This window comes from Anopheles ziemanni, chromosome 2 (assembly GCF_943734765.1).
Source record: "Anopheles ziemanni chromosome 2, idAnoZiCoDA_A2_x.2, whole genome shotgun sequence".
Lineage (NCBI taxonomy): Eukaryota > Metazoa > Arthropoda > Insecta > Diptera > Culicidae > Anopheles > Anopheles ziemanni.
Window position 1 is genome coordinate 88087363 of NC_080705.1, and position 136010 is coordinate 88223372.

A 136010-nucleotide genomic window follows, 5' to 3' on the forward strand; every position below is an offset into this window, starting at 1 on the left:
TCTGAAAACAAAACGGAACGATAAGAATCAGAAAGAAAACACCATTGTACACAACAACACCTAATATCGACCACTATGCCATGCGGCTTTATTGGCCACCATAAAATGGTTTGATAAATGATTTCCCTAAACAAACAACACCGGATTAAAACCGTCGAGCGTCGCAGTCGATGGGCAGTTTTTTTGTGGATTGAGTGTGTTTTGTTCTTTTTTCGTGTTCTTCGCTCTTTTTACGACGCGACAATATTACCAAATTTATTTTCCCAACGGTTACACAGTAAAAAACAGCTCTACATCGATTGGTGGAAATGTTGAGATCCAGACGTAAAATTGTTGATAAACAACGACGAATGGAGCCGCTCTGTCAACGAGTTTGGGCGTGCGTTCGCACAAAACGGGCTGACTGACACTTTTATGTCGATTCCAACGGCACATTTCTTTGCTATTGGATGTCTGTGGTGGTGTGTTTGCTCGTTGCATGGGAGTGGAGAACATGTTGGAACATAATCCATCCGTTCCAGTGAACCATCGGGACGGGAAAGCTTTGATGAAAATAATCAAATCGAGAGTAACGATCAGCGAACAGTTGTGTGTTTGAACGTTTTGCTGCCGTCTGATGGATCAACAATTGCTCACTTTTGCCGTGGTGGTGGTAGACATGGAAAATTGTTGCTGTTGCTGATGGGCACTGATTAGCTCGTGGAAAACGTGTCCGTTTGGTGCGCTTTCAAAACACATTTCTCGGTGGAAATGTATGTATTCCCATCGAATCTCTCCGGCCCGAAAGGATTGTTCGTTAAAAATAAACCCGGTACGTTCGCTACGGGAAACGAGGGAGGAGTATTTTTCATCACTCCCAACCCCTTGTGGTGTTAAATGGGGGAGGCGTAACCGTACGCCACTGCCCGTGGAAATGTTCCGGCACGTTAACCAGGCCCAGGCCCGTCTCCTTTGTTACGCCAAAGGAAGGTTAACGATTTCCCGGCCGGGGTCGTGTGGCACGGCGGGGTGAGGCGCATTTTCCGCACTCTCGAAAGTGGTCGGATGTCGGTGTTGGATGGCACACCGATTTCCGGCTGGATCGCGCACAACATGGCGGAACAAGGCGTGGGCGCCTAATGGGGTTATTAAAACGTAGACACAATTATCGTAGCGGATTATTATGCGAAGCGATCGGAGTGGGTCAGGGGATTATGCGGAAGCGGAAAAGCTTTCCGAAAGGCTGGTTGAAGTATCGCTCGTACTGGCAGCGATGGTCTGGTTTCGATTTGCATGGTTTTTTTTAACTTCGTTGAAAAAGAAAATATTATTATTAAAGCACAATCTCCCTCTTCAAACACGACTGTGTACCTCTTGGGGTTTTCAACGAGTTTCCCTTGGATGGGGAGGCAAATAAATGATTATGGCAGCACAGATACCCCCAACTATTTGGGCAGGTATTTCCCTGATGAAACGTTTTTGCTAGCTTTCACTTGCAGAAAAGGCCCCGGCTTCACACAAACACAAACAAACACCAAAAGATTCGAAAGCCTACGAACGAGTCGCAATGGGGGGAGGGAACGTACTTCTTCTGGACACGTTTTCTGATGTTGTTTAAAACGAGATAACGACGCTACATTAAGCAATTCCGTGCCGAATGTGCCCGAACGTACCCACACTAAAATAACCATTCCGAGAACGATGATTTATGGCGCACGCAAACACGATGACCTTCCGCTCGAAGAGAAGATGTTTCATTTGTTTATATCTCTCTTTGTATTCCACAGATTGGCGAACGTTTAGGGAAAGATGGCCACAGGTGCTGGTCCGGCCGGGCAATGGGTGAGTGCGGAACGGAGTGCAAACGGGCATCAAACCATTGACACCAAAGCTGTCCGTTAAGCTCTTTAGCAAGACACTTATTTTCATCAAACTTTATCGTTGCATACCTGGTTGTTGATTGTTTCGGTTTGTCGTACCCCAGATGTTCAAAGAACTTACATATTAAAATTGGGTTTTCTTTTTCTTTCACAGCTTGAACAAAAAACGAACAGACGAGACAATGAGATGTTGCCCATCAAGCCGGCAGGAGCATCAAAGGCTTTTCTCTCCGGAGCTGTTCATCTTGTAGTTCGTGCGCTCGACACTTATTCTTCGTTAGTTTTGGCGTCAGTGGATTTCCATAAAAGTAGTGTACATTCGTTCGCTTCTTGCTAGCTGAAGAATATAACATTTTGTAGTCAGTATGATTATTCGATGAATAAATGCTGTTTTAAATGTTTCCACTAGAAAATTAACCATATTGTTGTTGTAATTAAACCTACATGCTTTTTAAAGCTGGAGGAATTGAATGATTCCTTAAATGAGAAACTCGTCCTTAAATCAAGGAAGATACTGCGAAACTTTTCGAGCTGAACTTCTTCAAATGTTTCTTCGCTGTATTATGAGTGGGGTAGACTTGGTCGACAAAACGAAAAAGAGATCGCATTGCAAAAATACCATCTACTCGGAAGGGTAGGTAAGGTAAGCGCTCATTCCAAAAATTGCAGCGCCCACCAAATAGAAAGGGAAAGATTTTCCGCGCTTGCATAAGTACCACTTGATGGTTTTCTTTTTCCGTACTCTCGGATCCTCAAGCGACTCGAGGTGAAGAGCATTTCCCGCTCTCTCTCTCTCTCTCTCCACACTTCATGTTATGCAGCGAAAATTTCCAATCTTAATCTGTTGCTGATGTTGCAACAACATTCGCTGCGGCCCCACACTCATGTGCTTCAGCTGATGGGAAAAGCCTTTGATCTCGCACGATGTAACATGGTGGCGCACGGAACCACCGAACCGTGGCTTTAATGCGCGCACTTTGTAAAGCACAAATTAAAGCCTAAGCTACTCAGCACGAGGCGAAGGGAAAGAACAAAAAACCGCCCAAGAACTTCAACCCACCACGCTCGGTTTTTGCTAGCTGCGGCAGCAACAGGAAAGTTGAGGAAAATTGACTACCGACCGTCGCTACCGTAAGCGAATCAACAGGTAGAAATGTGTGGCACAAATTTAAGTGCTTTGAAACTGAATGCTTTGCGTCATGGTTGAGGAATGCGTCATAAGAAAAGAAAGCAAATAAATAACAGACCAGCACTGTTCGACGCAGCACAGTTTACATTTGTAAGGTGTTGCTTAAAGCAGTTTTCTTTCGTTTATTGTGTTTCACTTATTTTCATTTCGGTTTCTTCCTATTTTAAATTACGTACTTATACTGACGGAATTTTACAGTTGAAGAAATTCACACTTATAAAACGAAATTTTCCTGTTTCACACATATTTCACCTTGTATGTTTTTCAACTTGTTCACATTTATTTGTATAGGTTTAAGTGTTAGAAATTTCGTTACGAGAATAACATATCTTTCGAATGTTTTCTTTCGCTTATTATGTTTCACAGATTTTCATTTCTGTTTCTTCCTATTTTGAAAAAGGCACTTATACTGACTGAGTTTTACAATTGAACAATTTCACATTTATCAAACGAAATTTTCCTGTTTCACTCATATTTAATCCTGTATCCTTTTCAATTTGTACACATTTATTGATACAGGTTTTAGTATTAGCAATTTTATGACGAGAATGACATATGTTTTTACCAAAATACCCGGGTTGTAACACCAGGCAAATGTGTTTTCAAAAAAAGAAAACGTGAAATTTAGTACTGCTTCAAATGATCTTTTATTCTCCAGAGAATGCATGTGTTGTGGAACACATTTTCCTGATAACTACCGAAGTGTATTGTGCTGTTGATTCAACCGTGGCGACTTATAAGGTTTTTTTTTCTCACGTTGGATGAAAAACTTTGCGGCATTTGCGATGAATGCTTCCCTCGACAGCCGGGAGGAAAATGGTCTGCCTTTTTCACGCAGCGCGTTTGGCGCCTGGGAGCCCATTTGGCCAGTGTCGTTTTCACTTCGTAACAGCCACTGACGGTCATATTCATCTTTCTTATCGTTTCGTCATCTGCGTGAGGCATGCTTAGGCCTCTAGTTCGTCGTTTTTCTCTCCACTGATGCTTGTCATGCATACAGCTATCGTCGGATGTGGAGAGCATGTCGACGCTCGTCGTCAGTGGCATGTCTAGGGCCAATTTCGTCTGATTATCGTATGCTTAGGCCCACACACGTTTCCAGCGAAAGCCATCTAGGCCCGGTGGAGCGACATCCAAGTAAGTGCTCCACCCGACCGGTTCACCTTTGCAGAAGCAAGAAGAACATACCCCCACGAAAAGAACATTCCCCATCAGAAAACGGTCGCTGGAGAGGGTCAACGAGGTGTGGCTCAACAGCTTAGACGTAGTTTGTCACAGCCAATTACTCATTTTCATAAACGCTCCATATGGTAACCGCTATCCATGCATGGCTCCATGCCACGGCGCTAACTGAATCTTCTTGATGTAACTAATACTCGCCAGGGGCTCCACGGACCATGGCAAACGAAGGTGACGACACTCAGCTAAGTAGCTTTTAGGCTTATCCAGCGACATGAAAAACGATGTGCCATTTTGTCACGCGTAATTGCAAAAAGGCAAAGAGTTCGGTGCTTCTCCAAGAATCGACTTACCTAAATGTTCAGGGCGTACATTAAGCTTAAAGTTATATCACCGGAGAGGATCAGGTGTCGCGCCGGAAGAATTAATAGAATCTCGGGTACTATAACATGTATAATAGTACTTCCGGAGGTGATATATTGGGAAATCCTATGATATATAAGAAAAGGGATAGAAAAAGAAACTCATTATACGTGTGTTTCTTATTTTATTTCCGTTCATTAATTCCCAACAGTTTACCAATTCCCGTTATGCTCATTACTATTACATTGTTTTATTATCCTTATCTCGTTTGATTTTAATCTTTCTCGTGACTTGACCAATTAAGATTCATTTATTACCTGATATTACAGTTTCCATTTCCCAGATACCTTGAAATCCTTTCTCATTTTTCAAAGACATCGTCCAAGGCAGAGTTACACAAAGCAAGCTGTGCGATATTTACCTTGCAAACGTCTTACGTACGCAGGGTTCCTTTGATCACTCTCAGGTGCATCCTTCGCATAGCTGCACTGAGTTAGCTATGTGAATTGGTGTGAGGTGATGCGTACCACTACACGTACTTGGAGCTTCCCGGAGCACAGGAGAGATGCCCGGTAGGGAGCATCCCCCTCACCGGCGTTGCATTGTCTTGTCGACCTTTGCCACTGTGTGCCGATCATAATTGAGTTATTTTTCAATCATCTTCACCCTGACGACGTGTGCTACCGTCGCTGCTACGGGCAGGGTTTACGGATCCCGGTTGCCAAATGAGCAACCAGCTGCTCTGGTTTTCGTGTGCGTTTGTGTGGGTGCTTCCATCACTCCGCCGTGCGTTTACTACGCCACGTAGGGCTGCTAGGTAGAGCGTGCATGTGTGTATTATATTGATGAGGAAAATTCAATTAAACATTCCCACGCTCCGGTGCAAGTAGCTTTCCGCACGACAGGCTTGCCCGTTGTGTAGATTTAATTAAATTTATGCCCTTTTCCAATCTCACTCACTCGCTCCTCTAGCTTCATCTGTTGAAGTTCCTCACCTCACTTACCCCCGGGAGATGTTTCCGAATACAGGGCGATACACACACAAGTGCTAGAAATATATCCTTCGGATCCGGGTGCGAAAGGGCACCTACACAATGGATGCGACGGGGGAAGGGAGGTTGTGGAGAGAAATATGTATCCCACAGCAATTCGGATCAGAGCCTGATTGTGCTTCGATTAACCCCCTACACCCCGGAGCGTCTGGCACCCCGGACAGGCTTCAGGTTGTTGCCGCATGATTGTCGTGTGTGGGAAACTCTTCGTTCGAGACTCTCCAGGTTTTCCCAAGGCGCAAAAGTTATGGACTGAAATCGTGGTGAGTGTATGTACCCGACAAAAATCTTAAGCTTCATTTTGCTCTCCTGGTTTACACTTCCACCCTCCTTCATACCCCTTCCTTCCTCCATCAATAAACGTACCAAAGTTCCTACGTTTGGGGGATTCCCGAACCTCTGGGACCATCAGCACAACCATAGTGTGTACAAACTTTCACAATCAGGAATAAATTTGGAGTTAATTCAGTTTACCAAGCCCGACGTGCTGCGTGCTCCTGGTGGCTGATGGTGGAAGGGGTGGCGGGGCGTGTTCGATTCGTTGTCAATTTTTGTGGAAGAAAAGTCCCGACCCTTGGATCGCTCCCACGGGATCAAGCGACCGAAGAAGTGAAGCTTACGGGAACGAACTCAACCAAAAACACATAGGAAATAAATAAATTAGAAGAATGACAGCAGGATCTACGTCTGCCATTCGAATAAAACCTCAAATTCAATCCCCAATCCCACCCCCCTTCGAGAGCTTGGGAAAAGCGTATGTTGAAAGCACTTGGACAGTATTGCGTAGAGTGCGTGGTACACAACGGGATACAAGCAAACAAACCCCCGGGGCTCAGTTTTTCCCGCTTTTTGGCTTCCATTTCTTTAACGCCGCAAAGCCACACACACACATACCGACACTCTGTGACACGCTTGAATTATGTTTGACTAAGGTTTTTATTTGCATTTCGGCTGGAGCGTGTTGTCGAACAAGGGTGGCACCGGAGGGAATGCGGAGGGGAGGAAAAAAGAAAATATTCCCCAATCCAGGGGAACAAGCCACAAGCGTCAAGTGGGTGGTGGGAAACCGCACAGGAAATCAATCGGCCTCATCGTGGCGGGCGGTTGGCAAAGGAAGACATTTTCACACTTTCCGGTTTCCGGCTTCCGGAACGAGCTTTTCCCCCGGAGTAGCAGCAGACCATGCAATCGATCGAATTGTAGTAGCACTGTGTAGCGACCCGGAAGGCGAACGAAAGTGCTGGCGTTCAATTCCTGCCCCTTCCTCCTTCCTCCTCCTTCGATCCTCATCCAAAGACCACTTACTTCCTTTTTAGCATTCATGAACCGGGGGCGAAAGTGATTCCGATCACACCCGTCCCCGGTTTGCTGGCTGGGGCGCACGTATTGTATGGGAATTTTTCCTTCTCTTTTTTCCTGCCACCATCATTTCCCTCTCCAGATGTGTCACATTTCTTTCACAAACGAACGCGAGCTTTTTGAGGCCGCACCACATTGATGGAAAGTGTTGACGATGGATGGGGCAAGGGGGAGGGGTGCGGACACTTAAAGTTCGATCCCAACATGTGGACGAGTTGATGGATAAGAGGAAGCCCAAGTGAAAGCATTCCGATGTGGCCTTAACCTCATGGGACGATGGAAGTGCTTTCCTCGAATACTTTCGCTTCGAGTGTCTAAACTGTATGCTTGATGGGAAAATGTTGGCATGACAGATGTGAAAAAGGCTTCCCTCGATGAAAAACTATCTAATAAAACGGCAGTTAAAATAGTTCAAATATAAATGATAATATACTAGTAAATGTAACTTGTAAACTAGCTGATACAAAAACCAACATAAGTAACAAAGAAACAAATGTATCAAATGTGCATCAATGGAAATCAATATTTTTCCTTTATAGTAAACCTAACCTAGTGATACATTCCATCGCAAATTCTACACAGTTTTTCAAGAGAATTTGGTTAGTATTTTGAAAACATTATCACATGTGTTATACCTTTGCAGAGTTTGGAATATATTAGCTGATATTAACACAAGTTTCTATAAATAATGCCGGTACAAAACTGATCTATGGAATTTTTAGAAATTTGCCAATGAAAGCAAAATAAACGGACTTCATGGAACGCCATAGAAATTTCCTAAATGTTCATAATGTACGCATTTCATTACACGCAAATTTTGTAAACAGTTTTTAATGACCATTTTCATTATCAATTTCACTTGTCGGGAGTAGATTCATCCCGAACGCGTCCACCCACACGTGCCTTTGTGGCCGACGGTAACAGTTTTCCCGCGCGCGCTAAAGCAGGGAAATTCCTCGGCAACAGGCCATTAGCAGCAAATTGGCAACCAATCTCGAAACCCGAACCTAGCGTCTTCTGCCGCGGTTTGTTTATTACTTTGCCAGTGGCGACGTTGCGAGCAAGTGTGCGAGCGAGCGTGCGACCCGAAACCCCCACAAACAAGATAAAATATGCTAATTCACCTTTCTCCCGCAGTGCTTTACACCCGCTACCCAATCTGTCTCGCAACCCCCCTGGCTTCTGCCGGGCGGGCTGACTCCCGACGCCATCTTTGCGATGGCAAATTCCGAATTCCGAGCGGGACCAACAGCGCTGATGAAGTAAGCGTTGCCCGTCGAGTGAGGTGAATTGCCGAAAGAAATTTATTGTAACAATTTCCTCGTTTTCGGAACCACCCCCACCCGCTTGGCGCATTTTCTTTCGGCGATTACGACGAACAGCTTTTTTTTTTCCTCGCAACACACAGTGTGAGAAAAGTCAAATAACCTTTTTTCACCCGGCCCGGATGCCATTCGATGAAGATTTGAAGGGGGAAAGTGGCGATGCCGAAGGGTGTCGATGGGGGCCGAAAGGTTATGAAATTTCCCATTTTTCCCCTAGCACAGTAGGCCTTGCTTGCTGGGTCGCTGTAATTTTTGGTTGCTTGTCATTGGTTTGGTTTTGTTTTATTTTATCCCTCCCTCCCCCCCCATCGAAGCAACCATTCGGTAGAGTATGAACGTGCTGTAAAAGCTTTAAACTTTTCCCAACCCACGGAGGGGGGGATTTTCCCGCGGAACTTTAACGCAAATAGAATAGGTTAAATCCATTGACGCGTGAGCCACCGATAAAATTCAGTTACAGTATTTTCCATGAGGGAGGGTTGATTTGAAGATTTGCCTCGACGCAAGCTCAGCAGAAAAACTTCAAGCCATCGTCACGAGGGTTGAAAAACGGTTGCGGTACGAAACCGGGGCTATTTATTTTAGATAATGCAACGTAAAAAAAAATACACACACGCACACAACGAGAAACGAAACAATCTGCCGCCAGCGAACCCTCCGACCATATTGGCGAAGCTCGTAAGTATCGTGCCTCGTCATACAGGGTGGAACTTTGGTGGAACTGGGGTAGGTGAAAATGACGTGGCAAAGGCACGAAAAATAAAACCATCCGGTAAATAAATGAAGCACATTTCACCGGTAGTTGGGTTTCATCTTCGAAGGGCACGTCGAGCGCGGCTTCCTCGTGAACCAAATTGAAGGATCAAAAAAGGGGAAAACAAGCAATGGAGACGCCTGGTGCGCCGTACCGATGGGGTCGTTGCTGCTTTCTCTCACAGCATAAACGACATACAAAAACATATAATATGTGGAGGTAAAACGAAACGAAAAAAAGGAAAACGAAACTCGACACCAGTTCGACGTTCCGAGTGTGTGCCGTCTAAGTTACGAGCTCCTGGGAGGAAGGTGATTCTACATCAAATTAATCCAGTTATGTCTCGGAGAAAGGAAGTTCCTTCGAGAGAACACACACGTCCCACGCGAGACAAGGTCCCCGCCACACGCAGGACGACGGAATGCTGCCTCGAATTGCTTTTTCGTGACGTTCTTCTAGCAACCGGTCGTCGGTTTCTACTATTGTGAGTTAAAAAGCGCATTAAGTTTCAGATGAAAATTAATTGCATTTGTCTACACTCTGACAAACCCGGCACGATGAAACAAAGCAGTTCCACCCTTAGCCAGATTTTACTCCGAAAAGGTAGATACAAAAAATGGTGTGTGTGTGTGTGTGTGTGTGTGTGCTGTATAGCTTATCAACAAAGTTCTTTACTCGACGCTCAGGACAAAAACTCGACAACAAAGTTTCAGGTTTCGAAAATGAGGCGAACTACAAACCGTGTCTGTTGCTGCTGCTGCTGTCGTTTGGTTGGAGCTTTAGAAGTTATTTGTGGCACATATTTATGTATTCATAAAGCTTGCCTTAGGGCAGCCATTGTCGTCGGGATCGATCGGATATGAAAAAGCGTTCGCCTTTACGGAGTGTCGATGACTTTACGATGCCATAAATTTGTCAGCACGTAGCTGCACCTGAGCCCCTTTCAGGGAATTGGTTGTTGTTGCTGAGTTTAGTTGCTAAAACTCCACCCTCTCTCATCCCCTCCGGCCATTTCCGGTACTTTACGCACTTTCCTGCACTGTGGAGGAAAGTGCGCACTTTGCACGAGGAGATTTGTACACTGCCATGAATAATAATAATAATAATTACTCCCAACACAGCACAATGCTGCACTATTCCATCTCGGCAAAGTAACCCCTTTCCGGTGACTGTGAAGATAATACAAATGAAAACAAAAAATAAAATAAAACCTCGTTAGTCATCCAACTGAGCCCGAACCCTGAGTACTGATTGCGCTTGGGGGAGCATAAAAATGGTAAAGTTTTCTTTGCCGCAGGACCTCAAACCGTGGCGCATAGATGTTGACGCAAAGGAATATTATTATAATTACGCAGATGATGATGATGATGGAGAACGGAGATGAGCCATTCGTCTGTGGGAACGCTGTGTTTTGCAGCGTAAGAAACTGATAACACACCTAGAGGGGGTTTACGCTTTGTGGAAAAGTCATTTTTATTAGTTTCTTCTTTGCTTCTGCTGGCGGGCGAGTGGGGACTTATTTTAATTAACGTTCCCAGGCACGATCTGATGCGCCAAATGTAATTTACAAAATGGAACGTTCTTTTGCGGAGAGACGGACCGCATTTTGCTTGTTGTTGAACCACTTCATTTCAGCAGGTGTTCGATAAAAATAAGGTGGATCAAAACCGACTGTACAACATTGTTTCATTGCCTATTTTTACCACTCAAACTACATTCAAATAAGTCAAACATAACCAAGACAAGGGTGTAATAATGGAGTTGAAAATCGAGGACGAATGACGTGGGAAGCATTCCATAACTCGATCTACAAATTCAGCCACTGGGTTTAACTCTACAATGGCATGTCGATCCTACTCAATGCCGTCAATCACTTCCATCATCACTTCGCTCCTGCCGGCATAAAACTGTCCATCACACTCGATTGTATGTAAGAGACACGTAAAGCTCTCTACAATTCTAAGAATTCAGTTATGCTCACAAGTTCAAATGATTAAAATGGCTGAAATGATGATGAGGCATTAAATATTCTATGTATCTGTAATTCATCCTTTGATTCTTTAATGTGGACAAGGTGAGTTCACGTGAGTTCAGGCAGACACAATTTTATTTTCAATCCAATCATGTTATTTTTCTATGCATTTACTCAAGCTTTGCTAATGCTGAAGGTGTATTTGCTTAAAGTGCTGAATTTATATTTATTTATAACGAATTCGAATACGGTAGTACTCTTAATTTCATGGTCAAATCGGGCCGGAATTTAATTAGACAACCGTTCTACGATCCTTCATCAATGCAACTCTCGTTTGATTTTTACTCTATTTGAGGAGAGAATGGTTTTTGGATAGAATGAAACCGTGTTTAAATTGAAGCTCAAAACAAACGCTTCATCATCTTCATAAATCATAACGCAATTGTGTTTCGTGACCGTTGTTCCAACCGTCGAACAGTAGCTCCCCCGGTGGTTCGTTGCTTTTATTACAAGCGAATGAATTTTATTGCCAATTTTCTCACCACCACCGTGGCTTTACTTTTATCGATTGTAATAAAGGGCCCATTTTATTTCTCTGCTCCTGCTGGAAGGTGTGCCGAAGGTGTGGAGGGAGAAAAATTGTGGAATATTTTTTATAGATAGCTATTAAAGTAAGAAATATTTTGTCTGAGTGCAAAAGAAACATAAAATTTAACAAATTTTCCATAGAACCATAATTCAGACCGATTGGCACCGTTTTCAGTACAGATTTCGCGGTAAATCGACTGCCTCTTCGATTCAATATGTTTTCCTCTATAAAACACCTGCTTCGACTCAAGAAGCTTGTACAAATAATTGCTTCCAACCAAGGATAAACAATCCGAGGTTGGCTCGTCGTCTGCAAATTATCGTTCCAGCTTGTTAATTCAACACAAACCACCATCATCGGCCCCCCGTCCCGTCGGTAAACAAGGTGTGCAAGATCGACCCGGAAAGCGAGATCGTTCCCATTCGTACTCCTCCTAGCACCCGAGCCGGGGTCAAACTTCCGGCCAACTTTCTGGCCACCGACCGGTGCCAAGATGTTATCGATTACCAACTTTCAACTTCTTGCCACTGCCAAACTTTCTACCGCTTGCACGACTCGGAACAAACTTTTCTCCTCCCGGCTCCGGTTCGGTGACTAAGATCGATGACCGTTCGGAGGGGAGAGAGCGGCGCGAGCAGTTCCGGCATCAAGCAAAAAAAAACAACATGTTGAAACTACCGGAATGCCTAACCGGTTGAAGCGTGGCGGCCTGAAAAGGAAACCCTTACATTTAACTGGGAAAACTTCAATACAGATCGTGTTCACAACAAAAAAAGAAAACATTAAACTTCCCATCGTGTTATTCGCACTTTACTGGACAGTTTGCAAAACCTGAACCGACCACTGGAACACGTGTTCAACTGAAGCGTTTTGAACAACGATCGGTTGACTGTTTTTTTTAATGCAAACTTTTGAAGATTTAATTAACCGCAGAAAAACATTAGAAATATTGCCAAGCCAAGTCAACACAAATTTAATGTGAAGCTGTCTAACAATTAAATATGTGAGGTATGCTACGACTCAAGTGTTTGTGTGACTGTATTAATTATATTCTTAATTAAATATCAAAATAGATTCGTGGAAACAAGAGGATTTTAATTAATCACTGATCATGAAGCACTTACACAACAAAGGAATGAAGAACCAACAACACGCAAAGCAATGTTATAGAATCGTTAATATATTTCAAAAATAAACCATTGCGATTCGAATTCCAGGAAAATGTAAAAACACTTAAAAGGACATTTTTAGAAAAAAAAAACAACAAAGTACCATCATAAAAGTAACCGTGAACAGGCAACAAATACGGGACGATTTCGTTCTATAGTGTGGCACAATTGAGCTGGCAATTTTAACGCTTGAGTAAAACAAAAACGCTTTTCGCATTTAGTCATGAACGTTACCCCGCCGTTCGTTTATTCGTTTGTAGCGGGCCGATTTGTGAAAGTATTTTTCTACGGCTTTCCCCCCAAAACAACCATGACTATCACTAGTGAGCCGATGGACCCCGGCATGGTTTTTGCCTAGCACTATTTGTTTTTCGACCCGAAACGGTACAATTGAAAAATCCACCACCAGACACCGGGAACGGGCCGACCACGGGGTGGAGCGCAAATGAAATTAAATAAATTTCTGACACTGCAAATTGGCCCAGCACCGTCAGCTGTTGGTGAAGGCACCCCTGCAGACTGCCTCCCAAACGCAACCCGTGAACTTTTTGGGAAACTCGGAGGCCTCGGGGATAATAATTGGAATGGCGGATGGTATAGAAATAGACAAAAACTGAATCCTGGAGCTATCTCGTGCGGCAGGACGCTGAAAATGTTGCTGACAGTTTTTTAATTTCGATTCCAAATTAATTAATATGGTATTCTCGTTTAGAAAAACTGTTTGGTAATGCTGGTGGAAAGCACACTAGATAGACCATTGAACTTTAATCGTATTTAGTGAGATGATGGTACAGTAATTTTAGACAAAGATTTCCAAATTAATTGGGGAAAACATGTTTAGAACATCTTAAATGAATATGTAAGTTAGTTAAAGTAGAACTAGTCAGATTGAAAGTAAACTATGTATTTTGCCTACGTGACTTATATTTCCTCTCGTACAATGTTGTTAAAATATAGTTTTAGAACAAAACTTCGAAGTTCGGTTTTATCTGAATTTCTGTAATCGGAATGCTCTCTAGGTTTTTCTATAAAATTAAAGTTTTGCTCATAATCATTTCTAGGGTACAGTTAGTTTTAAGTTATTTCTAGTAGTACTTGTTTTAAAGCATAGTTTTTCCTACATTGTGTATACTTCCAATTTCATGCGGTAAACTATGCAGATGTGCTGTGGCTGATTTCATCGCATAACCGATTTCTCTGATGCAGCAGTGGTTTTATTTCTGCATAGTTTAGTTTTAACTTCGACCGTCGTTATTCGCATCTATACTGATCCACTTTAGCAAGCTATCTATCTTGGAAGAAGCATGTTAAAACGCTTATGGTATGGTGTGCAGAACAAATGAACAAAGTTTCGCTCAATAGACAAACCATGTTGCCTTATTTTCAATAACATAACATGTCCAGTGGTTTTCATCAAAGGCGTACAGAAAAAAAACAACAGATACCCATATACACTTTGGACCTTATCATCCTCAGGAGCTAAACAACCTACAGTAATGGATTTTGAAAAGCAACAGAACACCAGAGCTGGCCGCACCTGAACACTCTAGTGACACGATAACAATAATACCATTAACCTTTTCATTTCCCGTGTGGTTTTCTTGCGAGAAAGGTAAAATTGTTCTTAAAAGCAAAGTATGAAATAAATTCCAACCGGATGGCCACGTGCATGCAGTGCAATAAAACCTGTCGGTAGTAAAAAAAGAAAAGAGGAACCTCATCCCACCAAGCCGGCGGTTCATCTGCGTCCGGAGGTGTTCCACTACGTTCGTGTTTACTTTAAAGTTGGCGCTTCGTCATCGGCCAAACGGAAGTAAAGGCAAGCACAATGAGGTGTAAAACAAAGTGCTGCACATCGTTCCTGGGTACTTTTTTCTCCCACAGCGAGAAGTTCTTGCTCGAAACTGGGACGGGAAATTGGCTGGAAAAACCCACCCCGAAGCAGCGGGGTAGCCGTGGTAATATTCGCTTAATCAAGCGGGTGATAGTGCGAGGGGTAAAAAATTCTTGTCTGCAGAGAAAGGACCAACCGGAGCGAACGATGTGCATTTAATTTCGTTATCACCCATTTTATGGCCGTCCTTTTAACTGTGGCGTGGTTAAACAAAAGAAATGAACCCAAGTTTAATAACACTCCATCAGAAGCATTAATATTGTCAGCTGTACTACGAACAACCCCGTGTCTTTGCTCCCTGCTGCTAGTTTGGATCGCTTTTTTCTACTCAAAAGGTTTTTAACATAACACATTGGTATATCCATATTCTTGCCAAAAAATAAAGAAAATGAACAAAAACACAAAAAGATTGTTAAGGAATATGTTTGTTGTTCTTTTTAATGAAAATGCTAAAACACTAAGATTCAATTAATGGTACAAAAGGAAAGAATGTAACAATAATATAAAACATTTAAGTTAAAATGTTTCTGCTTCAGAAACAGATGTCAACGGCGTTATTTTAAGGTAATGACAGTTAAAACAACTGTTAGGTCTTTACTTACCCTCTCTAGAAGTATTTAGAACGAGGATGCAAACACAAGACTGCGATGCAATAATGTTTTAATGGTTTTCCGCCTGGGCAAGATGTTTAGCTTTTTCCTCCCACCAGCCAACCACCACAAAGACGCAGCGGGCGGGCACCCATACAAGATTCCACGCTCTATTGTGGTTGCCATTGTTGGCGGCCATTGTTATGGTTTCCACCTTCAAGTGACTCTACATCATTACACCACAACAACGGAGCACTTCCTTTTCTTCGTCTGCTTGGCCCCAGCTCCCCCACTCTCCGGCGTAGTGGAAAACGGCGGAAATCCTTGGAAAGTAAACTAACTCTGCGTCGGCACAGCGACACAATGGTGGACCCAGGGTCGACCTCGGCCGACGCTGAGCGTAGCAGATTTTCCATTTCAAAGGGATTATGCCTTTTTGTGTGACCTCATTCGTGATGAAGTATTTCACCGCAGATGAGTGTGATGAAAAAGTTGGAATAAAAATGAAATGCGACACGGCCTTCGCCCTCTCCCACCACCGGCACCGGAACATATGGCAACCCGTTGCCAACAGTCCACCGCCCTGGGGTTAATCTCCTTTCGTCCATGGGGGTGAAGCTTCCTTCAACCCAAAGGTAGCCCAAACGGGATCACCATTCTTCACCATGATAGGGGAATGTGCCGCAAAATGTACGCTTTATGCGCATTGTAATTCAAAGCGACCTTAATTACACTACGATCAAATAAAGTATTTGAAATAGTAACGGCATCGTCATTACGGCTTTATCAGTTTAATTTTTCATTGTAAACATACAACATTGCAAAAATTTCCTAAAGCCAGTGGCGAATTTACATCTATCGGGGCCCTAAGCGGTAAAAAGAACGGGGCCCTAACGCAATACCCTAAAAAACGATAAATTTTCGTTTTGTTCATATGTTTCTAAACAAAATCAGAGTTAAACATTACTTTTGCCCTACAATCAAGAAGTTTACTAGCTGACTTCTCGAAATTTTGTTTTTATCAATTTTGTCTACCATTCTTATTCAACAGTTAAAGTAGGAAAATTGTATAATTTTACTTTTCTCATTAAAACCCGTATAAAATATTAGTTAAACACATACCTCGTTTTACAAGGATTAACGATTTTTATTTGAAATGGTATTCAGCTTTTTCAAATGTATGACAACATCTAAAAGGATACGTCAAAAACTGATTGCCTTCATTGAAACTGTTTAACATTTTCAACGCAATTTTTAATCCTATGCTTGATATACAATCTTGTTGTTTTGCAATCTTGCAATTACATGTTTGTTTCCAATTGATAATCTATAAACCATTTTTCTTCTGTTACTCTTCGACGCTAATTATACACCGCACCTTCCTTTCATTATTTCGTTATGGTTTTTAGCATTAATTTTTGTAAGATGCAGTAAAACTATTCATTATTGACCGGTTCCAATTTATTATTTATCGATCGTTAAAGAAAATTTATGAATTCTGTAGAATATTTGTTAAAGTATAAATATTACGAACTTGGCCCATGTAGGTTGGGGACCCCTTGCGCGCACTGTTAAATCCGCCACTGCCTAAAGCGTATTAGTTCTAAAACAAATGCAAGAACTTACTACTGTAAAATATAGTGTTTTTATTTTGAAAAAAATTTTACCAGTTCTCGTTAACGATTGATTATGCTTTTTGCCTTAAATCCTTTAAACATTGATCCTAAAAGATCTAAACGAAACGATGTTTTGTATTTTTCAATAGGAAATAAAATGGTACAACACTCATGAAGGTTCGTAGAATCTCCCCGTTGTACACTCAAACATTTTCCCCTATCACAGCGTTCCATTGATTTTCCGAGGAAAACGGAAATATGACGACTACGGCGCAGAAATCCTACCAGACAACGGCGACTGCGTGGGGAAGGTTGGTTTATTTTTCAAACGACGAATGGCGCTGTGAGCCCTATGAAAAATATATTTAAACACAAGACAACCATTTTGACCAATGGTGAGTCCTTTGTTATCATTTGTTGGTCCTGAGCGGTCGAATCATCATTTTGGAAGACTTTAGCGAGTACTTGTCCCCTCGGAAGTCCATCCACATGATTCCCTGCGAGTCCTGGGCCTCGGTCAATTTGCCCTTTAAGTAAACCCCGTTCAGATGGCTGCAAGAAACGTTTAATTAAAGGATGAGAGGGTGCCACACCGTTTTCATCGCATTCGACTCTTACCTGCGATGACACTTGTAGAACCACCAGGCACCTTTGAACACCGCGCCGCAGTTGAACGCTGCCTTGCTCTTGTCGCGATCGAACGTCGAAAAGCTCTCGTTCAGATGGATGCGCATTGCATCGCCGGCGCTGCAAGAAACACACGTTCCCAACTCCAGCAGCGCATAGTTAAGGCTTTCCGCACCTATGCGGAACCGGTTATATCGGGCCTGGGCCTTAGCTCCATCGAAATCCTCCAGCAGCACGACCAGCTCATGCGGCGCGACGTTCGTCAAGCGGTAGATGTGCTCCAATCCGAGCCAGAACTCGCCGTGCAGTGTCCCGAAACCTCGCTTGTACTCCTGCCAGTCCCGGAAGAAGTCCACCGAGCCGTCGATGCGCCGCTGGATCACGGTCCAACCGCCTCCTTCGTACTGCTGGTCACAGAGAACCGTCATCGGCTCCCGGAACGGGTGCTCCGGATCGATCTGGTAGATCCCAGACGAGCGCGATGGAATATCGTGACAAGAAGCTGCGAGCGGCACCAGAGCAGCACTACTTCCGGCTATGCGAGCCCCCGTACCGGACGGATTCACCTGGAGCTTCATGAGCAGATCGACCATCTTGGAGAGCTGACGCACGGTATCGTTCGTGAAGGTGAGCAGATCCGACTCGATCGCCTCCATCGAGTTCAACCGGGCGGACAGCAGCTCGTAGCCGAAGCCGGACAAATTTCCATAGCACACGGAACAGAGCGCAAACAGAACAAGTAACCTTCCCGTCACACTCATGATGTTAGATTCTATTTGGTTATTAAAATTCCACTAAACTAAAGAATCGTTTGAACACAGTTGCGTTCGACTCCAGCGCGCGTTGCCTACTGAGCATAAGTTATTTAATCTTCCTTCGCAATCGCCAACGATGCCGAGTTCAGTCGGTAAATCCCCGCGATGCAATCGAAGGCAGACGATGGAAAAAAAGGACCGCAAATACGGTCAAGCTTCTTGTATGATTACAGCCAATTATCAGCATCGTAGCGATGCATCAGCCATCCCATTTTATTTCTTCCATTTACTTTCATTCCAATAATCTCGCTATGGTTTTTTCTTCTCAATTGAAAGCAAATTGTAGTAGTTGATAAAGGTGCGAGTGGGACTTTTATTTGCTTGTTTGAACGTTTGTCTCAAATAAATCGGTGATAAGAGAATGTGGTAAATAGAGTGGGTTCTTATTTCCTCAATTCAATTCGCGATTGAATTCACGTAAAGAAAAATGAACTATTTTCAAATTACCATCGTTAAATTACCAGCAAAAAAGAAAGATAACATAAACGTGTTGTTTTGTAAAATACTGTTTTAAGGTCGTGTATTTGGAACAAATAATCCAGCATGACGCTTTTCAAAACAGAATTCAAGAACATTTTTCCAAACTAGCCAGGTGAACTTATTTGTTCTCCAAAAATCCCCACAAACTGCAATTTCTCCTCTTGACAAAGTTTTAAAGCATTGCTTCGTCACTTGAACGGGAAACCTGGGAAACTCGTCCTCGAGTGTCCGTAACAAGGAACTGCTGGTTACTCCGCGTTTACGGTTCAGGGGTGATTCGTTCAGTGCACGATAGTTTAGCCCACCAGCACCGGCCTCATCCACCATTTGACCATTCGATAATTCGAGTTTAATGAGAAAACTTTCTACAAACCGAGACCCGAAACTGCTACGTGGTGTTTCACGGGGTTTGGAAGGACGGGACAACCAAAAATAACAAAAATCAACCGATTGCATCGGGGAGAGAGTAGAGATCGAGTTGGAAAACAAAGCAAAGAGGAAGAAAGAGATTGAAAGGGAACGGCACGAATTTACTGGATTAATTTTTATCAATTTGGCAAAGTTTAATTAAAAATACTACCCTTCCCGCACACGGAAGTAGTTTTATGACGAGAAAGTTACGCTTAAGCTTGTCCGTCTGGCTAGGAAAGAGCCGAAGGGGCTGTAGAGCTTGTGGGAATGATGTTTAAACTGTGGATGTATTATTCATTACTGGATTACCATGCCTAATATGTCTGCATGAACAATTTATCACGTGAACGGTGCAAGGTTTGAAGTGAGTGATTATACGCTATCATGCAGACGGCTGTGGATTAAAATGGCTCCTGATGGAATCAATGTTGTGTGTACAACCGTTTCTGAATCTGAACTGAACTGAACTGAATCGTTCAACACAACACAAAGCCCCATCATCCGCACAGAATGGGGTCCTAATTGAAACGCAATTGAATCAAAAGCCACTATCCAATTTAAACGCTGGATTCTCGAAACCAGCGCCACTAATAGATTTTCCGCCACCAACGGAATCCGTACGCGTACCACAATCGGATGATCACAATAAAATGTGACTCTGTTTTATCGGGGATAATGAATCGCATTGCATTGCTGGACATTCTCTAAATCAGCTGTGTGTTGGATTTGTTTAACATCCTCGCTGGAAGCTGTTTTTTTTTTGTTTTGCAATGTATTCCAACGGGCCCAGTGACTGAACACTTTAATTGCAGGCTTTTTTCCCATTACCAGCTTTACTAGTTGGTCCAGAGATATGATTATTTTGATGTATAATTATGCAATTGCCATCTGGGGGCACTAAATCGAAAGTCAATAATCACGCGGTTTACGCCAGCCTTTGTTATTTGCGTTAGCTTCAGGACAGGAGATTAGTACAACCGATACAAAAATTACCTAATTACATTTACATGACAAATCATGCCTTCTAGTGACGCTAGTAAGTATCATTATTGCTATTTATTGAATTATGAAGTTATACCATGTACGAAGAGTGTATTAGTTGATTTTGATGATTTATTTATGGCGCAAAGTTGAATGTATCCGTTGATGATATAACCATATTATATCAAGCACCAAATATAAATATCTATTTTCTTTTGGTTATGCTGCAATTTGGTTTGTTGAAAAGTGTTTGTAATTGATGATGTTGTATTCTTAATTTGAACAAAATTTCTTAAATGATCATGCATTGATTTGCTAGATTAGATCAACAAGTTGAAATTGTTTGGCCATCGTTCAACTTGAAATTGTTGGTAAAAAAAAACAACCACACTCGAGAAGAACTAACGCTTTCACACAGAAGCATGCATGTCTCAAAAGTTTCCGACTCTAAACTACCTTTCGTTTCGTGGCGTTTTTAACCCGTTTTCTTTGCCACACGAAGAAGCTGTTGTTATTAATGCTTCAAATTTATCTTCACTCCTGTGCTGAAAGGTAACTGGTAACTCTTAATTTGCACTACCATCACTGGACGCTTTGCCCTTGAATTTTCATACTCAAAAGTTTTCGCATTCCGAAACATCTTCATTCCCTTCCATATACCCCTTCTAGGGTAAACTTTCCGTGTGCATTAATTATGACTTGTTTCTCGCCTAATAAATCAACACACCGCTGTTGGTGCTGCTCTTTGCTTTGTGGAACTGAAAAATGGGCTCCAGTTTATGGAATGATGTAAATTAAGGAATTTCTTTCAATTAAACGAGTGCTTGGATGGAGCGTAGGAAAGTTATATATTTACTTAAACGCTAATGGAAGGCAATGCGTAATCATGTTTATTGGTACATAGTATTTTTTGTTCTTTAATTATTTACCAATGAAAACCGTTTGGTTGTATTGAACATTCAATTCAGTTTGCGTCACTCAACGGTAAAATAATTGCCTCAAGTGCATGTAGCAAATAAATGCCCTCAAACGACTCTCGTGTACTACATCAAAAATCATTTGCGTTATGTGCTGAACGGAAAACCACTCACAACTCGGGCGAGCTTTCCCAACAGTCGGGATGACTTTTCGGCAACGGTCTCTGGCAGCACTCGAAACTTTAAATTGCCAATCAACGGTGCGGATTATTCGCAAATACTCGATCGACCTCCGAGCGGGTTGGAGCCGAAAGCGTCCTGACCAGCATCGACACAAACATCGACTCACTCACACAACTGCGACTGCACAACTGCGCAAGCAGTGCAATTATTAGCGACCTCTTCGGAAAATCCATCCCGGGTGCACCGCGCCGGACCTCAAACCATTGCGACCACCGTCGGATACGTCCGGCAGCTTGTTGAGCGGCTTTTCCAAACCACTAATAGTTGTAGCTTTCGCGGTACCGATTGCACATTTCCGTATGGAAATGCAACTCACAGCGCGCGTTCGAAAAGTTTCGGAAAACCGCAGTGGAAAATCGATTTCAATTCGCCGCCAGCAAACGGGGCTCGGAAAACAGTCGAATGGGTGGTGCGTGCGATTTATGGATGCAAATCGGTGGAGATTTATTCCGAAGCCAGTTGAAAACAGACTTCATCGATGCTTCATTGTTATTAACAGGTCAAAAGACGAGCGAAAAATAAACATTTTCTTGTGCAGTTCATGTTAAATCGGTCTTTTTTTTAATAAATTTTGCTATTTGTTTGTTGTTTATAAGCTCAGAATCCAAAATGTTGAAACTTTAAATATGTTTTCAAACCTGTACTAGAACATATTTTGGAACTTATTTCCATAATTCGATAGCTCAAAGTTAAACCTCTTTATGAAACTTTCTAAACTAACTCTACATTGGAGCAAAGCGTAATGCTCTTTGGTTTTTAAAACAAATGACTTATGACAGTTCCCTTTGAACTATGATGAACTAATGATACTAGTTTGCATGATTCGGCGAGCTAGGATTCAGCTTGGGATGTGTGTCCCTCTTGCATCGTGTCGTTGTAAGAATATCCACTCTATCGATCGTTAAAAACTTATGCTTAAATTCACATCGTTAGTGAAGTCAACAGTTGTTACTCTACCTCTTCAGATATGTATGATGTTTCTGAGGAAAACGTTCAGTCCTCACAACTCTGGATCTAGTTTCTACTGCCCTTTCAATTGTTTTTCTTTTTTCTTCACTTAGCTATTCACTCACTAACTTCAGGGAACTTTCCTCTCTTTTTCATGTCACAACGCACAACAAATTCGATATCAATCGGCAACAGTTATCGGAAGTTGTCAGCGGAGTTCGTTAGAGAAAGCATCGTTAGAAAAACTTATCTTTTTCTCCTCCTCTGAAAAGTGGGAGGTGGGAGGTCAGAGCAGAAGCAATTTCCGGGGAATGTACATGTTTCATCAGCCTTACATTACTTAAAAGTCCACATGTTCTAACATTTTCCTCAGAAAAGGCACGTGTTAGGCATGAAATTTTCTTCGAACTTCGAGCAGCAGAAAGAAACAAAAAGATTGTGAAATTTAGAGTTAATGATAGCTTGTAATTACTGTTCAACATGTGGGCTTTTCACATTCCTCTTCTTAAATCGCGTCCCTCCCTTCGCTTGCACGTGCTTTTTATAACGATACAAACTGCGTTTTAATGATGCCGCTCGTACTCCATCGCAAAACGTGATGTCCGATACGAACGACATGAACGGAAACAGAAAAATGTTCATAAAACTTTCGCAGCGACAAGGCAGAAAATTCCCGTTTCGAAATGACTATATTTATGAACCTATTATTAAACAGCACATATAGCACTTCGTCTGGCCCGGTCCCGGGAAAATCACCGAAGGCGTATCGGTTGTGAATTTTCCTGCCCTATTGATCCAAAGTTATTGGACAATTTCCAATTTTCCCTACCAGCTCCCTGACCACCCCCCGGAGCTGGTCGGCCGGTTATTTGGTTCTAGAATTCAAATCAGCTGATTTGAATATTCATAACATTCTTAATTCCGTTCGATTGTATAATCTGCCACCCCCCTCTTACCGTCAACTGGCAATAGGCGTTTGGTTTTTTGCGATGCCGAAAAGGTCAACTTTGAAGGAACTTGTTATTAGACAAGTTTCTGCGGCATCTTGTTAAAAGTTATTTGGGGAGGGAAGTTTTATGAGTGAACCATGCGTGCGATACTAACAGATCGAAAGTATTATTTAACGTTCAATGAATGGTTCTAACCAATGAAGAATTTAAATCTTACAACAAATAACTGTTTGAAGCAACGCTGATAAACTTCAATATACATTTTTCTATCAAAGTCATGTGAGACACATGCTGTGGGGAGTTAAAAAAATACCTCTTTTTAACTTTAACACGAAAGTAACTTTGACTTCAACAAACGCAAGAGCTAACTCACCAACAAATGGTACTTCACCCGGCCCAAGGGGTGGTGTACTATCTGAACCCGTTATATTGTTCCTGGGTTTTTATTTACAACCTTACTTTTATTTTATTTACCGCTCTCGTTTTTCTTCCGGTCCAACTTACATCTGCTCATCATTGGTTCGTGCTGTGTTCGCTTCTTTTTACCCTCGGAGAAACACATTTTATTCTCTCAAGATTTTTTCGCCCAACATCCTCGAAACCATTCCGGTCCCTGTACGAAACATATGTTACAGCAATGCCATTAGAAAGTACATCTCATCCACCCTGCGCCGGACCGCCCGCCCGAACGGAAGCGTTCCGGGATCTGTTTCCGACAACCCAATGAAAAATAACCAGACGCCAGCTGTGGGCCACCTTCGGCGAGTGTCCTGTGCGATGCTGGAAAACTGGCACTGCACTTTCCCGCTTTCACCTTTCACTCTGGCTCTCCTAACTCTCTTAAGGACAATTATGGGTTGAAAATAAAGCATAAACACACAAAGTGGGACAGCATGCGCCATCCTCAAGCCCTTGCAACCCTTGAAGCGGCTAAGAAAGTTTTCTCTGCGACAATTGTCCGGCGTTCTTACGTCGTCCCGGAAAGCATGATGGTGTTGAATGGTGTTAATATTTTTTCTTGTCTCTCTGTTCCACTTCATAAACACTGGTACTAAGGAAGGATATGAAATGTATGACACGGCTCGACTTTCAGCGCAGCATGTTTGAGCCACGTACGACCGAGTCGAGGAGGGTAAGCATGCAGAACGGATGATGCTCGTTATGCGCTATTTAAGAGGACACTTTTTTAAAGACTCGATTTATCATAACCACCCCAAAAGAAAGGGTGTGACAGTGGTGAACATCCCTAGTTTGTCTGCTCACTGATTGGTGAGCTTAAAGCTAATTTCTTTTTTTGTTTTCAGACGGACGCTTAAGTCCGCCATTACTTTACCCCCGGAAATGAAACGCTTGGGCGAGGATTTATCACTGTCCGCTTGACGAATAAACTTGTTCACTTATTTCCACTCGAGCAATGATAAATTAAATACTGTTTGGCTGCATCCTTTGGCCACCGTGGAGCAGCTCTCGGGCGAAATTCGAAACAATTTGGCCGTCCGCTTGTGGAATCGTGTTTCAAGCATTTTGCAGCATTTTCCGCCTAAACGAGGAAAGGAAAAGCGAAGCTCGCACATTCAGACCAATACAGCGGGTTCTTGGAGTCATTTATCAATCTGTCAATAAGAGCCCTTCGAGGTTCGAGCTCGTCCTAACCTCATCCATCCATCTATCCATCCGTCCGCGACTATCTCGAGCGATCTCGTCTTCTGCGCCACTTCTGATCTCAGGCCCGGCTCGTCAAGTATCAGCTCATCAATTAATCTTTTCCCGCTTCTGGCAAAATAACGGCGGAACAGATTGCAGTCGTCCGAAGGCGTTAAGTCAGTGTGGCTTTGCTCCCGGATCCCTCCCTACTTTTGGGAACGGAGGGGAAAGTTAACAAACGGTTCTCAGAAAACTCGACTCAAGTTAAAATCGAATCAAACACGCGCCCCCTCGCCCGGCTCAAGCGGCCCCACTTTTCCTCGGTCCGTTTATTTCCGACAAACTTGTTCAACTCATGCGAGCAACCAGGGGCAGGAATGGTTTAAAAAGTCATTATGGTTTCAATTATTGAACATACTTGAGCGAAGAAACGAAACGACCGAAGTGCACTTGCTCGAGCACAATTGATAACGAAGTTAAATTAATTGCCTAAATTTAATTGCTAATATAATTGATTCCATCAAGAAATCACTGAAAGGTCAACAGAACGGTTTTTGTAGTGATGTGAATATTTTAAGAGTCAGATTTTCAGCCAAAATCAATTTATTACAATTTAATTTGTTCTAAAAGGGAAATGTTGAGTTAAGTTTGTTAAGTAAACCTTTCACGAAGGATTTTAATGAAGTTAAAAATGTCTTCAATTTCTCTAAAAATATTTATAAAACGTTTCATACCTACGAATGGAATGTAGACTGAGTTAAGCTGAAACTTCAAATGTGAAAGAATTGCCCTCCAAATAAAACAATATTTTAACGAGCACGCGATAAAATTAAATCTTTTACTATGAAATGAAAATCGATCGGTTGAAAAAGATTTTGAAGATCACTTTTAATTAGTACAGCGGGATGAAATTTAGCTTAAGCGCATTCTACTCATGATGACAAAGTTTTATCTCTTTTATCATATCCGATAACCGCGTCAGACATCCTTTAATCTCAACATACTTTCCAACCTGTTTAATCTTCCGGTGGCCCCGAAATGCGTCTCACTTTTCAGCGTTTATTATCATGTGTGGTCAAGTTTTCCGACCCCAACCGCATCAAACACATACACACACACCCGGGCATGGGCACACGAACCCGACAATGGTTACCAACAGCACTGCAGTCGACGCCGTAAAGCACCTTCTGCTGACAGGTTCGAGTTATTAATGGTCACCGGCATCATCAAAGCAACTTACGTTACACGGGTGGCCCACCCCCTACCCCGGATGCGTCCGGGGATCGGGGTAAACCGCAACATATCATCACCGTTATAGTGTGCACCCGATACCACCCGAAAGGCATCGAACCGCAGCAAGCGGGTTTTCCGTTATTAATATGTAAGGCTAGCGGTGGGCACGTGTCAGGCTGTCTCGAGCTTAATCCTGCTCCAAATTGGGGGGTGAGAGTACATTTTTAGGACAACTTACCAGCTCGAACGGTGCAAGAAAAATGCTTTTGTGATGTGACGCAATAAAACCACCATTTGAGTTCACAAAAATCACTATTTATTCATGCCGCATTCATGTACGCTTCATTTTCAATTAGTAAAACTTTCCACCACTTTTCTTTTGCTAGAAAATGTTGAGTCATAATCCTCTCTTTCTTTCTTTCTCTTTCTCTCTTTTACTCTCTCGGTTTATCCCACTGAATTGTGTCGATACTCTTTGATTTCTTCTATTTGTTTTTAATATCATAAGTCCTTTCACTTTGCTTTTGATCTGTATATGGTTAGGTGTATACGAACATTTAAAAATATGTGTTGGCCATTTTTGTCCCCTCATCTTGTAAACACTGGGACGCGTGTGACTGACTCCCACGATTGTTTCATTTTTACATCTTTTATTTGCTTTTTGTTCTCGTTTTCTTTGGATTTCCATCTGCTAGAGTTTATCAGCGACGCCATCGTGTGAGTTGGGGATGTACGACACCGACGAAAAGAGGGATTTGCTGATGGATGAAGGTCCTTTAAGGATTTATTTCGATTTATGTTTTTTTTTTCCATCAACACACTGTTCTTTCGGATAGATTTGCATCGGGCCCCATCACACACCCACACCTAAAGCAACGCAACGAAAGCCCGTTCCAGATGGATTGTGAAAGGGAAAAAGAAAATCTTCAAACCGCAGCCAGGACGCAACTAGCGCCTGAAGCGTCCCTTTGACAGCTTCCACCGGGATCGGGCGAGCCAAACCTAGGGCACGTCCTCCGCCTCGGCGTCGTGGTCGTTGTAGATGTCGTAGCCGGTCTGCATCTGGGGGTTGAGCGTGTCGTCCGTCTTCTCCGTGGCGGTCGTGTTGTATCCTATCTCGTGGTAGCGGATCGGGTAGGTCAACTGATTGCCCTTGTCCCATGTGTACAGCTCCTACGGGGTTGTCAGGTGCGCGGCCGAGACACCGGGCGGGGGGAGAGAAAGAGAGCCCGTTAAATGCTTGACGGTGGTGCGCATGTGGAAGTCTTGCGAAGGGTCCATAAAGTCGACCCACAAGCTCAACTTCCCCAAAAGCTACCAGCTTCTTGACGCATGAATGAAGGATGAGAGCCGTACACCCAACCCCGCTGCACCCTTTCCCCGTTCCGGGGGCGTTCGTATGTGTTCGGAATTGCTAAGAACGGCGGCACGGGATAGACATAGGTACGGCACACACACGTGCTCGGTGGAATATTTATTTCTTGGTGAAAAGTTAGATGCTCGAAGTTCAATATTTGATTAGGCTACTTGGCCCTTCCACTGGCGGAACCTAACCTTTGGAAGGAAATATGGTAGAATAAATGGCAACGGTGAAGGGGAGGAATGTTTGCCAAGGACGTGGTCGAGGGACGGCACGAAAAGAACCAATTTAATTCGATTTCCCACGGATGCGAGGGAAAGTTGTTGATCTAAGGAAATTAATTTCCTCAAGAGAATTGCGCTTGGAATGGTGGCACTGTTGCCGCTTTTCATTTCTGGTTTTTTTTCCGCTCAAGCGTTACACACATTTTATTCTCGGTGTCTATTAATGTTCCCTATAGCGTACTTAATGCACAGCAAAGGAACTCAAATAGATGATGCAATAATTTGAGATGTCTTCTTGTAACCCCGAGATGTACTGCATCATTGATGCCAGATGTGCTTCCAACGGGACCGAGCAACAAACAATAAAACATGTACATTTTGTAAATCATAGCACAAACCCTCCTACACCATAACATCCACCACCGAACATCATTTGTTTCGTTGCACTCTATTTCCTGAAGCACTTGAAGGAGGACACCCAGCCCGGGGTTTCCCGTTCAAGATCATTCGTTCTCTTTAGCAAAATGGCTTTGTCATTACTTTTACTACACAGCTGCAAGGAACCGTGCACCAGCATCCTCCGCTGGAGATCCCGAGGAAATGCTCCGATTTCAAATAAGACGGTCCACAAACATCAAACAACGACAATGGCACCAAAAGCAACAGCGTAATGCAAACAGTCCTCGGACCTCATGTAACTGATTGTCTCATTAATTATAGATTCTTGTGCGGAAGTAGGAGAGAGAGACTCGAGCGGAAATAAAATACACCGCCCCACCGTCTGCTCCCCCACGCACGATGGAGGAAAACAAGAGCCGGAAACCCGTTTCCCACTTTGTCCTTTTTGGCGCGTTCTGTCATCAAACGAACGGGGATGGAAAGGGTGCACCAAACTCACGGTAAATTTGCCTCACTTCCTCGAGTGCAGTTTCTGGTGGAGAGAAATGTATTCGGTTACCTTGCTTTTGTAGTTATATCCGACGGTGGTCGTCTTCCGGAACGGGTTCGTAAACACGAGGTTCACTTCGAGCAGCTTGCTGTGGTAGAGGTCGAGGGCGAGCCGAATCTTGGTGTTCCGCTCGGTGACGGAATCGATCGCGTACAGGACGCCGCACACGATGAACATCTCGCCCACCTTGTGATGGTTCACGCTAATGTTCCAGCCGTACTGCACCGTCAAATTATTTTCGTTCAGCTAGGGGAAAGGGGGAGTGAAAATTACAATGTTACATCGGTGTTGTTTTTCGCACGAAAATTAGACGCGACGATGGCCGTGATGCACCGGTGCGGAATTGGGTTAATGCAACTACGACGGTTGCTGCGTGCAAGTGCACATCGGTTGACGCTTCTCCCGGGGAATGGAAATTGAAAACCATCGCTTTCGACCACCGCGAGCGCAGAATTAATCTTTCTCACCTTGGCAACCATTGTGTTGTTCGAATCTGGCGTACCGTAAATCACCCACAGCCCATTATCGTCGACGTTGAAGTCCATGTAATTAATTTCGGTGGTGTACAGATAATTGGAACCGTTCGTCGTGGCGCCCTCGAGCTCGTTCATTGCTGGCGAAAGCAAAAGGAAAATACGGATTTGTTAGTTTTTCACCACCACCGGTGTGACGGAAAACGTTGCCAACAGGCTTCAGTGATTTTGACAGGTGCAATTCTCCTTCCACGACTACTACGATGACGCTCCCCGTCGTTGGCATGCATCGACGCACTTGCTAGTTGGTAGTTTGTTGCACCGACGAGCACTTGTGCTTTTAAGCGAATAGATTGATCCCTCACCTGTCTGTCGTTCCACGTTCAAGTCGAACTTGATGATTCGCGGCGAGTTGCGTTCATTGTAGTAGAACGAACCGTTGTAGACGACGTGTGCGTTGCCCTGGAAACAGGTAAGCCGACGGTAAGTATGATTTGTTTGAAATTGGCAAAATTTAGTTCAACATTTGGGTTGGTATTACACACACGAATGCAAACAACAGCGATTTTCAAATCAAAAGTGAAAAGCATAAGTATTCTATTTTCCAAATTCAAAAATTCAAAATAGAATTCGAATAGTTCCAGTAAGATCGAAAACATTAAACATTAAAGTGATTCGTAGAATGCAATGGATAGTCCCTATCAGAGCTAGTGTAAGTTGGGAATCAAAAGCAAAAGAAATCACGGAAAGCATTGTGGGAGTGGGACTTTTTGGAAAACTGTTCCTGACTACCAACTTTTCAACTATCGACAGGCTGCAACATCAATGGGAAACTTAGCCGGAAACTTTTAGCCCGTAGTGCCCCTCTCGAAACGATTCGGGTAGGGCCACCCTGTTAACTCCACACGACAAAGTCCCTTCACACACACACACACACACACACACACATTTCGGTCGTCGAAACTGAACGGAGCGTGAACGGAGGAGTACCTACCCGGAAGGGGCGCTCCAGCCGGTACGTCTTGGTGGCGACATTGTTCCGGTACGTGGTCTTGTTGACGAACTCGTACAGCCGGTGGGTGTCGTTCTCCCTGGTGGCCCAAACTTTGCCCTCCATCACCTCGCTCCGGGCGGCCGGATCCTTCAGCCAGGCGCCGTACGACTGCTCGGTGTACTTGTGGTAGACCGGTTTGCCGACCGCGTACAGGACACAGTCTGGAAAGTGGGTACGTTAGAGATGGATGAAGCGGTGGCGTATCACGACCCCGGATTGCTGTTGCCCTGGTGCTAATTTGCTACTAATAAGGTGCCGGACGGACGGATAGGCAAATTTACTCGATAATTTGGCACTGTTTGCGAAGCCAACGGAAGAGCAGTTGTGGAAATCATTATCATTTTGTATTAATTAATTTAAATCCTTAATTTCAACAATTCGTTTGACACGTTAAAGAATAATTTTGGGTTCGATAAATGGAAGTGTCTCTTTCAATGTAATTTCTAGTTAACCCTTGTGATCTGATTTAAATAGTTATTCATTCTAAATCTCTTTTAAGACTTGTTCCTAACATCTCCTAGTGTTAATCAACAATTTAAAATAAATCTTCTTACTATCTTGAGCAATATTTTATCATCAACTGTGTATTCTGTAGGGTAAATATGAATTACGGGAACCCGCAAGGATGTCTACGCCTGGTCAGTCGATTTACCTGTCGTCCTGTTGGGTAATCCGGTGAAGCTGACATTTCCGATGGGTTTGATTTCCAGACTGCCAGAGAACAGATCGTACATCGACACGATGTTATCTTTGCACTTGAGGTCCCTGGCGGGCGGAAGCAATCGACGTCGACGGTCAGAAGAAAAAAAAAACCCCAAAACGCAAAAGGTCAGTACCGCATCATTGCGAGGCCGGCCTCTAATTAACTTTCGTCGGCGCTGGCGAGCTTACCTCGGATCCGGACACTCCGGGCAGGTCGTCGGCGGTCCGCAGATGTCCTCGTACGACTCCTTCTCCGGTGGCTTGGTGCCGTACACGTTGGTGTCGGTCGAGCCCGGCGGCCGGATGATGTACGGCGAGTGCTCCATCAGATGAAACTCGGCCTCGGTCACGCCGAGCTCGTTCTTCGCCGCGCAGTGATACTCGCCGAAATCGTTCGGCCGGATGTTGGTGATGTTCAACCGCATAACGGATTTGTAGCTAGATGAGATTTTGTTTTTGTTGTTAGCGTTTGGAGTTCACGTGAGCGGTGGGTGGAAAAGAAATTGTGGGACGGTCGGAGATGGAAAGTCAAACGCCACACCGGGGAGTGACACAAGTCGTCGCCATGTTTGCGATGGCGCGTTCGACGCTGTCGTCCGGCCGAACTAAGCACTCATAAAACTCAATTACTAATTTCAGGTTTCGTTTAACACAATTTGGGCCGGCCGGCTGGACCGAACGTGGTCATCAGGCCGTGATGTTGAATGGTCGGTGTATGAATATAGCGAGCTTTAACAAGGCAGGGCAGGGTCATTTTTAGCAGACAGCACGTGCAAAAATTGTGCAGCAGACTTTTTGATTATGCACAAACAAACGCTTTAGGAATACTAAAAAAAGAAGTTAATAAAAGTAAACAAACATTTTACAATCATTTCATTAGATTGTACTGGTGCGTCTGTTCATGAAAGAGTAGACTAGAGAACACAACAAGGGTTTCATAAAAGAAAGAAACAAAAAAGCTTTGTGAACGACTCAAACTACATTAGACTGTTTTAAAACAGAGCTACTTTTTTGTGCCGATGTGAAAATAACACAACTTCATGAATTTTATCAACAGCAACTTTCACTGACTCTCCGAGCGGAACATTTTATTTACTAAAGATGTGGAAGTCTAGTTCTGGTGGGGATGTTTTACTGAATTACCCTGCTCTGCCGTAATCAAGAGACACCGGAACGACTGGAATTGGACAAGCCAGTGAAAGTCCACTAATTAAACAACAAACGCAAACAATCCATCGCCAACGGGATCTGTGTCATTTGTATTCTTTTTGTTTTGCCCGCTTCCGGTAGCATGTTCCAAGTTACATTTTCATAGTGAATAATGGACTGGTTTTTATCCGGAATCGAGAAACGACTGCGACTGAGGAATCTGGTTGACAACGGATGGAAAAAGCAGGAAGAAAATTTCCCCATTTTCATTCCGTTTTGCTCGGGGGAAAAGCGAAAACAGGAGGAATGTAAAAACACGCCTGAAAAGTCTCCTGGTTGGGCCTACGTCACGTCACGGGAGGAAATCGAAAATGTTTTTCCACTAAAAACCAACATTAAATTGGGAAAGAAAAGTGAAACGGAAATTCTCTTGCCGTGGAGCTAGAAGTCCTTACACAACAACTGTAACAAACGAATTTGTTTATGCTTGTTGGCTAGTTAAGAAGATGTTTACTCGTTAGCTAAATGGAAAAACAATCGTGAAAATGCCTCTCTTGCTCAATAATGCTACGTTAGGGCATCCAGGATATCGATTTGACATACTTTGGCTTCTATATCGATCGGGTTCTTATAGACACGCCGTGCCACGAACCGGAGCTCCTTTAACACTCCTTTCTCTACTTACCCGTCGTAATGGGTTTCCATCTGAAATTTATCGCCATGCTCCAGCAGCCGCCCGCCGGGATAGCGTTCCCAGTACTTCAGTGCCTCGGGGAATGCTTCCACCTGTAATTACACAAAACCGATAGCGATGGTTACGGCCGGTCGAACGGATACGAGGATGGGAATGGTCCGGTGGGAGAATGGTTATTGACAAGTGATGCATTTTATTTTTGACGGAGCTCGAAACCTGGGATGATGATAATCATGTGTTGTTAAAGTTTCCGAGAAGCAGCATAAAATTATCCGCTTAAATATTATTGACAGGCGCATCACTGAATTAATGTTTTTCCAGCATCATCACAGATATGGTATTTATGTTCAAACAGACAGTGGTTAAAAAAAAAAAGAAATAATAGCATGTTTCACGATGTTCAATTATTTCTGACTGACATGGGAAAAACATCTTTAACAGACCCATTCGATATCAATTTAACTTCGAATCCAAACCAACGTTCTGAGAAGCACGTTCGATAACGGGAGGTTCTCGAACTTTAATCCCTTCCACATCTTTACAGTACCAAACATTCACCAGAAAAGTGAAATTGCCCCCATGGAGGAAAAAACAACACAACCACCTGCTGCTTTCCATTTTCCCTACTACCTACATCCGTTTTCAATCTTTACTTTCTATTCTCGGATACTTTCCCGAGAAAAAAAAGAAGAAAGCCGACCAGAAATGGCGCTCGATGAGATTCAATTTAGATTTATGAGTTCACTGCACGTGGTTGGGCAGCGGTTACCGATTTGATTCGGTTCTGTGCTTCACCCACTCGCATGCGGCTCGTAGACGGAGAAAACGGGGGAAACCCCTAAGCCAGAACCTAACCCTCGGTGGGCCGAACGCGCCGGGTGGAGGGGGGGTGAAAGGGTGGAAAAGTTTAATAAGATTTATGGTGGTGAATCAATTTGCGGTTTACTCGTAGAAAATAAGAAAAGCACCAAGCGGAACCGAAAACGGCCTGTCAAAAGTGTTCTACCGAAAAAAAATCTGTAATCGTGGGTTCTTTAGGCAATGATATACACAGAAATAAAAAAGATAACAACCACCATGCTACAATAACAGATTTTTTTCTACAACAACAGCGTTACATGTTCCCCACATGCCCATGAAAAATAGGCCGTACACCGTGTGCTGGGGAGAAAGAACCAAATTTATGAGTCGTAATTTGGGATGCTTTCCGCACGAGAAAACCGCATCCAACCGGGTCCTCTACAAAAATGGAAAATGGCTCCCGGCTGCATCGAAACCCGTTCCCGGACAGATTGCGTCCACTCGAGCCACGTGATGGAAAGGCCTTACGGAGGGTCTCATTTTTCTTGCCTCACAACGGCAGGGGGGTTTTAAACGTGCCCCAATAACGGTTTATTTCTCCTTTTGGGACAGATTGGCATATCTTGAAGAACGATTTTGAACGTTTTTTTGGTTTTAAACGGTTTAAATTGGGGGATTTCTTTTGGAAATAACACGCTACGCTCCGGGGGAATCCTGAGAATGAAGGGTTTTGTGAACGCACACTTACCTCACAGACGAACGTCACCGTGGAACCGTTGTGTGCGTACGCCATTTGATTCCGCACGCGTATCAAGGGTGCAACTGTGGAAGAAATGTAAATGTGTAGTAGGGGGGCAAAAAACAGAAGGAAAATTGAACTGGCGTATCATTAAACCCAACGAAGGCCAGACTTTAAGTAAAGCTGGCTGAAGTGGGAAAATCCGATTGCTCGCTTTTCCGAGGAACGTCCTCAATGATGAACTTGCATCATTTTCGCACGAGTCTTCATTTCGTGGCATTAAATCAGCATGTTATCTCGCTCGATGCTGACGCTGCATCGCTTACAGCCGTGATCCTTATTAGTCCCGGTTGGGTTCCGAGAGTTTGGCGAGAAGCCCTTCTCACTTGGAGTCGGTCGATTACAACGTAGCAATCCTCCACACCGAAGCCTTATTGGCAGCGAGAACACATGTTGCCGTACGTCGGGAAAGGCTCCGAATTCGACCGGCTTTCACTAGGATGAGGTCCTAAGCAAGGCAGCGTCTTCATCCCCCATTACAGACCCTTTGCAAATAGCTGCCCTTTTTCAGCCGTCCTCGAGAGTGTGTGAACTTGCCAGCCGAAACGAAAGGATCGTGCAATTGCACTCCGGTTTCGGAGCGCTCAAGTGTGGTCATTTGGGTTTCGCAGGCACTTGCAAGGATCATCAATCGCCCGGAGGGTCAAAGTGCACGATTGTCTGGCGAAGCCTGCAGCCAGCTTCCCACCGATAGTGGAACCCCCCATTCTTCTTCCGCCCGAAAACTTACAGTGCACTTCGATGTTGAACGTCTGGTTCGCCGGGGGTGAGATGCCATTGTCCGCCAGACATTGGTACGCGCCCATGTGCACTCGATTGATTTTGGTGATGTTGAGCGTGTGGCCTGCCATCGATGTCGCTGTGGAAGAGGGAGAGGAAAAACGAGTGAAAGCGGTGGCGGCGGCACATCTAACGATGGTGGTCGACGAGAGCATCCTTTTTCCGTGCGGAATAATCGCTGATGCAGAAAGTTGCCATTGTGCCGGGGCGCATTGTGTTCGTACTTTCGGAAAGGCCTTTCCTCTTTTTTTTTCTTCCCATTTGTGGTTTTTACCAAGCGCTAGAGTAACCGTTCCGAATGGCCGATAGCGATGGGATTCACTATTTGCCTCGAACCCCATTATTGACCCCGAGCTGAGCGTCGGCTCGTGGAGTGGTTGAGACCCCACGTGGGGTGCCATTGTAATTTGCCGCAGAACCGGATGTTCGCCGCGGAGAATCATGCCGAAGCCAACTTACCTTCCCAGGCACCGTTGGAAATGGTTTTCCCGTCCGCCCGGCGCCACTCGACGTGCGGTCGGGGTGTCCCGGTGGCGGCGCATCGTAGCCGCAGGTGTGTCCCCTCGTGCACCACGATGGGGCGGAGGGCCTCGACGGTGCCGGAGCCGGCGATGGACGGCGGGACGAGCAGCTCGTTCGAGAACGTATCGTTCACCTTCACCTTCCACGCGTTGATGCCGGGCGTTCCCGGGGTGCCGTTCGTACCCGGCCGGCCCGGTTTGCCCTTCGGGCCGTGGATTCCTGGAAGCGAGAGGAACACGATCAAACACGAGCTCGAGCTGAAAGCAGCACAAACCGCACACCACCTCCGCAAACCCCGGAGTGAGATTGATTTCTTGTCGTGCGCGTTCTAGAAGGTGCTTTCCGTTCGAACGCAATGTAATGATGTTTAACGACCGGGGGGAAGGGAAAGGGAAGGAGGGAAGAGACGGTCGTTGGATCACCGGGTGTAAGCTCGTTTGCTGGCTAAATCTGCACTCTTCCACCATGATCCAGAATACCACAAAAGCTTCTAACAAAGTGTGTGAACATTTCACAAAGCCTTCAGCTGAACAGGATACTGGGAAACATGTAACATATTTTTCTCCATGTTTCATTTTTTCTGATCCACTGTCTTTAAAAAGTTGTTTGGATTAGAGGCATACAACCATGAGTTTTAACAATATAGGCATAACGGCCATATTCGTTCAAGCCTGCCTTTGTAGGCTTTTACTAGACCTTTTCTCTTTGTGTACGTGAATAGTTAGTCCTGTCGTACAAGGGAGGGTTCGGTTTCGGTTGCGATTTGATAGCTTTAAAATTAGTTAAAAACAAATGTAAAAATATTAAAATTCCAAAAATAGTATTTTGTAAACAAAAAACAAAATGTTTTTATCTATCAGCTATTATAGTTATACAAAAGCATTGTTAGAACTAAATTATTTGTTCAGAACAAAAATGATACACAAGTTTACAAAATGAACACTTTTTAGTTGACATTTTATTTGTCTTGAAGTCCTGCTGAAAATTTTGTATTACTTTGGATGGTCTTGAACAAATATTAGCATATTTTCGAAATTCATACATTGAAAAGGTTTCTACAAAAAGTAAAAATCAAACGTTGAGAGCGTATAAAAAACAATTGCCCCTCTAAAGATAAAGAAACAATGTTTTCACATTTTTGATTTTTCACTTTTCCTCGACCAAATGATGCTATTTTCCGTGCATCAGTTTAGGGTGTACCGTTAACCCTTAGAGTAAAATAAATGTGCAACGCTCTTACCCTTTCCTCGTGGCTCGCCCTTGCTGTCGAAACCAATCAATCTGCATTTGGAGTCGATAAATCGAACACCGGGCGCCAGCGGGCGGGAAAGCGGGCGCAATCCCTCCGAGGATCAACGATGGTTGTGAAAACATAATCATGGCTGAGAAATTGCGCCGATTTTCGGCGAGAGTCAACACCGCGCCAACCCCGAATCCCCGCAACCCAAACAATCTATTTCGGTTCGGCGGGAGGATTCGATCGATGAAAGACACTTTCAAGCCGCCCATTCCGCGCCCTGTTCTCGCGCTCAAAGCTCAAGAGGAAAAGCGTCCACATTCGCTGGTTCGGATCTTACACCAGCTACTCCGAAGATGCATTGCAAACATTTAATCAATTCGAAGCTCAATCCGATGGTTCGGGTTGTTGGATTGAAGATGGATTGTAACTGGTTCAATGAGGAGTGGTAGGAAGGGTGAAAGTACGCGAAGGTGATGCTAGCAGCACTGTAAATCTTCGAATCGTTACCAGTTTATTTAACGCCGGTGCAAAACAAACAAGCCTTTGAAGCGAAAAGGGGAGCCGAACAAGCAAAATGGTGGAAATCGATTTCATTTCGATTGGCTTTCGCTACTTTTTCGAAAGTTAAGAAAGGGCTCGGTTGTTGAAGGCTCTTGGAAGGTAAAGAGGTTGTTGGTAAGGATTAAATATTAGACTTTCATCCTAGATGAGTCACAAAAAGCGAACTCACTGTTCTAATTCATCTTTGTACTGTCTTTTAAATGTTTAGGTACTCAGGAAAGCGAGAACTAACGTATATTGAACATTTCTGTTAATTAACTTCAAAGCGCATCCTTGTGCGTTTAAGATTGTGTAACAGGACGGAAGCACAAAGCCCATTCTACCCATGAATCTCAGCCTCTAATTAGCTTTACAAGCATACGCGTCATTCTCCGTACATAACCCGCATTGATACAGGTTTAGAAATCTCGATAAACATCAACTAATTCCAAGAATCACTTTGGAAGCACACAACAAACACGGCCATGCGTGAAAGCACAAGCACTTGTGTTCCTGGTATGCTAATTATCTGACTTACCGCGTGGTCCAGGCAGCCCGGGTGGCCCTGGTGGTCCCATCGGTCCCGGTAGTCCTGTGGGAAATCGAGTGGAAAACTCCTTACATTATGACGTACCGTAATCGGAGATGCATTCATGCGATGCTCGAAGCCATCGGTTCGAGTTCGCAATCGAAGCTTAGAGTGCATCACAAGAGCGTACCGTCTTTGCCATCGATTCCGTGGCGTCCGTCGATACCGGGAATGCCGTCCTTGCCATCCTTGCCCGGAATCCCGTCGGCCCCCGCCCGTCCCGGGACACCGTCCAGACCGGGCTCACCCGGCACTCCGTCCCGCCCGTCGAGCCCAAGGTTGCCCGGGTAGCCGATCTCGCCCTTGGGTCCCCGCGGACCCGGCTTTCCTTCGCGCCCGTCCACCCCCGCCGGCCCTGGCAGGCCCGGATCGCCCCGGTTGCCCTTCGGACCCGGGATGCCGGGCAGTCCGGGGGGTCCCGGTGGACAGTATTCCTTCGTCGCTCGGCAGAAGCCGGTGATGGCATCGAACTGCAATGCGAAGAAAATTCAAAATATGTATGTTATTTATCGAAGCAAGAAAATTGGCCAACCTTAACCAATGGGCTAAAGTATATTTGAAAAATAAATAAATAAAAATAAAATATAACAAATTTGACTTCTTGGAAAAATTGAAAATCATGTGGTTCAATAGTTCAATTGGCAGAATCATCTATCAAATTATTTTGATTTGCGACTGCTTTCTAGAGAGCAAATTTTAAAATTGATTTCAACTTAAATTAGAAACCTACCATAGGTTTGTTTTATTCAGTAAAAAGTTTAAAACAATCTGTTTACAGCAAAAACAACTCAAACCCAAGCAGGGTGTATTAAAAATAAATGAAAAAAATGTTTCAACACTATGAAAATAAAGCTCAAGCAAACCGTATTTATTTTAAATAAGGTCCCATCAACTTAAATTAGAAACCTACCATAGGTTTGTTTTATTCAGTTAAAAGTTTAAAATAATCTGTTTATTACAAAAACAACTCAAACCAACGCAGAGTGTATTAAAAATTAATGAAAAAAATGTTTGAAGACTATAAATCTCAAGCAAACTCAGGCAAAACATTATGAACAACAACAAGGGAGAGCGGAAAATCCAATGAAATAATTAAACCATCGTATTAATTATAAATAAGGGCCCATCGCACATACACACACACATATGCTGAGATCGATATTCCCAGCCTTAATTAATGTTAATGAAAATAGCGTTAACAGCAATTGCATTCCATCAATCCGGCCACCAAGAGACGCCGGCCTGGAAAGTGTCCCCGTCATTTCCGCCATTTATGTTTATTGGATTTTGCGCTCGAGCCCGGATCGGAAACCGATTGACCGATAGTGAGCGATCGGATCGGAAGCGATTGGAACCGGAGGCACCGCATAACCATTTTACGACAATTGCCATAAAATTCGCTTCCGTGATCCGCAAGAACCCGAGGGAAGGGATTTTTTGGATTTTTCTCCGACCCGCCGGAATGGTCCTTTCTTGTTGAACGATCGGATCATATGATACTCCAGTGTGGCCGCATCGGAGCATACGGAAGCCGGAAGCAGTAAAAGGGAATAAAGTGTCGTCTCGCAGCCGTATCGCGAACGTATCACATAAATCCGGAAACGGCACCGCGTCATCGCCTGTCCCGGAATGCACGATGGATGGATCGAATCAATCGTATTTCGCTCATAAAATCAGCAGCACGAACGCTTTACACAACCCTCCCGGGTGCTTCGGGTCCCTCGCGTGCGCCATTGCTTATAACAATCCTTCCATTGCACGCTTTTCCGGCGCAGGGAAAAAATGGGCCACATCTGGCGGAACAGGAACAAGGGGGACGGAGCGCGGGCAATAAATAAAGAAGAAAAATATAGCTCCGGGGGAATATTGTCATATCGCTCGTGGAGAATAGAAGCCGTGGTTCAGTTTTGCGGTGCGATGCATTCGTGTCAACGATTTTGATCCTATTTCCAGCGGCACGAGAAAAATACTATTTCACCACCCTTCCCAACTTCGTCGCACCTCTTGCCACTCCCGGGGGCGCGACGACCGAAGGATCCCAGTATCCAATTCAATCACTTACCGGAATGCGAGAGTAGCTCGTCAGCCAAACCCAGGTATCACCTCCGGGGGCTGCCCCCTTCAGGCCCGTCTTCTTCATTATCTCGCCGTCCTTCTTCTCCAGCTCGGACCGCAGCTTCGGGTTGAAGAACTCCACATTCGGACCTGCGCGCGAGGAAAGTAGGAAAGTGCGGAAGGATTCAATTATCTACCTTACGTCCTTTACGTTTCCGTGTTTTACAGCCGTCCCAATGCAATTTCCCGCCCTTATCGTTGAGCTCATAATTCGCTTGACGAGAAAATGAAGAATACTCATACCGAGTGGCTTACCTTCCTGATCCGGCACAAGGTTATCGTCGAAGGGGTTCAGATCGCGCTTCACTCTGGCCGGCGATCCCTCCCGGGACGACATTTTGCGTTCGTTTTGTACTCTCTGATTCGCTTCTAAGTAAGGCAATGACGTACTGGAAGGGGAGGAACGGTTGGGGGGAAAAGCAATAAAAAGGATTCAGTTTCAAATATGTTTTATCATTCATGGCATTACTCTAAGAAATACGAAGATTATATAATCGGGTAAGGATACTTTGCAGTGTCCTACGACTTTCTCGTTCACTCATGAATCACAAAGTATTGTTTTCAATCTTTATTTCCACGCGCACACCGGTTAAATTAAGTATGAATAATTTAACTTTATCTTTCTCCCACCGGAACCAATATTGTTTATGAAGCACTTTAAAATATCACTACCGCCGTTTAATGGCCGCCGCCTTCCTATCTCGCCCCAAAACCGAAGCGCAGCTGTCTCATAGATCTCCATACAACGTAAGCTATCAAAATTTTAATCATGCACTCTCTGTCCCAAAGTTATCCGACCTTCGTGCACCTTCTAGCAAAACGCCGTCGGATGAGGCAGCAATTTGAAAACTTTGATGGTAAAAAAATATGCCATCGAAAGCCGAAGGCCAGGAGCGATACAAAAACAGCGTCTCGTCTGGCGTTGAGGTTTCCGATGATGAACCGAATGGAACTTTTACGATCGTCGATGAACCCAAAGTTCACAAACCAACCTCATTTGAGCTGTTTCTTTTTTTTTTTTTTTGAAAGCCAAAACAAAAGCGGCTTCGGACTAATTTTTCAAATGACGTACTTTCGCCTTCGAAAGGAAACGACAGTTTAAGGTTTAATCTTTCCCGAGGCATCATCAACGAGGCTTCAAAGGGGAACGGAATAGTAAAGTGGGGCGCCAGTAAAAGCCGACAAAATGTTGGGCACGATTCGCATGAAAAAGTGCCATAAAAAAAGAATCACAAAATGCATCGTAAATCTCCTTTCGGGTGTATTATTCGGCAACGATGAAAGAGTTGTGATAATCGTTTGCCAAAAAAGGCACATAGCTTCGAGGGAAGCTGGGTACGCAATGCAGCATGTCGAGACGACGGAAGTAAATCTTTTGCTTGAGGCCAATTTGGTCCTTTATTGTGTGTGCTATATTTAATTTCTTTTAAGCCATATAGAACCTTTTTTTTTTGGGGAAAAATATTTTCTAAAATTTAAGTACACCAGAGAACATACAGGTAGTGTTGTGTCAAGTAGCTCTTTTCAGTGAGCAGAGCAGAGCCTGCTCGCTCGATTAGATAAGTAGAGTGAGCCACCTAGCTCAACTTGCTCACCTACTGAGCATGCTCACCTACTGAGCATGCTCACCTACTGAGCATGCTCACCTACTGAGCTTACCCACCTACTGTGCTGGTGAGCTCACCTACTAATCTTGCTCAATTACTGAGGTGGCTCACCAAACTCAGTTGTGCTGGAGACTTTCTTTGGGAACCAATACAGACTGAAACTGCTTTGGCATCAATTCCACTAATTTAGTCATTAACAAACGGTATTCTGTTTTATGTACTCTGCGTCCCATTTTCAGTTCCTTGTTGTACCTTGGCATAGGTCGATCTCAAATAAAGTTTAACATTTACCAACCGCATTAAATGAACTAGTTTGACCTTCTAACCTATCAGCTTTACGACCTAAACTAAAGTTACTTAGCTGTCGGTTCAAGGAGATAAAACATACTGTGTTTACTGAGCTACCAGCACAACTGAGTATGCTGAGCTACCTCAGTAATTGAGCAAGCTCAGTAGGTAGGCAAGTTCAGTAGATGAGTAAGCTAAATAGGTGAGCTAGCTCAGTAGGTGAGCCACCTCCGTTTTTGTATCCGGGAGATAGCTCTCTGCTCAGTTAGGTGAGCTGAGTGGATCAGGTAGCTCACCGGCTTACTACACAACATTACATACAGGCTTATCAGCTTCTCTCCATCAACCATCAATTTTGTGCAAACAAAATATGTACCGGTTGATGCGAATGTTTCTCTTTAACTTTGTGTTCCATTTTCCCCTTCGCCGGAGCCTCATTAAACCCAGATGCAGCGTAACAGTATTTGAAGTACTAAAATTAAAACAATTTCCTGTCGCCAGTTTCGTCAGCAAAACGTGACTCTGTGGCGCAAACAGGGCCGGGTTGCATTAAACTACAGCAAGCCCTACACACACACACACCGGAAACTTCTATGTGCGCTCCATGTGGCGCATTTCCCGTTACGCCACTCATATGGTGTAGCTGTGGTACGGGCTTTATGGGATAATTTTCCACCTACACCGACCCCTCCCAGCCCCCCCATTTCACACACACACACACCGGAAGGCTTATCATCATCATCAGTAGTTATTAAACAAGTGCGGGCTGGCTCGAGCCGTAATCCGTGCCGTGTACTGTAACCGAAGACACGGGCCATTTTGCAGCCAACCCGGTTACCGGTTCCTTTTCCTTCCGCCTTCATCCATCCATCCGGTCGTGTGTGTGTGTGTGTGGTGCTGATTTTAAAGAAATTACAACCAAACATTGCAGTTGATGTAGCTTGCAAATTGGGCGGATGTATTCGGTAAGCCAACATTGCAGCCTGCCGGAACACATGTTCGCAGCTCGTGCCCTCTCGGTGGTAATGGGTTGGCGCTGGGAAATACGAAAATTTTCTCCCCCCTACCCCCTCACCAGTTTTGGCTCACTATCGTAGCGAGTTTTGTCGGTGTAAAGTATTATCAACTTTTTCACCGATGCAGTTGTCGTGACTGCGTTTTAGAATATCGCCCTCATCATCATCATCATCATCATCGTCGTCGTCGTCGACGCAGTGTAAACCCTGCAGGAGAAAAAAAAACAATGCGGACACACCAAGACGGTGAGCTCCAGGTGAGCCTGATGTCGGAAGCTTTCGTACGAACGAACAACCGGCTAAGCTCGGGTTGGTTATGCAAACCAAACAACTTACGACGACCAACGCAGGTGTTCCGCTTTGGGCAACTCTGGGCAGGACATTTATCAAGCCGAAAGGCACACGTGCAACCGCATTAACAACCGCACCACAAACAGACAAAGCCCGTTGGCCGTGTCGGTCTCAGACGTTACCCGGAACAAGTGGAGATCCGGAGATTATCGTCCCTCGGAGCGAGTAACGTCCAACGTATTATTTCGAGAAAACCGAACCTCGTAGTAAATCTTGCCAAAAGGCCGACCAAGTTTTACGCCCGGAACACGCCGATAATAAAACATAATTCCAGTAATCGCCTGGCACAGCTTCGAAAGTACTTTTGTCCGACGACGTCATGCTGTAATCCCGGAGCCAACCAGCGAACGATTATGACCCGCCTGCCTACACCTGACCTGATTTCAATAAACTTCCAATTCCCGTTACCGCCACGGGGTGGATTGCAGCTGGATCAAAATGCAATTCCATTTACTTGAACAATAAACGGATGCTCGAGCGAAACGATCGTTGATTTTATTTTTCCATCCTGCACTTCCCCAGGAGCGCTTTTTCACCAACTGACTCCGGAGTCGAAACAGTTTCCTAGTTACCGTTTTACATTTCATGGCAAATGTATCTGCTAACGATAACGCCGCATTACGGCTGACTTGCTGCTTTGGTGAAGAGGGCATCGGGAATCAGAGAATTTCGCATATTTAGTTTCATTAACCTATTCTGCAATGTTTCCCAATACCAGTTTTTCTTTTTTTCCCTCTAGTGTTTGAATTTGTACTGCAAATGCTATCCAATATCCGTACTCCGAAATGGTCGCAGTTTTACTGTTATGGTTTCCAAACAAACTGGGATGATCCGCGCGAGCTGTAACCAGTTAGCGGAAAACACTTCCAATCATTTATGCTACCGTTATCCGGTTTTCCTTCTGCATCAGGTTTCAATAAAAAGAGGACGTCGGTAGAACTGTTTGTTTGCAATTTAATATTGCTTTGTTTCACGGTTCACAGGGTTGTGCGTGGAATGTTTTTCTTTTGCGTTTTCCGAAAGCAAGTAATGCTTTCTAATAAAATACACCGCTCGGCAGCCATAATCATAGCGCCGCGTGTGTTTTCGAAGCCGGTAAACTAGTCGAACCGTAACGAAACCGGATACAGCATATTCCGAACCGCGCGGATGATAAACACAAAAAAACGCTCGCTTCGCTCGATTTGCAACGAATTTCTCCATTTTGGCACGCGATTACAATGTTTCCCCTGCGTTTTGTGTGGCGATAGATAAAACTCGATGCGTATTAAAAGAGCTGGCTTAAGCTGGCCCGTTTTACGACAGTAACCCACACCCTGCCGCCGCGGGTAAATATTCCGAGTTCAGCACTTTCCCGGGGTTTGTTCCTTTTTGCGTTTTGTAACCTCCGAAATAGAATACTTTGGGAAATTTCTGGCAGCAGTTTGAACAAAAAAAATAAAACAACGGTCCTATGAATAATCGCATGTTCCGCGGCTCAGCAGGAGCTTTTTCGGAATACACTGGACCAAACCACCCGACACTCCGGCCCCTCACCCCCCCCCCCCCCCCCCCCCACCCAAAAGAGATGGGTCGCCCAGAGCCATTTCAATTCATTCGGCGAGATTAGGGAACGGTTCGCGGGAAAGCCCAAACATTTGGGAAAGCCCAGTGTTTCCGATCGTGCATGAGTTAGTGTCGAGTCTGTTGCCAACAAAGCGCGTTGCCTGTGAGCGCCCGGCGGTTATCGTGGCAGCTTTTACCACCACTTAATGGACGATTTAATCGGCTTCGTAGGGAAAGGAGGGCTTCGGTTCCAAAACGGCCCGCGGCTGAAGCGTTTTGGGCTGAAATGTTCAATCGATTGATTTTAAAGTGTTCGGGGAAATGTGTTCCCGAGGTGAGCGAGGTGTGAAACGCAGCGTGGGAGAGGAAACACGGTCGAGGTGGTAAAACCCGAGCCCGATACTCACCTAAATTCTGGCACGGTCCGTCTAACGTACGCCAGCAGCTCCCCGCTGAGTTTATCGATGTTTTGCTTCCAGTAGGCGCTCACGAGCGACTCCACCTGGCGGCGCAATTCATCCGCCGAGGGGGCCGCCACCACCTGCACCGGAAGCTGTTGCGCTGGCTGGCCGGGGGCGACCGGTGGCAGGCGGCCATCGACGTACGCGAGCAGGCCGGCCGAGAGCACAAACATTCCCATCAGCAGCACCCCGAGCAGAATGTACACCTGGCCGAGGCTTAGCGATGCACGTTTGAGCTCCACCTGTTTGCCCGCCGGACCGGTTCCACACTGCACAGTCTTTAGCATCGCCTCATACTGCGAACGCTCCTCGCTTCTGCTGCTGGCCTTCTGCTTCGGCTTACCTTCCTTCCGCGACGTGTCGGATGCAACCGGTTCCTGTGACGCCTCGTCGGACGTTCGCCGCTGATCTGACGCTTCCGGGCACGCTGGGTCGGTGGACTGTGGGGCCGAGTTTCCCTTCCCCGGGGAGGACGATGGAGACGCCAACGGGGGCGATAGCCGACGGGAAGTCATACTCTACTCCTCGGACACACACAGTGACGGGTCGGGTAAAAAAAACACTTTTCTATTTCCACTGGAAAATGGGTTGCCTACGGATGCGGCCGATCGCGATTGACATTTCAATTTCCTGCAACGAGAACGAAGGATGCTCGGTGAATGCGCGCGTAGGTGACAATCGTCATTTGTGGATATTTTACTCTCGTTTTCGAAAGTTAGGATGACAAAGTTCGAATGGAAAAAGGCTGTCGTTGACCTCGACGACGACGGTGACAACGATCCTTTCACCGGCAAATGTACTCGAATCTACGCCTGTCATCATGTTAATCATGAAAACTCATCCAACATCAAAGTAGCAGCCGACTCTTTGTTCAGCGGTTTCCGAGCACTCATTTGATTCGTAGTAGTAGGCAGGGGGTTATTCTTGATGTATTATTTTTCTTCCCTTTTCGGGACCAAAACATAAAGATAGCTCGATGGCGAAGAGCGCACGGTAGAAGCGGTGGCTTTTGAAGCGTCCTTTGGAGAAATGGTATTCCCAAAGCGCTCATCATATCGTTTGGCTGCTCGGCTAGCGAGTCTTTTTTGTAACTTGCCCTCTTTTTCCGTCTCTTTTCTTCTTTCCCTCCTTAAAACCATATCGTTATCTTTGCCTTTCCGTTTGCCAAACACTACAAAGCAATCCACCCCGCGGTCCTTTCTCTTTGGGTGAGTACATTTTACGGGCATCATAATTCCCGCTAGCTGCTGGCGGCACAAAATGATCTCGACGCACCCGTAATCATCAAACGCCGGTCGACGGGGAAATGAATTTTCTATGAATCGACATTTCCCACGCCGCCCATCGCCCGGTGGGGGGAGGAGTAGCGGCCGGAAGGGAAACCGGGAGGGAAATTCTCATCATGAACATCATGGGTCACCGGAGAGTACGACTCCAATCCGAGCTGTGGGTATGCGAACCGAAGAAGGAAAGGAATTCGAATCTGTTAACCTCCCACCGTTTTCACTCCCTCGCGGTTGATGATTAATGAACGTGCCCGCGCCCATGCGGCCCAGAGGAAAGAAAACCAGTCGCTGATGGCGGCTGATTCGGATTATTTCGTTTGCCTAATTCCGCGAAGTGAATGCCCGTAGGTTTGCAAGCATCGTACCGTTCGGCTGGAAGGCAAGTAAACCTACTCCTCGTCAAATGTTATTTTTAAGTAGCCGAACTCGAACAGTATGAATATGAATTTTCCGACCGGGCGCGGATCGTGGATAATACCGAACGTTATTACTTTGACCTTTCCAGCATTGGTGTAGTAGCGGTGTTTCTTTTTTTTTGCAACTGATTCGCAAATCATGCTAATTGATTAGAGCCTCGCTCACCAAACTGTATGAATGTATTATGGATGACTCGGTAAAAAAGTTGTTACTCCAACGCAAGCAAACTCAATGCTCGGCCGCCGGTTCGCATGGCCAATTTGAGTTAATTGACCACAAATTACTTTAATCAAACCGAGATATGGGAATTCACGGGGTGGGTGAAAGGGGATGGGGGGAGAGAGGTATTTTATATCATAGTGCAGGATAAAACATACTCAAAACGATTTATTTATAATTATTAGGCCATCTTAATTGTGTTACTTGTTTGCATGCATAATATCTTTGTATTTATATTTTGTTCAACGCAGTAAAGTATTTTCTACAAACAAAAAAGTAATGTTTCTATACATCTTATGCAGTTTATGCTGCTTACTATGTTTTCACTAAATAACGAGCTATTATAATTTTTTTTTTCATTTTTAAATTTAGGCTTACTGAAAAACTCAAAACTCCCTCAAAAGAAAAAAAAAGCGATCACAACATTTTCATTGCATTTTAAAGCTCCAAATTAAACTATAAAATTTAGTTTACAACGAGTAAATGGAAAAAATTAGTATTTTTTAAAATAAAATTATTCCAGATAAATTAAAGATGGAAAAATTGTGACAAGTACATAATATCTATGTTAAATCAACCATTATTATTTCCCAGTAGACGTGTTTTTGTGCAACAAATATCACTATATTGCATGTTATTTAAATAGTTTGCTCTTCATGTTGTGATGTACAGTCAGCATGCAATAATATTTCTTGAAGGGTTAGAACTCTTGAATATTTGATTGTTGAACTCCCGAAACGGTCCCCGAAGTTCCTTGACTCTTGAGCTCTTGAAACGGGTTATTTCATATGATGCAAGAGTGGAAAATTCCCCCGGAAACTCTTTGCTCGAGCATGGTCTCGGTTGTTTGCAACATTTTTGAGTACGACATGTCCGTCCAATTTTCCGCTTATCGTTATATTACTCGGCTCTCCCTACCACGGGATGGCTAGTAGTGACGGGCAGAACATTTAGTTATCCATTTCGGACGCCAGAAGGATGTAAATCTCATTTCCGGTATGCAGCACACGTCGCCGCGCTGCTCCGCGTTGTCATCGGTGAAGCAAAAAGTGATGCCAAACTGGAGAATATACATATTCAGCTGCCATTGCACCAGAATAAAAATAAAAAATAAGCCCGTCAACGCAAGGCATTCCGGCATGTCTGACTTCCGGTTGGTTCCGGCAACGGTCGGGACCATGCTTTTCTATGCTCCATTTTGTTCTCTTCATCCGAGCGCGGAAGGCAGGAAGATGGTAAATATTGCTCCGGTCGGTTGGCTTACTTTTACCGTTGACGAATGTATCCTTGCGGGCGCGCGTTCTGACAGGAGTTATGAAATTCTGTTACAAGAAACTTGCTTGCACTTCGGCAACGATACGAGCGCCACCTTCTGACCCGAACACCGCGCCCCCTTCCCCCGGGGGGATTGTCCCGCGTGTCGATTTAGGATGGAAATACCCGGTTCCCGCTTCTATCTGCTCGGCGCAGCATGAATATACAAAATCGTAAACATACTTTTTTATTGCATTTGGTCTACAGCCAACTACCGGCCCGTCTCCGCTACCCTCTCCCTCTGCTCTCGCGAGATCTAAGCGTGCATTTCGAAGCGCTGGTTCTTGTCGAGGCTTCCGAGCCAACCACAAGGTGCAACCCGGGCAAAGTGGATAAGCCCCGGCGGATATAAACCGAGCAATATGCATGACAAGATTACCTCGCTTTCTTTTTTATATTTCTTCGCCGGCAAACAGTCATGTAGATAACACACACACACACACGCGCGGGCTCCCGGGAGGGATGTCATATAGAAAGAAATTTTACATCCCACGTCTCCTTGTGGGATCATATATGCATTGCGCGAAACATTGTTACCAACTTAGGCCGGGCTCGGGAAGCAGAAGAGGAGCTTGAGCCATACGTATATGTAGTAAAAGCCAGCAGTTTGCTTGCCTACCGCCGTACCAACCATCGAGCGCTCACGTGGTCTATTTTCTTCCCGGAATGTACACAACGTAATGCCCGTAACCGTGGGGCAGCTTCGTAAACTCTTTCAGTGAAAGCATTCCACCGGGCAAGACTTCAACTCCAACACGGGACCTCCTTAAACGGGAGCGAAGGAACGAAGAAGTCGAAGCGGTCGAAATTGAAATTCAAACGGAAGTCGAAATATTGTGCTTGAATAATTTAGGATGAAATATTGCTTTGCAACAATCATGCATCATCTACAAATTGTGGCATCGAACCGGAATGCTGAAGAGGAATGTGTGAGTGTATGTGTGTGTGTGTTTCTGTCCCGACCCGAGCATCCGAGCAATATGGAGAAATTTCCATTCGAATCCATAACTAAACAGGGAACCAAAGGGGAGACGGCCATGAGGTGGGACCAATTGAACGTAAATTGAAACTGAACAGATGATTTGTGGAGGCAAAAATGGGCGAAAGCACGAAACGAACAAACGGAACCCATCAACGACCAGGCGCCTCCATGATGAGTGAAATTTGATTGCACGTGGTTCGGGGATACCGAACCGGGTCCGGGTGTTTGTTATTGGCTCGGAAAGGTGTGATTCATGAAATGGAGCTTTTGTTCTGCGCCACCACCATTGCCGGTGCCCTTTCTTCATCTATTTGACATGTTCTAAAGTGCCACGGTTTACCGTTCGTTAATCGACGTCCGATGGGTTTTCCTTTATTTTTTTCTTCGCTTCCTTTTGAACGCAACTCAACATCTTTTGTGTCGGGACAAAAGGGAAGGTAAAACAGAAACCATTTCCCTGCTGTTCGATCTTGCTGGAAACGCTCGAACAACAAACAAAGCGGCAGGTGCAATACCCCCCCCCCCCCGCCTCCTCTTTCATCCAGCGAACTGGACAACAATAGCGCTGACCAGCGTGTGCTTTAGCTAACAATGAATTTCATATTCCACCGTCGTCGAAGAACTTCTCGGAAGCCGGGCCCGAATTTTAAGCTGCTATACATGTGCCCTAAATTAGAAACGTGCCAAAAGGAAGAGGGCCGACAAAACGAAAAAGAAAACAAACAAGGCTCCGCATTCGGATGGAAATTGAAATTTTTAGAGCCCACAAGCTTAGGGATCTTTCCTTCCCCCCATCATCGATGGCTTTTAGAAGTTTCTTCCGATCTTTAATCGAAAAGCAATAGGCCGGGGGGGGAGGGGTGGGCGGCTGTATCGCAGAAGCCGACAATCCATCCATGCCCCGTTGAAATCGTGATGCAACTTGCACGTGCTGCAGTGAGTTTTCCCATTGCATACTGATCGCATCGAAAGCGGCGTGTGCGGAGAATTTTTATCCTGCCAACATCGGGCCGACAGCTGCATCTGCTCTCCCAGCAGCGCTGCAGAATGCACACATCTGCTTTGGGGCACTTTCAATCAAACGCAAGTCACACGCATGGCGCAAGAACGTCGAAATCCGGAGGCCTTATTCGGCGTGCGTGACGAACAGCTCGACGGAAACGTGCAGGACTGTTGGCATTTGACGAGTACCAATCCTTTCAACTAGCGACGTATGTGTGTGGGTTTGGGAGGTTCAGCGCAATGGATAGATTGACAGGCGCGAAATGGACGAAATCCGGTGGCCAGAGGATTCAACGACCCAGCGGAGCGAAAAGTGAAAAATACCTTTCCTATTCCTGTTGCCGGATATTAGTGTTTGTAGATGATCGACACGCATCGCTGGTTTTCATCCCAAAAGAATAGATGAGCAAGATAAGAGAGTGTCAGCAAAAGAGATTCAAAATGCCTCGGGAGTAGTTGCGCTATTGAAATTATTTCCAAAATTCTCATTTGCCTTTCCGGCTTATTTCGGGTTCTTTTAATTGAAAATTTTGAATCAAAATCATGGAGCTAAATAACGATGATGGAAATTGTGTTTTTGAATTCGCTTATTTGAATCGATAAATCGGATTTGTAGCTTAAAACAGTATGCAAAATTGTTGAATTGAATTGTTCGCTACATTTCATGCTTGGTTAATTAGAATTATTTGATCTTATTCTCAACCCAAGAATTGAGATTCTTTTTAAAAGTATAGTTTTCAAGAGCATAGAATAGTTTGGAATAAAATAAGTAGACAATACTGAATGCCTTGTAAATCGACTTAGGCCAGTCGAAAGTTTACAAGTCCAAAAGTCAAAATATGGATATCAAGAGACACATAATTAGAGAACGTTTAACGCGAAGGTGTTATTAGGAATATTACGTTGACAAAAACCAAAGTTAAATTACATTTTAAACTGATTTTTGGATTAAACTGGCAAAGTTAAGAAGCAAATTACATAATAGGAAGTTTCCCGATCACTGCCAGAATTACAAACACGAAATCTAACTCATATTACAATCTTTATTTCGCTTTAACATTGACGAGATTTTGAATATGTCTACTAAAATCGATTTATGATAACAAAACAAAAACTTCAGTATTGTTGTCTTTTTGACATAATTCTGGAACCTTTGTAACCTTACGGCAAATTGAGCATGAAAATAACTCAAATGGAACTGGATAACGACGATAATACCAAATGAAATAAACATTTTCCACACACATTATTCGAATAATTACATTCAAATATATAATAAGTAACATGCTGAGTGAAAAAGAAAAAGAAATGATTGTTTAACTGAAGTTCATATCATTTTACTCGGGATTACAACATCTCAGAGATTGATATGCAATAAAATTTATCAGCAAGAAGTAATCACTGATCAATCAAAGCTTTCAATAAATAAGCTCCTTTATATATGTTCAAACAAAGGATGAAAAATAGCCTCTCAACCGGATCCAAATACATATTCTCCCACACACACTCACACACTCCACGTGCGTGAAGGCTGTTCAGTATGGGAAAATGGCGCTACTTCACCATAACTGGCAGCTGTTTCGATTGTCGTTATAAAAAAACACCCAAAAAGCGAAACAACGGAACGTCGGGAACAAATTGAGTCATTGGTTTGTGGACTGTTTAATGGACCATTACTAAGAACCATTTGTTTGCTTTAGCACTTTTCCTTTCACCACCACCACCACCACCATCACCCTCCGTGGATGTGAAGTGGATTCGGCAGCAAACGGGAGTGAACAAAATGGCAACGAGGGGAACTTATTTACCCACTAATCCACTTTCACCGTCCATGCCCATCATCGCCAAGTTCCCTCCCCCCTTTCCCCGCACCGAGCCGTGCAAGATTTCATTCCAACTTCAATCCTCGCCCTAAGCCTACAAAATGGAGTTCGGTCTGGAGTGAAATCGAAATGGTGGTCGAAAAGTTAGATCGAGGCATATAAAAATAAAAAGCCAGCTTCTCGAGGCCACAAAGCACGATTACGCCTAACGAAGCTAATTTAGTTCAACAAGATTATAACGTTAGATAAAGTGCCAGTTTTGCAGAACTTCCTTTCCTCCCGCTTTCTTCGGCTCGGCGTTATCTTGGCCTCTCTTAAGCCCTTTATCTATCGCTACCCGGCCGGTTTCCCGTGGGACTGGCCACTTTGCGCTCCCGGGCAATGTGTTCCGGGAGGACCTCGTCTGTTTTTTTGTGTGTGTGCAACTTCATCGATTCGTCCACAATCCTCCTCCTCCTGGTTCAGCCGATGGAAACGAATGATAAGAACAAAAGCACTCTTGCGTGGCTTTCCTCGGGAATGGCGTTTTTGTTCCCCTTCTTCCCATTCTTTTCCGTTTTCTCTTTCGCGGGCTTTTAAACGCGAAGCGTCTGTTTGAATGATGTTAACATCGTGCCAAGAGAGGGGACGATAGATGGATCCCAATTTTTCTGCGTTTCCATTTTCGCCGCAATTTGCGAAAGAAAACCCACCTAGCTTGGGCTGAGATGGGTTCATTGAACCCCGTTTTCTGCAAGCTCATTCCAAGGAACCACCAACCAGAGCTCGCTTCCAACTTCGTGCCAAAGGCTCGGAACCAACGAATGCCGCAATGCCTTTGTCTGAACCGATTGACACAGATTCGGCGTAAAGATGCCATAAATTTGGTTCCCGCGCCGTTTCCCTGCACGCCCCACCGGGGAAAATGGAAAATGCGCTACCTTCTCTTAACTCAAACCCCCCCCGGGGCGAGGCGTGCGTCGCATGCACAATGTGTATGTGTGCTTCTTAACCATGATTAATCGCACGGAACGTGCTCAGGAAAAGGAGGTTGCCCGTAAGAAAAACGGGCTGAGGAGTGAAACGAAACAAAAAGAAAAAAAATCCAAATCGATCCCCAAGAGTAAAGATGACAACTCCACCGACCGCCGTCGACCCCCCTCCCCCTCTCGGCGGAGGAGGTAAACAAGCGGAAGGACCGATAATCGAAGAGCAAGCATTAATGGACTGCCACGCCGGAAGCGGACCCAGATGGCGAAACCGGGACCGGAACCGGGTAATGCCTGCCACCGCGAAGTCAGATTTTCGATCTTCGATCCCGAGGAAAACCCCGAGGAAGGATTTCCACCCGCAGAATAAACATTCATTCCGTTCCATTCGAGCGAAGATGAACTACCGAACGGTAAACGGTGGAAGCCCTTGGTTGTTGATGGTGGAAGCCCCTTGCCGAAGGTCCAGATGGGGGTAAAATCATCGTAAAAGCCCTCTGTCATCCGTCACCGTCCTGATTAAACCAACGTTAGCGGACACAAGTAGTAGAAGGGGGGAAAAAACGCAGAGAAATCGATCGGACGGTGGGAAGTGGCTCCCAGATGGAATTACGACGGGATTATTGGGTGTTACTTATGGCAGGATAAAAAAAAGACGGGAACTAGTCCATCCGTCTCAATTGCTCCCGGAGAGCGTGAAACACCCGGTCAATCATCTGTCAAATTAATTAGATCTATAATCCTTTCCAACATCCCTTCCCTTCCTCCTAAAAAGCTTCAAGAGGGGTAACTTTGGGGTCGATTGAGGCATTGTCTCGAATCTGTCAGGAACATCGATCGGAAGACTTCCACGAAAGCGTGCTTACATCGGAATTCAAGGATCTTAAAGCCATCCCGGCGTGCCACGTGATGTCACCGTGCATGGATCGGTGCTTGAAACCGAAGACTTTCCACCGGGAAAGGGGAAAAACTTTACCACGCTGCCATTTCTTTTTGCGCCTGTAACATTCCCTTAACCTTGTGTGTTATCTTTCGCGCCCTTGGCTAATGAAATTTTCATTCCATTGAGACTGCTCCACCGGCACCAAGTACGTGTCGGGGGGAAAAGAGTTTCTTGTAGCCGCGAGTTGCTTTTTGGTAACGGCAAAAAGAAACCGGGGTAACGGAAAAAAGAGAACCTCGCCAAAAAATAACCTCGACCCAATAATGTGGAATAGAATCGTAAAGATGAGAAACTTACACACTGCGGACTGCGGCCAGGGCACCTCGTTTGGGCTCTTTTTCCTCTTGGAGTTTGTGCTCGTGTTTTTTTTTTTCTTTTTGGAACGCCACGAACGGAAGTAGCCCAAACCACCCGCGGGTTGTCGGGCAGCAGTAAGAAATGCGTTTTTATCACGTCTTCGCAGCGCAAAGAAACCACCAATGTTGGGGGGGAGGAGGGGTGATGCCACTGACAGTACTCTGGTGGTTGGTGGGTGGAAGTCAGAGCGGCCCTACGTTCGCCCACTTCCAGCGCCCAGTTTCACAAATCGGTCGCACAGAGCCACGAGTTTTCCGAGGACACTTTGAAAGCGCAATTCTTTTCCTTTTTTTTCCACCCCCGCGAATGCGGTGCTGCCGGAAGCGACTTGTGGTCCAGGCCGGGGGGGGGGAAGAGGTTCGCACTTCACTTAATCAGACGTTCGCCACACTCCGGCACGAAGAAGCTGGCAGGGCGCGTGATTTTCAATCTTCTACGCCTTCACGACTTCACGACGCTCGCGCGCTCCCAATGGCCACGGCGAGCACGAACCACAATGGGTTGCGCTGGGATAGGCTTAATGCAGCTTCTTCACGACTTTGCCGGTTGCTTTCGAGCATTGGAGTGGGCACTCAACCCGCAGATGCACAAAAAAACCAAGGTACACTTAGTAGAAAGAATGAAACTAAAGAGAAAAGAAAACAACTCAAACTATTTTAATCCGCACGACCGGAAACACTAGCTTGCACCGAAGAATCTGAGCGGCAACCGACGCGGACACTTCGTTACACATTCCGGGTTGCAACACGGTTAGACACCCTTCCGGCGACCAGTTCGAAGCGCGACTGGCGAGCGGCTTACGAGCAGTTCGCCGGCCACGCTAACGATTGCGGCGATTGCGGGCCAGCTTCCGGTTCTGCCGCCGAGCACGCACCAACACGCGGGCAGATCTATCTTTACACTTTCACTCCTATCCACTGGCCGTTGGCGCTGCCGCTGCGGTACTTCCGCAGGCAGGCGGCGACGAGCTGCGATAAAATGTGACACACTTTTTTGCACCCATCGGATGCGAAGAACATAAAGAAGAACATGCTTCCCACGGTGAAGAGGGGGGGGGACGCCTGATGGGATAGGGAGGGAGTGTGGTGTCCGATAGTGGCGCCGATTCCCACTCTAAGCCACACTCCGAGACAAGTTTAGTTTCAGCTGCGTGTTTAGGAAGGTTCGGTCGAATGGTCGAAGCGTTAGATATGACTTTTCCGTTTCGTGGTCTATGCGAAGGTTTCCACCCACACACGGAGGCTGCTATCGCGGTTTTTATTTTTTTTTACTTCACTGCCAAAACCAAATTCACCACAATCTCTCTTTACAGTTCAATTTTGGAACTCCGTTTTAAAGCCTATGTCCATTTCCGTCGCGTAAGCTGGACTTGTGCAATGCGTTTTATTTTATTTGGCTGCAAATAAAGAAAACAAGAAAAACCGACCTCATGGCATAACCTTCAACAACAGCTGTTCCCAGCGTCCAAGATATGCTATCGGTGCTGAATTCGTGCCGTGTGCAATAAAAACTACTTCCGGCTCGAGCCACGAACAAGTGGTTGCTAATTTGTTTTTCATCTTATTTATGCCTATTTATAGCCCCCCATCGTGCCTTTCTGCCGTGTTTGCGCACATGCAGTGTGCATGTTTGTTTTTGCTGTCCCCATCGCTGCCCTGCCGGTCCCTCGGTCATGTGGAAAATTCATGGAAACTGCTGCTCACACGGCTGAACACTTGAAATATATCCGTTTTTGTCCGCGGCGCAATGTTGTGTTTTCTTTTCCGCTTCGTGCCCTTGGGAGTGGGCCTCGTGAAGTGGCGCGCTTTGCTTTTTTTTTGTTGTTGCCCGGTCTCGCTGTCAACCGATGAAAAATTCAGCAGCATGAAACAAGTGAACCGGAAATATGAACAATTTTGTTTCATTTTTTCTTCCCACCCACCCAGTTTTGCTCGAATAAATAAATGCAGCGAGATGTGGATCTTTTTATTTGCTTTCATCCGTTTCGTGCTGCTTTTCTTCTTCCGACACACCTCAACGCACAGTCATGCTTCCGGGATTTGTACAAGTCCTTCCTGCTTTCCATCACCGGGTACACGGCCCCACAAACAAGCACGCACACACACACACAAACACCGGTTGACGGTTGGTGACCGGATTTAAACGTTTTCTTTTTCCAACCGGCTCCGGCAAAGCTCACTTTTCACCTGTTTGGGATGGTTTTTATTTTTCCTCCCAGAATTTGACACATTCTCATGCAAAACCTTCTTCTGCAGAGTTCGCACCGGATGCTAATGCCGAAGGTATTTTTTCCTGCAAAGTCCACACCGGCGTGGGTAACTCGATCAGGAAACTTTTCCCTTTTCCCGGCAAATTCTCCTGTCAAGTGCGGCGACCGTGGGTGTGGGTGTGCGAAAGTAAGAAAAATAAATAAGTAAATATTCGCCTCCAAATTACGCACGGGAATACGAATACGTAATATACTTTGCCCGACCACGCGGGCCTGGCATACGGGGTTTTATCCACGCGAACAGAATCAACGCACCGACTCGACTGATTCCGAAGGCATCGGAAACAACGTTTTTGTTATGCTTTATGCTGCGTTCCATGGGTGGCAACGTGGTTGTGACGGTTGCGAACGGAGCCGCCTTGTAGCATAGTTCACGGTTCATGCAACGTTTTATCACGAAGTCTGAACGCGAACGGCCTCTCCATTCGTGCAGGACTCGGATGAACGTGAATCAACAATTCCCCCGGCTGATCCTCTACCCAACCGGGCCTCCTACCCGTCCAAATGTGGCCCCAAATGGTTGCGCTTGCTGTAAAGCACGTGCAATCAATGCTGCGGCCTCGTGCGCAAGCGCGTGTTTATGTTTTGACTGGTCCTTTGAACCTGAACTCCAAAGGGACACACACGCTGCCACCCCCCATTTTCTGGTGGGGGTCGTGGTACCGGCCATCATTATGGGCGACATGTACAACAGCAAGCATATTGCGATAAAAAACGGCAGACGCCTCACAACTGACAGCTCGCACCGGAAGTAATGTGATTTACTTTTACGACACGCGTGCACCTTATCATATTTCTAAATGGGCTATTTTATCATTTTTATCGTAACTTGATGAAGGTCCATAAAGCACCGGAGAAAGAGACGGCCGTTTGAAGTAGGGAATGGTTTTGCAAACGTGTGGATAATTTGAGTACCAGGAGCCCCTGGGCGAGATGAATCGATGTTGATTTGTTGTTACGTTTTTTATTAAAATCGATTCTTATTTTCGTATTTCATTCCACAACGCTGAAGCGCTGTAATGGTGACATATTTTCAACATTTTTTTTATTTTGTTACAAATTTTTCCCTTTAACAGAAGTTCAATTACCCTTAACAGGCATTCAAATTTCTAATTTCTTCAGCGGTACTAGGCGTCTCCATTGATAAAAGTATTCGCTTGTTTTTTACGATAATAAGTTTTTTTTCTTAACTACTCACTATTGTTAGTGTAGTTTCATCTCCTCATATTCACTTTCACTTTCGCAACCCCAAAATCTCAAATTTTATCACAATTTTTTTAGCTTGAAACAGGTGTAATTGTAATTGTAATTGAAAGCTTTACAAAACCATACACTGGTTAAAATTCAACAAGAGCCATTGTAGCTGTTCAAAAACATCGATTTTTTCAAAAAGAAAGAAATACAATGTATGAAAGATAGTTAATAGGCGTTATTACTGCGAATCCCATTCAAACGATGGCCGGTAAAGCATTCAGAATTAGAAGCAATATACAATCAATAGAAATTACCACTGCATTTAAGTGTATTACGCCTATTATTTTCGAACCACATTTAGATGTTGGGAAAATCACATGTCGATCAACTGTCTCTTTGAATATTCAACTACTGGTATAATACCGGTTCGATAACTTTTAATTACCGTTTCGATGACCGTCAAAATGTCAAATCATAGACTGTCAAACAGATGTTCATCAAATGTAAACAAACATGGAAAACATGAGTACATAGTCCAATTGGCCGGCATGATTTGCATTATACAAAAGTACAGAAATTGAAGTAAAATTAAATCAATAATGGTGGTAGAACCAGGCTCCTAATGAATGAGTTGGTTTAATTTACACGTGGCCAGGGGATCCCAATGTTAAAGACTTTGTTTCTTATGTTATCATTAAGTAAAAGAAGTGAAAAAATATAGTTTGTGTAACAAGTTACAGCCGGCCTGCAACTCGTTCGTACTAATTGTGACAAACCAATTGAAAACCGTCGAAAATCTGGTCAAATTCTAATTATGCACATCAGAGTACAGTAACTGCATGTAATTCCGCTGTGAGGTGGCGTAATAACTTTTTCCGCGAACCGATCATCTTCGCGGCCGCGACCAAATACACGTGTGTGTGGTGGAAAGCTTCTTTTCTCATAACATCTTCGCGAGACACGCGGTTAACATCACGCCACCGACACCGCAGGCGATCAGTCTTGCGACGGAGTTTGCCGCATCCGGACGGAATCGTCTTCACTAAGCCGCCTACTGGAAGAGCATCTGGACATTGTCGCCCACCGACACTTGGAGCTTCTTTTGCTGCCCACTGAAAACTGGCTTGTTCGCAGTGCGTGGATCCGAGTCCGGTCCTACGGAGATACCGATAATCCGGGTGACATAACGCACGATTCCGTAACCTCGAAGCCATCCTCGCTCGCTTCCGGAGACACATCGAGAGGAAAAGCCTTCGTCAACCTTCACGACACGGCCGCTAACCGGACACGGTCGCGTAGATATTATCAATCGAATCTCGAAGTCATCGTTTGAACACGTGTGTTATGTAACGTGGCTGAAGACCGATATCAGGAAAGGCCAACCGAATACCGATAGCCAAACGGAAGACCTCTGCGAGTGCGTTTTAGTAAGCGAGTGTGTGTGCGTAAGTGTATGACCGTAATTCGGACCACAACGGCGTGTCTTCGTTGCCCACAGTGGAATCCGGTTTCCGACAGTGACCTACTAAACGGCCCGGTACGCAGCTAACGGGGCTTCCTCGCGAGTTTTCCGTACGCCAGCTGGAAAGAAAACGCGCACAGGAGCAATCTTCCCCGCCGAAGACGAACGGCGCAACGAAGAGAAAACAGAAACGCGATCGAAACGCAAGAAAGCGTCGATTTTGGTGTGATCGCCGTCCGAGCGAAGCAGCAAAAAAAGAAAGTTAAGCTGTCCGCCCGAGGGGGATAGTCAGCGTGGAGAAAGTTTCCTGCGCCAGTTCAGTGTGTGCCACCGTGCCAGAAAGATGAGCAGCAGCAACGCAGCAGGCCACTGGCCCGAACGGGTTGGAATCAGGGGGATGGAGATCGTGTTTCCGTCGCAATTTGTCGAACAGACGGAACTGGAGGCGTTCGACGGTGTGTCGGCGGGCAAGTACACAGTCGGGCTGGGCCAGCAGCGGATGGGCTTCTGCTCCGACCGGGAGGACATCAACTCGCTGTGCCTTACGGCCGTGCGGAACCTGCTCGATCGCCAGGCGGTCCCGCTCCATCAGATCGGTCGCCTCGAGGTCGGCACCGAGACGATCGTGGACAAATCGAAGAGTGTTAAGTCGGTGCTGATGCAACTGTTCGAACCGGCCGGCGTCACCGACCTGGAGGGAATCGACACGACGAACGCGTGCTACGGTGGAACTGCCGCGCTGCTGAACGCGATCAACTGGATCGAGTCGTCGAGCTGGGATGGCCGGCTCGCGTTGGTCGTATGTGGCGATATTGCCGTGTACGCACAAGGGACGGCCCGACCGACCGGAGGAGCCGGTGCTGTGGCCATGCTGATCGGACCCAACGCACCACTCTGCTTCGATCGGGGACTGCGGGCGTCGTACATGAAGCACGCGTATGACTTCTACAAACCAGACCTCAGCTCGGAGTATCCCGTCGTCGACGGGAAGCTCTCGATCCAGTGCTACCTAAGTGCCCTCGACGCGTGCTACCAGCTGTACGGCAAGAAGTTTGCCCAGCGTCACCCGGACGTCGTCGCTCCCGTCACGCTCGACACGTTCGGCGCGTTCATTTTCCACAGCCCCTACGGCAAGCTGGTACAGAAATCACTCGCTCGAGTTGGCTTGAACGATTTCGTCCTCACGCCCCCCGAACAGCGCGCCAAACTGTTCCCCGGGCAGGCCGAACAGTTCGCCAACGTCCGCCTGGAGGACACCTACTTCGATCGGGACGTGGAGAAAGCCTTCATGACGCAGTACGCAGCAGTTTTTGAGGCGAAAACGAAACGCTCGCTTCATCTGGCGAGTCAGATCGGCAACATGTACACACCCTCGGTGTACAGCTGCCTCGTGTCGCTGCTGATCGGTTCCGACGTGGACGAACTTCTCGGCAAGCGAGTCGGTGTGTTCTCGTACGGTTCCGGGCTTGCCTCGTCGATGTACTCGATCAGCATCACCACCGACCGTGAGCAGCTGGCCGAGTTCAAGCAACATCTCAACTACGTCCAGCCGCTGCTCGAACGCCGCACCAAGGTCGCACCGGCCGAATTCACCGAAATGATGGCGGTCCGGGAGAAGAACAACCACGCGGCACCGTACGAACCGACCGGCTCGGTAGAGGTACTCTTCCCCGGCACGTACTACCTGAAATCGGTCGACTCGATGCACCGGCGAACGTACGAGCGGGTTCCACCAGAGCAACCCTCCTCCTGAGGTGCCCTGCGCCAACGGACGACAACGACTACCACATCCCCCCTCCCCTTTTATAACCTATCACTTCCTTCATCGATGGTGCCGCACGCTCCAAGAGCGTGGCACGCTGCCACGGGCGGTTGACAACAGGACGGAAGGCGTCCACGTGGCTTTGCTTTTTTTTACACTGTACCTCACAGTTTGGTAGATCGTTTACCAGTAGAACAGTAGTGGTTAGTTAGCATGTTAGGAGAATATCCATGATGATTACCCGTTGCGCCCGGGTACCGGGACATTGGACAGCTTATCTCTGTTGATCCGAATGGAAACCATTCGGTTTTGCTCTTTTTCCCTGTTTTTTATCCTCCCCTTCTGCATGTATGTCCTTGTTCCCCGATGTTCTTTTGTTAATGTTAGTATTATTCATTTGCTTTTTTTTCTAATTTGTATTTTTACCTAATAAAATCGAAAGACAAAATGTATGGTGAACTGAAAACAAACACACGGCTAGCGTATTCTTTCATTCAATCGTACTGCACGCCAAACTGAAAGAAATCAAAACCGCACACGCAGCAGAGGGTCTGTAAACTTGTTCATCTTGCCAACGGCTGTATGGCACCATTTTTCACACATTTCAGTGGAAAAAGATGAGCCCTGCGGGTGCCGTCGTTCGCCGTCGGTTCTGGCCACGCCACCAATCCATGAATCATCGCAACGTGATAACATAACGCACGCCGCTATGGCAGCGGGGTGTGTTCGCGAAGAAAGCAGATCGCGATCATCGTAACGTCGTCGAAGAAGGCCGGCCACAGGGAACAGGTTTCGTTTCCATTGCGTCGTTGCGCGGTTGCGATCGTGAAGATCCCGGTTCCGTATCGATTGTGCCACGTTTCGACTATTTATCGTACCCGCGCGTTAATGTGTTTGACGCGACGAATGTTCCCCCAATGATGTTGAATTTTGATGTTTGATTTTGTCTAATAAACCTTTGCCATCGCTCTCCTTCAAGTCGACACGAGGCAACATTTTTGCCGTCTTTCCTTTCCTTAGTTATTCCCAATAACCTTGGAAAAAGATGATGAAACAAAAAAAAAGGAGTCTCTCAACAGGCAAAACCAACGAATGACTACAAACCACGTTTTACGACAATGTTTGTTCTTTGGTTGTTCACGCTTTGGCTATGGGTAAACCCGTTTTTAGAGACGATTTCAATGTCCAGGAACTGTTACAGCACGGCATGGTCCGGGAGTCTACAAATTATGGCACAGGTTTGGGACGAAAAGGGCCAGAAAAGAAAAAAAAATCATCGAATGATTCGAAAACTCAAAGTTTTTAGTATGTTCTAATGCAATCTAACCTTTGAGTTAATTTGAATTAGTAGAGTTAACATTTTCATAGATCGATTTGGGTTAAGAATTTCATGTAGTTGATATAAAAAGTTAAAAAAAACCGTAAAAAAATGTTTCATCTAAATTTGATCTGTAGGGTAACTGTACCAATAGTGGTGCACTTAGTAATATAAATACCAAATAAGTGTAATTTATGAGTGTTAAGAACACAATATTCTACATATTTGAATCAATTATGATCGAAACATGACTTTTCTTCTGAAAAACATCTATTTTCACCGTAAACCATACAAAATACACGAAAAAAAGCGTATTTTTCTTCCTAGTCGGTTGCTCCTATTATGGCGGTATGGTTCCTATAGTTGTGGTATCGTGTTCCTATAGTGGTGGTAGTACGAAAAACTTGAATATATTTTGACTATTACTTAGTTTTGAAGCATATTTCAAACAGAACGGTAAAATACTCCTTGACATATGCGTTGTCATTGAAAAGACTGTGTTGTTTTACCGAAATATGTCCAATTTTAATTCATAAAAAATGCTCTGAATATTACAGCTGAAACTATAGTATATGCTTTATAGCGTATCCTTCGCCCGCTTTCTTTTTTCTTTCCTCTGCTTCTTCTGCTGAGCCTTCTCTCCAGTTCCGCTTTGTTTATTTTGTAGAAACAGAATAAAATCATTAAATTTACCTGATTATGTTGGCCAAAACAGGAATAAAACTAAAATATACTTGTGAAAAACTCTATGGCTACTATAGGAACAACTTGGGTTTTTTGTACCTATAGTGGCACTATAGTAAAAACTATGAAAATATAATGAAATTATGCTAAAATGCACTAAGTTCGTATAAATCAAATATATTGGGGTATGTCAGTAGCGAAATCGTATAGTTTTAATGATTTTGCAGTAATTTATAGCCTTAAGGAAATCATGATATTCGTTATATATTCTTAAGGAATGCAGCATGTTGGGACAACCTGTTTTGAAAATATGAATTTTGGAGCTTCTATATTACGGAATGGGATGATTCATCTTTTGAACACTCCGCAGAAGATCAAAGAACATTTCATAGAAGAACAAATAACTCCATTGTATATATATCGGCGTAGAGCTAGGATTTTATTCCACTACAACCACTATTGGTACTAGCTCCACTATGGGTGCACTTACCCTAGATGCTGCTCATTTAAAAATGCTGCATTGCAACTAAAGGTTCTAATGGTTTTCACTGTTACATTTGTTAAAGTCTGTGCTGCTGTGTAACATAATTCACAGAAGTGAAATTAACAAATGCAAAACTAAAATTATACAATGATCGTCATGACATGGTATGTTTACTGTTCCCAACCGCTAAGAGGAATCAGTTTGTTGAATGCATCGCAGTGCCCTCGCGGGATGGACTTTGGACCATCGGCAGTTGAACACATAAAGAAAAGCGGAATGTGTCATCGGAAGTGGGCATTTCGAGATGCAAGAAACAGCGAAAGCGCACACCGTCAGCCGTACATATAAAGTAAAAACACAGACACAGAAAACAATAAAAATGGTACCGCGCGTGAGCATGGCCATTTCATCGTTAGTTTGAGCTTATCAAGCTAAGAAAAATATCAGCTGCATAGTTTGCAAGCTTATCACGTATCGGGATCGACTGAAGAAATCTATTCCTAAATCTCTTCCTCTCGAAAGAAGCGGAAAAACTTCAACAAGTACGTACCGAGTAAAAAAAACGCTACATTAAAAAACTTTTCGTAAGTGCGATGGCATTTGACGAGGCAAACTAAAGCAAACGTACAGCTAATGGGTTTTGGTGCCCGCGGGGGGGGGGGAAATGGGCTTTCGCAGACCACTGTTTACCGATGTGGATCGTATTGATAGAGCATTACAGCCTGGCAAGGGGCTGATGCCATCCCGCCCGAGGCTATTTTTTTATGCTCACCAAGTTTACCGAAACTCAACCCCATGGACAACGCTGGTAAAGTTGCATAACAACCGATATTTAACACCACAGTGATCGTCAAGGTGGTCTCTTGTGACGGATTTTGATTTTCACAATGGATGTGGGGATCGGTTTACACATACATCGTTTATTCTCTTGAATTTTTTTTATTATTGTCAACGTGTTCGATCGATTTACGCGAACAACAAACATACGATCAACAAAGCGTGGCTCGTGGTTAACTTCATGACTTCATACTCAAAACGTTCACCCGAATGCAGGGAAATTTATTTATAACTCAAGTTTCCCACTGTTACCTCGGTATAATCATCCAACAACTCGACTGGGCTAAGCAACCACTTGAACCGAACACGCGTTTGTTTGTCGAATCCCAAATACATACTTATCGGCCATAACCCAGCAGCACACTTCCGGCTGAACAATTTCGGTGGCTTCCGATTCCGATGCACAGCACCGCTGGGGGCTAATTCCAATTTTTAAATGAGATCAAGGTTCGTGGAAAGAAAGAAGTAAAGTTCGTGGAAAGAAAGTTCCAGTAAAGTAACGAATACATTTTTTATAATTTTGAGAAAGATTTTCCGATTGTTTTTTCCTTGCAAAAAGGGGGTTTTAATTTTGTTATTTTTATAAGCTTAATTAAAACGAAGTAAAATTATGAAAATTAAATTATGTTGATTCACCGTTTACGGATGTCAGCAAACATTTGTTCCAGTACATCTTGCCATTTGATTGTGTTAGGAAAGTTGCAAATACATGTGGCAACATGCGATAACTGCTCGCTGTTCGATCCCACCACGTGCGTTGTTCCGGATTGGTTGTACGGATTGATAATTGTTTATTTTCACCGTCTTTCCTTTCATGACGGCATCGGAGGGTTGCACTTTCCTTGTGCCGAACCGTTAGCCGTGTGGACGAGGTGTAATTGGCTTCAATTTAGCACACACTGCAACGCCGAATGCAACGTGCGAATGAAACGTTCCACATCCGAAACCAGATGGGTTTTGTATGAAAGTTGTAAAGCGGTCGGCGGTGAGGAATGGTTTAATGGCTTAATTTACGCAGACCGTTTCCTTATGGTCAGTAGGGTACGTCCCGATCCACCCTCGCCGACGAAGCGAGGGTGCAAAAAATGTGTGAGTAAGCAGTCGACACTCGAAGCAAGAGATCATATGTAACCTCACTTGAAGCAAAAGACCTTGAGCAAAAGACGAGAAGCAAAAGACAGTAAGCAAAAGACCAGAAGTAAAAGACCATGACACTATCGAAACGGGAACGGACAAGCAAGACGAGTTCTCCACCCTGACCTTGGCCGCCACGTTGTTGGCGAGGTGGGAAGCCGCTGCATGCACGGTGGAAGCATAAAAAAAACGGGATATCCACAGGGGTGTTTATTTGTGTTTGCGCAGGCCACTGTATGGGGCAAAAACAACTCTTATGGTGCGAATCGGCGTGTTTTCATAATACAAACAACGTTGCAAAATACGACCGCATCGCCGTCATGACCTATGATGGTAGCCTACGTCCTAAATAATACCTAATTTAATGATAACCGATTAGAAGCGGATAAAATCCGTTCCATACTGAGGCACGAAGCGGAAGAAGTTGGCCCCGGACGGGTTGACGCGTGTTTCAAAGTTTGCGTTGGCCCTCAGCAGCATCGGTTTGGCGTCCGGGTTGAAGAGATCCTGCAGAAGTGGGATCAGACGAAAGACGGAACGCACATTTACATCCTTGTTCACACACAATGCAGCGATGGGTGTATCTGTTTTCCATAAACTTACGTAAACTTTGTAGCCCTTGATGATGGTGTTGTTGCTGAGCCCGACGTCCTCCTGAAGGTGCACCGTCACCGAGTACGGGGCCCCATCTGCACGGCGGCTAACAAAGGCAACGGCTTGCGTCAACTCGTGGCCCACCCTTGGCAGTACTGGCCGTTTCCAGATCTAAGCGTTTCAAAAGACAAAGATATGACTTGTAGCGCGTTTTCTCTTTCGAAGCTTCCCCATGATTATGCAACGGTCATGCCTATGCCTGCATTACCTCCATTTTGTTGAACGTCTTCACAAGTCTCCCCTGAATGCCGAGTGGGTCCTGGTTCACCTTTATGATGGCCCGGTTAAGCAGGAGCTCCTTGATCTCCGGCGTGACCTTCGCCAGATCGTTGGAGATAAGCACGGGTGCTGCTAGAATCGTCCAAACGGCCAGCTGGGATTTACTCTGGTCGTAGCTTAGTCCGTAGTTTCCTAGAACCAACTGGCAGGGGAACGACGCCACCACGCCACCATTTGAATGTTGATCAAGTATTTTGAATGAGTCAAGTAAGTAGCGAGAACAGATAAACCTACCGTGTCGGGATCATTCCAGTGACCCGGTCCATGGTGTGGTACGATTCTATCCTGATTGTCAGCAAAGTATTTCGTTATCTCGACCACCGACTCATGCGAGTCCTCGATATCGCCCCAGTTACGCCACATGTTACAGGTCTTCTTTAGCTGCTCATAATCGGGCTGTTGGAAAAAAAGAAAGTTTGAACCAACCACCCATGCCTCTTAAATCGCACCTTCACTCACGATGATGCCATCGTACTCCTGGTAAGCCGGCCACGAGCAAGAGTACAGTATCGGTCGCCCAGTCCGATTCATATATTCACCAAACTTAATGTAATCTTTCAACGGAAAAATGGAAACGTTTCTTTCAGTGATAGTAACGGAAAGGATCGATAACACCACAGTCTTACCATCCACCATCAGCTCAACGTCCGCGTAACAGCCATCGATTTTGATAAAGTCCACGTGCCAGTCGGCAAACGTTTGTGCGTCCAGCTTGAAATAGTCCATCATGCCCGGATAGCCGGCACACGTTTTCGTGCCAATGTCTTGATAGATTCCAAACTTAAGGCCTCGCTCGTGGATCTACACGGAAGGGAATGATCATCGTTTTAATGATACGAGCGTGAACGAGTGGCTTATTTTTCTCACATAATCCGCTAGGTGTTTGATTCCGTTTGGAAATCTCTCCTTGTTCGGTTGCAGAACGCCATCCTTGTCGCGTTCATCGGCCATCCAGCAGTCGTCGATGTTGACATACTCGTAGCCAGCATCACGGTATCCTTCCGACACCATCAGATCGGCCATCCTTTTGAACAACTTCTCACTGATGCACTCGTCCGGGTACTTCTTGCAGTCCGTAATGCACCGGAAACGTTCCCAGCTCATCCATCCCATCGGTGGTCGGCGTGCCAATCCATTCTCCAGCCCTAAAACTTGCTCGTTGATGAACCAAACTGTTACAATTGCTCCGAGCAGAAACGCCGGGATCCTGACGTGAACCATCGTCGAACGTTTCCAAAACCTAACAACACCGGGACTAGCTTTCTCAACTGCCGTTGGGCTTCGTTTTATAATGCGACTAGAACGGTTTGAACGCATAATCTAACCCAGTAAGATAGGTGCCGGTTTTATCAATCGTGTCCAACTGTTGACTCTGGTACTCAAGACCATAAAATGCCCAGCAAGACGTCGCAAAGAACATCGACCCGCGCAAAGCCAATTGAAGTGTGCGGTATTTTGATGACCCAAATTTTGTTAGCAGGCTCTTAGGACTGTTTATTGGCCACCGTCTAAACGGCTTTTCATCGGTGCAAGTATTGCATAATGACATTTTCTATATTTATGGGTGTAGTTTTTTATCAGATAACTTTGATGGTTTAAACGTGACGACCAAATGCAGGAGGATTAATGCAATAGTGGCATGGGTCAACATAACTTTTTGTTTTCGCATTTCTGGGTCACAAATGCTGAATCTTCCGTATTTTTTTTTTTTTATTGATGATTTGCTGATGTTCGGTGCTTAATTATGCCAAGCATGCCTGCCAATGGAAACTAATTAGAGGTCATTAGCGAAGGCTCATAATTACGGAAGTCTTAAGAATATGTTTTTATATAGGAACTTTGGATTGAAGTTTTTTCTTCACCTTCCATATATTTGTTACAATTAATTATTTTGATAAAGTAGGTGGACACGTGATATCACATATATCATATGTTCTGTAGATAGGTGGAAACGTAATGCGTTCTGTAATCTAAATAGAATCTTATACCACCAGAAATACATCGCTAATACCCCTTTTGTAATTTCAAGGGTATTTGTGAGCTTTATCGTTTTTTTTAAATTTTCCTAGGATGTTAAATCTCATAATTTAGTAACGGCATAAATTTAAATTTAAGAATATTTGAAAATCATTTCGTGTCACCCTGTGTTTGCATTTGGTAAATCTATTTATGTTTTTCGAGATGAGGGCACAGCCGAACCTATAATAAAGTGGTACATTGTAAAAAGGGCGTAAATATTGCAAAGTTAAAACCAAATTTGCAATTTTAACCAATATTTCTACTTTTAATTCATGCTTCCATGAAGCTTTGTTCAACCAAGCTTGGCTAAAAGGTAAATATTTTTTCTACTGAAAATTACAACTCTGCTGTCAAACGTCGGTGGGGTATAGTGATGGGGTAACTGAATCCCTACAGAGATTCGAATCTTTCGATTTAAATCCATTCTAAGATCCGGATCTTCGAATCCGAATCCCAATCCGTCATATCATGCGTGCTAACCAAATTTACCAATTTTTCATATTATTTGTTACTTTAACAATTGTACAATCAAGGTTCGTATTTATCCAAAATCGAATCAAAGCTTTAGAATCCGTCCGGGATCCAAATCTTTAGAATCTGTCAGATGGGATTCAAATCTTTCGAATCCGTCAAATGGGATTCGAATCTTTAGAATCCGTCTAGGGATCGAATCTTTGAATCCAGATTCTGTCAACACTACACCAACGGTTACCTGAGGTAGGCGGAAGGGGTGAAAAGTAATCACGTGAATATTTGTAGATCTGCTGGTTTTGCGAGCTGCTGCCCGAATCGGAGGATTGCGTATCCCGTGTCCGTGTTTTTCGGATTTTTGCTATCGTTGACCACCGTTTTCCGTCGGTCACTAGGCGTCTTTTGCTGCCTTCCGGACTGTTGTCGGCTGTACCAGCAAAAAGTGCACTGCGCGGATAAACGTTTGTGTTTGCAAGTGGTAAGTAGCCCGAATGTTCCGCAGCGATCTTCTTCGGTTTCACGGGCGGCAGGAGGATTTTTCCCGGCCAAAAAGTAAGCCTCCAAACTGTGCAGTGAAAAATAGAATCGTTGTTGATGAAAACACCATCGATGGGAGAGAAATAACTCCTCGGTTAGCTATCGAAAATACGCTGTGACTGTGAAAACCGTACATGAAACAAGAAAATCAATAATGGTTGACACTCGGTGCAGGGAAAGCCCGATCTTCTTTAGGGGATGCAAAATTAAACCAGGGAATTGCTGTCGTCGAAGGCTTGCACAAACTATTTCCCAACTGCATCACAGCCTGCATTCTACGCTGGAATGTTTCGTCCTGTGTGCATTCCAGCGGATGCAATTGTACGCGAAAAAGTAAGATGTCATGTGACTTATCAGTTCAAAACAGCTGACCATTTTTTCGTTCCGTGCGCTCGCTGTCTCGCTCGATCCGTCCCTGGCACCGTGGTGTCCCATCTCGCTTGGACGGTGTGTAGGTCCCGTGCACCAAAGCAAACGCTAATCGAAGGCGCAGAAAGGCATTGCATAAGCCCGCGGGGAAGCGCGTCCAAATCCTGAAGGACTACTTGACCAATGTCCTGACAAGTGAAGGGTATTATTTGATTAATATCGATTTTCGTTCATCGACTTAAAAACAAAGCAAGCGCAGGCAATCCATCGCAGAACAAGGCGTCCGCGATGCATGCGGACAAGTGGATACATTATTTATCATTTATAGTAGAAAACTTTCCCTAATAACTCTTTACTTTCCTTCCGTAGCCCCACAGTTAACTGCAATTGAGTATCCACAATGGCGGAGTACTGGTTGATATCAGCACCGGGTGACAAAACGATGCAACAAACCTGGGAAACGATGAACAATGTGACCAGCAAGCAGAACAACCTGTGTGAAAACTTTAAGTTTCACATTCCGGATCTGAAGGTTCGATGGAGGGAGGGTAACCGCGGGCCACATCGAGCGGTTTCCAATCAACTACATTTTATGTGCTTTTAGGTTGGAACGCTCGATCAACTGGTCGGTTTGTCGGACGATCTGGGCAAGCTGGATGCTTACGTTGAGCAGACGACCCGTAAGATTTCCGCCTACCTCGGGGACGTGCTGGAAGATCAGCGTGATAAGCTGTACGAGAACTTGCTGGCCAACAACAGTGAGTAATTTGAATCACGCGGGGGAGAAACGTACATTTTGGGGTACGGATTTATCTAAGATACTGCAGTTTGTAGTTTATAGTATTCCTAACGACGCGAATCTGACCAGGAAGTAGAGTAGCCGCATTGCAATGCGCAAAAAGTGGAAGTCAATCATCGGATCAATTGTCGTTCTAAACTCTTTTTTTTCTTTGTAAGGTAGTTGCTATGCTTTTATGCTTTCGTTCGAATTTCATTGCTCGAAAAATTGTGAATCATATTTTAAATGGGGCTGTTCGAAGAAGGTACTAACGAACAATGCATGGTAAAGTTTCTTGGGACACCGTTTTTCTTATGTCATAAATCGATTTTGTTTTTACCACATTGCAAAGAATTGACGATCAGTTTAGCGATCGTCATTTTGCATCAATTCTAAATTTTGGTTTGGGTGATGTTATGTAACTTTTCTGTTATCGAACCCACCACGTTCTTCACCGTTCCTGGACCCTTGTTACCTAAATCCATCTTAAAGACATCCCATTAAAAATACCAAACACTTCCCGCACACACTTTATACGCAATATATACATCCAAATGGTTTTGGGCTCATTACGAAGGCTCGGAGGGATCGGATGAGCAATCCGCGCCCACTACACACGCGGAGCCACCTCTGGAGGCACCGTTTGAGGACGGTAAGCGACAGTTATCTATTCCGGACGATATATCGGCGAGTAGTCGTCCCGCGTTCGTCAGCTATCAGCGACAATATTCTTCCGGACAGAGCCAGGAAGGCGGTCCAACGACAAGTTCCTCGCGCTACGGCAGCCTAACAAACTCATCCTCGTCCGCCTGCTCGGGAGAAAATCAACATGGACCGGTGGTATGCAGCTGTCCGACTTCGACCACCCCGACAACACCGTGCTCACCACCGACGGTGATTTGTCAATTTTTTGACGACACTTCACAACCCGCATCCCCTCATCCCGACCCCGACGGCTGGTGGGATGAGGGTAAAGGTGGGAAAAAGCATAAATCAAAGCACAGAAAATCTCCTAAACCACCGGCCAGTCCGGCTAGCGGCAGTCATAGTCGGAAGGCTAGCAGAGGAAGCCACCAGTTCCTACAGGCAACCGACGATACGGGCTTGTCCTGCGGCGCACCGGAAAGCGAAGGATATAGCGCACCGGAGATGGATCAGGGACCGGAATCTGGATTCGAGTGGCGATGGTTTCATAGGCGCAAACACTCGCACAAATCCAGGTACCGACACACACACACTCATTTCCGGTGGGCGTACCCGTACAACGCCTCCCGATGGTGTCCCGTTGTTGCGTGTCCCTCTTTGTCGCTGTGGATGTTTTTCACGCTTCACGCTGTACCATGTGTGTTGTTTTCAAAAAGTTTGTGCCATGTTCATAATCTGATTCGTTCAAATGTAAAACTAAAAATTAAACTAGATACATAGAACATCAATTGGCCTCTTGCAACGGTAGACTAGCGATGATACCTGTAATTTAATTCTATTCTACACCTCCCTTAAACTTATGCAGTTGTGAGTTAGAAACAAAAATTCGGTCTCTCCATAAAAAGTGCGATACAAAACGATAATACTACTGGTACATGTTTATGAGTTTTTTTTAGCTTACTTTCGTGTATGTTTTAAAAGAGTTATGATGCTCTTTTAGATTATCTTTCTGAGTTTGATCCCTTGTCATGTATCTTTGTTCATCATATGTGCCGGTTGTAATATTGTTTCGTATGATGCAATGCCTTTATCAGTACAGGCCACGTTTAATATTATAGACTAAATTGGGAAAAGATTAATTTATTACATTTCGCTGATTTGAACACCATGTTACGGTACATAGTTCTTTGAATATTATCCTCGTATCGTATCCGTGTATGGTCACTTATTGTATGAAGTTCCTGTCGATCTCATTTCCATCCTAAAACACCTCCACGATCATCATTGGTCCTTTGATGGTATACGTGTCAATCTCTGTCCCTCTGTGTTTATCTTGTAAATGTTCTATTACAATCCTGAATATCTACATTTTGGTGTGGATGATGTGAATATATGAGAAAATGTTCATTGTTTAAATAGTTGTACCATTGAATGTTTCATAAGAGCTTCGTTACAAGCGCTACACCTTGTAGCAGTCTGCTCAAAAACACGGTGTTTGTTTTATGTGTTTGACGAAAAAAAAAACAGATCGTCTTTTTTGAATGAAAGGAAGTGTGTTCTTTTGCAAATATGTAAATCTCGAACATTCCAAACTCCCACTTGCTTCCCATCCTACGCCATCCGCCGGCGGATGGCGGCTGCCAACAGGAGTCGCTCGTCGAGCCATCTGTTCGGTGGCGGAAGTGGCCACGGTTCGGGCCACAGTCTCGTCGGCACCAGTAGCTGCTGCGGCGGCGGTCGAGCTCTCGGCAACTCCCGACACAATCGTCGTCCATCCAGTCCCGATCCGGACGACGATGAGTCGGATGTGTACGGAGGGGCGGCCGTACTGGATCCCGTTGCTTGCCCGCACCCTCCTTCCCATCCTGGAGGAGGGCCACCGGCTTCATCCACTGCGCTGGCCCGTAACGGTCTTCACCTTCGAAAGCAGTCGACGACGGTGGCAAACAAAGGGCATCAATCGCGGGCTCCTTTGGCGGCGGTCATCAATCCAGGTCAGGCCTACCTGGTCCTTACTACTGCCACCATGCCAAAAGTCACCACTCACGACACTTGCAAACACACTTTTATTATTGCTACTGTTGAAATGGTTGTTCTTTACTTTGCATACGCCTTTACTTACTTTTGTTCTGTTCTTTTTAGCCCAACGAAAACCACATGCCGTTGACCGTTGCTCGTGCACCTCCCGTTTCTGCTTCCGATTCCTTACAAAACTCTCTATGGACTGCACCAAAAAGGAGTTCCATTCCACCCTTTCTTCTATGTGCTTGGCCGTTTTTTATTATGCTTGAATAATGCCCCCGTTCCTTCTTGTTTGTTGTCGATATGTGTCGTTAAACACTTTTAATCTCTTTATCGCATCTGTTTTCTCTTCTTTTTAAATTTTCCAGTCCTTGCTCGTTACAGGATCGACATTATGCAGCAATAATCCCGTGTTTGTGTGTGTGTTTTGTCCTTGCGCATTCACGAAAAAATGGAACGATACTTAAACCTATTAATTCCACCCCAAAACGAACAAACAATATTCTCTCCACAAAAACAACAACATCCCCTTCTCATTATCCTCGCTAATCCATATTTTCTTCCACTTAATTTACCTGATTTATGTTTTCCTTGCAAGTGAACGAAGTAGTTTCACATTGGTCCAGTCGGTTGTTGTTACCTTTCTTACGCTTCTTATAGCGTTTAATTTAAACTTTAAAACAATTAGCAAATTTTTATTCATGTTATAAAGACTTTTATTTTCTACTTATCTCCAACCCCCCTATACCTTTCCTTTGCTTCGACCTGTTAAGTTCGATAATTTGTTTTATGTATTTGAAACAAACCAGCATTTTGTTTTAGTTTCAACTGTCTGTGCGTTTCCGTTGGTATCCGAGAAGTTGTTTTCTGTTTTTTAGTGTAGCTATTGAAAGTTGAACACAATTGAACGATTTGATTACATTACATTTTCGATGGTTGCGTCAAGGCAAGCTTCTACTCTATTCAAGCTAGTCAATGAATATGCGTTCGAATGATACAAGTTTACGTGTTACGTACGAAGGAACTTCCCGTTTTAGCCAAACTTGTCCCATTGCTTTGAAGATTTGAGTGTTCCTGCCTTTAAATTATGTCCCGCTTTGCTGTTTTTGTACATTTCGTAGAATGAACAATTTCGATGCAAATCGTGGTTGATGCATATACCTATTGAACAGCACGCGTAATAAATATTCCTTTTTCAGTTTGTGTCCGTGAAATTAAACTTTTGATTTTATTTTGCCAATTTTTTCTTCCGTCAATAACTTTCATGTTTTGTTTTTCTTTCTTTCAAAGCACTGAGACACGGCTGTTGGTGATGAAATGTGCCACAAGAACTATCGTTACTGATCTGCCTTTCTTTGTCTTCTTTCGCTCCATTGTGTAATAGATGACCTTACCTCGTACATCACCCGGTTCCAGTGGGATCTGGCCAAGTACCCGACGAAACAGTCGCTGCGCAACATTGCGGACATCATCTCCAAGCAGGTCGGACAAATCGATGCCGATCTGAAGACGAAGTCTGCCGCGTACAACAATCTGAAGGGTAACCTGCAGAATCTGGAGAAGAAGCAAACGTAAGTTCAGGGTGGGGAAACCGGTGACTGTTGGGATCTTTACCCTGTTTTTCTTTCTTGTAGTGGCAGTTTGCTGACCCGCAACTTAGCGGACTTGGTGAAGAAGGAACACTTCATCCTGGACTCGGAGTACTTGACCACGCTGCTCGTAATCGTACCGAAGTATGCACACGATGGTAGTCCCCAATCTGGTGGACGAGATAGATTTACTTTTATTTGTCTTAACGAAAACGATTTTGCGACTTCCGTAGGGCCAACATCAACGACTGGAATGCACACTATGAAAAGATCACCGACATGATTGTGCCCCGCTCGTCGCAGCTGATCATGCAGGACAGCGACTATGCGCTGGTGAACGTGACCCTGTTCAAGAAGGTGGTGGACGAGTTCAAGTTGCACGCTCGCGAGCGCAAGTTCGTCGTGCGTGAGTTCGTGTACAACGAGGAGGAGCTGGCTGCCGGCAAGAACGAAATCACCAAGCTGGTCACGGACAAGAAGAAGCAATTCGTAAGTAAACGGGACCGTGACAATTGAGGTTGAATTACCATCACCTTGTGTGTTTCGTTTACCGCAGGGTCCGCTGGTCCGATGGCTGAAGGTGAACTTCAGCGAGACCTTCTGTGCCTGGATACACGTGAAGGCACTGCGCGTTTTCGTCGAATCGGTGCTGAGGTACATTTTTGGTTCTTGTGCAATTGTCTTTCTTTCTTGAGGTAAAGTAATCATGTTCTACCTACTTCCGTAGATACGGTCTGCCGGTCAATTTCCAAGCCATTCTTATCCATCCGAACAAGAAGAGCACAAAGCGTCTCCGGGATGTGCTCCAGCAGCTGTACGGACATCTGGATGGTTCGGGCTCATCGGCCGGTGGCAATGCGGATGTAAGTATTCAGCTTCGTTTACACTCTGTCCCGCTCTGAAGCATGTGCTAATGCACTTTTCTTATGTCATCCTCCAGAACGTTGATATTCCTGGGCTCGGTTTTGGACAATCGGAGTACTTCCCCTACGTGTACTATAAACTTAACATCGACATGATCGAGACGAAAGTTTAGGGCGGGATAACCCTTGAGTAATCGGGGAGCAAACACCAGCGATAACAAATCAAGCTGCATTGCATCACCGCTACACACCATACGTGCGCCGTTCAGAATGTTGCTCCATTCGACCAAACTACTAGTTTTGTTCCCTCCCGATTCGATAACGTCCCCAAAAATCAGGGTGCGTTATGCATAGAGAAAGCGCTCGGGTCAGCTTCCCCCCCATCCCTACTGTATTTGTTATGTTTTTTCTCGCACAAAATTCTCGTATCCTTTCCTACACATAAAATTCTTCTAGTTGTGGCACAATTCTGTCGCTAGTTGGGATTCCGTTCAACAACACCTTGCGTTCTCGATTCCCACACGTTCCGTAGACTATTTGTTTTCCTGTTTGTTTCTATTTTCTTTTATATCATTCTCCCCTCCGGTCCTTTCTACGGTCCAAAGGGGAAGAAGTTAAACAAATTTCGCACGCACATCCTTGCGTTGGTTGGTCTGTTTGTAAACTGTTGATTATTTTATTGCTGATTTTTTATTGATTATTGCGTAATGTAGAAGGTACGATAATCGAAGCACGAATTCTATTCGATTCAGTGTAATATTAACTTTATGTCGATAAGTGTTTATAAAGTCAACGAGTACTACGATTCGAGAAGTGCACTGGGCGAGTTTGGATACATTGTAGTATAAAGACCTTGATGGACGAAACTGCTAAAAAAAAATGTTGTGTACATCTTCCCACGTTGGCTGGTTTGGTGAAGAACGGAACAATACCACCCTCATCCGTATCCGTTCCGTCGTTCAGGGTCGCTACTTAAAAAAGAACACAACCCCCCTCCCCGTGGTCCAAACACAATTATAGTATTATCTCGTGTCACAATCACATTCACCAACCGTCGTCCTTTTCGTCGTCGTTGTCGTCGTCGTCGTGTTGAAGTCTGAAAGACTGTTCGTGGGTCTCGTTGGTAATGCTTTCCTTTGAACCGTCAGTGTACCATTCGGATGACGCCCTGGTTCCCGTCACGAAATGCGTAAATTATTCTGTTACGTCCTTTCCTTCCCTACGGACTCATTGATTTCGTTCATTTATCGGTCTGTCTGCTGCCCAGGTCTCGGAAGCCAAATAACACCAGCATAAACATCGCTACAAGGCAATTAGGAAAATTAACATCATGTGCCCCTGTCCTCTCTCTCTCGCTGCCCCTCTCCTCTCCGCAGACAAGGTCCGTTTTGCCCGTAGTAGAGAAAGGTAACTAATATGATGGACGTATAAAAACGAACACGCAAAGAGTGTCAAAAAGACCGTGATCGCATGGTCAACGTATATTGTAAGCTCTAAAGTCTAAACATCCCGCGCCATGCCGGAAGATAGTCCCGCCCCGAGTCCCGGTAACGGGAGGTTCTATTAAACTGTACTCTGTAAGGCATTTCCCGAAAGAAGAGATCGTCTATTCCAAAATGCGTATATAACTATTGTTAAACTGGATTAAACTGTTCCGCTGCTGGTATGGAAGGAAACAATAATCAACTAGTTCATACTTGGGCATGGAAATGGCCGATTTCCCTGTTTCCGTTGATGTCCTCTGTTAAACTTCGTGTAAATAAAGCGTAGTTCCGAAAAGAATTTTAGGCATACGATGGAAAAGAACTATGATATGCACATAAAGATAGCAAATCAGATGGAAAGGTAGTAAAGATTGATAATGGAACTGTTTTGCAAACAAATAATTATGATGATGCTGATGATGATAGGAACATTCCAAGCGAAGCGATGTATTCTGGTTTCCTTTTTCCATTTGCTACGAAAGAAACTGATATTAGTGCGTTGAGTTGACTTTCCACCGGTCATTTTGATTTCTTTCAACAAACGATGAAAGAGTGGAGATGAATAATGGAACAAGTTTAAATTGTTTGTGATGTTATAAAATGGGTTACACATTTTATTGATTTCGAGACGACACAAAATTACACTGATGAGATAGATAGTGGTGTTAATGGTCGAAAACTAAAAGATGAATATTTTCATGCAGTCATTAGTTTTCAGTAATACACGCTGACGGTTTTATGGAACGGGATGTACTCCAATTCCGCCGCATGTTTCCTACGATAATCCCACAGGAAGTGATCCAGAAGGATAGCGTTAACACAGCTCGGTTTTATGTCCGGATGGTTTGCGATAAGTTTCTCCCGCGTGACCACCTTCAGCCGCTCGACGATATGGATGGAGGCGCCCCGTATTTCCAGCTCCTCACGACATCCGTTCTCCAGCAGCTTGTCCTCTTTCAACAGTGCCATAAGCTGCTCGCTGTACGATAAGGTGCCGAAGTGTACGAGCACCTGCGGGACGCGATAGTCGGCAAACATAGTGATGGCATCGATATCGTCGAACTTTCCGAGTCCTTCTCCGCGGAAACAGGACCACAGGTCGCCCACCAGGATCTGTGCGCGTTTGTAGAACGTAACCGGGGTTTCGATGCTATTGTTTTCACCGTGCTTTAGGATGGCGTCATCCCGGAAACACGGGAATTCGTCCACTACACGCTGGAGCAGCCTCACGGCGGAACCGTTGCACGCACGGACACAATTTTCAAACAGTCCATCGTAACGATCGAGCAGCACCCGACCGACCTCGTGCAGGCAGCGAACTCTTTCCTCGAGCAGCGGTGCCTTCGTGTCCGGTTCATCGGAGCGTAGGATTTTTTCCATCTGCTCCAGCGTGATGGACACGTAGAAGGACGGGTTGGTCATGTCGATACCTTCGCGCATGGCCCGATTGATGGCGGCACACAGGGCAAAGTAGCCCGTTTGGCCTTCCACCTTCCACTTGGTCGCATCGTGGCCCGGCGTCCAGAAGCAAAAGTTAAGCGTGTCGATGAGAAATATCCAATTCACCGCATTCGGGTCCTTTGCGGCGGGATGGTGCTCGTGTTGCGAAAAGTTTTCCACATTGATTTCCTTCTCCTTGATACCAAGGATCACCCGGTCCGCTAGCTTCTCGATCGCTGATTCGTGCACGCTAACGTACTTTGCGTTTTTCACGATCAACTCACCCGACGGGCCGGGAAGAAGCTGCGCTGCCATGGTTACTCTTACAGACGAGTGGTAGGATACTTTGATGAGATTACAATTACGAAATTTGTGTAACTTGGTGAAATACAACGGAGCACGTGTTCGTAGCAGAAGCTGACGAAAGCGCGCGCTCGACATCTGCGTTGGTTTTGTTTACGTTGCTCGAGAACCAGTTTTTTCTCCATTTGACAGTGGATACCGATCGTTTATATCGCTGGGGTTGGATAGCTGTAGGCACAGCTAAAAAATATAGATTTTTTGAATATTTTCATATTCATCCATATAAAATTGTTGATGAAGGAAGCGTGCTCCTAAATAAAGCAATTGCTTCATCCAGTATCCACAGTTTCCTCTCTTTTTGAACCGATGGAAATCCAAATGTGGTCATATCCGGTCAAATCAAATACTTTATTGATTGCACTACAATAACACACTATTCAATCCCCAACTTTTGCTTAATGATAAACTGGGGCAATCGTTTGCCTTTCCAGAAGCGTGGAGTAGGTTCATCGGTTGCCTGTCTCAGTTTACTGGCCACGTACGCCTCAGCGGAAAACTTCTCTGCCTCCTTGATTTGATTCAACAGTTCTGCCTGGAACAGTTTCTCCTTTTTCAATTCCCGCCGTTGACGAATCTACATGAAGAAAAACGACGGTAGAAAAAGTTTACTGTTTCACGCCTACATAAAAGATTCTCCAGAAACGTGCCTTAAGCCACTCGAACTTCATCCTCTTGCGCAGCTTCCGCAGTTTGTGTTTGCGCATTTTGCGCCTCCGAATCACGATCAAACGTGCGGCCTGTTTTCCGTTATCATCCTGCGACACAATGCCGGTGGGTAGATCAAGTGTGGGGACTATCTTGAGGCTATCTCCGATTGGCCCATCACCTGTCGGTCGTTGCAAGGGACATTCGATGATTCTCGACACCAGCGGAATGTCTATGATTTCCTTCAGCGGTATTAAGGGATTTCTTCGAATGCCTATTTCCACGTTTCCTGCCCACGTTGGGCTCAAATACATCGACTGTAAACGAAGCAGTTCTAACCGCTCGTTAACACTCGATACTTTTGCCTCGGATGCTCGTTTCAACTGCACGATCGGCAAAGAGGCATTTGCTGTTCGTTCCTGAAGCGCGATGCGGCTGAAGCTGCGTGCCAAAGAGGCAACTCCTGAGGAGGGAAACATATTAGCCAACGAAAGAACCACAATGGTGTCTTATTGCACTTGAATACCTTTAATATGCCGGTGATGGAACATTTTTAGCGACCATCAACAATTCTTCTGCCGCACCACACACGGATGGTTATACAATTTGTTGTTTTGGTTTTCACACCCGGTACCAAACCAGAGTTGGGCGCTCGGAGCAAGAACTCACAGCACACAGTGAGCTCTTCTACTTAAATTTCTCTTTACATTCCGAAACTGTAATTCATACTGCTGCACAAAATGTTCAAAAGTATGCAATTGCAATGCATTGAGATCATTGAGGTTGAGAACAGTTTAGAAATGATTTCATGAATCATGAGTTTCGATACGACTCCTCTACGCAAAGCCATCACTACATTCAGTTTGACATTCAGGTGCCTAATGGTTGAAAACAGCACAAATTGGTGGTAGAAACCGGAAATTTGAATGAATTCGATTCTGTTGCAAGAATTACTTAAATAAATTATATTATATAACTAATTAAAGAAGCTTTTGAGAATGTTCAGATGCAAGAAAATTACAAGAAGTATAAAACTAAACTACGGTAACAGAATAGGGATTTGAAATAGAGATCAAAGAAGTCCTTCTTGAGATTCGTATGATCCTTTCCGCTAGTACGCATGTGCCAATTTTATTCTGTTTTTCATTTTTCCCGGCCCACAAGAAACACAGAAATAGTTGACGGTAAACAAATCTCTCACAGAAGAGTAATTTTAATTGAACCGACTGGTGAATTTGCTGTAGAAAATCATAGCGCCAAAATGAAACAAACTGCCTCCGTCGATCGGTATTTCCTCGTAGTTATCCTTTTCGCCAATGCGTTCGCCGATAAAGTAGTGTTCCAGTTTCCGGAATATGATTTTAAAGAAAGTAGCAAAAATGTAAGTAAACCGATCGATTCGATTGGGATCTAAAGCACTCCAACTGCAATTAACAACGATCGATTTCTTCGCCAACGTGTAGGAACTGAAATTCCGGGAGTACGAGTCGGCCTGCGAACAAAGTTACCGCTGTGCGACGCTCGATGGCATCGAGAGGACCAGATGCGTGCGGGAGTGTATGTCCCCTTCCTGCTATCAGGAAATTTACAAATTTGATGAGGTACGCAAAATGCCACCGCTGGCACGGCGGCATAAGTAAGTAGCAGAATATTGATCGGTGCGAATGTTCTACTTTTAGCTCGAAGAAGGTGAAATCGATGTACGACTGAATTCCTTCCGTGCCTGCTTCATGCAACGAGTGAACCGCAATCGTGACTAAATGTCTCCTGCCCTTCAATCACCACACACACACTAGGCGCATGGTTCCTTCGCACCGGGCAGATGGGTAGATGAAAAGTATCAGTAATATCTGTTCAGTATTAAATCGTCACTAGTATGGAGCGAGTATTCCAGGACCCACTTACCTTCTGACTTAACTGATCAATCAATTTTTTAATAAACTCTCGGATTTACTTTAATCGCAATTTCGGATGTTTTGTTTCGGAACGAAATCGGTTAGAGAGTAAGTTTTTATTTTTCAATGCTTTATTTTCCATCAAATCCATTTTCGTCATCTTAACTGTTCAAGATGAGAAGGAACTAATTCTGAACGAAAACTAATTGCTTCTACAAAGCTCTTATAGAGAAAAAAAGATAGGAAAGAAAGTAGAAGGCAAACCATAAATGCAAAACAATAGAAAGGCAAAACGCTGATATACAAACCAAAAAGGAAAAATAAAACAAAAAGGAAAAAGGAAAAAGTAAAATAAAATAAAATAAAAAGGTGCACCGTGGAGATGAAACAATATCCAAACGAAGGTATTGAAAACGTGGCAGATAATAAATTAACTCTCCTTGTCTGCCTTCCTAATCCTACCGTTACGCTAGGGAGGTTTCTGCTTCGGGTTTGATCACCGGGAGGAATATGAAATTTACTGGGTTTTTTTTTGCATTATGATGTCGTCGCCCCGTGGGCCGGTGCTTTTGCCTCTTCCCTTTACCAAACCTTAAAGACGAGACAACCGGTGGCGGTGCGAATTTGGTTTCGAACATGACTAAATGATATCGCACTGACTCCCCCGGGGTTGTCTGGTTCCAGAGTGGATTACCGATTTTTTTTTTGCGACGACATTTGAATGGCACAACGACTGAAGAGATATTCCCTTGGCAGGGGAAAGGGGAAGCTGGCAGAGACGGCAGCTCTCCTCACTTTTTGTTTCTTCCGATCACTTTTTTTTCCCTCCGGGTTTACGGTTTGTTCCTGAGGCTTTCGAAAAACTCTATACTGGTCTTCAGATGACCCGGCAAAAACACGGGACTGCTAGGACGCTCCGGAGACGCATGGCCACCATCGATTCCACTACCAACACCATCACCTTCACCACCACCACCACCATTTCCACCATTGCTACCGGGCAGTTCCTCGTGCTGGCCCACCTTGTGGTCATCGGTAACGTTGGTCCTGTTTGCAAAAAAGGGGGGCAAAATGGAAAGAAAGAACATCATCATCATAGCTCATTGAGTCCGTTAAGCCCGGATCCGCATGCCATGCGCCAATCTATCGCGGCCAACCGTATGGCCGCCGGCACGGATTACATCTAAAACACACACACACACAAAACCATTATCACACTAAGTTCTAAACTAGTTTAAGCGTCCTATTCTACCAGCTACTTCTACTGCCTAAAGTACGCCCCGCCCGAGCCCGTCCGATCGACGACGTACTTATGCTCACGGATCTGCTTGGAAAGGCTGCGGGCCGTGATGCTGTGGCCAGGCGCCATCGGGTAGAACGTCGACTGCTGCCGGTACGCTTCCAGGTTGATCTTTCGAATTTCCCGAATCTCGTCCCGCACCGCGATGCTGCTGGTGCTGCTGTACTGCCGCTGTCCTTTCGTGCCCGCGTCCGGCATCGCACCGGAGCTACCGTCCTCGTTCAACACATCCGAAGACTGGCGTAGGAAGTCCTAGGCACGAAACAATGATCCGATTAGTACCGTCGTCGAATTTCATCATGCATTCAAATGAAGATCACAAATCGAATGATTCCAAAACACATCATGCAATGTCACACTACACGTGGCGAACGGGAAGTATAGTTCCCAAATGGATGATGCGGGAAGGACATTGTTAGTTCCTGTGGGTTGTAAGTTACGTGGTTAATTCACGGGACACACGGTTTGATCTGTGTATTTGTAGTAGTACGTCTGCCTGTTTGGGTGCATGTATTGTAGGTGTGTGTTTTAAATTTTATTTTATTTAAAACATGGTAAGAAAATGAGTCACAAAAAATTACACATTCATTCAGTGTTATGTATTTGAGGTTACATTACACATGTTCTCCTACGGTACATCTTTACCAATGCAAAACATCTTTTTAGCTTTCAATAAATGTTTATAATTGTTCACTGCTCATGATCGGTTGTGTGTTATTTTAAATTTGTGTAGATTGAAACATAAATGTTCTAAATGCCACATTCACACACACACAAAACATGCACTACAGGAGGAGAGAAAGAACGATTGCGTGAACGATAGCGAGCGAACATGATGGTTAGAGAGCGTGGCTTTTCAGCGCCATATACTGGTACATTACCTTTCTAAGCTTGACCTTTTATATGCCATCATATAGCATCACCATCATCATAAACAAAAAGTCAAATCAAAGACACACAATCCGACGTGTGTGTTTTGCGATTTTAGGGGAAATAAAAAAGAAATACAAGAGGTGAGAAAAGGGTAACGAAAGATTCACTTGCTGGAGGAAAAAAAGCGGGGTGGAGCTAAGGTTCCAGTTTGGATATCCTTGATAGAACACCCTTGCTGACAGACTAACTCCCACTGATGTCCACCAACCGCAAAAAGTTTTACCTAAGGAACTAAGTTCTACTCTAGAAAAGCTAGGAATAAATATCCGCGTAGTTAAAACATCCACCGGATATATATATCCCCCCGGTCACCTACCCGTGGTTTGTAGAGTGGTTTCGGTGGCATCGTGGATACCTCACTGCAGCTTCCACTGTAGCACTTGGCCAGCTCCTTGACCGATGGCAGCACGTCGATCACGTCCCTTTCGATGATGGAAAACTCGCTTCCGTTCGTCGCACGTGTCGCCGGGAAATCGATGTGCAGCGACGAGTGCATCGTGTGCCCGGGGCTGCTAGTGGCAGGGGTCTTGGTCCCCTCACCGGTGGCCAAATTCGAGCTGCTTCCGGTGAAGCTGAGTTTTCGCTTCGGTGCGAAGAACTTGATCGTTTCCGGGGAGAGAGGTTTGACCGCGAACTGCGCCGGCCGTAGGAAGCCTCGTTCGTCCTGACCACCGATCGGGCTCGAAGGTTTGGCCGTCAGAGAGGGCGCTTGAGCGGGGCTAGGGCATGCTGACGCACGATGCACCGGACTCGGTAGCTGAGGTAGGATCTGTAGGATGGTTTCGGATTGCGCGGGCACCCCGGAACGGAACACCTTCGCTTCACCGGTCGTCAGATCGTAGATGCGCGTCACGTCCGAGTCTTCGCTGTAGGTCAAGCTGTCCAGTTCCGGGCGAGCTCCCGAGGACGAGGTTGGCGAGTTGATGCTCACCTCGGACGACGAGCTGATCAGCGATCCGTGCGGTTCCGGCTCGACGGGTACGAGGAAAGCTTCACGAGCCGCCGTACTGAGGTGGTTCACCTTGGTGCCCCCCTTCTTCAGGATGGGATCGTCCGATGTGACCTGTACTGGGCGGGCGGCAAAGACGTTCTCCGCACCGGGATCACGTGGTTTACCGAAGCTACTCGAACGAGACAGAGAGGTTCCGGAACCGGGTGCCAACTTCAGCTGGTTTGATTCACCATCATCCACGTTGCGGGCGAGAAGCAGTGACTGTAAAAAAGGTGGGAAATTGTTAATGGTTGACAACCTTTCAACTTTTTTATACTATTTAACGATTAATTAATTAGTACACAATAATGGAGCTTGGTCGTTCATTAGTAAGGTAGCATTTGTTCACCATCGCATAGAGAGTATTAATTACGCCGTTAATGGAATTCCACCTCCACGTCCACTACGGAGGAGTTAAAAATGTGTCTATATGCCTTCGTTATGGGTAGCTGCAGGTTCCTTCCACACCTGAAAACCGTATCGAGGAATCTGCTCACTTTTTTCGATTCGAATGTTGCCACTTTTCATCTTGCCATTTCCTTCCGTTGCCGATTCCTTGATACGCGTTTTTCCGCCTTTTCTTAGTTGAGCTTGGATTGGTTAGTTCTTACTCCCGGCTCCCCCGACCACCGAACGGCGGACAACTTGGCGCAGGCAGGGTTCGTTTGTGATGTTGTTGGATGGCTGTTGCTGAGGTTGGAATGATGCTGCTTGGTGATGCCCGTCATTAGTGTCGGTGTTACGGTGTTTTGTACCATGTGTTCCCTGTGGTTAACTTGTAGCCCGTCGATGAAATGAATGAATCCTTATGTCGCTTAACTAACACTACGATTCCTTCTACGAGTAATGTACCCTCCTGTCCCAACCACATTCTAAATGCATACGGATGGAAAAGGTTGGAGTATATTTCAACAATCACCAACAACAGTTTATGGGGTTGCATGAGGGCCAAAGTTAATGCTTAAGCTGTCGTTAGGTGTGTGCGACATATATGAATAAAAATGTTACAACACCACCGGATCAACGAGGATGTGCGAGAGGACATTGGACAAGGACAACGGAACGAAAACTTACCCTCCCCACGCGCCCTCCATTGGGACAACAACGGTGTCGCCAACGGATGTGCGCAATTCGCTCCGCTTCGATCGTGTTTCTTGTGGCGACGGTTTGTGTGTTCCCTGAGCGTCTGAGTTATGTGTTCTGTGTCACGTGTTCTGTTGTCAGTGTCTGCAAGAAGAAACTCCACACCAAGACACAACACTCGACGGGCATCTGCCAAACGCGCGCCAGGCACGCCTAGCACGAACCTCCCCAACATCAGGCACAAACGAAACAAACGAAATGAACAATGGCACGAGGGACAACGCATTCCAATTCCACTCAGAAACGGTTCCTTTGAGGTTAACACACCCATTATGATTTTGCTGCTTATTCGGTGGCTGGAGATGGACCAAATGTTATGGAAATGTTTGCTTTCGTGTATTTGCTGTACGGAATGATTCGGGTCACATGCGTGTCTGTTGTTTTACTATCGGCCTACTGCGGTCTCTTTGAATATGGCTTAAAACTATCCACGTACTCCCGTATGAGTTAAAATAGAATGTAACATTTGCTTAAAGATAAAATCAATGTCTTAAAAACAATCTTATTAAAAGTTTCATCCGGAGGATGATAAACGACCACTATCATCCTGCGAAAACAACAACGAATGTGAGTTTTGGTTTTGTTGGCACTGAATAGAACTGCTTAGTAGCCATTGCACAATTGCTTCCTCTCGTGGCCTGCTGCGTCTCGCCGAAAGTTTCGCTCATTTACTCAACGTCGACCGCTGACTATCCGCCCGGCGGATCGCGGGAAAGGTGGAAAACTGTTCGATTCGGTTTTTCACGCTCGCACTGCGCCGTAGCGTGCAGAGGTCGGTGAATACCGTTTCGACCACGGGCCCCGCCAGCACCTGCGTCGGCACGCTGCTGTCCGACGACGACGGTGCTGGCTTACGGGGAGCGGTAAGGTTTCGTTCGGCCCCGGTCCCCCGCCGCGAGGAGGACGCATCGGGACCGGGCGAAGACGTTTGCTCGTCAAAGATGGGATTCAGGACAAAGTGGCGCGTGGTGGCGTGCCGTGCCCGGAAGCTGTCCCGCTTGTAGTCGTTGTGCAGCGTTTCCTGCTCAAACTGGGCGATAATGTGTGCCGGTATGTCGACCGCCGCGGCCGTGTCACTGCCAGCGGCGGACGGTGTTTTCGTCTGGTAGCCCAGATCGACGGACGAGGGGCGCGGATTGATGCCGTGGCCCTGGTGTGTGCCAGCGTCGTGCTGCGGGAGGCTTCGGTTGGAGCGCACGGACGGCGAACGAGCTACCGGGGAGCGGCTCGAGGACGATCCGGTGGCCGACGCGTTATTTAAGAACCTGTCCATGATGTAGGAATCGGTCGGTAGATGATAATAGGTTTGATGACTCACTTTCTCGTCGTCGGTACTGTGCGATAGCTGCTGCGGCTGCTTCTGTTCCACTCCGAGGGTTTGCTTCAACACACCTCCACCCGCTCGGAGACGCTCCGGATCGTTGATATAATATTCCCGACCGATCCTACAAACAAAAAGGTGGGTAAAGAACGAACTAAAGAACTCAAGCACACAGCGATTAAAAAAAACCTACTTTTTCTTCTCCGACAGAGCTCCACCCATCACCGACTGCAGCGAACGATCGTTCTCCGTTCCGGAGTCAACCGGTTCCTTCGGAGAATCCTCATCGTCCAACAGCACAACGGCGGAACCGTTTGGCGCGGCATCCTTTTTGACCAATCGCTCGATCTCGATCATACTGGAGGGACGGCTCTTCTCCGAGAGCCTGCGCTGCAGAGCGTCCGGGGAGTACGGATTGTTGGCGATCGGCTTGGCATTACGCCACTTCAGATGTTCCCGTTCTGCAATGGATCCTTGAGAGAGAAAAACAGGTTAAAACAATTAAGTCTATCAAATCGAAGCACCTTGCGTCGCGAAAATCTTACCCGGTATCAACGTGTCCGCTTCGTCAAGGGACGGTTGATTCTGTTCGTCCATACCACCGTCCGCCGGCACGGCTTCCGTATGATGCCCATTGCTTTCCACTGTCGGCTGCTGTTCCGCTGTCTTTTGTGCTGGAATGATCGAAGAGTCAGCGACGATCGAGGTTTGCGGTGGTGCGTCCGCCAACGACAGTGGGACGTCGAGCGACAGTTCGCTCACAAAACGGGTGTTATTCGAGGGGTTAGTGTCAATGTCGATGGTGCTGGTGCTAATGCAAATAGGTGTCGATACTTGATCCGTGATGTTAGTTGACATGCAATTGTTAATGGTGGTTGTGGTCGAGGCGGTCACGATGGTGGTGGTGGTGGTGTGTGGCGATGAGAGGGATGGAAGGTCGCTGTCGCTAAATGGCATGCTGGTGTCGTCGATCTTCGACTCCGAACGGGACTCGATCGACGCCAGCATCGTCTCCTCGGTGCTAGTTGATGGCAGGGGGAAGGACTCAGTCGCTTCATCGGCACTCGAGGGAACTTCCATCTGCGAGGGAGGATCCTCGATGGAAGGTGTACAGTGTACTGTCACGCTGTGATGGGATGGTTCCGGCGAAGACACCGTGAAAGCCTCCGATGATCGTTCCTCCATCTCTACGGAAGTATCGGAAATGATCTGCACTTGCTCGTCCATGGCGAGGGCTTCCTCAACGTACTCAATATTCTTCAAACTCTCACTGTACTCGGCCATTCTTAGGCTTCCTATCTCAATGGGGCTCGGAAAGGGTTCTTCAAGTTCCAGTAAAGGATATTCGCGGATTGGATGATCTTTGCATGGACTTACTTCCGACACCGTAGGATCTTCCAAGGCCCGTTGCAACTCTTCTCCGAAGGCGTCGAGTGCTTCCAGCGCTTCCGGTGGTTCTACCATTTCCCATTGATCCAATTCCTCCTCAACTGGCTTTACATCCAGCCCCTCCTCGGCTGATGGTCGATTGAGAATGCCTTTAAGTTCCTCACAGTACGCCCGCATCTGTTCCGTTACGGCCACAATTCCAGGATTACGTTCCGGACTCGGTATATTGTTGTCGAACGTTACCAGATCAGCGTGGAGTGTGATTTGTGATGGTTTATCTGTATCTCCCTCCTCGTCCTGAAACGGATTACGGTTCGGTGTTTCGACGACGTTGGGTGCGTTAAGAGTTTTTAGTTGCTCGGAAAACTCTCGCTGCTCCTGATCACGCACGTAAACCGCTGCCGGGGGTGTCTCCCGTATCTGCAGCAAATCGGGCGATGATTGTGCCGTCACGATGGGACGCTGTTCCTGTTCTTCTGCATTATCGGACTCGCTCTGTTCTACAATGGAACTAAACTCCTCGTCGCATCGTTGGAGGCTGTTTGAATCGTGCGGCATATCGGACATACTAAACGGGCCGAGCTCCTCGAAGGACTCGACTAGCATGAGACTGTTGTTGGTCGCCTCGGATACCGTCCTATACTCACTATCATCCTGGATACTATCCATTGGGGAAAGGACAGCGTCGGGTGTTGCCTGAATCGGTTCAATCAGCTCTTCAGCAGACTCTGATATCCCGTCCAAGGAAACATTGACAATGGAAGCATTACCAGAGTTTAAAACTTCAGCTGAGATGGAATCCAGTGGTTCCTGGAAATCTTCAGAAAGCACCAAAGAAGACACAATCTTTTGTTGTGGTTGCTCATTTAGGGTGTTATCTTCCACTGACACGTTCTGCGAAGGTTCCACAGAAGTTGGATCGATCGGTGGCTGGTTTTCTTCCACACGCACAGGGGAAGACACAGACCTTTCAGCCAGGGCAGCTTCATCAACCAGTTGGTCCACTTCAGGGGTAGATAGTTCTTCGATAATAGAACCAGTAACTGTTTCTTTTTCGACATCTTTAGTCGCTAGAACCTCCATCGAGCCTTGTTCAACCGATACCGGATCTCCTTCTGAATGTGTTTGGGTAGATACAGGCTCCTCTACCAATTGCTCAAGGGAATCATCGGTTAAGACAACATCCCCAGTTGTTGCATCCATCACCGAGCTCGGTTCAATTGGCTCCTGATCGTCATTAGATTGTTTTGCGAAAGGTATAATGTCTTTGGCTTGATCATCAAGGTAAGGATCGGTTGAGATAACATCTTCGATCTTTGCCTGGACCTCTGATATCGACGCATCCGGTTGCTGATTAGCTTCTTCTTGTTTCGCTACACACTTTTCAGTCGGGCCAGCTTCATCAACCGGGAGGACCTCTTCGGACAACTTGCCCTTTTCACCGTCCTCCAACTGAACCGTCGCTGAAAGCTCCTCCGAAATCGTAGTCAGCGGGGAACTGTTTTGATCGAACGATTCCTCCATCGGTGTAACCCCGAACGGTGGATCGGAATCTTCCGGATCCATCAGCATCGGCGGTGGAAGCTCCTCCGAAATGGCACCCAACGGTGAACTGCTTGCCATCCGATCGAAAACATCGGTGATCGTCATCATGATCGGATGGGGTGATAGGACCTGCTGCACCGGAGACCCCGGCGGTGACAGAGAATCCAGCAGCAACAGTGGTGGCACTTCCGTTTTCAAACGCTCAGATTGGTTAGTGTTCTCTCCAGCGAGGGCATTATTAGTAAGATTAGTTTCTCTAGCACCACTACCGTTTTCTACACTACTCGACGGGAGGCCCACTGGCCGTCCGGTCGCTACGGTTTCTACTACACTGTCTGCTACGGGATTTGATGGATAAATATTCGAATGCGTATGGTGTTGTTGAGCTTGTTGTTGGTGGTTGGCGGCTGAAGAAAACATGGTTAAGGGAGAGGATTCCGGTGTGAGACAGGCTACGGTTAGTATAGTGTACGCTCCCATACCAAAGGTGTGCGGAAAGGGAGGGGGCGTGTGAGGGTTAAGAGGGTTAGTGCATTCGAAGGGTAGGGCAAACTATGGACGGTGAGCAGTGGCAGCCCACCCGATGGCCAATGTTATTCTGAGCTTCTATGGGTTACTACACGGAGCTAGGGTTGTCGCCCTGGCATCGCCAGTCGTTCGAAGGGTTATGGTAAACTGTAGGACTTGCGGCGACCGGGATGACTTACCTCGATCTATTGGGATTTCTTTGCGGTCTCCGTGACCGTTGGTGCTGGGTTCGGAACTCCTGAAAAAGAAGCGAGAAGGGAATTAGTATTGTTTGCGATAACCAAAGCCTACTAGTGCGTGAAAGTATAGATCAAGTGTTCGTGTGCATACATTTATCATAGGACGAAGGACTGAAACGCAAGCATTTGCAGGTTTAAGCTACATTGCGGACAGGAAAGGACGCTATTGTTTTTGTTCGTGTGTAAATGTGTATGTGAGTGAGATCGACTTGAGTGCTACTCACCGATTGTCACTAGCTTCGGTGCGTTGAAGTAACTTCACGTCATCCGTAATGACGCCGTTGTTCACTTCGAATGGATCGTTCAAGAACGGATTGGTCAATGTGGGATTGGTGGTTTCCACCTTTTCCACCACCGGCCCAATACTGATCAGATCCTCGAGTATGGTTCCGGCGGATCGGTCCTGTTCCCCCAACAGTTGACTATTTTTAGCCTCCGACAGCGCCTCCTCGTTGGCCGGTAGCGAACTGATCGACACGAGACTATCGGCCGGGAAGTTTTCCTCCTCCAGCGAGTCCTGTGGCTTCGACGAGGACGACAAACCCTCGCTCGTCTCGTCCTTGCTGCTCGATCCAGCCGTCAGTGGACTCGCCTCACTCTTGATGACCTCCGGGGCCACGTTGCTATCCGACTCGTACCCTTCGCAGTCCGAGCCCGCCTCGGAGAGATCGCTGATCTCGTCCGCATTCTTGTCACCGATCAGCGCCTTCACCTCCTCCGTTGGCGATGGCACGAGCATGGCGATCGACGACTCGGTCGTTTTCAGCTGGCGCTTGCGAAACAGCCAATTCTCTTCCCACGTCCCGTCGGTCGCGTTCGACTTGAGCGACTGCAGATCGTCGTCTTCTGCGCCCGACCCCGAACCGGTGGTAGTGTCGGAAAGATCCGGCAGCGGAACCTTGTGCCGCTGGATGTAGTCGCTGAGGTAGGACTCGTCCGTATCGGACAGTCGGCGATCGCCCGACGCACTGTAGCTGGCTGCGGCTGCCTCGTGTGCTAGGATCTCGTCGGCCTAAAGTCATCCGCCGGGTGAATCGAACCGAGTGATACGGAGTGTGAGACATATTGCGCGTTAAGCTTACGCATCCGTCACTTACCGTTACGGACATCTGTCTGAGGGCTTCCGCGTTCAGCGCGCCCTTGGGGTGACTACCTCCTGCACGGACAGGGGACAGGCCAGAGGGAATGGAAAAGAAGGCAGAAAAATAGGATATATCAAGAAACAGGATTGGGATACCAGAAGCATAGGCTCGAAAAGTAGCGAAAGCATTAGCACGCATAAGCGAGAGGAACCCGAGGGGGTTGGGTTCGGCAGAGTTCACAACCTATGACCGAGCTGGTATTGTTTTGCAGGAAGCAGTACCATTTCCCAAAAAACTTCCTCCAACTCCATTAAAAAAACAGCTCTAGGTCGCTTTGGTTGCACTTGAGACGGACAGTCAACAAATCACGGCAAAACAAAACTTAAACGTCTCAACATGGACGGCATATGCACGTGGTTCAAAGAAATCTAATTGCATTACCCAAAAAGAAACAAGGAAGAACACTTTCTTCTCTGCTAACAGAAGGAACCACGCATTTCACAACGAAAATAAACGTTGGCGGAAGAAGTAATGCAATTATATACACTTTCCCGGTAAACAGTGGTCGACTAGAGTGTCTGGTTCTTAAAAGGAACAATGTTGAATTGTCAACAAACGGAGATTAACCTTTCGGGGCAAAAGTTCACAGCCCGTATCCAAACACGTGTGTGTTTTGGAAAGTGTTGAAAAGATCCTATACGAGCAGGTGAAGATCGATGGCTATGAGGTTAGTATGTAACCAGAACTTGTGGTGAGAGCTGATACCGTAACCATTGAAATTGAAAGTCACATAATTGGATCAATTTTAAAATCGTCCGTCCGTTCTTGGAACAACGATCGATAGCACAAAAGGTAAGACGCTAATGTAAGATTGACTTTGAAAGATATTGCATTGGCCAACGGAATAGATGGTGTTCACGTGTCACTTGAGAAGTCGGTACCTTACGTTATCAGAGTTCACGTGCAGGTATAGAGGCAGAAAACATTGACGATAGAACACGATCAATAAGAAGCAACATTAAGGTTCAGGGAAGGAAGGAACATTCGCACATCCAACACTTTACCGATTAGCCGTAAGTCTTCTCCTGCTTGTCCACGTCGGTGGACATACTCACCTCCTTCCGTCAGCTGATTGTGGTTCACGTCGACCGGTCCACCACCACCACCACCACCACCTGCAACGTAGTACGGTTTGGCTGCCACGTCACCGGCACTAGGGAAGTTTTTCGGATTCCGATAGTCGTCCACCACCTGGGGCGAGAAGAAAATATTCGATCACGAAGTACAGATAGATCAACCCGATGGCAACCGTGAGCACACTGAGCATTGCATCTGACGCTGAAGAAAACTGCTACCGAGTACTTGAAGACACTTTGGTACGTGTCTCTTATTTGGGGGGCACTGACACAAGACGTTACACCAAGATGCAAAAAGTTTGATATGTGAGTTACGGAAATAGAGTTCTTCTGTTCCTCACTCACAGGGGACAAGTTCAATTAGCGATGGAAACACTTCACAGCCCACAACAACTACACACGCTTATCACTCTTTTCATGTGGTGCGTCTATTGATAAAATCTCGTTACAAAAAGCAATCTTTCGCCTGCATCACAGTCTCTTGGACGTTTCGAAGGCCACCGCACTGTGTGTTGTTTAGATCACAACAACTAGAACTGAACATCGTCTGCTCCAGGGCAGGGACAAATCGTAACTGAGAGCTCGATTGATTTCTGCCGAAAGTGAACGCTAGATAAATTCGTCAAGAAACGTAGCCCCTTCGGGCGATGGTCGATTGCCTTCGGCCGTTCGGTTCTCCGTTGGGTTCTGTCTGTCTGTCACCGTGGTGCGCCACGAGGACCGAAGAGGAATCCGTACAAGTGTCACTGTTGCGAACGGTGGCACCTGCTTCCCTGGCGTGTTCCCTGTTTGAATGAGTATTGTCCGAGGTCGCACTAGCTGTAGTTTCTAATCATACCTTTCGAAGCAAATGTTGCTCTTACTCTGGTCCATTGTTTGCCGTCTTTGCTCGCCAAACCAGATGGTCTTCAGTGTCACATCAGGTTCACCAGAATGGAGGCGTTTCCTTCAGGAAATCGATTATCCATACACTCTACCACCCTCTTAATCGGTCAGTCGGTCGACCGGGGGATTATACGGTAATCTACTTTGGGGTCGAAAGTTAACACTTCACTTCCCAACGCAGATGACGTGCAGGTAACCCCCAGTGCTCCAAATTCGATTGCCAACGGGAACTTGTCTACGGGCCTACGACGACTAGCGACTACCTACCTTGTTGAGCACCGCAGTGGCAACCAGTTGTTCGTACTTCTTCGGATCGAAGTACGGCAAATGTTCTTCCGGCCGTAGCGGGAGGCCACTGTGGTTCAGCAGCTCCGGCAGCTTAGCGATCTCCTCCAGGATCTTCTGTATCAGTCGCTTCAGCTCGAAGTGCTGGTCGCTCGGGCTGTGATGCTGCTGTTGACCTTCCCATAGTGGTAGATCTAGTGGGCGGGTGGCAAAAAAGGTACATTTTTATTAATCAAGTAGGCACTAGGACGACTCGAGTGAACTAGGGAAATGGATAGGCTCTATCCCCAGAAAATCTTTGACAGGAGTACTAAGAAGCCATGCGCTAAAAATAGATAGTGAACGACTAATTGAACAGAACGTGCGTAACGAATAGAGTGATAAAGTGATTCTCATGCCACAAAGGTAGAATAGAGCAAGAGAGAGATATAATGTGTGTGTGTGTATAGAAAGCCCTAGTGAATGAGTAATTGTTGCTGAAACACGTGCTGTAATGGGATGCAATTAATGATTTCACACTCAGTGGCGGAGGTCACGCCGGTTTTCCAAGGGCTAACACACATCTCAAGTACATCATCATCGTCATCAGAGGCTACTCAAGCTACGGTCGGTGTTAAAATCATCAGTTGGTTTTCGTCATACGCTTAGAGTCCAAGAGACAAGAGGTTTTTCTTCTCCTTAACCTGCGATCGCTTTCTTCAACACTAATGTAATGCTAATGTTCTTTGCAAGATGCGAAGAGGTCAGCAGTAACCGGTTCCGTCTTGTAGCTGCGAGTGACATGCAGATTCGCCCCGAGGATCGACCGCTTAATCCAGTTCCAAACGAAGCAAAGGTTATTTTAAGCTCGTTAAGGGTATTTTTTTGCCTCGCAGTACCGGGGCAAGTAATTACTGCAACGGACGAGGTACTGGTCATGAGGAGGTTGCTTAGCTGGTTAGAACACTCTCAGGTGATCAGCCGTTCTCTAGCTGATGATGACGATCATAAAGGCAGTCGATCGACAAGCTCGGTTCAGCGGGTCGCATGTGTAAAATGTGTTTGACTAACACGCGCCGTACTAAGAGAAGAGCCGAACAATCGAGCTTTTGAAAATGTTTCCGTTCATAAGATGCCTCTTTTGATATAACTTGAACAAATTGCCAAATGAAAGTGCAGTTGTTGTGCGAAGCAATGTGTGTTGTGAACAACGTCACGACTTGTCGACGCTGCGAATTACGTCAACAGCGTCGAGATAAATAAAAAATTTAATTGCATTCAATTTAACGGAAGGCAAAATTTTGTACGATCTGTTTGGAAACATTTTATTTTGTCTCCACGTTCGCGACTAAACTAATTGTACAGAAGAAATTATGCATTTTTGCACGTTTCTTCAAATATGTTTTTCTGTTTTAAAAAGCTTTTTTTCATTTTTTTTAAGTTAGTAGAAACTAAGTAAAACAAATTTACCTAATATTTGTGTAAAAAGTAAAACGAGAAACAATTCAAGTAAAACAAATTAGATGGCAAAGTAACAAACCATTTGTTGGCAAACATGCAAAAAGAGAAGAATAGTCTTAATCACCATGCTGCTTACGTGAAGTGTACGGAAGATGATTTCACGGGAAATAAAGCGCCAAACCCCGCAATGACCATCCGCTACGACGTCAAAGATCTGTGTTAGGTAGCGTGCGCGAATTGAGCATTTTTTTAGTGGTTTCTCGCACAGATTGCGAAAAACAGCAATTAATCCGGGTGGTTGGGGGAAAAAAACGAAAAAGAAGCCATAAACATAGGCAATGTCGTGCGTCGGAAAGGCAAAAACAAAACAGAAACCAAAATCTTCAACACAAAAACACCGGTGGCTCGTACCTTTGGCACGTAGTTTGGGGGGGGGGGGGGTAAAAAAATAACAAACCCAAACAACAAGGAACCACCAACCAGCGCGCGGTCCAGCGGTTTGCAAACTGATACCGACCGAGAAGGAAACCCCTTAAGCTTCCTCTAGCTAACTTTGGAGGCCTTGACTTCCGAACAAACTGGCCCCCTCCTCTCCTCCCGCCGACGATAGCGTCCGTTTCGTTTCGATTAATCACGCAAATTATCATTGCTTACACCACTTGCCTTTTGGCGGAGGGAACCCCGCTGGAAAGTGGGTCCAAGATTGCGTGTTTTCCACATGACTGCAGGTCGACAAACATGCTTCCCCCCGACGGACGGACGGTTGGGCGCGGGTGATCTTCCTTTTGTCGTACTGGGAACGCCGCGCCGGGGAAACCGGTGCGATTTGCATAGCGCCGCTTTTTCATGCTCGAGGCAACCAGAAAGCGAATGGGCCCGATTTATACGCTCGATTTGAGGAAGCTTGCATTCGATTTCGATAGAGTAATTGATTTTGAAGACAAGAAAAATAATTACACTTGTCTTAGCAATGTAGTTTAGATTGTAATCACAATGAGAGGAGGACCAACTTCGCAAACAGGTTGTTGCAATGAAGGTCTCACCTTTTGACGGTTAATTAAATGGAAAAAGTGGATTAAAACATTTCTTGTTTTTATTGTATAACATTGAATAAAATTGTATTTGTATCAAATATTAACAAAAAAAAAAAACATCGCACTTCATTAGGTTTTTCAAGAATACAACTTTTAAAATCAATAATCATATATTTCGAGCCTGAAATAGTAAAAGTATTGACACCGAGGGATTTTAAAAATCGCAATTGAATTAAGAATCACTGGATGATAAAAACATGTTGTAATATAGCTCCTTTTAATCGACACCATGCCATTAAACTGGGAAACTATAGATTCATTTTGATCGAAATAGCAAAAATTGCGATCCGTCCTTCGGTACGACCTTCATCATGCAGTGCTCGGTTGTTGGAAACCTGTTCCTCCGATGGGAGGAAGATAAATAAAAAAACCCATTGCACTGGACGAGGTCCAAGGCAATTATGATTGCATGGCCGTTGCAGGGAAATTAAGACGCGGCTGGCGAGGACGGGTTGGTTGCAACGTAACGCGCACCGTTCAATTTGACTGCGCCGTGAAGGGCATGAAGGTCGCGAAATTGAAGAACGAAAGGTGAGCCCTCGAGGGCGCCAGGTTGTTGCGCCACGCCGGTGTCAAGTTCAGCAGGCGACGGTCTTAATCGACGGTCGGGTAAGATATGAGATAACGATCTCACTGCAGCAATTTTCTTTGCGATTGATACCCCGAACTTGGTATCTCTTTTCGCCCCTATGTTAAAATGTAAATATACGTCACGTTCTGCAAATCTATTTCATTTTCTAGTTTCATTGGGTTTTTTTGTGAATTTAACTCACAAGAAAGAGTGCCGAAGGCTTCGTTAAGACAGTGCTATAAAATCTAAGGAATTTGCGACCGAAATTTATCGATTTATTTATCTCTTCTCTTATAGAATGTCTGCAGTGTTTGTGCGGATTATCTAAATACATGTTATGATAAAAGTGAGCTTCAGAGCCTTGGTATCGAGGAATGTAAGATACGGTAGCTAATTATGAGAAATAGTTTCCGTTTTATCTTTTATGTCACATTACACATTCGACTTCAAAACAGGTGATAAAATTCCAAATCTGTCCTTGGTTGCCTGCGGAAACTATGATAAGCCAAAAAAAATCGCATTTCTACCGTCTAATGTCATTATCCAGCTTTCCGCGGAGCAGGAAGTAGGAAGTGTTCGTATTTAACCATTATGTCACGATACGGCCGAACCATCCATGACCGATTGGCCGGCGGTTCCGAGAAGAGAATGGCGTGAAGATGGCTTCAACCGGAATTCGCATCAAACCACGGCATCATTTCGCGTGCGGTTGGAGGCTTCGAAACTTTCCTTTCCTTGATTATTTCTGTCGTTCGAAAGGGAAACTAATACAATTGGCTAACGTTGAGGATGAATTTGTAGCCGCCACGCGCGTGTGGCGTAACACCAGCGAAGGTAAGCGGTAGGGCTGTGTGAAAATCGGGGGAAAGCATTCCCTTCGGTTGCCAATGGTTTGAGAAGCATATTCAACCAAAGGACGCACTCGTTCGTGGTGTCCTTCTCATTTTTTAGGTCACCGTATTGCAGCGCGCCCAAACGACACTTCACACAGTGCTAGAACCAAAATTTGCCATGCAACTTTGCGACGCATTTATGCCGTTAAATTACGATGTTTATGCCGAAAAAGGTAAACAGCTTTTAGCCGGTGGCCTTGCAATCGGTACCGATAAACTGTTTCTTTTTCACCTCGGCCACACGGGTTGCACTCCACTCTAATCGTTTACCAGTTTAACGGTTAAAATTAACGTGTCAGTTACGGTCTTTAGGTGTTTGCATTTGTAAGCGGTATATTTGTCATTTTCTAAATATGAATGTCACCATCAAGAGGCGGTGTAAATTAAAGATGACGAATTAGTGAGGAGAAAATCGACCTCGTCATTTACATCAATCATTGGCAAGATTGATTGATTGCGCATCATAGATGGCTTCGATTGAGAAAATCAAATAACAAACTTTGTTGGTCAATGTTTCAGTCATAGCATAACAGAGGTTTTAGACCATAGATCTTATGTATTTAATTATTAAAATATGTTATCAGACAAAGTCATGTTTGTAATTATACTCGCGAAGTAATGGAATATCGAACCGACTGCTTACCTAGCACAACTTGGATGATGTGGACGATCACATACGAGGTGACAGCGGTGAACAGATAGTAGCTTAGCATCGAGCAGCTGCACACTTCCATCTTGACGCTTTCTTAAATGTATTCTTCTCAAGGAACTATTTTATCACAATCAGTACACACCACGACCAATCACAACCTGTTCACTGCCCTCTTACCGAACGCTGCGTGGGAATGTATAGAATTGATTTACCACTTCTATTCCGAACCGTTTCGAATTGGAACACTTCGAACATTTACGCCGGATGCGGAAATAAATTGCAAATCAACTCGAAGCACTCGCGCACTTGGACGATCAAAATGGATCGATTTTTTTTGGGTTGGGTTTTTAAGTGTTCATCCAAAGCAGTCCCTAATTTCCATCCAAAGTTTCTTCTGGCGTCCCGTGATGATGATGGTGAAGTTTTTGTCCCGCTTTAAGCCGTGGTTCGCGTCTTGTCGACATGGGTTTTTGCCTATGGTAAGTGTTTTTACCCTGCATCAGCACAACTTAATTAAATTTCGCCGAGAGCCGAGAGCGAAGATGTTGCGAGCCGATAGTTCACCGGCGGCATTTCGATGCGATTATTGGAAAAGTTTCATTGTCATTCATCGGTGGCTTCAGCCGGTGGTGTTCTCCTGGAGCTGGGAAAACTCCCATCAAGTTGGTGTGGGAAGAAATATTTCGCGACACCTTGTGCCTTGTTCGCCGATGAAGGCATTGGAAGTGATTTAAGTCTTGCTAAATTCAGTGTGATGCTGCCCCCGGGTTCCCATCTCATCCATGCAAAACATTTCCATGTCTAGTTCAATTTTCGACTCTGTTCCCGTGCTTGCACTTGGCGATAAGATTAGATTTGATTCGGTCGCTAGCTGATAAGATTGGTTTGCTGGTGGTGTTTACTTTCAACTTTGCACATTGAATGTTCATAGCGCCCACACCGGGAACAGTTCGAGGCGAAAAAAAGGAACATCTCCGCAAACTAAACCGCTAAAATCCCGGAGCGGATTATAATGTAGGATTGCGTGGCGGTCGGGTTTGTTCGGAGGCCGAAAATGAGGCTTAAGATATCGGGGGATTTCAAAGGGATTAAACATAAAGGTGGCGCTGTCTGGGTCGGGAGTAGGATATCGTTTTTATGCCGTAGATATTATGGATGACGATAACGGCACTGGAAGGTTTTGCTTACACTGTTAATTTCTAGCGCTCACTGTATACACTTTATACTAGAACTTTGTGTAACTTAGACGTTTGAAATAATTAATCCTTGGAGTTATAAGAACCACTATAAATCATATTTCTCAACAAATTCTTTTCGAGTGTGGCATTAATTGCATGCCAACCCTCGCTTCAAACATAGGTAGATTCTTTACCGTCTGAAACTTTCGTCTTTTCGAAGCGTTTTTTACCAATGAATTTTTATGAATGCGTTCTTCCCACTTCCCCAAAAAAAGAGGCATAAAAACAGAGAACTTAACATTCGACTATAAAATGAATAGTAATTGAACCGTATCATCGTGCTCGTGTGCGGTATTAAATTAATCTGCCACATTTGGAGTCATAGTTCACTTCCTTCCGACGTCGAGAGCAAAAGAAAGAAACACAAAACTGACGGGAAATCTCTATAGGCTAGAAAGCTGAAAAGAGTCTTTTTGAAAACCACGAAAAAATGGAAGTGAATGGAACTTTCTGAACCTCGGCCAGGGGGACACAGAGCATGCAGCGTGCAACGAAAAGGAAAGGTTCCTCCTACCCATAGAAATGAGGTGTGAGGTTGATGATTGTTAAATTGCTAATCAGGCACAGGTTTTAAGACAAGTTTCTTCCACAATCGCCGGTGGTAAAGGGAAGAAGGAAAAGAGTTGGTGTAAAACTCAAGCAAAAAGCACACACAACAGTGATAAGGCCAACCCCAACCGACGGGGAGAGATGCTTTCCCAACTGTCAAAAAAAAAAAAATGTTCATGATAACTTATTCATAAGCTGTATCGAGTGCTTTTCGATTTCGGTTTGATTTGCCGGCGACGTTGGGCAACGTTTGGCTAACTTTTCCACCGATTGAACTTTCCACCCGAGCAACTGGTTCAATCTCGGTGGCCATCTTTTCACCTGTCCTACACGAGCACGATGTTTTTTTTCGATGCCGGTCACTAATTGGGAAATAAAAGCCATTGGAGGCTCATGCTTCACTAAAGATTATCCAATTGGGTTGGTTACGCGGTGACCAGGTTGCGGTGGAGTGTGGCACACGTGCAGAAGAAGATGTCCTGGCCAATCAATGGGGAAAGGTTGGCACTTTTTGGGGGGCAGCTTGTCAAAGGTGACTATGTTGACGTAATACACAGCCTGTTGCTTGATAAGTCACATAAGGCACAATTAGGATTGATGCACTCCATTTAACAGTCTTTTATAATGTTGAACGAGTTATTTAATTTGGAAAATTTAATTCATGTCTGGTTTCATGACATGAAAAACAACTATGCCTCATCTCAAGTGGAAATATACTCAAAGGAAGTTGTAATAAAAAGGCCCAGAATCTACTATTTCCGAGCCTACAAAAATAACTTCCCGATCCTAGAGATAACAAACCGACAGAGATATTCGGCATTTTGTTTCTATTTTCCAACAGCACACCGATAGGACGGTCGGTTTTCCACTCCACACGCACCACAATCAATCAAAACAGCAATAGGTAGCAATTTACGGCACCGTCCGCGATTTATGATTTGCGTCCGAAACCGCGTCACTATCGCCGAATTTCGTGAAACCCGACCGAAGAGCGCCGAGGAACGATGTGCAAGGCGATTATAAAACAAAACACTAGTCATGGGGAGGATTTATGGCCCATTGCAAGGGGGAAAAGGGGAACGGAGCCGAGTGTTCGCTGATACCACGCAATGTGAAATTGATTCGTCGGGAGGATGCTCTAATACAATGTGCAGCAAACGTGCACAAAACAACCAACGAACACCAAGAAAGGTAAGAAACGGGACATAAATCCTTCACGGCGTAACTGGAGCACGTAAACGGAAAGGAAAGCCGTGTATGCAGACTGGACAATTGCCGCCACTATCAAGGATGCAATCAAATCAGAAACGCAAGGTACTTTGGGGAGGGTTTACTTCCCGCAACCGGATGTCCTTGGGATGGGAACTCGTTCCGGGCGTGATTGGATGTCGGTCCAATTGTTATTTTTATTAACTTCTAGCCTTAGGAATGGACGACCCGGGTTAGGGACTACTTTGGATGATGATTTTTTCTAGTAAGTGCCACGGTGTGGTCACAACTCTTATCACGCACGCACTGGAGAGCCACCATTCCACTATTGCCACACACAGTCCCATACGCTGGTGGGTAGGTGTATTTTATTTAACTTTATATCCTCATTAGGTCACACTTGGCGCAGGGCACCGGTATTGGCCAGACACTCTTATCAGAAACTACGAATGTGCGCTACCTCGCTCGCGGTACTTAACAACTAAACCGTGCGCTGGTGTTTCACCCTCGTTACACTGTTCGCTTTATTTATTTTTCGGGCTTGATGTTGTGCCGCGAACCACCGTCGTCGTCGTCGTTGTCGACCGCCACCGTAATCGTGCGCGCGTCCGTTCAGAACTGAGCCGACCCTCGACAACCGACTATCGGTGAACCCGCGCACCGGTGTGTGGCGCTTGTGGGGGCCTCCCAAACACACACCGACACACACGGCACAAACACCCCCTTTCGGAACGGTACCGTTCGCGGTAATCGCGGACTCCACACGATCTCACTTCCACTTGCTGTCTTTCTCTGTTTCTCCATTCTGCGAAACCGCGAGCCTCACGCGAGTTGCGCATAAGATGGAGCACCTTCCGTGTGTGTGTGTTTGGACTTTGGGGCACCTGTTGGTAGCATAGAGCTCCCCGGATGGGCTTCTCGCATGCAAAAGGGTAAGGTGTCGAAAATCCTTGGGCACAGTTTACTCTCAAGAGATGATCGCGGATCATGATCCCCTACCTGATTGTTCTCTCACAAATCTTGTCCACAATCCATTCATACAGGGATTTTCTCGCGAATGTGATCTCACGCTCCTATCAAAGTCCACGACGTTTCTGGCCATAAAAAGGCAATCCAAACATCTCACGGCAACGGTCTCCAGGGAGAGAAGGAATGATCGAAATGGTGGTGTTGGGATGACACCACGAGAAGAAACCAAGTCCCTCAAGAGGAATGGGATTTTACGCAGTTTGACTTCCTGCCGGTGGGAATGCTTTCGTTTTCAGCAACCCATTCGGTGACCTTAAGAAGGACAAGTGCCACTCAGGCGGGAAGCTTTATTTTTCCTTTCTTTGTGTGTGCCTTTCGGGCGTCCATCTTTCATTATGTTTGCTTACGCGCCGGACGTGTCTGAGAGATGCGAAGATCTTGTCTGGTACATCGACGTATGCAAACATACTGGAAGGTGAGGGACAGGAGTTGGTCGGCTTTGACTTGATGGTTCAATCGTGTCCGTTTGAAGTATTATGTAATGTGGCGATCGGAGTCATATTGTAGGAATTAGTTAAATTGATCGGTATCGTCGATCAACTCACTCCGAGCGATGTCCAGCAGGATGGATCATTTTAATGCTCCACGTGACGCGACTCCGCACGCCCTGGAGCCCATTTCTGGTATGGGGCTGCGCAAAATTGCCTTATCATCGCTATCATCATTATTATCATTACCGCCAGCGCCATCCAGGCACTCGTCGTTCGCGTTAGTGTTCGTGCGTGGAAACTTATCTTCGGCCGCACATAAACCTCCCGAACATAGATGTCTCAAGTTCAGGCAAACAATGACAAACACCGGCCACATTCCGCCCCAAATGCACCGTTATCAATCGATTGACGAAAGTGTTTATCAGCGTTTTTTTCACAGTTTTGGTTTGTGGACCAAATCTTTTCTGACACGATGGAATGGATTTTCATTACGCGACCGAGGGTGACAAAGAAATCGGTCCCCGGGGGATGATAAAAATCGACGCCCAATGGCGGGCGAACAAATCCCACTGATTTTACTGATAGTGAAATCGATTTTGGGACCTTTTGGATAGAAATCAGTTCGAACGGTCCACGGTAGAAGAATCATTTTGAAAGCCACCGCGAGCTGGAGATATCCATATGGTAGATAAAGTGTATGCAAGAGACAGTTCAAGAACAGGTTTGCTTCCCCAATTGTGTGTCGAAGCGAGGAAACGGCAAGATGAATCGAAGATGATACTTGCTCTCCTGAAAGCAAACAATGACCGAACGTTTGATTGGAGGTCCGTGTTTAAAAACTGCGTGATGAGTCATTTGGGCAAGGAAACCAGCGGTGAGCAATCCATGCCGGATTGTATCGACCGTTGGGACGCAAAAGTTGTCTTGGAATTAATCAGAAACACAATGAGTATACCATTTCAGCGGTTTGGCGCCTTTGTCAACATTCCTGGGTGATTCAGAAAGGCGTTCAGGCGAAAAATGTTCAGAAAGTTATGTCCGAGTATAAAAACATGTTTAATAAACTTCGATGCTCCTAAAATTATTGAAAATCTAGCAAATATTAAAAAAAGTTACAGTTTGAATTCAAAATATTTTTCTAATATTGATTTAAGTCAACGAACATAACAAGCTTTCAAAAGCAATGCCTTCTTTGTTCTTGGTTTTCTCAAACATAATTCAAGTTAAATAAACTATCTCAAAGCAACCCAAATGCATATTTTACATTTGTTTCGTCACTTGGGTTTAATAGATTTTTTACAATGGAGGTAGTTGTATGCTTGTAAAACTATTTAAAATTCGATAAACTACAGTTTCTAACTCACTGGAACTTGTCGAAAGTGTTGTGAAAAATTGTGTTTTAGAACGTTAACACGTTAACGTGACACGATGGGACACATGCTCGGACCGTGATGATCAATTGTTCGCTCAAATCCTTTCGGAAAAAACTGTTTTTGCCATACGCGGTACGATATTCCATCCCAACGTATCGTACAGACGACGTGAAAAGACGCGTGAACCAATTAGTAACACTTTGATGATTTTGCTCCACCCGAGGGCAACAGAACCGTTTTCCCGGCTAGCACGTGGGTTGTTGTTGTCGTCGATGGAAAAGGACGAAGCTCTAAAGCTGCAAAAAATATGGTATAGTGTCCTCGGAGCTGAAACCGATGTTCCGTTGTGGTGTGTTTATTTTTTCCAGCACCGTCGAACTCCTTCCTTTTCCAATTGTTGAATGCATGATCTCGACGGTGCCTCACCCGGAGAGTGACACATTTTTGCGAAAGTAATTTATGATCACTCGGTCCGACTAGCGGAAGTGAATTCGACCGCCGGAACCGACCCTTCGACGTTTTTTTTTATTCCCTTCGCTCACACACAGCTTCAACGGTGAAGGTCAGGGGTAGAGGCGTGGTGCTGGGAAAATTGCCCCACTTCGGAACATTGTTGTACGGTGCGCGGCTTCACTTTCGGTCAGGGAGAGTGCGCCTGAGAGCACAGCCTGGCGTATAAAGTAATCAATTTTAACACGGTGCGACTTCCGGTCCGTAAAACACCGAGATCTACACGAATTGCACCGAAGTTCAAGCGCAAAGGCTAGACCGATATACGCGGTACAACAAGCTCTCGTGTAAGCTTGTAGGAATAAAAACTGAAGAGGGAGAGAGGGGGTAGCAGTTGAAGGCAAGATTAGATAAAAAGTGGTTTAAGAACGAACATGAGGCCAGGTTCTCAATGCGTGCATTGGATAACAACAGGTGAGAAAATTACAAGATAACGAACGAGCACTGACTCAAGGGCACCGGAGTGGAGCCTCCCGGAATATTAACGGAAACACATGGAAGGAAAGAAAATACATTTTGCGTACGTATTGCGTGCAGATAGAGCTAGAAGGCAAACACACAGGAGGAGAAGAGTTTGGTGCAGCTGATTGTGCGAGAGTTTTGAACAATACAACAGTTAGGCCCGATTGTGAACACAGAGTGTTTTGCACGAAACATTAATAAAACATCGGTAATTTTTACTTGTCATGCAAATATTTGATAGGTGGTGGTGAAGTGCGCTACAAACGCTACCGGTGATCGGGAGTGTCCTAGGGTTTCCCGAGGCTCCCTTGTAGTGGATTTTGTTCGTAAAATCTCATCCGCTTTGAGACTCTTACCCGACATTAGTGAGTGATGTATCGAAAGTTCAAGATTGTACAGACACCTGCTCAAACGTGTGTGGAACTTTCGGAAAAGTCTTATATCTGTTGGGGGTGAACGAAGAAAAATGGAGTGACCAAATGAGCCTGTTGATTGTTAAACGGTCTAAAAATAAGAATCGCAATGCATTTCCGCAATCCATCGAAGAAAACGGAATAGTGGTTTGGTGAATTTAGTGATGCGGTGGTGAAGTTGCCTGCAGGTATGCAAACCGCACTGCATCATTGCTTGCTCGACTGTTTGAACTGCTCGACAACAAGCGCGCGGGAATGTAATGAATGTTTGGCGTGGTTGTGTTTCAATTTCCACGTGGTGTTCGACGGTAAATAAGAAAATAGTTGTAGCGCACTTACAGCTTTCGTGTTTCATGAGCTGCCCAACGGAAACATCGTCTAGCGGTCCGTGCAGCATGGCCGACAGCAGTTCCTCGATAAACTCCCGCACCTTGATGCGCTGGTTCGCCGAAACCGTCGAGCTGCTCGTACTGCGGGCGTCATCGGCATCTGGTGAGATGAGATTCGGACAGAAAAGGGCACATGTATTACTGGTAATAGGTGCGATTACCAACCACGCTCTTACCCAAGCCAAGACCGAGCAGATTGCCATCCCTCAGCTCTACCGGACCGGGCTGCTGGAGCCGGGCGGTCAGCTGATTCAGCAACCACTCGCCTGCCTTCTGCTGGATCACGCGATTCGATTGACACCCGGTGCATTCCCAGATGCCGATCGATTCCACCCACTGGCAGCAGTTCTCTCCGCGGCAGACCAATCTTTCGCAACCACGGCATGTTGCGAAGCTGGCTCGGTTGAATTTAGCGGGGAGAGAAAGAAAACAACAACCACAAACTGGACATTAGAAGGGGGTTCTCGTTCGGGTACGGCCAAGCGGTTGTACCTACCTGTCTGTGCTTTCGAGTTCGACGTTTGCGTTACACATGTAACACTCCGCCACATCGGGCTTTCGTGATGAGCGCCTTCGTTGGCTTAGTTTACTGCAATAAACGAAAAGAATAGAATAAAACAGATTAAAAATACAAATTATAGTACATGTAGAATAAAATCCTGTTTGATTAAAAACAAAAATATGTTTGTCGCCATGAATATTACATTGATTGTCAGACTTTATGTGCAAACAATAATGAAACACAAAATAATAATTCTAATAAACTCTCGCTGGAACTAATCCGGCTTATTTATGGGACTGCATTTTTGCAGCGAGGAACAGCTCTAAATCCAATTGAATCACTGGAATACATCTGGATCAATCCGTCCGCGGTGACATTTCACTTTTCCCAGTAAACGGGACTAGCTTTGCACTCGCTGGACAATAATTAGACATGCATGGCATCCACAACTGTTTCGCCGTCTGCCCTGCGACCGGTTGAGGGCATTAATTCCGTTCGATTAATTCATTCCGCAAGTTTGGAACTTCACTCAAGCGCGCCCTGCATTCGTAGCAACGGCTAGAAGCTGACGTCGTTCGGTTGCGAGGTGGAAGGAAACCTGTTCGCAGTGCATTTAGGGAGACCTGGTAGGACGCGAAATTGGCTGCCAACGGTGTCTTGCGGGTTGGCAAACGGTTCCATGCGCCCGGCGACATTGTCGGTTATATCATCGTGACGGCGTGGTGGTTTTAGTTCGAGGATTCACGCTCTCCACCTTCGTTGATCGATGGGGTAACGATGTCTCAGAGCCTATCCCAGAAGAATTGGGGTGTATACTGCTTATGAACTGTTTTCTTATCGTTATTTGCGACAGGTTATTTTTAAATTCGACCACTAAATAAAGAGTCTTGATGGTTTAAGCAATTTAATACTTAGCGCAGTACTTGGCAGACATCTTCCACTCGATCGATCAAACCATCATCAAGGTTTAATTTTATTTTGTTAAAAATCTCCAAACCATTGGAATCTTTAGAGATTTTGAAATATGTTCAACACCTTCAACTCCCATCTTTTTAGCTTTCCTTTTGAGTGTTCAAGTGGTAATTTAACGAGCGTGAAAAGGGAGGAATGTTTCTATTTCATCAGATAAAAATGAATTTGAACCTTTTTCCGTCTCATTCCCTTCTGATTGGTTGGAGGAAGCGAACCAATTAAATCGGTCGTACACTTTCTCGACTCACTGCGTTTTATCGTACCTTACTGCATCATGTTCGATCGCTGACCGTGAATGATGAATGGAATGTTTAGCTGCACATTCCAGGGAGCCAGAAGGGAAGGATTACAAGGTCTGGTACGAATGTGTATAGTGTTTTTGCATAGCTTAGTTCCCTATTTTCAGCCGTTGGTCAATCACTCGTGATGCAATTAATTTTCCCCATTCGTTAAAAGTAATCTTACTTACTGGCGGGGAAAATTATCTAGCAAGGGATGAGTCGCGTTCACGGTCGGTGGATTTTGGAGGTGCCTCCTAAGGTGCCAATTAGTCACAGGTATTCAGAGTTAGCAAAAACAAAAACAATCAATTATGTAGCTTGCAGGGCATCACTGCTCTGCTTATCAATTCATTATCGAAGTTATGCTCACACACACACATCCACTCGGGCATGGGATCGCGTGGGCGCAATCTCTTCACGGCACAAAGAAAACCTCCTATCGGCTTTCCGGCCGAATTCGGCCCGATTGTGAATGTGATGCACTCAAAACCTATTAATGGGATGTCGTCACAAGATTAACGATCAATTAAAATGTGACGCCTTAGTTTTTTATGTGCCAAATGGCCTTTGACATGGCTGTAGGTTGATAAAAAGTGGAATAAATTTTCGCACCACATCTAAGCCACTAAGATTGAGTAACATCAAAGGGACATTCATCGTTGGTCATTTATGAAAAAAGAAAATAACATTCCTATTCGGTTTAACTCGAAGTTTGTGTAAGTATGCTTTTTATACTTTTGGGATTGAACATTATTTTTACAAATGAAAGATTAATTGTTATTAAAAATGTAGAAAATCGGTTAGAGAGGAAATGTCAACAAGCATCGTTATAAAATCCTAACAATAACCCAGATGGTTTTTTTTTAACTTTTCTTATATTTGCATTTAGAGTAGCATGAGGCAAAGCGTCTTGCAGGGTATTAGTGCAGATTACATGAAACTGCTATCGACATGATTAACTGCCAGAATTCTATAAAACGAAATATAAATGCAAAAATAAACCATTTTATGAGACACAACCCTTTCTACAAAACAATAACAACAGAAGCTAAGAACAATTTGTAAGATAAACCAAATACAGATTGCTTCTAGAAAATAAAAACAAGAAGCAATTTTAAATAAAGTGTCCTACGAAGGTTATAGTAGGGTTACTCAATATTTATGATATTCCATGCAAAACTTTAGTTAGAGTGTAGTGATTTTGAGTGAATTCAATTTCCAAAAGTTGGGAAACTTAACGTATCGAAACAAAAATCATCCAACAGAGTTTTCCATTTTTGTTCCTTATAAAAACTAAAAAAAATGAGTTTTTAAAACCCAAAAATAGCACAATTGCATCGCTTTACTCTTTCCATTGAAGATTTTGTCCGTACATCTAGAAGCAGTTTCAGATGGAACCACTCTTTTCTCCCACCTCGTTCCCATTCAACACGACGCGCGGGGCAGACGACAAGCGGTAATTTCGCAGCTGATAAGCTACTTTTACTTTCGACCGTGGGTCGCGATCCCCAATACCTCCCAAGCCACCCTTCCCTCCCCCATTCGACCCGCCACCCAGTTTCAGTGCGTCGTCTGGATTGCGTCGACATACCAGCGACGATCGAATACAGGAAATGGAGGTTGTGACCAGACCACTGAAGGAGAAGAAAGCTAGAGAAGGTAAGGGAGCGAGAGATAGAGCGAGGGAGAGAGAGAGAGGCTTACAGTGGGACACGTATCACGCAACAGTCGCGATCGTATTCGTTGCGCGCCCCATCCATCGCGGGGTCCACGGGGCCGTGGACCGGACCGGCTTGGCTTTTGGCTTCGATGCGGCAACGATCGACCGAACGCGACCAGTTCCAGTTGTGCGCGCGCCACGGAACGAACGCAAGACGCCAGGAAAAAACGTCGCCAACCCGGGTGCGATCACTGAGAAAGTAGATCGTTGGCAAGTCGCGAGCACGGAGTGGAGAATTCAAAAGAAGAAAATAAGTCTACCGAGTTAAGAGCGTTACGACACGCGGGTCGAGCTATAAGAGACAAAGAGACGGCGGTGCGAGTCGGACAAGGAAATGGTAGATGGCAACAAGTAGATCCCCGGTAACAGTTCACATTTAAATTCGCGAATTGCCGCTAGGCGTCCCAGAAACCAATTACGGGCTTATTGTGTGCGTGCGTATTGTGTGATAAGCTGTGTTTGTTGTGACTGGCATCCGAGACCTTTGGCTAGGGAAGGCTAGGAGCGAGCATCGGAAGCGCGTGTTTGTGGTTGAAACAGCGGAAATGTGCAATTGACACTATCAAGCCGCACTTCTCAAGCGCTCAACCTTCCCGCGCGAACCACATCTCATCAACCAACCCCGATCCGGCCCTCTCCACACACGATGGTGCTGACCGTGTTTATGGTGCAAACGTTGACGACGCTCCTCGAGCCCCCGCCGGCGATCGGCGGTGGTGGCGGCGGGAAGGGGCTGATGCAACCGGGCCAGTCGCATCAACCGCAGGCCAACATCGCGGTGTTTATGTTTCTGTTCATGCTGTGCGCCGCCGAGGTCGTGTTCATCAAGCTGCTCGCCCTGACGTCCTTCGGCGGCGAAACGGTGGCCACGGCTCCAGCATCCTCTTCCCCCGCCCCGCCAGATGCCCCCGCCTCCTCGCAGACGCCCCCCATCGACCGATTACAGCACGGCGTCGAGGTGCTGCTGAACGGCACCGGCGAGGAGCAACCGGGGGTGTGAAAACGAAAAATGGACGAAAGAAAAACGAGCGAAGTCATTTTTCGGGCCACGACGCTCCGCGGAACGGAGCACATGTCCTTGGAAATTGGAAAATCGCCTTCCCTTGGACTAGCAACGCCATCTCGCCATCATCATTCGGGGCGTTGAAGAAATGACGCCGAAAAGTGAAATCTTTCGTGAAGCTTTCAAAACGAAACAAACACCAGTGATGAAGCGTAAAATTTCAACAATAATAGTATAGTAAGGAATAGGGTAAAAATATGTCTGTGCAATATAGATAAACTTTTATTTTAAACCTACAAAGAGTGAGACTCTAAGGACGCATTGGTGACGTGTTGTTATGGGGTATTTATTGCAGCTTGTATAGTTTAACAGATTATTAAAAGCTAGAAGCGTACAGCGAAAGCCGTAAATGTGTAATAATGGAGTTGATAAAAAAAAACAAGTGATAGCAATGTGTATACGAAAAATAAAAATTAAATTACGGCACTCGGATTAACATATTTTCTATCGATTACCCAACGCGCCGTTCGGTTCGAACTGAATACGCCCGAATTGTGTTGCCAAGTGGAATAATTTTCTATATGAATGATGATGACGATCGAACAACAACAAGCAGCGGGTGCTTGATTATCATCATCGTTCTCGTTAGGTGCGTGGAAAATGCTTTGGCCGAGCTAATTCGCGAATCCCCGCGGGGATCATGGATGGAACGGCACGTCATCAGCATCACAATAGGACGTTAATCCATGTTGTGCGCTGCTGCAAAATAAAGAATTTTTGTGATGTTTGAAACATATCAGATGCAATCGATGGGTACTAGGTGAAACAAGACCAGGCAGGAGGATTAAAAGTGCATTAAACCGAAATACAAATATTAGTTTTTGTTCGTAATGCAATCAGGGGGAAGTTTAAAAAAAATCACAAGGAGATTTGGATAAATAATAAAAACTGCCTCCTGATTGGAATTTACCATATGTTAGATAACCGAGTGTTAAAGAATGCACAAGGGATGTACATACGTAACATACAGGAGCATATGAAATTTAAAAATAAATTATTCCTATAATCTAACACATCACATTAAAGCCATCGTTTAACTCATTGTAATTTGACGTTTAAAATAATTAAAAAACAAAACTGGTTAAAGAGGAGAAAGAAACACAGTTGTATATCCGAAACGATCTCGTCGAACGAGGAAGCGAGAAAGTGTATGTCGCGCCCGTCGTCATGGTGATGCCTTTTCTGAGTTGTTAGAAAACGCGAACGAAGGGTAAAATAGTTTGTTGCAAAATGCATTGCCAAAACGGGGTGGAAACATGTTCAAGCCAGCCATCGCGATGTTGTAGAGCGTGGATAATCGATTAAGTTTGTTTTTCACGTTTTGTTTTGTTATATATTTGAAGTTGCGAAATTGTAAGCTAAATTGATGTTGTGGATTGGTTAAATGTTGTGCAAAATGAAGTATCTTGTATTTTGGAATCAAAACGTGCGTCGGTTTTGTGTTTCCTCTATCTCTAAGTCTCTCTAATGTAAGTACAAATTTATTCGGTGCCCACCAAAATTGGTTGAAAATGATTCCTTTTCCGACCCACCGGATACGCTGAAGCATCCGATGAATATGCATTCTGCTCGCAGTGGTGGAAATTGTGCTCGACCGAAAGGCAAACCGTATAAAGAAAGGTGTTTCGATTTGGTGGTAATCTTTTTTTGGTGTGATTTTCTTCTACTTCTGCCTGCCTGCTGGTTTTCTTCCGGTTTGACGTTTTCATTAGCATATCGTGTAGATCGATGACTCGGTTTTGTGTTTCCCTCTATGATCAAGTGCTGGACTGATCATCCGAGGCGTGTGTTGGTGCATTCAATGGAAATAGGTTGGCGCTACACTTACGCCAAACAAGAATCCCAGTCATTCCCCATCCTCTGTTTATGTTGGTGTCTGCATGCTTTGCATCCAGCATTGGGTAATAATTTGTGTTTCCATAGCCCCTTCGGAAGCTTCTCCCTGCCCGGAAAAGGAACGGAGTCAAAATGACGTCCTCCGGTTGAATCCAATTTGGGATCCAGTCACGTTCTTGCAATCCAATGTCTACCATCACAATGCAGGGAAAGGAAGCGGACATACTACCCAAACTACTTCCAACCAGCGCCAGTCAGTTGTAACTCCCTTTGCATGACGGTCAATCAACTGTATAATCGAAATGGGTAAAAGTCCATTTCCGGAACGGCGACGCTGCGTTACTTAATTCATCAAACCGACAAACACCGAATGACGTGTGACGTTGACGAAGCCGTCGTCGAAGCCGTTAAATATTATCAGCGTCGATACAGTCGTAAGCCGTGACGGTTGTCTTCAGGTTGAAATGGTAATTAAATGCGAAGAAAATAAGTGGCCCCATTCGATAACGGAGCGCGTGATGTCAGCGTCGGAGTTGGTGTAAGGTGCACGTTTCTTGACACCTTGGCCTTTTTGTGGTATATCCTTGCACCTCTCGGAGATATAAGTGAATCGGTTAGGAGAATTAGTAGTGAAACAACATGACTACCTATTTTTCTAAAGGTTGTGAAAGAGGTTCCAACGAATCTGCTACACTACGAACAAAAAACTATGCGTGCTTCTCAACTAGTACACCACAAAAACACACACATAAACCGAACACGACACTCACTAATGGTTGTGGTTTTACTAAAAAAATACGATCTACACTTGACTAAACTTAGATGAACTACTTCTACGGAGGTTCAACGACCGAGGTTTGTGCTTAGATACTGTTATAAAAAAGCAGCTTACACCAGAAGCGTTAGGTTTAGTACCCCTTTGGAACACATCACTGTAGCACTTATGAAATTTCGCTTCCCATCCGGCACTCGCACTTTACTGCAGCTGGCAGATACTGATCTGCAATGTGAACACTCGTTTTAGTATTGGTCACAGACAAAAAACAAACCGACTCATCACGACTGCAACAACCTTCCGCATGATATTTCACTGCCATTCATCTCATTGGAATATTTTACTGGGCCATTTTTGCGTCACACTCTTTTTTTCCGCTGAAGATCACAAGTTTAAACCGTTTTTCATAAACGGAAAAGAACCATAAAACGGGGGAAGTAACGCTTTCGAACACCACCACACCTGGGCACCAGGAACGAAAAGCCCGTCTGCGCGTACGGAAGTTAAGCTTGCTGAGGACACCCTGCAGAGTAGGTTGCGTCTAGAACGAACGCCAGCCGGTGACTGCTCGGCCCTACCCGGTAGCGTAAGCGACGAACCCGTCAAACTACAGTCCATCCCGCACCGATGGTCATCCCCTATGGAAAACAACGAACGGCCCGCAATTGGCCGACCAACCCGTCCACCGTGCCTTTGTTTCTTCCCCTCTGGCTCTTTTTTTATGGTTTGTTTTCCCGTTTCGTTACAGCGCGTTTCCTCCCGCACACGATCGCTTACAGAACGTTTCCCGTCCCGCTTGCGCACACCGGAACTGGATAGTTCTTCTCTTGTCGGCTCGTGTTTTTATTCCACAGAAGAAATTGTGTTCCGGATCGCTTTTCCCCTTCTGGTGGTGAGTCTGAAAAATGGGGCGAAACACGGGGGTGATCAACGGAGGGAAAAACGTACCACACCAACATGCACAGCGTGACTCAAGTTCGTGTACGTTTTTCCTCCCGCAGATGTGTTTTTTTTTTGTTCATCTCCAGCTCCGCACTTCCTCATCGACTAGAATAAAAGCCCTCCGTGAAGGTTTGCGCATGTTTTAGCATAAAATAGACACCTCGACTATGTTGGGCTGGATCGCCGCGTGGCCACAATCGACGAGCGCTGCATACACTTTCCCAAGTGATCGTCAAAAGGGACGACCATGTCTTGAGCCGGTCCAATGCTTCCGTTAGCGGTGCTAGAAAGTGCGGGGACGGAAACACAGTCCAACTGTGCGTACGTGAGCTGTATTCGGTAGCCACCCGCTGCTTTTCCTAAACCGTCCGACGTAATTTCTTTTCCATTCAATCTGGGTGGTGTTTTATTTCCGATTGTTGATACGTCAAGACAAAGTGCTGAGTGGCTGTCTTTAGGGCCAGCTACGAACCTACCCCGTGACGGAGAAGAAGTGCGTTCCATCCCTTTCCCTCTTGTATGTGGTTGGGGGAAACTAAGGGAACCTTTTCTTTTCGATTGTGAAATGACGATCGTTTACAGTTAGGGTTATAACCACCCGTTTTAAAACATCTTTTAGCCAAGATGAACAGATACCCCGACCGCTGCTAATAAAGTGCGTATTTTTCTTTTCCTCTTTCCAATCTTCGGTACGATTAAAACGATCAATCAAAATACGTTGATCGTGGTCAACCAGCACCGATGGACCGGGGGCAGGGAACGACGAGGAGGAAAAGCGCGGTTTCCCGACCTGCGGCTCCCGTCATGTGTGACGGAAACGAACACCGACGCACCTTCTGCGTCCAGCCAAGCGAGCGGACACCGTGTGTGTCCAATTGGAGACGCATGTGTGTGGCCGTTAGCCGATGACTTCCGGTCCGCTGGTGTCGGTTAGTTTTTCGCCATTGGGGAACTGTCGCACACTTATACCCTCTCATGCAGGTGTGTTTTGTTGGTAACGTTTTGTTTTCTTCTCCCCTGCCACCCGATCGTTGTTTGCGAAGAGACGAAAATTTAAAAGCAGTTTTCTTTTTTGCTACATTCAGGAGAAAAGCGTTAGTGCGTTTGTTTGCCGTTGGTGAAGGTCATGATTGTTTATGATTTAGCCGGGGGAGCAAATGGAGCGGGGAGGCTTGGGAGGGTTTTGGGGAAACACACAAAGCATAATGTTGGCACGTGTGATTTATGAAAATACATTCAAAAGGAAAGTAAATGAGAAGAGGTACACAATCGTACAAGGATCGATTGAAAGGAAAATTATTCATTACTTTTGTGATCACAATCATATTCAGATAGATTATGCAATTGGGCAATTTTGTTCGTTTTAAAATAAAAATAAATGTGAATCAAAACTGGGTCACAACATTTTCGAAATAAATGATCTGATTTAAACGCCACTAATTTTATGTTAATCAAAGTGTCAATCGAAAACAGCGAACAAGACGAGACAATACATCTTTCTTTAAAAAATACACAATTTAATGCATCATTCCCACCCAATGCAATAATCGAAGAAGAGACAATGTTAACCACCATTCACAACATTGCATTGCATAACGTGCATTGTGCACAGAATGCGAAAATCCACCGCACAACTCATCTCACATTAAACGGTCTAATGTCATCATACCTGCGCAGCAATCGGTGACTTTGGGCGACCAGAAAGATACTCCCAGCGACGCCGATGAGCAGCGTCATGCCGACGCCCGGCGTCAGCTTCATCGTCGACCCCGGCAGCCCCGGACTGCCAAGAAACAGGTCCGTCGGGAGCATTCCGTTGGTTGGGTGAGATCCAGACGGACCCCTCTGACTCTGAAGGTGTCTACTTTAAGCCTTTTTTCTCGAAAAACGTTGAAGATTATTTTTCCACTGGACAAACACCCCGAGACTCATGTCACCCGAACGCTTTCGACACTCCCAACATTGGCGATCTTCTCAACTGACACTACTAGGGATGGGGGGTGATCCCGTCACTTTCACATTAATTGTCTATTTTACACGCTACGGTTTCGGTTTCGATGCGATTGTTTTACCGGTATACGTGCAACCACACTTTAGCCGGCAGGTTTCCCTTGAGACCGATCTGACAACGGAAAGATGACGATACACTTAGATCGGCGATCTGGTGGTTAAATTGAATTCGCAGTGACTCGCAACTTGTATTGTGATGTTGTCCATTTTTTTCTTCACTCCTATCAACCGTCCCTAGTCAACACTCACATGGTTTAATTTGAACATGATACCTTGGGACGAGCGACTGGGATTGATGGGAGATTCCGCAAATAGCTGTAAAATTGTTGATTTTCATTCCATTAACACCATTAACCAGTGGTCAGAAGCTCTTAGGTTGGTTTATTTCGTCGCTTCTTGGTGGGAAAAATGCTGAAGATGGTCGTGATCATGCTTTTCCCATCGTTGAGGTGATATTTTTCAGCGTATCTCGGAACACTTTTTTAATTGTTATCTTGATGGATGAATGCAGTTAAACCTGGCTTAATCTAACTTGTTCAACTTAAATCAATTTAAAGTGAAATCTTTTATTATCACATTGCATTCAAAAACTCATACTACTTAAAGTAACATTCCAATCAACTCAAACACAAACGTATAAGTGACCCTATCAATGGTTAGATAATAAATCATTTAACAGCCCGATAAGACAAATGAGTACCGTTTTTTATGGCATCCGGCTCATGATGTCATGTTAAAGCGATTGGAAGGATTGCATTGGACGACTTTAATTAGTGTATGTGCAACATACGAAAATAAAAACGACAAACGTGCCTACCGGCAGGTTTACATTTTGTTGGACATCGTTATCGATGCCTAATCGCAGTTGATAAGGATAACAATCGAAGGATTTCCTTAATCTCGCTCATTTGATATTTGTTGCATCAATGTTTCTGATAAAAGAACAAACAAACTAGATCAACAAATTGCATTCGATTTAAATTGGTTAAGGGCATAAGGATTAGGAACAAGATAAGAGCTTTTATTTTGGAAAAGTGATTCATCTTGCCTTTGTTCAAGAAGGGATCATACGGTTAGACGTCATGTCTTTTAAGCAATGAATGCAAAAGCTGGAAAAACAGATATTTTGTAACTAAGATTTTGAATTGTCTACAATGATGTAACTAGAGGAATTCTGACTGATGTCATAAGTTCGTGCAATACAATGAAATAGACAAGATAACGGGACACTTGACGTTAGTCTAGGCGAAGTTCCGGCTTGTGTTTACGACAAAGGAGTTATTTATTAAAACATTAACCATTTACTCCTATGCAGGAACTATTGTAACGATATTCCTGTTTAGGTTTCTTGTCTTTTCGTGATGTAAAGATGACCTTGATACATTGGTAAGGGACACGTTAGTTTAATTAAAATTTTCAACACAGACACGACCATCTTTTGCTCCAGCTTCACTGATAACAACGCCCACGACCAACATCCACCGGCTGAGACACTTGTACGCACGTGATGTTTGTCGACACTGAAGGGCCTTTTTCGCTGCCAGACGCCAACGCAAGATAAGCTTGTCGCGGTGAGCCCCTATATGCAATCTACACCACCATCTACGAAGTGCTAAGTGTTTTGTGGGTACGCGAGCGATTGAAATGAAGGCGAAAAAATATACATAACCACGTTACTGCGAAAAAGTCACATGATTCACGTCACTCGCGAAATGTCATTAGTGTTTTACTAAATAGGGATGATAAGTACGAGAACAATTTGAACTAGCAGAGTGAGTTGTGTATCACAACTTAAGCTAACTAATTTATCTAATTCTGGACCAATTTAAAGTCACGATGAAACAGCAGTCGAATGAAACCCAAGGATATACGGCTTAATGATTGTTGCTTCACTTCAAAGATCTCACGATAGGTTGAATATCTCAACCTAAAACAGGATGAACACCAACATTCTCACTGCACTTTTGATGTCAATCCTGCGCAAGCCTTCGCATCGAACTGCAGCAACGAATTCGTCGCCGTGCGGCCTGAACGAGCCTCAAGGTCCTCGCCCTTCGAGTCGCGACTTACTCCTCTCAGGTTGTACCATACACCTGCGCTTATCTGTTCGTGATTCCAAATTATCACCTCCACCTTCCAGCCATTGCTCGCTCGGAACTGGGTGAAGGTGTGCGTGCCTGTTTTTGTTTCCCCCGTTTCTACCACTACGGGATACAGCCTAATGTACACTTTTAACACCGTTTGAACGTCATGCAACCGGAGAAAAACTCGCTGAAGGAAGAAAACGGCACTACCAATTGGTTCCGCAAACAAACGGGCGGGCGGAGCACGAACTCTTCGAGTGGCGAATTCCCGGATACCTTCAATTGTTATTCGCATCCTTCGCGAATGAGTTTATTTGGGGGGTGCTTTTAAAAATAACTCGTTTGCCTTCGACACGCTTTTACAACACTTTATAACTTGCGACGAACTGAAGACGCAAGACACCAGGACTAGCGGGACTTGCCTCGCCGATATGCTCAAGCCGACTGATGCCGTCGATGTTTGTTTGCCATTGCCACCGGTTTCGGTGCATGATTTAAACCCGACCGCGTGTGCACCGCTCCACGTCCGTGTGATGGATCGCCATCTCGCAGGTCGATCTGTCCCCAGATTGGCTGCGATCGAGCGGCCCCCGAAGGCGCACCCGCCTTGGGTAGCGTTCGCATCAGAAAGTAGCTTTTACTTCCCAAACTCGTGGTGGACACGAGCGTGGTGGTCTCTTTCCAGCAACAAAGATCCGCCGCCGACCTTACCTTAAGAAAACAATCGTCGGCCGTCCGCAAAGATCCCACCGGGCCCGAAACAGTGAGGCTCGAGCTGGCCACGGAACGTTCCCTTCGAGTGAATTCCTTGCGCTGCCCCCTCCGGCAAAACGGGTGCACCGGACGATTTCGGAGATCTGTCACATTTGGAGCGTTTGATTGAGCTATTTACCGTTGAGGCCGTTGAGGCAGAAACTACCCTTCAGGGGTATGTTCAGTTCAGGGCCCTTCAACAACGACATCATTGTTCGTTCGCCAGCCCAGGGCTTTTCATTTTTGGGAAGTCTTACACCTCCGAAAATCGCATGTCCCCGCGACAGCCCTGAACAAACACGCGTGTATGTGTGTTCCGTTGAAATACGGTGCAGGCTTCGATCCGATTTCGGGCAAAACCCGTTGGCCGCGCTCATTTCGCTTTTTTAATTGGGAATTGAAAATGAGCGAAAGTGGCAGGCGAAAGGTGCTGCCCCGGAGGGGCACTGCGATGGGTGTGGGTTTGTTTTATGCTAACATGTGCGCCCAAGGTGCTTTTCTTTCTCGATTGCGTGAGGTTCCCATTTTTTGTTTTGTCTCAGAAAAGGATCAGTTTACGGAAGGAATGGGGGTTGGTTGGTGTGTGATGATGGATGGATCCGTATGTCCACTTTTGCCAACTGCTCCACCCGAGGTGCCGGTCGATAAGTTGTGAAACATATGCATGACACATAAGATGGCCTGAGATCTCCGTAACATAGTGTAAAAGACTCTCTAAATCAGCGATGCCAAACCGACTGTTAGAAAATAAACTCCTATTAATAACGCGATGAAAACAAATCGACGGGAAAGGGATCACATAATTGGTTCCGACACCAAGCAATAGCATGTTTTTACCCTTTCCTGCTATGTCACATAGCCTAAGGTTATTTCGTTGGTTCCATCATTATATGTGTTTGGTGTCTTTCTTAATGATATTGCTTCCCCGGGCAGTAGATAACCTATAATCAAAGAGGCACCAGATAACCTATAATATATTTTTCTTCTATCTTGAAGTGATGAGTGACACTTTTGCTTTAGGTCGAAAGGTGGGACTAACCCTAATGTGATGTATTAATTATCAAATGGAAGGTACCCGTTCAAAATCGTCACACATGTTGTGGAAATTAATCTAAAACCCATAACATACGAAATGTTTGTTTTCAAGAATTATTTTTTTAATAAATATAACCAAAATTTAAGCGAAATCCCCTTCAATAGGCTCTGAATAAATTGACACAAAATTCAAATTTTATGCCTCAATTCGATCCCTTGCATTCGGATCAGTTTAGAAGATGGCTCACATTAAGCGGTCGAGTGCTTAGCTATTATTATTCTCCATCGTAGTCGATATCAAGTGTGCGCCGGAAGTCACGCTTCAAGCTCATAAATCTTCTTCTATGCCAAAGTTGGGTCGGCAGCATAAATCCATTAATCCACCGCAAATGCATCGAAAAATTTCCACCTGCAGTCTCAACGATTGAGCGCTCCGCTGGAATGTTGAGCGTATTGCATACCCAAAGGCGCACAACGCGATGCTCATCGATCGTTGCACCACGCGGTTCGCCGTTCGACGATTCCGGTCCCCGTTTGAAACTATTTGCCCTTTCCCCAAGGCGAAAAATAAAACTATCAAGCATATTCTATCATTTCCTGCTCCTTGAATAGGGTTTTTTGAAAAAAAAGCTGTTCGTAAGACTCACCTTAATCGTTCTCGGCGTCGCTGGTAGTCGGGCTGTTCGGCGGTCAGCTTTTCCAGTATGAGCCGATACTGGCGCAGTTTGTCGCTGAACTTAGACAGTTCGATTAGCATTTTGGCGATGGAAGAGAGCCAAAACAGTTGCAAACCAATATTAGGTGCTTTTAGGCCACCCAAAATGTCACTGAAGTGCACGCCGGTATTTGCAAGACACTTTTCACTAGACTATTGCACGTTAAATTCATTTTCTTTTGCTGGCTGAAAGAAAAAAAATGGGGAAAATATATTTTCACTAAACTTCACGACACAAAATAAGACAACCATCATTGATAATAACTCTATAAAATAAACGAGGGTTTTAATTTGTAATGGAAACTTGAACACCACAACCAACAGAAAATAATAAATACGCTTAACTACACGGAACAGATGTTCTAATACGTCGGCGTTGCTTCAAAGTATTATGTCAATGTTTACACATAAGATTATCAACACACCACAAGACACCCAGCAACAACTGCATCTCTGTTTCTTCGTTCTTTGCGAGTTAAGAACGCATCCCAGTAGAATAATAACCGAAGCTGGTCCACGTTAGTGGTGGTTTACTGTGGCAACGACACTGCGCATTGCACCTTAGCTTCCTCGGGAACACACGTCACGCACTACACGCGGCACAATTGTTCTATTAAATGTTGTTGGCACCGTTTTGTGCCACCGATTTCCAACCTTTTTTTTCTTTTAAAGAAGGCAACCCTACCGAGCACATTCCTGCACGCAGCATCGACAAGCGAAAGGCCGGGTAACGGTGCGAAGGTAATAATCGGTGGTCCGGTCGTGACACTCGGGAGCTGCTGCTTCAGCACGCGGAAAACCGATAAAGCAACGTCGTGTGGGTGCTGTTAAACTAGTACCGGTTGCGTATTCTGATGCGGTCACAAGTCGAGCGCGACTGCTTCGGGCAGACGATTGGAAATAACTAACTCCAACCTGGCCAACCTGGAACCCCTGAGGACCATCGGAGTAGTTAACGCTGCACTGATCGCGGCGATTCTACTTGCAGGAGTTTTCTTTTCCCGCCCGCTTCGTTCGTCACATGTTTCGCTAGTTGTAGTAATTCTATTAGATGTCTTGCCGTGGATTTGCGGAATACCCGTCCACACAGGAGCACATTTCCTCCTAGGCACCGAGGTGGAAGGGTCGCGGCGGTCGATTAGCAATTTTCTCACGTTTCGTCACGAGCATGAAAAATAGGAGCTTACCCGCGTGGAGGTCAGAAAATGGCACGAACAAAAACAAAAAAATCTCACAACTAAAAAAAGAAAACTCAATAAGAGAACTAGCTAGAGAAAACAGAAAAAAATCCATCCATCTAGATGATCTTATTTTGCGAAGCGGTGGCACACGACAACACCCGCGACAGATCGAGGGAAACCGGCCGGGAGTGGGAGATAAATTAACGCAACTCCACCTAAATACAATAATGAGGCTTGAAGATCGTTTGCCCCACCGCCGACGCTGACATTCTCCGACCGGACGACGACGGGCTGCCGACTGACTAACCGACTTCTGGCCCGTCCGCCCGGTGCCAGACAAATTGCATCCAAGGAGGCGCAGGTGGCCTTTCGCCGGACGGCCCGTTTTTTTCCATTTGCTTTTCCAAAGCCACCAGAAGGCCGATCTCAGATGGCCAGATCTTCCAAGCGCACGCGGGAATCGCACCCATTTGATGAGCCGCGAGAGGCAACCCGCAACCTTCGCTTCGGATTGAGGTTAGAGGCCGTACAGCTCTCGTGCTGAGAACGTCCGACTTTTCCGACCTGCCTGCATTCGTCCCCACCCCGGGGCGGTGCTTTTCATTTCCGACGGAAAAATGGAACAACCACACCAGCCAGCGGGGTTAACCGAAAAACGATCGTATCGCTCACTTTTCGCACACCGTCAGCGGCCGCCATCAGCCGACGCAGCATCTTCGGCGGAAGCAAATCAACGTCAAAGAGGAAGAACTGGAGGCCACTTTACGCACGCGTCGACGTATATTATGATCACTGCGGTAATACACGGAACTCCAAACAAACGAACCACCCTTACGAAGTACGTCCCTATCTCTGGGGCCCCGCCGTTGCGATGACGGGCTGTATGAGCCCCGACACGTTCTCGTTTATCTTTGACAGCTGTCTTCTGCACGGCTTGTTTTTTATCTGGAGGCCCCCTTTTCCCCTCTCTTTTCTCTTCGCGTCCCTCGTGTGTTTGTCCAGCTTATCACTTTTCGGTTCTCCTCTTGCCGAAGGTCACATCGCAGTTCACGTCCCCTGGAATTGATCACTATCGTGTGATGGAAGATACCCTTCTTTCTGCTAATTGATCGTCACCTACCCACGATCATCAGTCACGGTCACATAAGAGACCGATTGGTAGTCCAGTGTTGCTAATTTTCATTTCATAAAGGTTTCACTACACACATATCTGTAAAACGCACTACAGATCCGGATGATCGAAAGATTCCAGCAAAATTTTGCAGGGGTCGTCAACCCTTTACTTAAGCAGAGTGTTACCATGTTATCGCAAAGTTTTCTTAAATTTTCTTATTATAGAATAAATGTTGGTCTGTGGATCTTAGTACCATTTGCAATACAAAAGAATATACAGCTACAATTTAAAAAAAAAAAATTTTATGTCACCGATCACACGTATTACCACATAACAAGAAATGCACTATTTTAGGATTTTTTACACATTAATTGAATTGCGAAATTTATCGTAATTGATTTTAGCCTAAACTGTCATATGTTTTGTTTTCCGGCCTTATACAGCTCCCAGCTCCCGGACTTTGGCGACCTCTGAGCTAATGTTACACTTTGGCACCGGTGCGTTAAGTGATCCTTTGGGGTTTGCGAGTGTGCGTATTCGACATGCACGATCTTCTACCTTCGGGTGTCCTGTTTTTTTCCAACGTACCCGTCTGTTTGGATACGTTGTTTAACACTTTCACGCTCGAATTACACTCACTCTTGTGCAGTCAGTAAACGCTCTTCATTTTATGTTTGTTTTACTTTTTGCCTAAGCCACCAAAGCACTTCTATTTACGCGAAAGTACCTCGCAACAAAACGAACCAAAAAAAGCTCCGTCCACAAACACGTCAACGCCGGTGGACTGCCGAACAGCTTCTGCGACCTCCGAAATATCGTTCGCAGACCGCGAGCTTCCACCTCGGGCCGCTTGACGCAAACCTTCGCGTCGATGGGCGTTAGGCGCGGGGGAGTGAAGTCACGGTGTGGCCAGGTGCCATCTTTTTTTTTTTTATCGTAATTTCGTGCGGCGAAAGCACACCTAATATGACGCACCGGTAAAAAGATGCTCCACCGTCCCCGGGACGGTTTACAACGCGAGGTAATGGTGTTGGTTTTACAGGAGAAAAAGAAAACTTACATACCGCCGATAGATAACCAAATACCGGCGATCCAACACTGTCGGCGGTAGCAGCTGTAGTGAAACTGAAAAATAAAACACGCGAACAAATTCAAACACACCGTTGGCCGACGTGTGTCGTTGTGTTGCGACGTTAGAACGGAGCGTTCAAAGGAATCTACAATCTCTCACCATTAGTACATTCCGTGTTATTAGGCGCGGGTCCGACATTTGCTACAGCCTCCCAGCTATCCTCTCCACACGCTAGGCCCATTGTTTTACATGGTCAGGGCCACAGTAGTTGGATGTTTGTAGTTAATCGTGTAGCTACATGACTGCATCCACTCGCCTTACCCCTGCCGAGCGAGATGAGGGCATTGCATCTTTGCTCGACTTTTACACACGTGTGTGTTGGTCCATGTAGATAAGCTGCACCAACAGTAACAGCTACTGAGCCGGGTAGCTGGTAGTGCTAAATATTCTCACGTGAATACTCCCGAGCAATGAGCGTTACTAAAAGCCCCCGTTGAGCGGTTGGGTCACACTCCGAAGATGATGTGATCGGGCGAAACGTGGAGTCAAAAGAGTGCAATCAGTCAACACGAGCGCATCAAAGTGAAACATAAATCATTGGGGGAGGAATATATTTTTTCCGCAGTTACGCGAGTTCCCTTTTAAGTTTATTACGTCGACGTTTATTACGTCGTTAAGTTATCGGAAAGCGTGTGAATTGGACGAACATGTTGTCATACCGAATAGTTGAAGAACCGTATCGCAATCAAAAACATCTTGTCGGTAAATTGTTTATAGTTTTCCAACATTAAAAGAACGATTATTAAGAAATCTTTATTTCATGAAAACAAACCGAAAGAATGATGACATTCCAACAGTAACAAGAAAATAGAAAAGTACCCTAAAAACTCGAAACAGAACGACCACGAAAGGTAAACGAGAAAATGCAAATGAAATGAGACTCGACATCATAAACTATTAACTTTACAGCAGCACAATAAAAAAAAGAGAACGAAGGGTGGAAAATTAAATAAAAGGGTACATCATCATTATCATCCCCCGTTCATCGGTGTCGCGGGCCGAGCTTAACGACGAGCACGCTCCAACCTCCTCTCGGAATGCCGGGCGGTATGCAATAATTGCGGCGACATTGTGTTCTCGGCCCGTTGTCGGCCCGTTGGCGTCTTGGCCGGCGCTGATAGAAAGGACCCCGAGGGCGCGAGATACTCGAATGCTCGAAGGGGTTGTGTTAATGCACACACAGAACAATCGTACGGACCCCTAGGGGTAAGAGGCGATTTCTACGTGAGAAAATAAATTGCTAACCGTGTCGACGCGGGAGAATCAATTACAATGGTTGGCATGGTCGTTCGAGGGGAGAAGGAGAGGTGTGGCTTGAAGGAGGACGCAAATTAAGCGGATCAAGCGAAAGGGTACTGGAAAAAAACAGATCGGGCAAGATGTGTGCAATGGTTAAGATGCTGATAAGCGTAGTTGAGATACCGGCGGAGGCGACCGTTAGGAGTTGCTTTTTTTTATTGTTTTCCATCTTTTAATCTGGAACTACAAATCTATATCTCCACCGTGATTACGAAGCGGATGAAACCTTCCAACTTCCTGTAGAGATAAATGAGGGGTATCCAATGTCCATCCGAAGGTGCTTGTTGTGAATAGCTATTCGTGATGCACCGTCAAGTTGTGACTTCGTGTCTGTCTAGGTCTCTTTTTTTAAATCTCCCAGTTGCTCAATGATGGACAGTGTCGATGCTGAAGCCCTGCATGCCAAATCCAAGTGTTACAGCAGCGCGCAAATGAAGGCGTTAGTTGATACTGAAGGGAAACCGGGGAAGATGAACTAATTACCAGGTCACCACCGGTGTTCGTGCGTCGGACTTTTCCTTTTATCTTGCCACATTTATCTGTGGTCCGCACACACTTTCTTCTTCGTGCTACATCTAGACGTTCCCTTCATTCACAACGATTCCGTATTCCAGTGCGCCGCTGCACGTCGTTACGCAAGGTAGCAGCAGTAGTAGCAACCATGCGTGACCGACGCGTTGCCACCCCCGACAGGTTGGATCCCTCATCAGCAGATGTGACGTATGCTTGCAGTCATTTTCCAGATGACGTATGGATTACCGAAATTGTCTCACATTGTTTGTTATTTACGAAAACAGAAAAAGGATAAATCACAGATAATCAGCGAAACGGTGATAATGACGACGATAGCAACTAAAACTTCGAATGGAAAGAGTGAGGTTGATGTAAGTTATTTTAAAAATATACGTCACATTAAATATGCACGTGGTTCCTTCCAGCGCCCTGTGTCTTGTAGTATTATGCCGCCGTTCATTTGTCCTAGCAACTTACCATCGTCCAAGCCTACCAAAGCGTTTATAAACTCGCTCCAAGTTACGAAGCATCACGACGCCTTTCGCCGTTGCCATAGCGATGGCGTGAAAGCTCTCGCCCGCCGTCGATCTCACCGATGATGTTGGTGGTGTGAGTCTACACTGCTTCCAAGCATATACTTCTTCGCGCGCTCACCACTGTCAGGCGAACGGCGGTCTAATGGCGTATCACGTGGTACAACTGCTGCGTCGTTTCTTATCGCCAAACAAAACCCGCGCGTTCTTTATCGCCCCAAGCGGACCCTTTGCATATACCTGCGCCCCTGGTAGTGATGTTAGACGAGAGAAAATACACGATCCACGCTATAAAAGTACTTTGATTAGAGGCGAGGGAAGTGTTCCCCGTATTGCTGGAGCTTTCCATTTGGACGTAGTTCTTTGTTGCCCTTCAATAAAACGAACCTAAGAGATTAGAACAAGATGAGTTTACCTTGATAGGAGAATGGAAACAAAGTACGAGGTAAACTCCGACACATTTATACGGGTACAAATACATCGCCAGTATAATGTTTATGGGGAAGTTGGAGAGAACGCTAGCAGCTTCGTCTTAACCGGGTTGAAGGATTTTCCAAGCTTGCCACCGAGCACAAGGATAGAGCTTTCTCTTTGTAAATTATATTTCTATCCTCTCCATTCAACCCTTGTAGTTTTATATCGACTCATCCTTTTCGGGTTTCTGTCGCCCTGGCAGCCGATACTGGTGGAAAAGTGAAAAACAACATAAAACGCTCGCCATTGCCGTGAAGCATTCTTTAAGGATGCGGTTGTATTGCTTATTTTAAATTGTGCTTTTTGAACACCCTTTAGGATCATTTTTCATCTAACGGACCCGGGGGCTGAACAGGTGTTTGGGTTGGGCACGTTCTTCCGATTTGTTCTCCTTCGCATATCCGTTCCTATTGCAGCCGGTGTCGTTGGGGTAAAGTCGTTATTTTTCCTGATCCATCGTCCTTTTGCGCGTTCAAGGCGCTTGAGTATGTGACAGTGAATTCTGGCGGCAAAGTTACTAGATCCATGAGGTTGATGGTTACACCAGGCAATGACGAGATTTATGGTTGTCGTAAAACAAACGAGGAGACTCAAAGGCTTACACGGAATACCGAGGGTTGTGTCGGTTTCATCTTCTGTGTCGAAACAATGGAACCAATGTAGTTTTATGTTCCTTTTTCGAAAAGTTTAACAATATACCAAATAAAGAGAACAATCTGTCCAATAGTATGACATTGGCAATAAAACATACTCCTTATGTGGTATAACACATTATTGAAACCATCGGGGGTTATTGGACATACGCTTTCAACCAATTTCTGTCCAATGGCAATGGTGTGAAACTATTTACGCTAATTTTCTGACTGATAAAATGAATAAAATACATTACTTAAGATATCTATTTCAAAAACCGATTAAAAAAACTTTTGTAAAAAAGACATTTTCCACAGTAAAACTTTGCTTAAATTACTTTTTCAGGTTTTCCTGTATCCTTATCCCAATAGCAGTCCCTCAATGACTTTGTGAGACTCTGACGTAAACAACCCAATTCCCTACGGTGTACGAGTTTAGTCAAACAAAGGGATACCTTGTCCTTGGGAATAAAAATAAATGATCAAAGTGTTTGCGGGAATATCACTTTGGAAAAACAAACAACACATACCGGGCCGCCTCAGACTGCGTTTCTGCCCCGTTCCCGTACCGACTAACTGACTTCCTGAGCTCCCCTCCCCTCGGTGGCATCAAACGTTCGTTTGTTCGATTTGTGTGGGAAAATTTTTACCAACTCCCAGTCTCTGGCAGCCAGGCAAACAGGAGCATAATGGATCGCACCACGGGATGGCTCACTAAGACCACCGGCAATCGTACGACCAGCAGCAGCAGCGGCCTCTTCAGGTTCTGTAGGGGGGAGAGAGCATATTTTTATCCATCTATGTTTAGCACACATAACCGACAACGGTCCCCGGAGGGACGCGGTTCGATAGTAGCATTCCCCAGCATAAGCATAAAATTCGCTCTCAGTTCCACTTCAGTGTGCGTCGTGAGCTCGTTGGCGAATAGTCGAGGAATCTTGAAGATGTCGGCGGTATGTTTGAATGAAACGGAACATTAAAACTGAAGGAACGCGGAAGACGAGCGGCTTCTATGTTAGGCTGGCTATTTATTCCGAGCACGGTTTGCCGGATGCTGAGCAACGAGAGAAAGTGTTTACGCAGGCCACGAATAAGCACGTGATGTTGGAAGAGGTTCCCCATTCCCCGATGAACGTATCAACACATTTTATCTTACGGTAGCCCCCCCGATATTGAGAGAGAGAGAGTACGATCTTCTGCTGCGCATGGTCCGAAACGTTATCACCGATGAGTACGAGACCAGTAACAGATGTGTTTATGTGCCGCAAAGAATCCCACGTTACCCTGGAGTCCTTGTTTGGTTACGATTTTCAAAATAAACTACCATGTGAGGTCGTCTGCTGAAACGTTATTGCCTACCTTCAGGCGTTAAATTCCTTCCCGGTACTGAGAGCGAAGTGAGAAGGCGGCAATGCAACGTGTGTGGGAAAACTTGTTTTCCATCCGACGCTCAGTGAGAAAATAGTCTGATCCGTTTCCATGCCAATATGTCAAGTGCTTTATCGCGTGTTCAACACCAAGTGAGTTGAGTGTGACCATGGATTACCTCGTGAGATACGACGTTCGTCAGCCGTGTCTCGCACGTGAGAAGGACTATTCGGTCGCGTTTTAGAACAACGTTTGCATCGGGGGACTCGTGATAACAACGAATCGCACAGCCAAGCGACGCCAACATTCGACTCCACGCCTCCGACGGGTTCGGTTCATCATCACCAGCAGCAGCAGCAACAGCAGCAGCAGCAGTGGCAAGCAGCCAAGAAAATAGTTTCCAATCGCGCAAAAGGGATTCCCCCGAGGGTTAGCAACCGGTTCGCACAACTGCCTTTGAAGGTACGTGGCGCGTGCCGTATACAACACTCGCTTCCAAACAGTCAACCGGTGCGCACGTGTTTTCGGTTTTGCCTCAACATTCCAAGGGCCTTGGCCCTGTGTCTATCCAGCGGACTACCTGCGCCAGGTTGAGCCTACGGTGCGTGCATAAGTGCATTGCTTGAGCAAAGCAGAACACGATTTGCATTAACAATTCCTCAACTGTATCGATTTTAGACCCAAGGTTCAAACAGCCAATGTGTATTTCGGTCGCAACTACGTCTACTGTTTCCCGTACAAAGTCATCAGAAGGCAGAAAAAAAGTGAAACTATCAATACAGTTACAAAGTGGAAGCAAGTAGCCAGTGTGCGGTTGAGTGTAGTTACCGACAGCAGTACTCAACAGTACTTTGTAGTACACACCACTCGTGTCTGTTAAGTTTGTGTTTTAAAGCAACTGTTAAACAAATTGAGTTTTGAGTATATTTAATCGTTGATGATTGCAGTTTGTACATGCACTACAAACATCGCGAGTGTTTGAAAACATCACAGCATACGTTGCCGCCGTCAATGTCTTTTTGAAACTCTGAAACAGCAGGTAATAACAAAAAAAACAACCTTGGGTCGAAATCACATGATTACTGGTGCTGCACACAAGTGTATGTGTTTAGTTTTAATACACGTGGTAGCCGAGCGGAGGGAGCGATAGTACCGCCAATCGTCGTAATGTGGATGAGTTAAATGGACACCGCACGGATCAGCTGGTCGTTTGTGGCAGCACAAGTGAAGTTTCGCTGACATTAAACGCTCATTTGTCCGAGTACGCACTCGTCGAGCTGTTAGTTCCCGTCGCGGCACTGATAAGCGCAATATCGGAATCGAATGATTCTGCAATCCCTTCAGCTGTTCGCATTGGCTATTCTACTGCCAACAGGGTACTCGGTCGTTACTGATTAGGGCCACGTTAGTGCTATTGTTGGTAGTATCAGCTGAGTGCGATGGTGCGCCCGTACGGAAGTGAATAGTGAAGTGAAACCAGTACCGCTTGGGTTAGGTTTTTAGCTCTGCAATTGTATGCGCATCAAAATTCCCTCGCGAGTAATGGTGAAGTGCCGACAGTAAACAAATTAACACACAGCTTAAAGTGAAGACTGTGCTGCTGCTGCGACACTTAAAAAACTAAATGCTGGAAGAATCCCGGTTGACGTAAGTTGCTAAGTTTGGCTAGAGAGAAAATAAAATAAACTTAGATTACCATACCTTTCTCAAAAGCATACGATCGTGCTGCTTTGTCTCCAGATCCATTATCGTGAATGTGACTAACCAATATAAATATGGGTGCGCAATGCTTTGCAAAATATCCCGCCTTGTTTGCGGTTGTGGTTAGCTCCCCAGTTTACGGTTTTAATGGTTTTTATTTTATTTTTATTTTTTGTTTTCAAGTAGCAGAACTCAATACAGGTGTTCAGATAGCACACACACACACAAGGCTTTTAGACTTGGGAAATACCACTTTTGGATAACCAAGGCCTTTGTCGTAGCGACAGTCGTAACAACTTGTTTTCTATGAGTATAGAACTGAAAAAACCAGTTTCATACAATAAGAAGATTGTGCTAGAACTTGAGAACATCTTTAGTTTGCTTGTTTTGGAAAAAATAGTATGTTAAAATATTTAAATTCAACTACTATCCCATGTACTAACCCATCTACTATTTGAACAAATGTTTCGACAATTTATCATCAAAATCACAGTTATCGCAACGGTTTAGCCTGCGTGACAGGAACGAATAAAAACAACCCTATCCATCAGCTAGTCTGAGTCGGACGGAAGCAAATTGCTCGCGTAATGCTATCACAGCTGAAAACAATTTAGATCTTCAATCTGCGGCACGCTGGCCGCACTATTTGCACCAACGATTTCATGCTACTTACGCTACTTATGACCGACCGAGCGCCCGGAATGGTACGGCCCTATCTTCCCAACATCTGAGACAATGAAATAATTCAGAGTCGTTCTCGGCAAACCGCATAAAGTACGATTTAATAAAATCTTTTCCTGTTCGTGCACCAAAAGAGACTAAGTTATCTATTAGATTCGCAGTTTTGAGGTAATATTTAATTTTAGGGCAGCTTACTACAGGAAAGAGAATAATTTGATACTAATGAATTTATTACAAACCATCATTGTAACATGCACATAACTGTCAGTTTAAAGTAAAGGAAATCTGCCCTATCTTAAAATCGGTTGTTTGATGCACATGTCGTTTCAGTGATGGTTTAAAATAACGTTTAGCATTGTGGCCACTTGGGCGGCACCATCTGTCCATTTTACGTGACGTTTTCAGAACCGTTACATAACCTGTGCCTAGCTCGTTCAACGGGCTGGTGACATCAGTCCAAACAGCAAATGATGCTATTAAAAAATCCTTTTTGAATCAATCAGGAAAAACAAACGAAAGCCTTGTGGTGTTTGCTCGATGCTTTCGAGGCAGCACACAATGTCGCTTCATTGTAGCACACGTGGTACCGTCGGTAGCCGTCCAATGATGATAGATCGATTAAGTATTTAAAAATAAGTTGGAACCGTTTGACTGCGGTTGCTTTTATTTGCGAATGATGAACTATTAGTGAAGGTGGCTTTCGTAATTGGTTTAAAGTAAATTTAGGCAGGAAGTGGAAACATTAAATAGGAAGTGATTAAGGTCTCGATTGTTTTCCACACAGTTTGTTCGATGCTGGCTAAAGTCAACATGGCAATTATCTTAATGGATCTTGTTTAAATTGACAAACATGTAATGCTGTTTGGATAGTTGTTGCATTCACGTCGATAGTTCAAACACTGAAGTCGGGCAAACATTCTCACGAAACGTGGGTGTTGGACACTTCAGCCTGTAAAGTTGGATCATGCTTTCATTCCCATAATTGTGCTTATACTGCATCAATACATTACGTAACACATTGGTCTGTAAATCTAGAGTTCTATTATCTAATTGGAAAACCCGTACTATGTACTATTTAAACGGATTTAGCTAATCATGGATGAATATGGTGTACCGACAAAGACAGGAACTGTTTTCCTGGTTGTAGCTGATATTTAGATGAAAATAAAGTACGAAATCCTTTTCGCTTACTTTTTAACACGAACAGTGCATAAACCTAACCAAAAACAACCCTCCTCTGGACCAGCTTGAACCCATCGAAAAAAAGACTCCCTCAGCAACGCACCGAAACAAACAGACCACATCCAATTGGTTTCAATTTGCCGGATTACGTACGATAAGAGATAATCTGCGTACCGCAATCGGACGAGTTTATGTTTGTCCCATCCGTGCCCTATACCAAACCCAATGTCAGTCCATTTCCCGATTTGCGGTGCCGCTCGACGAAACGCCAAGGTCTAGGTTGATTTTCGGAGCATGGCACACCGGTTTTATTGGTTCATGAGTGTGCTTCCACACGGAAAGGACGATTGGGACAGGGTCCATTCCAAACCATCTCCGGACCGTAGATAGATTTGCAAAGCACTTGGCGTAAATTGTGCCATAAAGATGATCTTATACCACCTGAGATTAATTTACGATTTCGCAAATTTTTTCCCATTTATCACTTCTTCAGGTTCCTCTCTTTCTTCTCAACTTTTCCTGTCACGCTCGAATCCTTGCGACAAAAGGTAACTAACGAAAAAGCAGTCGTTCACTCCGGAAATGGCAATTACCAGATGAGCCGAAGAGTAAATGTTAGCAAACAACTTCGTTCTCACAAAAAATAGGACAAAAGACAAAGTTTACGTGAAAAATGTGATGTGGTAGTGCTTCCAGAACAGCTGGGCTCGGGAAAACACCCTGGATTTGCCTTGGAGTGTGTTAGGTTTAATACAGACTATTCATTATGGCATCGAGCGCACCGTTTGACCAACAGCCAAGTACGCTACAGGGTAATAATGTTGATTTCAATTTTCGCAATTCTCATTGCCATTCATGTTACGGTCGGCAAGAATATAAATTGCCAATCGTCTCGCGGCTCCTGTTTACGTCCATCAACGTTCCAATTTGTTTTGGCTTCCTATTTAAATACTCGCAAATTGAAAGCGATTGCGACGACGGGACATTTTGACGATTGTTATTATTCGTTTTCTTTACGTCTCCGCTACAGTGAGGTGTTCTAAAAAATTGCAGGTAGTCAGGAAAAACAATCCCAAAAGCCATCAGCGCAAGCCAAAAAATCTGCATCGCTCAAAACAATAAACCAAACAAACGAGAAGCTTTAGGGATAAACGCGCGTCCCCTCGTGGCAGATTCGCTTACAATGGAAATATAGAATGTTGTCTGTCAGTCAGGCAGAAAAAAATTAAGGAAAAACCCCATTACCGGCACTCGGTTTTCATTTCCACGTCGAAAAACGCGGGCACAGACAGGAAGTGAGGATATTAAAACGCCCCCCAGTTTCCGTTCGCGTCTCCGGAAAGCCTCGAGGGTGGATCGTAGCGTCGACATTTTTACGATGGACTTTTCTCGCCCGAACGAGCGTCATTTTCTCACCATCAGCGTGGAAACTTCGGCTAACCTGTCAGCCACAGATAAGCCGGACGAGGCTTGACCTCCCATAAACGCGCGAGCGTGCCCGTGACAATTGTGTGGACCAGCTAACGGTGACACTTCGTTATAATAAACATGCCACAGTGGAAGATGGGCTTTCTGAAGACCGAAGTATCGAGCCGGGCCGGTTTTTAAGGACTACCGAGAGCCATGCGCTTGGCAGTCGATATAATGTACGAAGGCTTATGAACCAATGAAATATGAAGCAAGACTGGTAAAAAGCTCTTTCTCGCTCTCGTTCTGCTTGTTTTTATTGCTCAAATTAATTATAGTTAAGGCAGCTTAACGGCTTCAGCGGCAGGCGGCTTAACATAAATTGAGCAAATCTGATCTTCCTGCCCAGAAATTATGTTATGTTTCCATCATCATTTGTCCACATTTTTTGTTGGACAAATGTTGTAAAGCTTCGATGGTAGACTTATAAACATAAACTATTAATTACTATCATAAGGTTCGGCAGCTTTTGGATCAACGATTTAAAATGTAAACGCCAAATAAACCAGACGTCAAAGACGTATTAACGATAAATTAAAATGTGTAAACATTGAATTTTCTTTTTTGTTGTTGTTGTTGTTGGAATTAACGCTAAAAGTGTTTAATCTTTCCGCAAATGAGTTTACCATTCGCTCTACTCACGGGTTGGGAAATTAATACCCCTCATTTGAAGGATTAATGTCTGTTGGAAAAATGTATTTTCTTTTTAGTGGTATACAAAATGCATTTTGAAAAGGAGCAAATTAAAAATCTCATTGACCCCTGTTTACGGCGGAACACGAAAACCAATACTATAAAAATGGGAAATTGTTGCACCCAGCACGTGACGTCAGCACAAGGCACGCTTCGTGGTTCGGTTGTTTATGTTATGCAAATATTGAAATACCCTGCAGATTTTACTGCATTTGCCTTCCAGTGGCGATCGAGCCTGAGAGCGCATTTGAAGCATGCCCATGAATTAATCAAATTTGCGGTAGATACTTGAAAAATGTTTGAAAAACAAACCAAGTGAAAGCGTCGAACGATCTAGCGTTTGTGGGGGAATAAAGTGAAAAAGGGGAAAACAATTTGTAGGGTGGTGAAAAATGA

At 45.2% G+C, this 136010-nt stretch overlaps 9 protein-coding genes across 9 annotated transcripts; 3 read left to right on the forward strand and 6 right to left on the reverse strand.

Moving 5' to 3' along the window:
• Window positions 1-17320: 17320 nt before the first annotated feature.
• Window positions 17321-18298, reverse strand: LOC131294677 (microfibril-associated glycoprotein 4-like). The gene is made up of 2 exons (XM_058322721.1): window positions 17529-18298; window positions 17321-17462 (listed from the first exon to the last, which is right to left on the reverse strand). Exons 1-2 carry the CDS (start codon window positions 18296-18298, stop codon window positions 17321-17323), a joined length of 912 nt encoding a protein of 303 aa, XP_058178704.1.
• Window positions 18299-27146: 8848 nt separating this feature from the next.
• On the reverse strand, window positions 27147-45933 carry LOC131294678 (uncharacterized). Its single transcript, XM_058322722.1, has 16 exons — window positions 45365-45933; window positions 40406-40539; window positions 40098-40240; window positions 38166-38505; window positions 37985-38038; window positions 35604-35885; window positions 35095-35223; window positions 34314-34387; window positions 32756-32856; window positions 31111-31359; window positions 30872-30984; window positions 30160-30380; window positions 29531-29627; window positions 29160-29305; window positions 28702-28938; window positions 27147-27332 (listed from the first exon to the last, which is right to left on the reverse strand). The coding sequence occupies exons 1-16, from the start codon at window positions 45931-45933 to the stop codon at window positions 27162-27164; spliced, it is 3060 nt and encodes a 1019-aa protein (XP_058178705.1). The 3' UTR covers window positions 27147-27161.
• A 13096-nt stretch (window positions 45934-59029) lies between these two features.
• On the forward strand, window positions 59030-61664 carry LOC131281133 (hydroxymethylglutaryl-CoA synthase 1). The gene has a single exon (XM_058310387.1). It carries the CDS (start codon window positions 59998-60000, stop codon window positions 61405-61407), a length of 1410 nt encoding a protein of 469 aa, XP_058166370.1. The 5' UTR covers window positions 59030-59997; the 3' UTR covers window positions 61408-61664.
• Window positions 61665-66248: 4584 nt separating this feature from the next.
• LOC131294679 (alpha-N-acetylgalactosaminidase) lies at window positions 66249-68027 on the reverse strand. Its single transcript, XM_058322723.1, has 7 exons — window positions 67674-68027; window positions 67433-67607; window positions 67266-67360; window positions 67041-67202; window positions 66736-66948; window positions 66477-66638; window positions 66249-66380 (listed from the first exon to the last, which is right to left on the reverse strand). The coding sequence occupies exons 1-7, from the start codon at window positions 68025-68027 to the stop codon at window positions 66249-66251; spliced, it is 1293 nt and encodes a 430-aa protein (XP_058178706.1).
• Window positions 68028-69556: 1529 nt separating this feature from the next.
• Window positions 69557-77974, forward strand: LOC131282378 (V-type proton ATPase subunit C). Its single transcript, XM_058311819.1, has 9 exons — window positions 69557-69774; window positions 70572-70734; window positions 70807-70960; window positions 75032-75218; window positions 75282-75380; window positions 75470-75725; window positions 75793-75890; window positions 75964-76099; window positions 76177-77974. The coding sequence occupies exons 2-9, from the start codon at window positions 70603-70605 to the stop codon at window positions 76270-76272; spliced, it is 1158 nt and encodes a 385-aa protein (XP_058167802.1). The 5' UTR covers window positions 69557-69774; window positions 70572-70602; the 3' UTR covers window positions 76273-77974.
• A 200-nt stretch (window positions 77975-78174) lies between these two features.
• On the reverse strand, window positions 78175-79435 carry LOC131290223 (queuosine 5'-phosphate N-glycosylase/hydrolase). Its single transcript, XM_058319484.1, has one exon. The coding sequence runs from the start codon at window positions 79336-79338 to the stop codon at window positions 78298-78300; it is 1041 nt and encodes a 346-aa protein (XP_058175467.1). The 5' UTR covers window positions 79339-79435; the 3' UTR covers window positions 78175-78297.
• Window positions 79436-79717: 282 nt separating this feature from the next.
• Window positions 79718-80663, reverse strand: LOC131281534 (small ribosomal subunit protein mS38-like). Its single transcript, XM_058310872.1, has 3 exons — window positions 80558-80663; window positions 80034-80494; window positions 79718-79960 (listed from the first exon to the last, which is right to left on the reverse strand). Exons 1-3 carry the CDS (start codon window positions 80580-80582, stop codon window positions 79760-79762), a joined length of 687 nt encoding a protein of 228 aa, XP_058166855.1. The 5' UTR covers window positions 80583-80663; the 3' UTR covers window positions 79718-79759.
• A 629-nt stretch (window positions 80664-81292) lies between these two features.
• Window positions 81293-81791, forward strand: LOC131294680 (uncharacterized). Its single transcript, XM_058322724.1, has 3 exons — window positions 81293-81412; window positions 81495-81632; window positions 81711-81791. Exons 1-3 carry the CDS (start codon window positions 81293-81295, stop codon window positions 81789-81791), a joined length of 339 nt encoding a protein of 112 aa, XP_058178707.1.
• Window positions 81792-82300: 509 nt separating this feature from the next.
• Window positions 82301-116859, reverse strand: LOC131282403 (uncharacterized). Its single transcript, XM_058311858.1, has 18 exons — window positions 116717-116859; window positions 107453-107545; window positions 107133-107350; window positions 106907-107056; window positions 106511-106597; window positions 94686-94897; window positions 93513-93648; window positions 92413-92468; window positions 91540-92327; window positions 91256-91314; window positions 90420-90733; window positions 88160-89699; window positions 87808-88087; window positions 87612-87738; window positions 84476-85372; window positions 84108-84122; window positions 83237-83478; window positions 82301-82973 (listed from the first exon to the last, which is right to left on the reverse strand). Exons 1-18 carry the CDS (start codon window positions 116857-116859, stop codon window positions 82760-82762), a joined length of 5571 nt encoding a protein of 1856 aa, XP_058167841.1. The 3' UTR covers window positions 82301-82759.
• Between the last annotated feature and the right edge of the window lie 19151 nt (window positions 116860-136010).

What these genes read in the sequence shown, in the direction of transcription:
- LOC131294677 (XM_058322721.1), bottom strand. Translation starts at nt 18,298, where the DNA reads ATGAGTGTGACGGGAAGGTTACTTGTTCTGTTTGCGCTCTGTTCCGTG. An exon ending in TTCTACAAGTGTCATCGCAG is followed by an intron (nt 17,463 to 17,528) that starts GTAAGAGTCGAA and finishes CGTTTCTTGCAG; the next exon opens with CCATCTGAACGGGGTTTACT.
- LOC131294678 (XM_058322722.1), bottom strand. Translation starts at nt 45,933, where the DNA reads ATGACTTCCCGTCGGCTATCGCCCCCGTTGGCGTCTCCATCGTCCTCC. An exon ending in CGGAATCGATGGCAAAGACG is followed by an intron (nt 38,039 to 38,165) that starts GTACGCTCTTGT and finishes GATTTCCCACAG; the next exon opens with GACTACCGGGACCGATGGGA. An exon ending in ATTACCCAACAGGACGACAG is followed by an intron (nt 30,381 to 30,871) that starts GTAAATCGACTG and finishes CCCACTTTCCAG; the next exon opens with ACTGTGTCCTGTACGCGGTC.
- LOC131281133 (XM_058310387.1), top strand. Translation starts at nt 59,998, where the DNA reads ATGAGCAGCAGCAACGCAGCAGGCCACTGGCCCGAACGGGTTGGAATC.
- LOC131294679 (XM_058322723.1), bottom strand. Translation starts at nt 68,027, where the DNA reads ATGGTTCACGTCAGGATCCCGGCGTTTCTGCTCGGAGCAATTGTAACA. An exon ending in CGTTGAGCTGATGGTGGATG is followed by an intron (nt 67,361 to 67,432) that starts GTAAGACTGTGG and finishes TTCCGTTGAAAG; the next exon opens with ATTACATTAAGTTTGGTGAA. An exon ending in AGGAGTACGATGGCATCATC is followed by an intron (nt 67,203 to 67,265) that starts GTGAGTGAAGGT and finishes TTTTTCCAACAG; the next exon opens with CCCGATTATGAGCAGCTAAA.
- LOC131282378 (XM_058311819.1), top strand. Translation starts at nt 70,603, where the DNA reads ATGGCGGAGTACTGGTTGATATCAGCACCGGGTGACAAAACGATGCAA. An exon ending in TTCACATTCCGGATCTGAAG is followed by an intron (nt 70,735 to 70,806) that starts GTTCGATGGAGG and finishes ATGTGCTTTTAG; the next exon opens with GTTGGAACGCTCGATCAACT. An exon ending in CTGCTCGTAATCGTACCGAA is followed by an intron (nt 75,381 to 75,469) that starts GTATGCACACGA and finishes CGACTTCCGTAG; the next exon opens with GGCCAACATCAACGACTGGA.
- LOC131290223 (XM_058319484.1), bottom strand. Translation starts at nt 79,338, where the DNA reads ATGGCAGCGCAGCTTCTTCCCGGCCCGTCGGGTGAGTTGATCGTGAAA.
- LOC131281534 (XM_058310872.1), bottom strand. Translation starts at nt 80,582, where the DNA reads ATGTTCCATCACCGGCATATTAAAG. An exon ending in CCATCACCGGCATATTAAAG is followed by an intron (nt 80,495 to 80,557) that starts GTATTCAAGTGC and finishes TTCCCTCCTCAG; the next exon opens with GAGTTGCCTCTTTGGCACGC. An exon ending in TGAAGTTCGAGTGGCTTAAG is followed by an intron (nt 79,961 to 80,033) that starts GCACGTTTCTGG and finishes TTCTTCATGTAG; the next exon opens with ATTCGTCAACGGCGGGAATT.
- LOC131294680 (XM_058322724.1), top strand. Translation starts at nt 81,293, where the DNA reads ATGAAACAAACTGCCTCCGTCGATCGGTATTTCCTCGTAGTTATCCTT. An exon ending in TTAAAGAAAGTAGCAAAAAT is followed by an intron (nt 81,413 to 81,494) that starts GTAAGTAAACCG and finishes GCCAACGTGTAG; the next exon opens with GAACTGAAATTCCGGGAGTA. An exon ending in AAATTTACAAATTTGATGAG is followed by an intron (nt 81,633 to 81,710) that starts GTACGCAAAATG and finishes TTCTACTTTTAG; the next exon opens with CTCGAAGAAGGTGAAATCGA.
- LOC131282403 (XM_058311858.1), bottom strand. Translation starts at nt 116,859, where the DNA reads ATGCTCCCGACGGACCTGTTTCTTGGCAGTCCGGGGCTGCCGGGGTCG. An exon ending in AGTCACCGATTGCTGCGCAG is followed by an intron (nt 107,546 to 116,716) that starts GTATGATGACAT and finishes CGTTTATTGCAG; the next exon opens with TAAACTAAGCCAACGAAGGC. An exon ending in TCAGACAGATGTCCGTAACG is followed by an intron (nt 92,328 to 92,412) that starts GTAAGTGACGGA and finishes GGATGACTTTAG; the next exon opens with GCCGACGAGATCCTAGCACA.